Source organism: Pelecanus crispus, chromosome 11 (assembly GCF_030463565.1).
Source record: "Pelecanus crispus isolate bPelCri1 chromosome 11, bPelCri1.pri, whole genome shotgun sequence".
NCBI lineage: Eukaryota > Metazoa > Chordata > Aves > Pelecaniformes > Pelecanidae > Pelecanus > Pelecanus crispus.
The window spans coordinates 28,541,347-28,666,119 of NC_134653.1; the positions used below are offsets into that span (position 1 = coordinate 28,541,347).

Consider the following 124,773-nt stretch of genomic DNA (forward strand, 5'->3'; position numbering starts at 1 on the left):
CGAAAACATTCTGGAACTAAGTGACTAAAGCATATACTTAAGCTGCCTGGCCTCTTTTTTTTTTCTTTTTGTTTTTTTGTTTGTTTTTAAATTGTTTTATTCCTCTTGAGGCTCTTTGTATATTTCAAAAAAAATTAAAATAAAATAAAAAAAAACCAAAAATGCAACTCCCTCCCCCCCACCCTAAAACTCTTAAAATCTTAAATATGAAACTAGTGTTTTGCTTTCTCATTAAAATACAGAAAAATGTTTGATACAATACTATGTCGTACAAATGCAGTTGAGTGTTTAGGCCCCAAGCAGGCCTGAAACAGTCCCTGAAGTTTTGAGTATTATTAGTTATTCATTATTACTGTCACAATTTGGAAAATGTTGTTTATACTCAATCTATGGAACACAACTTTACACAGCTACTTGAAAAAAGAACAAAATTTCCTTTTGTACAATACTCTTGCTGTACACAGACTTTATGTCGTATTGTTTAAGTGCTGGGGAGGGGATAAAGTAAAAAAAAAAAGACACTCTGGAGAAAAAAAAAAAAATTAAAAATAGCATTGGGTCCTGAAACTTCAAGATGATTCTCGAGGCCTAAGAAGCAAATGAAGAAGGGGCCTGGGGGTGGGGGGAGAGGCTACATCACCCACACACATGCTTGTAAAAATGGAATTAAGTGAGGGGGAGCAGGTTATTTGCCCGCTGAGGAACTCAGTGTTTCCTCGCACCTTGGGCTGCTCCGTGGCTCGGCTCAGTCGGTCGCAGCTTGAGCTGCTGTTCCAGGAGTGGCTTCCGCACAGACAGCCGCCTGCTGTCCCCACTGCTGGCTGCGTGCCACAGCGGTGGCGGACCCATCTCGGCAAACTGCAGGGCCACAAGTGAATGGGGGGAACCCGCATCCAAAACCTGCAGCGAGGGACAGGGCTCATCCCCAGCCATGCCCTTCTCACTAAGGGAGCTAAAAATTGCTTTGAAAATCCAGACTTGATGGGTCCCTTAGCCAGCCAGCAGCAAGGGGAGCCTGATCTGGCTGCAGCCTAAGCCAGCGTGGGATTCAGCTCAGTTTTAGGATGGTTGGAGGGAAGGTAAAGGCAGGGTGAAAGTGCCTAGGAACTAATCTTGCACTGCTGTCCCTGGGCCCTGCTGAGACTTGCTCTGAGAAAAAGGTAGATGGTAAGGCCTTCCCTGTCCTCCCCAAAGACTATTTCTGGGGACATTCTCAGGGGGGTTTGGCAAGGAATCAAGGAGAAAAGAATTCAATATATATCCAAAATGTGGAAGTGCTAAAGACACTAAAAACCTAGTTAACCCCCCAAAAGAAAACAGCGCATCTCAGCACAATTAGAAAAACACAAAAGTCCATGCTCCCCTCTCACGCTCCACAGCTCGCAGGCGCCTGGGAGCAAGCAGACAATGGCACTGGGAGAAGCACCCTGGAGCGCGCGGGCGAGAGGGGCGAGCGTGTTCCCTGTAACGTGACGCCAGGCCAAGGCTCAGCGCCTCTGGGTTGTCTATTGCTTGGAGCCTGGATTCCAGTTTCCTCAGTTCATTCAATTGACCCAAAAACTTCTTATGGACTAGTCTACCTTAATGAAACAAAACAAAACAAAAAACCACAAACAAAAAAAAACAAACAAAAAAAAACCCAATAGAAAATGAAGCTTATATTTCTTTGTTTTAGTCAAACATGCTCACTTTTTTCTTTTTTTTTTCTTTTTTCTTTTTTGGTCGAAACTTAAAAAAATTGGTTTTGTTTTTTAAAAAAAAGACAAAACGTGAGGTTTGGTAAACCTTACGCATAGAGACTATACCAGTTTGAGTGGGGGGAAAAAAAAACACAAGTGTAAACCTTACTCAATTCAGAAGGGATGATTCTACTGGCTGTGAATTTTTACCACCACAGTCACAGGAGGCTTGAAATAAGCCATAGCTTTCCACAAGGTCACGCCAACAAAGTCAAGAGGGCCAAGAATCGGTGGGCTAAGTTCTCTGTCTTCTCTCCTAAACCAATAGCAGCTGTTGGCTGTGATGTCTTATGCAGATGTTACAAGAACATTTTGTTTCTTTTTCTTTTCATTTTTCTTTTTTTTTTTTTTTGTGTGCGTGTGTTAAATTGTCTAAAAGGGAGGATATGAAACACTTTGGTTTGCTTTTTCCTCCTCTCCCCCACCTTATTGCACTCTGGATTCTAGTAAATTATAGGCTGCTATGCCCTCACCCTCTGTCCTGCCAGGTGTTTACAGACTGACCCAGATGTGCCGGGGGAGTGGAAGATGAGGGGGACATTTTCCCCTCCCCATAGTATCCAGATTCAATAAACAAAGCTGGAAAGGGCCCAAAAAGCTCAGAGAAGTTTTCTTCTTTTATCTAAAAGTGACTACAAACAGCCAAGAGACTGTGAATGAGCCAGTCCAAGCAGCCAGCACAGCCTCTGGCTCAACGTATTTTTTGCTTTGTCTTTGGCCGAGCTTTGCTTTAACATTTCTCTAGCTGACTTTTGATGGAAGGACGGGGTGGTAAAAATCCCTTAACTTTAATTTAGCTTCTACTTTTATACATTTAATTACTTACAATAAGAGAAAAAAATGCCTAATCTTTCACTAACCATCTTATTGTTCTCATGAATTCAAGAGGTAGCAAAGGTAACAAGTCTGTCCACACAGACTCGCTCTTTAGTGAGGGAGGAAAGCTAAAAACATACACACACACAAAAAATAAAATAAAAAATAATAAAAAAGTACCTAAGGAACTTGTAGCAAGTCCAGCCTACATCAAACCCCCTCCCCGCCCACCCACCCTAGAATTAACCTCAGACCTTCCAGTTCAAACATTCACATAAACGTTACAATGGTTTTTCCTTTAATAAAACAAGTACCTCTAAGCAAAGAATATTCATACGAAACTACTAGAAAAGTAAAGACGACCCCCTGCTCACTGAAAGAAGTTCCCAGGGCATCCAGTCCCTGTTCAGTCATGGGTAAGGCAGAAGAGGTTTGTGTGTTTTGTGGGAAAAGGTGGCATGTGGTTACGTGTGCCAAGGATAAAGATCAAAACCAAAAGAGGGAGGGATGGTGAAGAGGCATCGCCATTTCTTTTAAGTGAAGCACTCTGGCTGGTGCACACCTAGGTAGACTGCTCTCCCCACCATCGCCAGCCCAGGGGAAGGGTGGTGGGTTCCACCACAGCTATGGCTTTCCCACAGTATCCAAAGGGGCTGCCAACCCTGTGAGATGGTCCACAGACACAGCTTCTGCGCTCGTGAATGCAATGCTATGTTATTTCACAGCTACTTAGGCCACTGAAAAGGTGTACTTCATTTTCGTTTTAATGGCAAGAAATACCCCTACTGAGTTTGGTTTTAAGAGAGGAGGAGAGTAGGGTGACAGTAACACAAAGGAAAGAGGGAGGGAGGGAGGGGGGAGCCAGCAGAGGTCAAAAGTTCCCCATGGTCCCCCTGCCTGCTCCAGATAATCGATATGGCAATGAAGTCAATGTGCGCAAAAAGAAGTGGCATTTCTTGCCAATCACCAAGATTTGGAGGGAGAGTTGGACTAAATGCATCAGCTTGGCTGTGGACCTTTCTTTTTTTAAAAAAAGGGAAAAAAGGAACTTTTTTTTTTTAAATGTTAAAGCTACATTTGTTTAGGCCTCCCATGACTGAACAGAGTATGGGGAGTTGCCCCCTTTTTTGTTTGTTTTTTTTTCTTTTTTCTTTTTTTTTTAAGCAGCAAGTCTACAGAAAGGTAAATCACTGCGGATGGGCTCGAAGCTCATTCTGGAGTCTTTGGCTTATGTGGGAGAGGTATGCATTCGCAGGTGGCTGATCAGATTGCGCTGCTGGGTGAATTTCCCACCACACAGTTGACATTCGTAAGGTTTTTCTCCTGAGTGGACACGCATATGCTCTGTCAGTCGGTACTGCCGGGTAAAGCGCATCCCGCATTCCTCGCAAGCAAAGGGCTTGAGCCCTAAGTGGCTGCGCATGTGCCGTGTCATGGTGCCCCGCTGCGTGAACATCTTGCCGCAGATGTTGCAAGGGAAGGGCCGCGTCAGCCAGTGAGTCTTCTCATGCTGCCGCAGCGTGGCTGGATCCTTGTAGCTCTTCTCACATACTGAACATTTGAAGGGCCGGGACTCCGTGGCATAGGGCTGGTTGGGGTTGGACAAATCCTCAGCCTCATCCTTACCGCCGTACGTGCCTTCCTCCTTGATGTAAAGGTCTTCCTCGGTGTGCGTCTCCACATGGGCATTGAGCTGCTCGGAGCTGGGGAAGCCTTTGCCACAGGGGATACAGACATACAGGTTGTCACCGTAGGCCACTGGCTCAAACCCCTCCTGCCGGTAGACATAGTTGGCACTAGTATGCCCGCCACTCTCGCTCTCGCTCTGGCCGCTGTCGTCACTGTTCTCCTTACCATTTTCCACCTCCTCCTTACATGGGTAGGGTAGGTCTGCACCGTAGGCCCCGGCCAGACTCCGCTCCACAGACTTGGACAAGGGCCCCAGCAGGATACCGTTGGGCAGCCCTTCACCCTCGTCCCTGTCTTTGCCCCCATCCTTTCGGTCAAAGGCGTTGTCTTTCTTGATCCACTCCTTCTTGCGGGACGAGTGCCGGAGGCCCTTGCGCTGGCTGCTCTCCGTCAATGAGTGGTGGCACTCTTCGCTCAAATCCATCTCCATGGGGTCGCTGCTGTCCGCCATGCTGTGAGGGGCTCCGACTCCAGACTCGTCGAACGATGAGGCACTGTTGGCTGCGGGGGCTGAGGCAGATTGGGGAGAGCCATGCTGGCTTTCGCTGTGCTGCGTGTCATCATGGGAAGCTGCAACAGGGAGCGATGGGCTTTTTTTGGACAGGTCGAGGCCTAGCTCCTGGTCGCCAGTGCTCCCATTCGCACTGCTGCCCCCACCACCGTTCTTACCGGCTCCCCTGCTTAAGGAGTGACAGTTCTCTTGGTTGGAGCTGCTGATAAAGACCTCATCATCAGAGAGCTTTCCCTTTGACAGCTCCTTTGAGTGCGAGCCCTTCAACCCCTCATTTGACCCTGAATAGCGAGCTTGGATGACCGAAGCAGTGGAAAGTCTCTGACTCCTGGCAGATCTCCCAACACCAAGGCCACCGGCCTTGCCAGCAAAGGACTTGCCGTTCCGCTTCAGCTTCTTTCTGCAGAGAGCTGCCAGGTCGTGCAGTTGGAGGTAGCTTGCTGCGGTGAGGAGAGCATTAAAGTTCTGTTCACCAGGCTGGTCAGTCGTTAAGAGCTTACCAGTATAAATAAAGTCCAAGATCTGCCGGAACACAGTGGGGTTCACCATGTCCGTGTCTAAGTTAATCAGGTTGTCATGCAGGACAAGGGATTTGAAATACATGCTGCTGGCTGCCAGGATGTTCTTATGGGCACGAAACAGGGCATTTTCTACCACAATGATCACATCACAGAGGAAACCTTTGGCTCGTTGCTGGTTCAGCTGCAGTAGCAGTTGTTTGGCATGATTTGGCAGTTCCATCTCCACCTTCTCTTCCTTTCACCTTCACCTTACCACCTGCAAAACAGGAGGATGAGAGGTGTGAACCTGCTGTTTCCACTTGAACAAGCCTACATTTAATAGACCGGCTTAACATGGTGCAGTCTATGTTAGGCTTGACACTGACTAAGAAGCTCTGTGTACGTTCAGCCCTGCAAGCTGTGATCCTGCTTGGAATACAGAGAGAAGTATTTCTCATGTTAAGGTTTGATTTAAGTCTTTCAAAAATCAGATTTGTAAATATCTTTTTACAAAAGCAATCGTCATTAGCTGGAATTACTATTCAAAAGAGACCAGCAGGAAAACAATAGTTAGGTACAGGGGAAGGCTGTTTCCCTCTCCTGACACAAATCTGAAGGGAGGATGAGGAGCAAGGAAAAAAGGAAGAAAAAAGAAGCATCTACTTCACTTCCATTTGCATATCTGAGCATGTAGAATAATTAGCATAAGCTGCAGCTTTCCTGCTTTAACATGTAGTTTGTTTCTTGGCTCTTACATGTTGAAATCTTACAACACCCAGCTGCTCTGGGGTTGAGAAAATGACATGTAGCAACTAAATCCATTGAAGATGGAACTAATCACACTGAGGTGTGAATGGGAAATCTCCTTAAGAGTATGAAAGGCTGCTTTAAAAACCACCCCCCTGGCAATGTCTATATCCCAGTCCATTGAGATGAAGGGCTAGAATCAACCCTGAACTGGCTGAAATTCAGGATGCTGAGCTAGCTAAGTGCCACCAAATGTCTTCAACAATCTGAAACTGTTTTCTTAAGTTAATTCTGCCCTGCCTTTAGTTTTGAAGGAATTTTGTTTAAACTGATAAAGTAACCTATCTCGAGTCATAGTCTCTCTACCCTGAAGTACTGGGAAGAGAGGAAGATTGTGGTTACCTCTGTCTAGTTCATGTATTTCACAAACAGTATTCACTATGTGTTTTAGTTTAGATATTTCTATTGGCTTTCCCAGTAGTATGGACTGTATGAAATACCTAGTTTGAGGCGTATCAGAACTAATTACAATTGCACGTTTGGTAGGTACTACAATACATAAAAACTAGGATTTAAATCTGGGGCTGCATTCAGGAATCCAAGATCAGTTTTTTAACTAACTTACTTGATTTTTTTTGTTTGAAAGTGTCAACTACTACTTGTAATTTATCTGTTAAAGTTGATTTAAAATAGTTTCTGAGGTTCAAATGTAGGAACTAAATACCAAACATACAACAGCCACCTTTAGCCTTCCACTTCCTTCCTTCCTTCCCCAGTTCATCTTATTACCGAAACAGATTTCTTTTACTGAAGGAGGAGCAGGCCGTAAGTCCATACAAATGAAGAGCTTGAATTTTCTCTTAAAATCATCATCAGTTAATGTTTTTATTGCTTGTGAGTCCCATTACCGCATTCTGTCCCATCAGATTTCAAATGATGAAGCATTAGCCTGCATTATCTTCCCTCTGTGTCAAGTATGTGTACACAAGAAAAAGTAAATAAGTAGTGATACTGTCAATATTAAAAATAACCTCCCTCAAACCTGATTTTCACTAACCGGTGATAAATAGATTTAATTTGGCAGAAGGGTGGTACATTTACATCATCCATTTCCGCACAACAAAAAGGTTTTGCTTTATGAAAAAAGCTACCAAAAAGTAAATTAATGCAATTTTTCCTCCAATTTTGCTGCCTGACTAGCCTGGTGCTTATATTTTTACCAACAGATGTGCCAAGCAGGTGCCTCCTTTCTTCCACAGGACACATTTCTTGGTTAGCTGGTCAGCCTGCTGCTTGGTCACACATTTGGTAGAATTTTGCGGCCCCTGTTCAGTGCACCAGCACCTAATTCAGCATCCACGCGGATCTCAGTGCCTCATCACCTGGACCCACAGCTAAAATGGCTGCTCTGCTTTTTTGTTCCATATAGTTTCAGCAATGAATGGGAACCAAAGAAGATGGTGGATTCACCAGTGTGCCTTTGTGCACATTAATGTTGTTCCCAGAGGTGGCTGGCTTTAGAAAGGGTGGCAGCCAAAAGGAGGAAATACAGGTTTGCCATGGTGCTAGCCAGTTATTTCTTCTCCATCTATAGTGTTTCTGTCATAGAAACTCACCCTGCAGCATCACAAAAATGTGATAGAGACAGGGATTACCAGCACTGAACAGTGTTGAGCACTTTAAAAACAAGTTTTCCTGTCTTAGTTACATCAGAGTTGCAGCATGCAGGCAATGTGTCTGGTTCTAGTGGCTTGCTTCCAGAATTGCTGATTAAGAGGAAGAAGCAACAGCACAGAGGCACCAAATACCCACTTTTATCTAGCCAGGCCAGTAACAGCACTTACTTCTGGCTCACCGAGATATATTGATAGGGAAGGACAAAAACATGGCTTGCAACATAACACAGCGTCTATATATATAAATGCATCCTGCTCAAGAACAGCAAGAGACAGCCTACTACTACACTGTTTTCACTACAAACATAATGGTGCTTCTCCATGCACATAACACTCAAAATCCCTGGATATGATTTTTAGGTGTTCCATAAAGGGCAAATACGGGAAAGGAAAGGAAACAGCACAGCCAATATTTTTTGGCTACACAGAAAAAAAAAAGTATGTCACTGAAGTAAAAGCGAGCTTATTTCCCATTCATGTGGCACTTGAAGCAGAGGTCTAGAAATCTCTGTATAGGTGTTTGTGTAGGCCTTTGTAAAGAGTCAAGGCTTGCTGCAGCTACTGATGGGAAATATTTTTTGATTTTTACTTCTGTTTTTTTCTTTCTGCATTAAATGATATTGAAACCAGGTAATGAGCCTGCAGGGAGAGCACTGGAAGCAGGGGGAGAATTATAGTTCTGCTTTTTACTGACCTTCATGAGGAAGATAATGTTGTTATTAAACCTCAGTATGTTCTGCAGCATAAAAATTAGCATAGTACAAGTTGTTTAAATTACCTCTATTTATCTCACATGTCAAATTTTACAGAAGTATTCATGTTCAGTAGGACATAAGTATGAGGTAGGTTATTACCTTTAGTAGATTTTAAAAGCAGTGGTCAGGTTTTAGCACTATAACACTGCCTATCAAATTTGAATTTGTTAGCTGAAGTCTAACATGGATCTAGTAACCCTAACAAAATGAATGTAGTGGAACAAGGCTGCCAAAACTTCAGCCAAGTTTAGAGCCCCATGTTTAAAATTTTGCCAGAATTGCCCACTGAGGGCTTTTACCAGGACAGCAACATGGGTCAGAGAACACACCTTTGACTGATGTACCTTTGTTGACAAAAGCTTTATAGCATCAACCTGGCTTGTGTATCTTGTGCAGTCCTGAACAAAAATAAATCCATTCCAGATATTTTCCAGAGCTGACCAGTTACAAACCCTTCTTTAGCAATGATGCATTTCAGAGGTGGGGGAAAAGGGGTGTGCTGGAAAACTTGTTAGCGAAAGAGAAGCAGGCATTATTCCTTAATCTATGGCATCCCTAAGATCTCACTTCTAGCTGAAAGCATGGGAGCAAAGACAACTACGAGGGTAGGTCCAGTATAAAAGTTAGCAGATCTTCCCAACAAATGGCAGGTGCAGCTTTACAAAAGCCTTGCTACCCATTAGTTTGCAGAGACTGGCTCTTAACAAACCCTGAGCAATTGGATAACATCACCACCACCAATAACGACAACAAAAGCCCCAAAAAGCCCTGAAAAATCACAGTGGTTTATATTTCTTGTATCTCAGTATCATTTTTAAGAATGTTTCCTTTTCTGTTTTCTGCAAAAAGATAGGAAAAACATACTCCCAGTTCAGAGGAGCCCTGGCTCAGAAAAGGCTCAGATGCACTTCTAGTAAAAAAATCAAACCCCAGACCTCGAGAATATGTAGATGTCTCACTGGGGCCACAGTCTTTTATCACTTAATTTGGTGTGCAGAATTTCACTCCTTTGCATTTAAAACAGGATCACAGAAGGCTTTGGACAAATAGCATTAAAGATTGCCTTTTTTCAGATTCAGGTTGCTTCCTAGTCATTCAAGACACATAGTTTTCAGAGCAATGAACCTGCTCCAATATTCTTGTGCAATTAGGGAATGAAGCAAGACTGAGGCTCTCTGCTACCTCCACCATATCCATGACACTGAGACACAGCACATGCAAAGACATGAAAATACAGGGCACAAATCACAGAATACAGTAATGCTGCAAGCAGATGCCACACGTCAAACAAAGCTTCGCAAGCTAAGAGCTGATAGTGTCTTCACAAGCAATATTGCCCAAGGAGCTGGGTAACTATGAGCTGCTGTGCCCAGCCTGGGGCACACTGTGATCCTGTGGGCATGAAGATTGTGCAGAACACACAGACTGCTCCAGGAGCTATGCTGCTCTCACTACAAAGCAGGAAAAACTTAATTTTCTCTGTTTCCACAAAGACTCTGGACGTCACAGAAAATTAGATTGCCAAAGTACAGGAGAAGAGGAATCCCTTCACCCCTTTAAATAGTATACAATCTACATATTCACTACAGATTTGATTCTCTTTAGTATCACTATATCTCTTCTTTTTAAAAGTAATTGCTGAATGAATGCTAAATGTGTTATCTTAGCAACCTCTGGCAGGAGATGCTATTTGATTTCATCTCTGAGTTATAGATTGCAGCATATGAATATTGTTTACCTTTTAAGAAGCAACACCAGTGAAGCAAAGAATCAATCAAAAACAGATCTAAGGAATCACTCATTTCACGTAGAGGATTTGTGGATGGATGAGAAGGCTAGACACCGAGCACCTGAACAGTGAACTAACAGTACTGCAGATAAAAACCAACAAACAGATTAGATGTGATGTATCAAATTAGATGCCGTTAAAGCGTTAGCCTACTGTGCATGTTATCATATACCTAGGAAAAGATAGTGGCCTGCTTACTTATTTCTCCACCTTCCCAAGCAGTTGTGCTGCACTGAGCAGACACTGCAGCAGTGAGCATGGGGAAGAACAAGACAAAATTAAATTAATTATTTCCTACATTGTTCTTTCCTGCCAATTTACTTCTGACATTAAAAATGCTGTGTCCAGCTGCTACTGGATCTGGGTGAAACTGAAACAGATGACTTCTGCACCCTTCAGTTTCAGATGAACTAACTTTTTTAGAGCACTTGAAGACGCCACTGGGAAGAGAGCTTTCCTGTTGCTCACTGGCTCATCTGATCTTCCTCTCCCCACATCCCAACAGAACCTATTTCTAGGACTCTCCAGAGGTATCAGTGAGGTGGGCTTTCATGGCCCAGGAGCTGCAGTTGGCAGGTCATTAGCCCGTGCCTTGTAAAGGTATTCACATTCCAGAGCAGCAGAGGCATAGGGAGGAATGCAGGAACTATGTTAGCCCAAATGGTTCCCTATCCTCAGCCCCTGTGAGCAGGCAGACAGCAGAACTCAGAAACACGAGGCAAGAACATGCACTTTCATCATTGGCAGTGGAGCAGCAAAAGCTCTGTGAGGCAGGCTCAAGCAGAAAACAGGATGCAGCACCCTTGGTTTTCCTCACAGGAATATCTCTCACTTCAAAATAAGTAAGACCAACATGTCAGGTTGTTCAGGGAGAGGTCTGCAAAGCTGGGGGAGGGAGAGAAAGCGACATGCAGGACAGAGCAGGATGTGCAGCTCATGTTGCAGGTGTGGACATGGAAAGGAGACGGAGAACGGAGGATCATTTTGAAGAGGATACCACATCAGCAAACTTAAAGTGGCCCTTGTTTAGTTTATTACATTCCAATTAGTGCCAGGCAGAACTGCCCTCCCAGCTCCCTGAAGCAGCTCTTGCAGGACTCCCACAGAAACAATACAGCTTTGCTTATGGACACAAGCACCTGTTTGGTACCTCTGTGCGGCAACATTTGGACATGAGGTACCTGGGCAATACATGCTCAACTGCTACCAGCTCCTGGCCCAAAAAGGAGAAGGAAAAGAGTCAGATGATTTTCCCAGTCCCTTCTCTTTTCCTGTGCTAGAATAACAAAGAGAGCCTGACATGGCTAGGCCCTTCTTTACTGCATGGCAAACTGCCCAGGGAAGGGGAATCTCCGTGGGTGAAAAGGGTAGGGGCCCTGTGTGCATGAAAGCACTAACATCAGGAGAGCAAAGTGATTTCTAGTCAGTGCAAGGCTGCAGCAAAGCAGGAACACCTTGCTATACAAGCTGAGACTACGAGCAGTAGAATGCAGATTAACCACTTGGTTGCCGCTTACCATGCCAGGTACATTGGGCTAAAGGCACCTCCATCCAGTGCTGCCCGACGTGCCAGGTACATCCCATGATGTTCCATTGAAATCACAACAGGCCATCAATAGAACGTGGCTGCACGGATGCAGAATGGAGAACCAGCAGGGACGCTGTTAAATGCAATTAAAAAACTGCAATCAAAATTGAAATGTACATTTTAAAATGGCCACCTGCCTTAAATATGTAACTACTAGAACAACCTCCCCTCCACCCATCTCCCCAGAGCTGCTGAACTGTGACGGAAACAGAGCAGAAGGCCTCTGCAAGTTTCTTGATGACTCTCTCTGGCCACCTCCATTCAGGACTCCCAACAGCACTGAGCTTCAGGGGGAGCAGTCCATATATATCCAAGGTCAGCAGATCCCAGGATGTCTGCACCAGCTTCCTTCTGCCCAGAAATTCAGGCAACTAAATATCACCATTCAGAAATCCCTCTACAATGAGAAAAGCCTGGTGCCAGCGCTTCATGGTCTCGTTCCCCACACAGTACAGGCAATGAAAGAAACGCTTAAATGCTGATCCTCTGTGTTGTCCCCATTTCCCTTTCCCCCTTCCCAAGCCTTTGAAATCCTGCTTTTGTAGAGATGTTATGGCATTGAGAAAGGCTAGGTCCTTTGGCTTTTGTTACATCTGTGGTGCAAGACGGGAAAAGAAAATACTGTATACCATCTCCTATTTATAATGATGCTTCACTGATAATTTAATCTGTGTTCTTGGAGACTGGAGATCAAGTTGATTCATGGTGAACTGCAGCTGGTACAAGAGTCGCAAAACTGAAGATCTAGAATTCCACCCTTCCCTGCCCAAAGGAAAAAGCAACAACATTTTTCCCATGTCTGGGAAAGGCACATCCCAAGGATACACAGCTTGTCAAGCCTAGGATATCCTCTACAGTGCATATCGTCCTTCCCTCAGAGTTTCTGTAATCAGCTCCATCAGGGTTATCACGGAGGACAGTCTCAGGGTAGATGCTAAGCACAGGTCCCTCTCTACAAGTGGCGATGCTGCCCAGTGAAAAAAAAAAACAACAAAAAAAAAACCCAAACAAGCCAAAACAATAGAACAGAAATAAGCCTGCAGCCTCACAGGGATTTAAAGTAGGTTTTAATGGCCCCTCATGGCAAAGTGTAACTTCTGCATAGCTCTTGTCACATTGATGGCTGCATGTCTCCAGCTGTGCTGCTGGAGATAGAAATCTTACATTTAAAAAGTTAGAAGAATATTGATTATCATTTCAACCTTAAAAGATAAAAGGCCAAATGAAAAAGACTTACAGTAATTAATGTAGTTGGATGAGAAAGAAAGTAAAGGAGGACACTGGCTGGCAAATAGAAAGTGTCTTCATGAAAAGGACACTGAATGTAAGGAGATGGTTCTTCATTCTTCCTGGACATCTGTGGGGCTCAGGCCCAGGACAGTGTTCCTATCATTACCACCTGCATTCTTATCCCCACAATTCTGTAACTAAATCCCTTTCACACTGAACTAAGAGGTCTTTTGTATTCAGATTGCCCTGTTCTGACTGCTATAGGCTGAAGATTTTAAAATCTTGTCAATACAATGAAGAAGTGAAATGTAAGCAAGTGTTTACTTACTGACCTGGGCTATGCTGAGCCAAGAGCATTTGCTCTAGACTGCATACGAGCAACATACTGCTGGCTGCATCTGCCAGCATCAGGAGTCTGCGAAACATTCAGCAATACTCAGCTTAAGAAAGGCTGAATGCTGCATAAAGGTATTTCTTGGACAGGTTTCCAGACAGCAGCTCAAATGCAGATTTACACTCAGATTACAGCAATTTGCTTCTTCCTACTGTGAAGCAAGAAGCTCTTCTCCATAGTTGTATTTCCCCTCTAGGGCAGAGATTAGCAGAGAACTGCTTAAAACAAAGGTGTTTCCTACTGCTAGAACATCACACTGCAGTCAGAAATGAAGCTTCCTGCCAATTCCTAACCAGACCCCTTGTATATTATACATTTATTTTCACTGCTGACATGGAGGAGCCTAAGAGTACCCAAACCCTTTAGTGGGAGGAGAAGAGAAGAGGCATGGACATTGCAGATCTTGTCAAACAGAGCCAGGCACTAAAAATTCCTGCATATCTGCAGAGCACAGTTGATCTCAGGAACACAGCAGTGGCACAAAACAAATAAAGCCTCAGAAGCCAGTGAGAAGCAATAGATGTTGGGCTCCTCTGCAGCCCTGCAACAACTGAGCAAGCTCAGCTCCAACTGTACCTGCATTGCAAGTGGTAAAGGCAGCTCTGATGTCCCATGCTAATCTAATGACTCCTTATTGCACTAAAGTACCCACATATTCAGTGGAGTACCTCAGCTCACACAGGAGGAAGGATACCCTCTACCCATCCACCAGTTAAGGCCCTTTTGGTATGCAAAATTCCTCTGTTTCCCAGCTACCTTTGAGCCTTGATGTATAGAATTCTCCCTTTACAATGCAAGAATTTAGGACATGACTAAAGGATTGTTGCTACCTCCCAGCTAATCCTAGAGAGCGTTAGGCAGAATCAACAACCCTATGAATTACAGGGAGTGAGAAGATGCTTCTGGTCCTAAAAGCTTGGGACCTGTCCTTCAGCATGGTAGGCCAGAGTTGGTAGGGGGTGCGCAGGGTGGCAGCTTCATGCTGGGCACTGCTCTGGGGGCAAGAGCACACAGCACTGTGGAGAAGAAGGAACATTGTGACCCTTTTCCAACTTTTCTCAACTGTCTTACAGCACCCTCCCAGTTGCAGCACAGCTTTAGGGCTCTGAGTCACCACAGGTACAAGCTGATAGCTGGGTTATGAAATGCAGCAATACTGGGGCAAATGCATGGCCCTTTCAGCTGTCCCTGCAGCTGGGGAGGGATCTCCAGGACAGGGATGAGGCAGGCAGCTGGGAGTGTTAAATCCACTAGCGATTGTGACTCAGACCCCTTAGTTACAGGGTTTGTTAGAGCAAACAAGACCTCAGAGTACTGGGAGAAATGGGAGGGGATTTGATAAAGATCCTCCCAATTGGCCTGCTTATTTCTTGTGTGGACTCAGCAAACTGCAGAGAGAAGCAGTCTGCACAGGAGTATCTGCATACAGAATGCTGCTAATGTTGTGAACTTGTTGCGATAGTTAATACTGAGCTTCATGCTCAGGGTTGCAGGAAGGACATGGGTAGTAACAGCCTTGGACCAAAATGTCATCTCTCTCACCACATGCCAGATACCAGTGAGCACAAAAACAAACTGCTGTCTCATTTTCTTCTGCAAGACCAAATCTCATTCCCTTATCTCATGCATACCTGCAAATGCAGCAGCAGCAGTAGTTCTCGTTGACACAAATAAACAATGCCTTAAATACAGCACCGTTGGCACTTTGTCCACCATTTTTCCTTTTTTTGCCAAGAACTGACCATGTACTCAGCCCTGTACCTCCCAGTCTCTAAGCTCCACTCCTGTGAAACCTTTCAAGCAAACCACTGTTTAAGAATCGGTCCTGGCAGTATCAAGACTGTACTGCCTGCCAGATGTCTCTCCAAATCAGATGCTTAACTGATCATCTTGAACCCTCCCTCATACATTTGGTTCTTTGCAACCACCAAAAAATGTTTCTGCAACTCTGAGCCTCGCAAACAAGAGGATGCCAGAAAGCCACTATTGCTTGTAAAAGCAGAAGGACTAACAGACTCAAAATTCTGCAGACTCTGCACTGCATCCAGATCTGTCCAAGCTGAAGATAACCTAAGGGGAAAGCAGGGTTTACTCATTTTCAAAAGTCTTCATTTTTTTGGCTGCCTCTCCCCAAACACTACTTCTCATTTTGACTGTTTTATTCTTCTGTCTTCTTCGCTTGAGACTTCAGACTTACTTTAAACTTAGCTCACAGACTGCAAGGAGGTCACTCTACGTATGCTTCCAAAATCCACCTCTTTCCAGCAAAGCTTCCATCCTGCCACCCTTATCCTGCAGCACTGCACAACAGTGGGCCAGGGCCGCAGTACCTCAGGCGCATTTGGCCAGCCTTCTCTGTCAGACAGTTTCTCAGCTTTGGGGATTACAGCCCCAGGCGCATTATGAAAGGCAGCCCAGCAAGGTTGTGGGGTGTTGAAAACTTTGCTACAGTCCAAAGCAAAGGATCTTCCTCCTTTCCTTCCCTACACACTATTCTTGTCAAAGTCAAGGATTTTGTGGCAGTCCTCAAAATACACAAATTATAGACTCTTGTCATGAATCAAGACTTAAAACATCTCTCCATTTAAGAGTGGAAGGGGAGCAGCAAGGCACAGGGGAAGGTACTTTTGCCCCAGATTTGGTTTTGAAAAGGGAATTGGCAGTTTATGCATGTGCTTTACCCTGTAATCTGGAAGCTCCTTAGGACAGGACCCCTAGAAGCATTTTATACTGAACTATATATACACCCCACAGCAAAAGAACCAGCGGCTCCCCGCGTCCATTCCAGCCTGCTCAGCTTCTCCTAAATCAACACTGCCAGAAGGCAAGACAGCACTATAACAAATTAGCACCACTCACAACTTGTTGAAGTTGCTGTTCCATTGTTTGTTTATTTAAAACACGCGTGCGCACGCACACACACGCTCACACAAACCTCCCAAGCTTGCTCTCTGCTGCCATCACCCAAACTCCAGATTTGTAGTCTCAGAGAGAGAGGCAGGCAAGGCGGTGGATTAAACCCATGCAGAGCAACAGTCACTGCACTGGGACTCTGCCTGGGTTTTGCTCTTTCGCTACAAGCAAAACAAAAGAATGCCCACACTGTTCCAGCCTGGAAGATCAAGGTGTTGAAATCCTTATTTTGGCACTTGACTAGGGAAGTGGTGTTAAGAAAAAGAAAGAGCCACAGGCTTGAAAGGACCCAGCACTAATAAAACTCTTAGTGCTAATGCTATTTATGAACATCCAAGGGATAATCTGCACCCCTTATCAGCCCACAAGATTATAAGATCTTTCAAATAGGAAACATGTCTTACTTCATAAAGCGCTGTATAAGTTTACAGAGCACAATATTAGTGGTAATAAATAATTGTCAAAGTAGAGCAAAAAGGTGGCTGTAAAACCTGAAAAAGTACTGCCGTTCCCATTTCATTCTGAGCTCTGGGTAGTAATACTGTAGGTTGACTGGTTGTTCTGGCTTGGTTTACTCCTATGCACCAATCTGGTTTTATTTTAAGAGATTATCTGGGAAATGTGCTATGCTTTTATTTACACTGGAGAGATTAATGTTTATCATGAGGTGATCATGACATGGGTATTTTAAAAAGCTGTAGTAGATTCTTATCCTTCCACCAAATACAGTCTAATTTGCCAGCATGCATCTGTGTGCCAGCAATGATTCCTTTACACAGCACTTCTATCTGTGGGCACTTCCTCCACGCAGAGCACCTTGCTATCTGAGCAATTGCTCACCAGTTGCGTCACGTAGCCTATAGAGACAGCTTTTTCATTTCTCTTGGTTTATACGACATTAAGTTCTGAGTTGCTGCAGGCATAGTTTAAAGGACAATAAAGTCAGCATCATCACCTCAAACGCTTACTTAACATGCTTTCATTTAGTTATTTTTTTCATTTTAGAGAAATTTTTCTGGTTTATGAATGCTCTAAATGTTTTGCATCTTCTGGCTGCTGTATCATGTCCTGACAGAGCGCTGCATCCTCCAAAGCATCTCTGCTAGCCTGGGCGGAGCACAGTTTTGGTTTCTGGACAGGGGAACACTAGATACTACAGTTACCTCCACCAGTCTAACAACAATTAAGAAAATGACTAGATTTTATACTCAGATTGAGACCTTTGCATGGAATTCTGTGGGTGCCAAAACAATTACAATTTTATTCTTCAGATAACCCATAGTTTATCAAATGTTTAAATACCCAAGCCTAAGTATTTCAAAAGCTACTCACTTTACATTTGTCACCTAAGGAAATTGCTAAGCAATTTGTGCATTTATTTCCTGTCAGAAAAAAGTGTCGAAGAGCACACCAGAATGGATCACCCTCCTTCTTTCAGCACTATTAAAACCATCTCATTGGTAATTATTCTCCTCAAGATGGGTGTGGGGGAATGAAAAGCTGGAGCAGATTCTATTTATAGAAAATAACCTTGGGAAGAAAAAATGAGGTACCAGAGAAACAGGCATGAGGGGTGAAGTGACAGTGCTGAAACTAGCCCAAGACACAGGTGTACCAGGTGGCTGTGCCAAACAGCTCCAAGAACACAAATGTGGCCACACCTCCTCCAAGACTTAGGCTTGGCTGGCACGTTTCATAGGCACCCAGATGAGAATTCACAGAGACAATTCATGTATTTAAAAGCTTGAGCAAGAGTTAAAAAAAAACCCCACACTAAAAGGCTATTTTAAAACTGCTGGATCACTTCCCATAGAACTCTCCCCTCTCAGCAAGGAAAGTGGTTAAAGAAAAAACAAAAAACCAAACAGAACCAAAACAAAAAAACCAAAACAGCCAGAGGGACTGAAACCTCCGTTACACAGATGAAACAACTCAGCAGTTTTATAGCTACACAAATAGGATCAGAATCTGGCCAAAGGAGTAATACATGTACAAACTACTGCTACCAGCCACAACAAACATTGATACTACACCTTAGACTGGAAGGAAAAAATAAAATTCTTATATCCTTATCACTTCCAGCAGAGCCCACTAATGTAACAGCATGAAGAGACTCCCAGAGGATGAAAAAAGTATGTTTAGTGTGGGTATGTTTGGACTAAAATCTCTCTCTTGGCATTGTGCATTCCCAAACGCCTGCATCTAGTATCTTGCTGCTTTCAGTCCCTGGCCCTTGGCTGCGCATTATTCAGCCACTCACAGTTCTGTCACGGAGAAGGGCTGAATAAATTGTAGCATTGTTATGCCACAGTGCAGGTGCTCCAAAACACACATGTCCTGAGGCTCGTGAACTTGAGAAGAGATATACCTCATCAGCCATAGGGACGTTCTGATGCCATCTAGCTTTCTCTGACCCATCAAGTCAGTCCACCTAGGGTTAATCTATTCCCTTCTCCAGGCGTTTTCTTGGCAGACACCACACTCAAGGAATATGTTTTAACAGCAGGAAAACCACCCCAAAATCCAAACTGAAACAACAGTCAACTAAGTGGCATAGGTAGCATCCTTCTTATCATAGACTATCCTCCATCATGGATGCTAACACAGCTTTCACACACCTTCTTTCTCTGCTACCTCAGTGTAAGAAGCCCGACAATAATCCCAAATCCTCAGACCCTTCCAGGACCAGTCTTTGCACACGCAGACCCATTCCAGACAATTAAAGTCTTATAACAGGGTATGTAATGTAAAAGCCTTTTTAATCTTGTGCAGGCAAGAAATAGCAGGGACCTGCCTGCAGAAAAATTAAAGAGTATATAGTAATTAATCAAATTGATTTAACACAGCCAGCTGCATGTGAGAATGCTGGCCCAGGCAGAGATAGTCCCAATGGTACGCATTTGCTTACAAATAGGCAAGGTGCTTTGGCACAGCTACTGCATCCTTTGAAAAAGTTGGTTTTGACATGTTGGGAAAGGACTTGGATTTTCCAGCTGCTCTCTAAGCAGGAGGCAATTCAGCAAACACACCCAAGACTTGCAGCAGACACCACTCTAAAATTTGTCTTCATTATGTTCTAATTTTCACACAACTTTGTTATTTGCAATAGCCAGAAAAAAAAGTGGTGATTAAATTTTTCATGTTTCTAAAAACAGAGGAAAGGTCAGGAAAGCACTGTTACACATAATTTCTTCTTTCTCTAGCAGCAGCCATTGAGTGTGCTGGGCCAGGTTTTACTGCTCACATTTTCCCTGTTATTCTTGAACCAACAAATCAAATATGGGTGTCAGGTTCAATGGGTTTCAAAACAAAAGGTGTAGTGGAAGGGGGATTATTGTCATTTTTTTTTTTTTTAAAGACAGTTACTCTTAACAAAGAGTGAAATTGCTGAGAAAATAGTATTTGCAAGATGGCAAAGCAGAATTTACTTCCCCCCCCCCCCCAAGGACTGGGTCACTGAGAGGTATGCAAAGCTTCAGACAGGACTAACAACTGTGCTGAAATTTAGTGAGGTGCCCAAAAATGACTGATGAGTTTGGGTCTTTCAATGGGATGAGTGGCACAGTAGAAATTCTTAGTCGTGCTAGCTTTTATTCATATGTGTTTTTTATTATTATTCATGTAAAACTTTCATTGTAGGAGACAAACATAATTATTACAAGGTATGTAAAGCACACCAGAACTTCAGAAAGAAGCCTCAAGTCTGACCATCTCTCATATGAAAGAAAGGATGATTATTACAATCCACTTTTTTTCTTTAACTTAATTTTTATTTTCCTGGGAAGTGTGAAAAAGCTTTTTTGTTAATTTGGTTTTTAATTGATCATATTATTTAAAGGACTCAGTGAGGAATCTAAAAATCTGCAGAAGGGTTTGTTGGGGGCAATTAAAAGGAGAAAAGCCTCATAAAAACAACCCTGCCTCCTCCAAACACGGAGTTTGTTCCTCTGCTGCACATGCGCACTAATGCCCTTTTGCCTCCCCGTGAGAGAAACAAATCCAAAAGATCTGGCATAAAAGGCCTGGAAGACACTGCACTCAGTTGGACACATGACGGGGTGGTGCTGGGAGGCAAAGAGGCAGCTGAAGTTATATGGGAATAACAACAACATTCACAGAAGTTCCCCTTGGATACATGTCAGCATGTGGGAATGATGGATTAAGATTGAGTATTTGCATTTCCCAGTCAGATGCCAAGATATCAAAGCTGGCATGCTAAGGTGTTCTGGCATTCCTTGAAGGGAGTCTCCAGCTGTCAACACTGCATGTGTACAGAGCTCTTCTGCTTGCAAGTATCTCTCTCTCTAATAGCACATGCATTTTTAATTTTTTAAAATATGTGATCTAGGTTAGTGCTCATAAAAGTGAAGGATTAACAGCTACAGTGTAACACAGGCAGCTGGGCAAGCTCTGCTGGCAGATCATGCCAACACAATCAACCCCAAATTAATCCTGCACTGTGTTCCCACACACACACAGCAATCAGGTAGTGCCATGGTGCCAAGTTCTTCAGTCAAGATGTAGGAGCGAAGAAGTGCCATGTTATTACCTCTTCTTCTAAAGGCCGCAGTAGACCATTTTGATGTTTGCATACAATAGGCCCATAAACATCTGAACTGAATTAGAGTGCAGGACTGAATCCTCTGTCAGACATGGTTTTTAAAATAAGATGTAGCACTTCTGCATCATTGCCCTCTACAACAGACCTCAGTGCTTTTATGTTTCTTTTTTTTAAAGCCAGCATTAACATTGCCAGTGGTACATTATTTCCCATTATTTTCCCAGCTGGAAAAAAAAAAGAAACAAAAAAAAACAAACCACCGAAAAATAGATCCATCATTACAGATGATGAAGCATCGTGATCTGGTTTAGCCCATCCAAGTCAGGATGGCCACTGAAAAGGTTAGGTCTTGCCCTCTTCCTGCATCAATCCTGGTCTGGCTCAGCCTTTGCAGCCTTATGGTATTCAGGGGTAGTGCAACAGAGCAGGCAGGAGAGCACAGCCAAGGACCAGGAACACTCAACAGCAAAGCTGGCTGTAAAGCCAAATCCCGTGTGTCGGAGGTCACAGTAGTAATTGAGGATTGTGCTGCAAACTCCAAAACATCCTCCACTACCCAGGAAGGCTGCTGGCAATAGGTGGAAGATGGTGGTGAGACAGAGGAACAATGAAGAGAAGAGAGTTCTTGCAAATTATTGCTGGCACTGCATGGTGCTTGTGCAATGAGAAGATGGAACAGAGCAGCACTCGGACCAGGAGGAGCTTCTCTCCCATAGAGGGAGGGACAGAAGGGATACTCCCGCCTGCCTTTGCACCTGAAATTCTCCTCTCTGACACCCCAGTTTGCATAGTCAGAAGTGAGATCAATGCCTAACTACACAAGATGCTTCCACTTTGTAATGATCTTCATTTCTAGATGCTTAATAGTTGTTGACTTCCTCCCTTGGAATTTTGTCACAGCCCAGCAAGAATGAAAGTTTAGACGTTCTCCCCAAAGTCCCCAAGATGCATCAGAAGCTGGAATCTGCTGCAGGGCTGCAGTATGTTGTCTCAGCAGATTCAGTGGGTAACAAGGTCTTCTGAAACAAAGCGTAGTAAGTGTTTCTGCCTGGACTTGCCGAAAGACATTAATGCAAATACAGCTCCAGGAAAATTAGGGTGGACTCTAGTGGCTGCCTCCCCCTCAGGGGGTTGGTTTTTGGGTTATTTTTTTGGTTTTGTTCCCCTCCCCCCCCCGCCCCTTCAATCCTGATTAAATTCATTACAGTTGCATTTAAACCGAGGTTGCGATTTAAATTTTCCAAAGCAGGCAGGGCAGGTTTGAAAGCCTGATATATCGGAGTTTATGCGCTTCCTGAAGAACTAGGGTAGTTGCAGAGCCTTCCCCAAGGGGTGCCTGGCTGGGCCCCTCACCCTCTTGACATGTTTGCTGTCACACAGGCCACTGGATTCCTGGCAAGTCGAGCAGGCTTGCTCCTTACAACCAAGCAGCCCCACATTCAAGCATGCCAGTACTTTCCTTGAAGGTATTTACAGTTTACTTTTTAGTGCTACTTTAAGTTCAAAGGGGCTAGTAAAGCCCCATTAAGCCATTTACATCAAACTGGTTAGTTAATTATCCTGTTGCAGGCTTTAAATTAGCAATTTATAACCCCTTCCCTAGAGATGCCAGTATTTGGAAACAACTCAGCTGGGACATTTTGCAGGGTGCAGTTAAAGAACAAAAAACCCCACTACCCCCCCCCCCCCCCCCCCCCCCCAAAAAAAAAAAAACAAACCCAAAAAAACCCCACCCAAACCAACCCCCAAACAAACAGAATAAATCTATTCAGTTTTTGGTTGGAAATCTATTAACTCTGGGAGATGCCAGTAGGGACAGGGGTGGGAGAGAGCCCACCATTACCAGCTAGCAAGGATAGTGAGGCCATGGCTACCTTAGGCTGTGTCTGTGCAGCAAAATGCAGTGATGTGCAGAGATGCAAAGCTAGCCTGGGAGGCATCACAGCTACATGAGGGTGATGCTTCCCTTACAATGAGATGTTCTGCTTCTTAGTGTCATAATCAAAGGTATTTTCACATTCGTATGTACAAAAATGTGTCTGCCCACAAGGAGGAAAAACTATTTGAGGCTTTGGGGCTGGTCAAACTATGAATGCCAGCATACAGGGACTAAAGAGGACCATGAGTTTCATAGTCAGCACCTCAGCTCGCCCATGCAGGCGAGGAGGCTCTTGCCACACTGCAGCCATCTTTCAGCTTAGAATTAACAAGATTCAGATTTATATCCCTTTGCCGTAAGGGTCAATGACCTGCTCATTGTGAGCGTACCCCATGGGCCAGGTGAGGCTGGAGCAGAAGAGTCTCCATTCCAGGGTCCTCTCCCCTGCCAGCAGCATTTCATTGCCGAGAAGGAGAATCTGTTGTCCCCTCAGGGTCTGGTTATTCCAGTCCACCCCACTCAGAACTCAGAGCTGTTATAGAAGGGAACAACAACCACCTCCCCCTCTAAATACCTGACTGCCCAAACTAACCAGGTCCTACAGTAAAACATGCTTCTCAGCCTCTCTTCCTTATTTCCACCAGCCATTATTAGTTCTACAAACAATTGGCATACTGGATGTTTATTGGCAAATTCTATTTAAAATAAAGATGGGAGGGAAGGACTGTCCAGTTGCTTCTATTTTCACACAACAATCTATCAGGTACAGGAGAAATCTTGGCCCCGATCCTGGGAGGCTGTCCCAACCAACAAGCACTTAAAACCTCACCAAGAGCAGGAATCTGTGGAAAGAAGGGGCATGTGGAGTGAGACCAAGGCCAACTAGGAGATTCCACATTAACATGAAAAAAAGGCACATGAAGTTTGAGAGAAAATTTCCATTGTACTTGAAAGACAAGACAGACAGATGGAATCAAGTCATATGACAGACCCTGTGATTTTTTTCCTCCATCTTAATACACCCCCTTTTCAATGGCAAAAAAAAAAAAAAAAAAATCTGCCAAACAAGTGTCAGATTACCTTAAAAAAAGACACATAAAAATGTAAGCAAGTTCATTTCTTTATACTACACAACCATGAGATTTATTTTGCATTTGCTTGCTGCTTCTTTGGTATGGAAGGTAGCCATTTCACAACAATTTTTGGGATGGGGGGGCAGACAGGAAGAAGAGAGGGAAGGACACTCAGAGATTTCAAAGCAAAGGGACAAAATACTTTTTGTGCTAAATTTGGTAAGATGATATCACTTATGTGATTTACTGCTCCAAATTGCAAGACAGAGGCCTTATAATAAAAATACAGGTAAACACAACGTAAAATCTAAATTATCTAAAGGACTGAAAAACCCAGCCCCACACATAGATGACATTCTCTGAATTCTCTGCCCTTTCTTGGGAGCAGTTACACCCAAACCATCACTCAGCCCAGAAGCTGTTCGCTCCTGCTAATCACTCTGGAATCACACACTAAGGTAAAAAAAGTTCAAATGCAAACAGTAACCTGGCCTTTAAAACAGCCCAGTGCTAACAGGCCACAGGACTGCATAATATTAGGGAATTATAAAATAATGTGAAACTGGGAAGAAAGCAGAAAGCAAAGCCCTCCTGTGGATGAAATGGGAGTCTTTCCTGCTCCACCAAAACCTTCCATTTCCAAGGCATGCAATACCCCAGCCTGTGCCTAAAACAGGTGTGTCTCCTTAAATACCTCACATGTCACACTTGTGTCTCATGGATACAGTCCTGTGGGATTATATTAGTACCAGTGCAGACCAGCTGTAGCTACCCCCAGCAATATCCTGTAACTCCTTGGATGGGGGGGAGCTGCTCTCCGTAGCATGCAGAGCCCCCTGCCACATGACTTTCTGGAGACAGACAGCGACCCTGCGACTGCAGCTTCAGAGCATTTGTGCTCTGGGGGCTGAATCAATTCAGGGACAACCTCCTCCAAGAGCAGGAACAAGGTGCTGCCAAGAGGAAGTGAACAGAGGGCTCCATGTACTCTTTTTTACCCCCTCCTCTGCACTTACTACCAGCAAATCCTCACCTGATTGGTGCTAAACAGACACTCTGAAGATCTCCTTTAAATAAAAAAAGATGCACAGCTAACAGAGCGAAGTCCACTCAGCCATTCCCAAGCAGAAAATGCTAACAGGGCGCAAGGCAGATATGGCTAGTGCAGGATGAAGGAAGGACAAAGGAGAGCGAGCCTCATACATCCCTAAGTCAGTGCAGGAAGATACACCCGTTGGCAATTTCAACCTAATTCTTCACCAAGCATTGGAGGATACTAGCTGCTGGCCTAAGCAGCTGAAAGAGCCAACAAGAAAATTCTCAGGGCAGCAAATGCATTAATGGCATTTTCTGTGTCATATCTTCGTGACTGGCACAGGTAATAAAACCAGAAGAGCTACTTGGTTGAGCTATAGCTCTGCATCACAATACAGAGGTACTCTTCAGCATGAATAAGAACTGGCCCCGTGCCACCCATCTCATGGAAACCATCTTGTAGTACTTAACAGGGAGCTGGAGCACCAATGGATGTGCGAAGCTGCTGACCAGCATGCATGGGCTCAGAGGTGGAGGACCACAGGGCCCTGTAGGATCCTCCTTTCTTATTCCTCCTTAACAGCACAAGTGCCTTAATTTTCCAGTGAGCTATTCTTGCATTCAGGCAACAGCTTTTAGGAGACAGAGTGCACGAGCAAGAATGCATGTACCAATCTTGACAAAAAATCTAATTTATGAGGAATCTACCACATCCATAAGTTATTCCACTGGTTAATTAATTCAGATTTCCAGGTTTGAGCACACATCAGGTTTGTCTGTTCATCCCTATGGTAAGGTAAATGGCCCCAGGCATCACGAGCAGCCATCAGGGATGAAGGCAGTGCCAAGCTAAACGTTCTTCTGAAGTGGCATAGGTAGAACTTTTCAGTCCACCTCTGCTTTATAACCCCTTGAGGGCTGGGTGATACAGTGGGTTCAGTGAACCCAACTCATCAGTCCAGTGCAGGAAGCAAAGGGAAATTCTCATGTACTCTACGTGCCAGTCATCTGTTCATCTCACTGGCCATTTATATTCAAATGAATCCAGAATAAGGCCATTCCATGATACTTAATTCTCAACAAATGAGCAGGACCTCAAAATCCATCTACCCCTAGAAAAACATACACTTCTTGCTACTAGCATTTCTCATTTTCAAGAGGTCTCAAGTCTATAGCCATAAAAATCAGCATTAACATCAGATGAACTCTTACTTTTTAACTATTTATTACACTGGGTCTTTGATTACCAGGCAAACATCTGTTGCAAATGCCACCCCATGTTCTCAGACACCAGGAGTTTAAATGTTGAGCAGTTTCCCATAACCAAGATTTAGCATCTTTACATTTTCTTTATTCTTTGCCAGCCGCAGTGTTAGTAACTTCCTGGCCAGTTAGCAGTCAGCCTGGTAAGAGCACTTAACTTTACACATTTGTCATGAGATCTTATAATACACACTGTCATGTCTTTCTCTAACAACTTGAAACCAAATCACAAGAGCGGGTCTGTGTCCCCAGCAGACAAATGGAGGCCCAGCTGTATTTCGTAACTGTGAATGTGCACCTCCAGAAACCTTAATACTTAGTGATGCATCTAATGCAGAAGCAAGTACTTAAGATGACATTAAAGAAAATCCCCACATTTAGTATAAGAGTGCAATCATTCATTTTTCCACAAACAAAATTTTCAAACTTTGGGAAAATCAGGTCTTCTTATGAGCAACCTCTACGTATACTCAGATGGAGCTGTGTGTTCCCATAAGGAGATAGCAGCACACACGTTTTCATTCAAGACTCAAAGTCTGAATTTCTTGGTGAGAGCAAACCAAAATAATTCATTTCAAGTAGGAGTAGCTGAGAACAGAGCCGTCCATGAGCCTCTGTACAGGCCTCCATCCAAATGCTCAACTCCCACTCTTGTCAGTACTTGCAAACATTTAATCCAACAGAGGTTCTTCACCAACCTACGGCTGTTTTGTGACATGCCTGTTTTGGGGCATAAAATCCTAGAGAGCGTCCCCTTAAACCAAATGCATTCGTTATGTAATTGAAGAAGTTTTATGGGGCAAAATGGCAAAAATCCTACTGTCGTTAAGAAGAAAATTAGTGATCTAGTGCATAGCAATGATTAACCAGATAGCTATCCTTTTTTACTGAGGAACCAGACTCATAATTAAGGTGTTTTTTTCTTAAAATAATATATAAACAAATTATTGGAAAGTTTTACACAATTTTAACCAGTAGAATTTCAGAGTTCAAATAAATTACAAGCTATTTCACTGTTGGACTCTGCCTCTAAGGTCATAATTAATTTTAATTTTCAGAAGTTACAGTACCAAACATGGGACCAGGAGTAACATAAGAAAAACCTCTTCAGGGCTCTCTTTCAGTTTGTATCAAACACACAGAAGACAGGAAAATTGGGTGTCAGGTGCACTTATCTTCAGAGGCAGCTTACATACCTTGAGAAGTAAGAAGTATGTAAAACGTGACAAATTCAAAATTCACTTGCCCATTTGCATTTTGGGGGAGGGTAATGGAGATGAGACACAGGAAGGGGAGGGAAAAAAGGGACCAAGTGTTACGTTAGTGACTTAATATATGAATACACAGAGGGAATCTCCTGTATCTGTGTATCACATCATAGCAAATACAGGAAAAGCCATGGCAATGCCATGCCAGCAGCTAAATGTACTTTTACTTATTTATTCAGATAACATCCAATGGTAGAGGAAGGGTGGATTTAAATCAAGGTAATTTAAAGCTACAAATTTTAATCTTGTTTTACATGTACACTCTAGTTATTTTCATAAAGGATGATCAGTGGCTGGTAACTACTAAGCCATATTGATTTGCAACTAAATATAGTCTGCTCTCAATTTGGTATTACTTTTTGCTAGCCAGAGAGCTGCACCATCTCCAGTTGAAACATTTATTCTATTTTACAGGTATTTATCCAGCTGACATTTTTCCTCCTTTTATTATTTTAATAAACAGCCAATGACTTTTATTAGACATTTTATTTTTCTCATTTGAATCATACTGCCTGAAAATTCAAAAAGTAACCATCCATTGAGAATTTTCTGACTTCATTTTCTTCTCAAGCGTACTAAACATTTAAGTCCAAACATGTTTAACATTTAAAACAAAATCTTTATTAAAGAGAAGTGAGCTGTAGCTGATGATTTAAAAACTGAATTCTCATTGCCTTGTCCTTCAAAATGTAGTTACCAGATACTTGCCTCCCCTTCTATCTAGTTCTTACTCACCAGCTTAGAAAAGGAAAACAAGCATCCTAAGTTTCTTAAACTTTCATTGTTTTCTCAACTGAAGTCCTTTACTTCATTAAATAAACTCAAATGAAAAAAAAAAAAAGTTTAGGCAAAAATAGCCTCAAGGTCTCCCTGCAAAAGCAGGTACATCTATCAAAAGCCCAGTACTTTCTTACAAACTCTTGTTCCTCATGCTTAGGGACAAACTTTCTGCAGTTGAACGTTCTGTCTTTCCTTAAACCTTTGGCAGAAAACAAGTAGTGCCTGCATAAATATAGACCTAAACTCACTAAGCTCTATGAAAATTGTTTAAGGCAGCTGTCGTAATTTCAAGCAAGTATTTTATCCTAGGTATTAAAAAGATTGTTCAATTCAGTAGCTTTTAGCCACTACATTTACAATGCACTTGACTTTTGCTCAATATCCCACAGATTCCTAACAGAAAGGCTACAAAAACACAAATTGAAATAAACAACAACAGGGAAAGAGAAACACTCGCACACCATGAAAGCAAGAGGTACGCATCCCTTTCCTACTACGTGCATTCTGCTTCCCTTTCTGTGGCATACGGACTGAAAGGCTGTGATTGTGTCTGTCCACATTTTGTTTAGCAATTTATATGAGAGAAATCTTTTTTCCCCCAAAAAGAATCTTAATACACGTGCCAAATGTAAAAAGATAAAGCTTAATTTGCTATCAGAAAGATGGCAGAGGAACAGAAGACAGGCCTTCACCTGATCAGACACATTATGTGAAAAGTGCAGAAGAAACGGGTATTCATGCAACCCTCCCGTGCTATTTCCAAATTCATGTTTGTCTTCACAACCCATGACATTTTTCAACCCGTTTCTGCACTAAGTCCCTTATCTGTTTATTCCTCCCCAAGGTGGCACTTCCATTTATAAAATTCACACCTTAATTGCTAGCAGAGACCTGGCTGCTAGCACAGTCCTGGAAACCTAAAATTAAGTCTTTCCTTTTGCCTGCTGGGACTCAGACCTGGACAGCCTAGCTACTGCTTCTACAGCCCCCACAGAAGGTCCATGTTGTTTCTTTAAAGCAAACACTTCATTAAGTGATGAGGCACAGCTATGAGCTCACATGCGGCTTTCTTGCAATAATGTGTGTACACTTACATGAAAGAGTAGAAAGGAATAAAAAGTCAATACATTTACTGCGTCCCTGTGGCTGCATGAACGTCAAAGCAAAATTAACTATTTGTTCTTAAAGTCAGGAGGCACTCATTCTGTGAGGAGGTCTGCCTAACGGTTTTCAGTATGTAAAACAAATGCAAATTTCACCTGATTATCCAATGGTTGCTAGTAGGCTAACGGTGAGTCATATCGCCACTGACAGAACACCCATCAGTTACATTTTGAGCAAGACTTGTTGTGCTTCAGCCAATCTAACAAGTCTTAACCCAGAGAGGTGCATGATGCGTGTAGCTACTGGTGTCTGAATGGTGGAGGATCCTGTTCAAGCTCATCCATGACTGCAGGTTAACCATCCAGTAATCTTACCGATGTGATTACAACAGGAATAGTAGTAGTGTATTAGACACAGCGCCCTGGTCCTACATCATGCTGGAAAACCCTTGTATATGTAGCTTGGACATTGACAGAATCTCCCTGGATAATCTACCAGTATTGCTGGATTTTGAGTTGTGGCTAGACAGCAAACACACAGAATGAACTGTTACATTCTTACAGGTTTTTCAAAAAAGAAAGTCTGGATGTGTTGAAGGGATAAAGCTAATAAAACCTCTTTGCTTCTTGCTATAAACATCAGCTGGTTTGCTTGGGGGGGGGGGAGGGGGAGAAGCAAGCAGGGGGAGTACAACTACACATCCTTTCTTTAAAAGGAAGGTGACTTGCTACCTCAGAAATAGTCTAGTAAGAACACTATTTCCCTTACTTAATAAAGTTCCTTGTCCAGTATTAAAGAAAAGTAATCTTTCAGTTGCATTTCAGCCACCTCAAAGGGCAATTTAAAAAATAATGTAGGGTTTTGATGTTTAAACAAGCTTTTCCAGCAATTACTTGTTAATAGCATCCAGAGGCTCCAAGTAAGAAGCAGGAACCATCATCCTAAGCAATTTATAGTAGCAATACATAGAGTGAGGCAGAGGAGTTGAAGGGAAGGAAAATGCTGGGGGCAGGGAGAAGGGGGAGGGTTAAAAACCACAAGTAAGATTGCTAAGCACATCCAACATCTAAAAACTGGAATAAAAGCCAATGCCATGCACCAAAGCCCTCTGGAAATACAAACTGTTTTAAAAAAAAATGTCATTACTTCCTTGTTTGCCCAATCAGATCAGACCCAGCAGCTTTCCTGCAGCCTGGGCTTTGGAGACCTCCAGCCTTTTGCTACCCCTTCGGCAGCTTTGTGCCCTTGAGTACTCAGGGGCACCAGGCAATGACAGCTGACAGGTACAAACTCATTTGCCCCAGGGCTGCCTAGCATGTGAACTCAGAAGGACTCTGAGCTGGAAGAGGAATCTACCAAGAGAAGAAAGAAACTCACTATTTTGCCTAGAAAAGCCTCGTGTAGCCCTCCTCCAGAGAGCTGAGCTGCATTGTTTGTAAGGTGCGTTATTCACGCTTGTGCTGCAGTCTGTACTCCTCCTCAGGGCAGGGGAATGCCACACTGCAGCAAGCTCGCTTGCTCCCAGGTTCACGTGGAAGCATTCCAAGCTACTCAGCTTCTGACAGCTCTCCAACTGCTCTTCCACGCTGTATTGCTTTACATTACATTGCTTTCCCTGCCAGGAGGCACTGCTGTATTACAGTACAATCATCTAGCAAAATGTAAAACTGATTTTTTCACCTCCCAAATACCAGCTGACTGTTGCCACTGCAGTCACAACTGTAAGCCCTGCTCTGCATTAGACTTTCCTGCTTTTATGCGTATACAAGAGATTTTAGTATCTTGCCTCCTCTTCAGCCTCCTTCCCAACTTGCTGCTTCTTCCCTCTCTGTTGTGCTCCCCAGTCCTTTCTGTGGAGGGCAGCCATCCTCAGCTTCCAAGCCCAAGGTGCCTCTACTAAGGGGAAAATGCCTAAGCCAGCTCATTAGGTGCATTGTCAGGCAACCTGACTGACTGTAGCACCAAACACAGAATGCGAGAAAAATAGCTAGAAACATTGTAGTGACTCACAGCTTCATGAACAAGCTCAGCTTTTTGTTGTCAGGATTTTAACGAAGTAAGCAGGCTACAGAGGCATTTTATAACACACACATTTTTAAGGTATTAGGAGGCATTTGGCTCCTAATTCTCTTCATTTCAGTGTATTTTACATTACTTGCGGGTTGCAAGGCAAACTAGTACCATGCACTGCAGTGTAGCTAGTTTCCTTTCTAGTTTTGAATTATAAAAATAGTCATATTATAAGAGCAAAGGTCTAGTTCTCTGTCTGTTCGTCAGGAGTAGCCAAATAGGGGGGGGGGGGGGGGAAAGGCAACCGGGGGGGGTGGGGGGGTGGGGGGTGGCAGCAGAAAGAGTACAGGCAGTCTTTTCCCTTCTTATACCTTATGCAATTATTAAAGATCTCCTGAATCAGAGGTTGCATCCAGACCATCACTTTTAATAAGAACTTATCTGTCCTTCATCAATTTTTCAATCTGTTTAGACTTCTGCTATCCATAATACCCTTTGGCAATGAGTTTCACATGGTAACTGCTGCTTGACAGAGTGCCTCCTCTTTGCCTGCTTTGAACCAGTTTAGTTAACACAAGAACCGTGAAGAATAACTCCCTACTCCCCTTCCCCACCCCATTCATCACAGTGTAAAAATCTGCAATTTCTGTAATAAGTCATCTCTTCTCTATAGCAAAGAGAGAAATTCCATTGACTGACTTGAGACCCATCTTTGATTGTCTTCTCTGGACCTTCCCTAGTCCTCCGCTACCTTCAAGTGGTGGTAATCAGGACTGAACTGTGTTTAAGATACTGGCACACCGTGAATTTACATAGCAGCACACTGATGGTTGCTGTTTGGTTTACCAGCTTGGGTAAACATCCAGAGAGTTTGTTGATTCTTCACAGAGTGTACCATTTCCTCCCAGTTGGCTATTAGTCTCTCTGTGAGAACTTTTGGGGGACTCACTTCAGGTAGTGCTCTTAAGTAGCCTGCTGAGGTGACAGGTGAATTTTTTCATCTCCCAACAACTGCTGCCACAGATATCTCATTTTTTTTTACCCAATTCAAGCCAGTGAAACTCATAGCTTTCAAATCCCTGCCATTTTCCCTCCTCCAGAGTCTTCCCAACAGCATGGCAGTTTGCAGCCTCTCAAAGCTCACAGATGCTTTCTTTCACCTGTACACCCAGTGAGAAGTCCCACAAGCCAGAGAAGGAGGAAGAACATGGTTCTCCCCAACAAGCTGGGAGAAGCATTAAAGTCTATACTGACCAACCAAGGAAACTTTCTTAAGCTTATCTCAGTGAATATCCCAGTCTTAAGAAGTTTCCCAGGCATCCCCACATAATGAGTGACTGTCCCGAAGGATCAGTCAGACTTGGCACTGTGATGCACAATTCACTACCCTGCCTCATGAGTCCCTACTAATCCCAAGAGGCGTGCTTCACCAAATATAGCTGCTCTGTATAATTGCTTGGCTTATCTCCCCTCTCTCAGCTAAACTACCACGGTTCCAAAAGCTCTTAAAATTAATGGTAGATATGCTTGCAGATTAAAATCCATCTACCTGTGTGCATCACTTGCTCATAACAGCACTGTCAGTCACAGTGCTCAGCTGCAGCACTCTATGCTTCTTAGTAGCAGCTCAAATACTGCCAAATTAGCGAATGCTGGGAGAAACATCAGAGCAGTTTTTTTGACCCCAATTTCAGAATTTCTGGGAAGCAGTTGTATGAGAAAGATAGCACAAAAGAAAGTTATGAGCTGAAACACTGCATCTCAGCATACCTGACCAGAAAACTGAGCGGGTAGTTTGAGCAAACATGCAATCCTGTGAACATGCGGTTAACAGAAGTAGCTCAAGACAGCTTAATAAAATAACAGCACAGACACATTTTACTTCCATAGTTACAAACCTCTGAATTTGAATGAGCAAACGATAGAAATAACAACCTTTGTACATCAACAAAACTCTACTACTACCCATGAGCATAAGATACCATGCAAAAGCTAGGCAAATAATGTAAGCCAGTTCAGCATATTGAAATCTAAACTTTCTGTCTGGATATCTAATTTTCTGAACATTTTGCATACAGTGCCTGCAAAAATAACACTGGGTGTGTTAAGTGCTGGAGAGAAGAATCCCTTTCCTTCTGTTTCCTAAGGAAACTAATGTGGGATAGAACATCACTTTTACTCAATAGGATGAGAAATTCCACCAAATCCCTTGCTGGAGCTCTGACATAAAGGCAATTCAGAAAGTCAGCCAGAGACCTGCCCACACCCATCACCATTACTTTCCAAGACTGGAATGAGAAAAAGTTGCATTTAAGTTTTGCACTCGGCCTCAAATGTTAGTCACCTCAATTTTCTCTTTTGAAATATACACACAATATATATACACACAGACCGCGTATTTATACACACACATATATAAATCACTCCTGGTATTTCTTCTGAAATCCCTAGTCTGACTGTTCTTGAAGTGCTGAATCTAATAGATGGCTTCCCTATTTAATTTACCACCTGTATTATAAAATGCTGCCATCCAACAAGGGATCAAAACCAGCTAGGAGCTTGAATACAGAAAACACAACAGTCTGCTCACAATGAGCAGAAAAATGAACGTTGTAAAGCAGTTTACAGAGAGTGTCTTAAACACTATTACAAGAAAGCATCAGTCTGTTCAGAGCTACACCAGGCAGGAAAAAAGTTTGAGTCACAGGGCTGGTTACTCACTGCTGTCTGGGAAGGTGTGCGCAAACGGGTAAGGAAGCATTTAGTATCACCTGCCTCACACTGGACTCCTGTCCAGGCCTTGAGCTGCAAAAAGTCAACGTGTACTGTTTGCTCACATCCACTTTCTTTGGTAACCAATTGAGAACATGTTACTTAGCTTTAGCATGAGCCAAGAAAATGCATTTCTTCTTAGTCTAAAAACATCTAGTTCCAGCTCAACTGGTTTCAGAGAAGATTCAGACAAGAAGAATGAGGATGCCCTCCTTGAGATAGATGTTCTGGCTGCTTGTGGGCATAACTCTCCCAGCAGGACTTGACAATTGATAGTTATTGCAGAAAATGCATTTAAGCTCAGTTCTGTTAATATGGTGCTCTCCCAGTTGAGACTAGAGGATCTCTGTTCACCTGGTATCTTCTGCATTTATCCTGCCATTGTTCCAGAAGCAGAACTATTACTGGTGAGGAAAAGTGCCATATGCTTTGAAAGATTTGATTCCTTTATTCATTAAACCAAGAGCTGAGAAAGCTGTTTTATTCAAATGTCCTAGATGATAAGAAGTACTCTCCTCAAATTGCAAAGTAAATTCACCCATTGTCCCCTTTCTGTGGCTTAGAAGAGCACATTCCCTTACTATGGGTAAAATAATCACAAAGATTTGCCATCTGAAACAGCTATATATGGCTCTTTCTCCATACCCACCATCTACAGGTAAACATTTCTCAAGTGATCATCTGGGAGAGCTGAAAATGGGCAGAGCTCAATGCCTAGCTAATTTGACTGTTCAAGGAAAAATTTGGACAACACAATGCTGAAAGTCTTGGAGATGTTTTGCAGTGGCTTTGCTATGTTCAGTTTTTCCTCAAACACACGTTCCTAAGATTTTCTAGCAAGCTGGTAATTTTTCTGCTGTGTCAAATTTCTTGACAGCTACTTGGGAGAAAATTTAGTTGATACATTAACATTTGCATGGCGTATTTCTTTGCACTGTGAAAAAAGTCAAGTGAAGAGGTGAAGAAACTTGCCCCAAAGTCACAATGGCAGCTGCAGAGCTGAGGGGGGATCCCCATCCTCACTCCCTTAACTCGTCATTTTGCAACTAAAGAAAAGCATAGCCAACAGGCAGTTAGATGAATGACAAACCTGCACAGCTATCTGGCTTCAACCGCTTGAGCTAAAGCTGCTTCTTACAGTTAGTAGCAGAATCACATCCATCTCCTCTCAGGGGCAAGCCCTGAGAGCCACCTAGCAGGCATCCACTGGTGATACACTATACCCCATGATCTATCCATGGGGTTAGGCAGAAAGTAGTATCCAAGGTACCTATCATGGCAACATCTAAATGCAAGTATCAGAGCAGTTTACAGACAAAAAGGTCTTTTCCCCAGGCTGTTTAAAATTTGCATGTTCCTGTGTAGCACTGAAGATAGCAGCAATGGTGATTCATTAAGATAATGATTTAAGTAGGAAGCTTAAGAAAGTCAGGGTGGATTAACATCCACAGGGCTGCAGTTGGAGCTTCTCCACTCCAGGCTGCCACCTTCCCTTTTAAGGGAAGGGATTAATTCCAAAAGTCAGAACTATGAATTAACAGCAACTATATCACAACTACAATGCATTAAAGCACAAGAGCACCATCTCTACTCCAGCCCATCCTCCTTGACAAGGTCAAGCACGACATTTTATGCTGCAGGAAAATTTTCATGGCATTATAAATGATTGGCTTCTCCTTTATGTGATTATTGTTAGTGTAGGTTCTCCTCAAAACAGGATTGTGCAAGTTTGTTTTAAACTAATTTTCTGTCCACCTTCAAAACAATACAAGTTTTCCTCCAACGAATTGTCTTTCCCCACAATTGAATAATCAGGTGGGTTTGATAAATTGATTGCTCCCCACATAATAATGTAAATATACACATTGAAAAAAAGCACACAAGTCCTTTCCATACCCCAACATTTAATCAAATCGTAATCGGTTACAAGTTGAAACATGCATTCTATCCATAACACGGGGTTAATACTCGGTAACAGGCAGCTCATACTTCAACCCTGCTAGGAGAGAGGCCTTTGTACAGTGATTTTGATATAATACTTTCTGTTGCCTTCTAGAGAGATGCACAGGCAACCAATGTTGCTATTCTTCTGCTCACTCATAATAGTTGCAATAGGGCATCCCAGTGTATATTGCCCCACTCACCGCTAGCTGTGCTTGGTCTGAACGTCTTCTAGGCACTCTATCCCATGCTGATTCAGTACAGAATAGCTTCCTAGAATGCAATTATAGAAAGAGTAAGGCTTTGTCTTAAAAAGGGATTATTCCAGAACAGCTATTCCTTATTAACTATTCCCAATCACCTCTTCGTTAGGATGATGAAGTTAACTGGGAATAGGTCTTCTGCTCAAATTTGTAACTTACCTTGGTCTGAATCAATGGCCCTGTTTAGATGAGCCCTTAGTACAGCTTCATACAATCATAGCAATGGCTTCATCAATAAAAATAGACTCATAGTTGCAATGAAAGTAGAGGTGCTGCGTGGACACATCTCAGCTGAGTTTGTTGTAAGTTGGGCAGATAACACGATCAAGAAATATGTAAAAATTATGTTCCTATAATGCTAGATCTCATCAGTACTGCACGTGACATTTTGTACTTACAAGTCTCTGGATCTGCTTTGTTCAAATGTGGTTTATTCCTTAGATATATGGAGACCTTAACAGCAGGGAAATTTTTAGTTCTGTAGCTTCTTTGTTTATTAAGTTCTTAGCTTGCAAGATTTCTCATCCAAAAAGGGCTGAGAAAGTACCTGGCACATCTTGGATGCTTATTGAATACATTAAATAAATCAAACGTTTTATGATAAAATTCCACTCCCCCACACCAAACAGATGTAGGTGCAAGTCAAAGAGGCTTGAAAAATTGCACTAAAATTGATTTTGCTCCAGTTTTCCCCAAAGGAAAAAATTTGTGTGTGGGTTGAGACAAAAACATGGAAAATTTCAGCTATCATGAATAACCAAAAAGAGAAATGGAGGAAAGACAGAAGCCAAAACTGAACTTCACGCTCAGAGTGCATAATTTATATTCTCTATAGTGTTCTGTATTACAGGCATTCCTGCACTTAAACATAAAGTGAAAGCCTTTTCCTTGGGCTCATCAAACTTACAGAGAAAAATGCCAGATAGCTTAATGCTGGAGTCTTCTAGCTACTCAGGGGAAATCACAGACCATAGAGAAGGTTCTTCAGTTGATTTCAGATTTTGAGAGGCTAGGAAAGATAGGACCCAACATAGCTGAGGATGTCTGTCACAAAACTGGGGGGAGAGTTACTTACAGATACTTGTCAAGTCCTGCAGCACAAAAATCTGAAAAAAAATCTTGAACACCTACAACTTAAAATATATACAAAGCCATCTCATGTTTCATGTGTTATAGGGAGGGAACAGAATCAAAACATACACTGTTACGGTTGCTTCTAGGCTGTTAGAGTATGACTTGATTTGGTATACCTGCCTGTTAAACATCACTGTCTGCATGATGTTCCATGCCTGAGGTCTAGACATGTCTAGGCTGTTGGCTTCTGGCAAGGGGCATAGGGCAGAAAGTTTCAGTGGACATGGTTCAGCCATTCCCAAAGACGATACTGGCATCTCAAAGGAGCTCTCTGACAGAGACACAGAACTCAGTATTTCAGGGCAGCATTCAACTGCCAGACCCACAAGACCATTTCTTGTGTCCCTGCAACTCCTTATTCATACCGCACCTCCCACATTCACACTGATAAAGCTGGTCCATCCCATACACAGAGTTCATCAGGGATCCTGTGTCAAAAACCAGCAGGTGATCCAGCCTGCCATTACTTGATCGCAGTATCTGTGTAACTATCAGTCTCCCTTTGCATATAGGCAATCTTAGTCCATGTATGTAATATTTTACAAGCAACTTTTATGGGTTCTTTTCCCCATAGGAGAAAAAGTTGAGAGACATGATAGAAAGGGGAAAGGGCAATTATAAATATATGCAAGTCAAATGGCGGGGGGCGGGAACTGAAACCACTTCCAGTCTCTCTCTCCAACAAATTCCACACTCTCATGGTCTCTGGCACCACTTCACAGTAACCCCAAAAGATGTTCACCTGCTCCCACAGCACTAAGAAACAAACAGTGAAACAGGAACAAAGAAGCTCCCACCTAGGATGACCAACGTAATCCCCGGACAGCGCATCCCAGTGGGAAAACCTTATCATTAAAGCAGAAGAAAAACAAACACGCATGCACACACACACAGCTCTACTGCTGTGCTCTATTAGCATCCTTCCCATTTTCTATACGCATCTAATATCGGGAGATTTATATTCAGGCCAAAAGCTCACGCTGGCAGGAGAGGAAAGTACTTTGGAGAAGAGAGGGGAAGGAAAAAAAAAAAGCCTACAGTTTCTTGGCTTGTGATCAGCAGGCTGGATGCATTCTGTGGAACTAGGCCAAAGCGTTAGTTATTATATTCAAGAGAACATCTGAATCCCAGCTCAAGGGAGCCGAGTTTGCGGCTCTCATTTATGCTGTATATCAATTGAATATCAAACCACATTTTCCGCCTTCTGAATAATAAAGCTTAATAGTTTGGGACTCCCATATGGTCTATTGTTAAAATATTTCCAAACACTGGCTGCTGTTTTATTTCTGAAGGAAAGACATCTCTTTCCTCTTCAAGCTTTACTTGTTTAAAAGATGCTTGTAGCAAAAGCAAAATATACTAATCTTTTAAATATTTCCAGAGTTTTAAGAAGGACTGAAAAATGAGGGGATAAGGAAAAGCAAATACATTTTGAAATTGGCTTTTTTTTTTTAAATGTCACATGCAAATGTTTGTTCCAGGCAGAAGCAGCTGGTGCCACCAGGCTCTGCTGTTCAGAACAGGGGGTGCAGAAGCTTTCAGAAACCATGAGCTGCTCTAACAAAGGAGGACCACACAGACTCAAACCATTCACAAAAGGACCCAGGCCGATTATTTGACTATTACTTACAAGGAAGCTTGGCCAGTAACGTAGGTAATAAATACTGGAGAAACCTGTTCTGTGCATAACCCGGTTTTGTCTTTTCACAAGTCCTGCTCTCTAATTAGCTACTCATTGCTGGAGGGCATTGCTGATGGATGGAGTGTATCAATTTGGTATATTTGAAAAAAGAGTTAAGAAACTTGTCAAATAATAAAAGTTTATAACACTCTGCAGCGTGTTAGGAACAGCCACTAGTGCTCCTAGTCACACCAGAAAAGAATATTCCTGTTCTTTCTACTTTGCAGAAAAAGACTTAGTGCAGAGAGATTCTCGAACTTGCAAGGGCTGCAGCACCCTGCTTAGAGCCTGGATGGGAACTGAGAAATGCTCGTCTTTTGGTCCTGCGTTCACCCCTGTTTGATTAGCATGGAAGGACTCAACTGCTCAGTGAGCAGAAGTGAAACCACGCAGCACTGCCTAGTTGTGCACTGGTGTGAACCTCCAGCTCCACCTCAGCCAGCTCTTGCTCTCTCTATGAAGTGCTTCAAGCTCGCTCTGACAGGAGCTCTCAGTGCGGCACCAGCTTGCATGTCTGCCGGTCACTCAGCAAAACAGAAGGTGCTGAGCTAGGCACAGCCAACAGCATAACGCAGCACAAAAATGTAGCAGTTCCTACAGCCCAGGGAGCCAAGCAGAAACTTCCGCTCTCTCCTCCTTACTCTTCTGTTCTAGCCCTCATTGCTGCTTCTCATTCCTGTCTCCCACTTCCATTGCTCTGCCTGTCTGTTCCCCTCCCCTCTATCACCTATCTGCCCCACCATCACCTGCTCTGCTCCAATGTAAGAGTCTTTAGAGTCAGCTGTCCTAACCCTGAAACTGGTTGCTCATACTCATCAGCTGCCTCCTCCCCAGAAAGGAAGAAATTCCAGTATTTCAACATTCGTTCTCATCCCAATTTGGGGAGAAAAACTGAAATTAGAGACCCTTTGTAGAACGGAAGTTCACAAGTTTAAAAAAAAAAACCACCAACAAAACACAAACCTATTTGTGAACAGCAGTACATTTTGTGTCATTTGAAATGGAATATTTTTACATTACTGAAACCAAAGTTGGTTCATTTTGGTTTGGTGACCTGACCCACGAAATTTTGTTCTGAGTCAGTACACTATTGAACTGCCTTTATTCCCACAATGTTGCACTGCTTCAGACGCTGCAGTCTGGCAGCCTGATAACCCTGGTCTCACTTCTGGCAGACTCCCTGGCTGGAAGGCAATTCCCATATGACACACCAAGGTGTCCCGTGGCACAGCATGGTCTCCAGGAGAGCTGTAATGCCATATAGGAAGGCCAAGGCCCTTGGAGTCCAGCAGAAGAGGACAGGTACATCAGACAACAGCTCTCTGAGCTGCCGAGGGCTACCTGGAATCCAACACAGTGTTTTGAACCACTTCTGGTTGAAGCCTTTCAGACCAGTTAAAGAAAAGCAAAGCAAAGAGGTATTCCCATTCAGGTAGTATAGACAGTTCAATGTAATATATCTGGTAAAAAGCTAGTTTCTTAATTTTACAGGCAATCAGAAATCTGGAACTGGGCTTTTCTAGGAAAAAAAAAAAAAAGATTCTATTTTAAAGAAACTGTGTTTTTTCCTGAAAAAGCCATTTCAAAGAAGAACTCAAATCAGGCTCCTGCTGACCACAGCAGCATTCTTACAAACTGTCTTAAAAATAATCCAGTGAACAAAGCTCACTCTTACAGAAATTTCCCCAGCAGGGAACTTAAATTATAGCAATATCAGCACCCCTCTGCCTCCTACACAGCTCCTGTTGTGACCCAAGGACTGTAGGATTGAGTTCATCAGCCGAATATAACGACTAGTTTAGAGAGAGTCTCACAAGTATTGAACTAGGTTTTGCAACAGATGTCCGAATGGTCAATCCCTTGCTGCTTCTAGCAGAGGCACAGACACTGCTTTTACAGTAGTTGGGTAGAAACAAGTGCTGGTGGAGTTGCTGAAGGCTCCAAGTTCTGCCCCAAACATTAGAGGTGCCACCAACTCATGCTCAAACAGCTCTTAAAACAAGTGGAGAGGACTCAGTGGGCAGATTAGTATGTATTCACAGAAAGCTATTTTAGTAGTTTTCCTGTAGACTCTATAATGCTTCTCTTGTAACGCGTGTTCTTTACCCCTAGGTCTGTATATGTGAGAGAAGGTAGAGTGCATGTGCATGTATGGTTTTGATTTACTTTAGAAAAAAAGAAAAAGGAGAGACACTTAGCCTGTAGTTTCAGTGTTGGAAACTGCAATAAACCTCTCTTTTTAAACCCCATAACCTTGTGACTGTTTTATAGTTATAAGGAATCATAACCAGAGAAAGATTTAGCCTAACAGTGATCTGCCCTCAAAGACATTAATCTGTCACATCTAATAGAAGGGGAATAAGGAGACGAACCTTTCCTCTAAGTAATTCAAACAGATGGTGTATGGCTTTGGTGGGAACTTACTGTAAGTTGCCCCTGTAACAAGGGTAAATTTGGCAATGCTGCACTTAAAGACGCTGTTCAAGAGTCAGTGTGAAAAATACCTCTGCATGGTTCCCTTGTGTTCTAAAACCCGAATTCTCTATAATCATATCTCACCGCTTTTGTGGTTGACACATTCAACCAACTTTCCACCCACTTTTTCACCCCCTTTAGGCCAGCAAGGTTGAGCCTTTCTTTCGTTTGCAATTTTTTCACTCTTCTCAAAGTAATTCTTTACTTTTAACGGATCAGCAGAAGATAATCAAGTGCATCATGCCAACATGTTAAAGCACAGTTTTTTATAAATATTTCAAATATAACTTTGTTTGTCTGGTTTAGCTTCTTTCTTACCCCATAAAGCACAAGAAAGTCTTCAGGTTAGTTTCTCTTTTCTTTCATTCTCCATACCTTATATGGGAAATAAAGGGTTTATTTTCTTTCCTTCTCTCTTCTTCCCCCAAACCTCAATCTCCAACTTCTCTTTTCTAGTTTTATCATATGAGTTCTCTCCCTCCTTTTCTTAGCCACAGTGTTTCTCCAGACTCACAGGCAAAAAGCATTTCTGGATCTCCTTGCTCTGGGTTCCTTCCTCTCCTCCAGAGGAGCAACAAATGGCTCCTGGGACACTTTGCTGTTTCCTCTCTTGGAAGAAAGCCAAAGCTTACTCAACGCTCTTTTCCTCAGGTCTGCCACTCAGCCCACTAACCTATCCCCATTTTCCACCCACACTGAACAAGCCGTAAGGCTTCCAAACTTGTCTGTAGAGCTCAATCCTAAATTCAGCTCGTTGTCCTCTAAGAGATCAGACATGAAACCAATACCAATGCTTAAGAGTTCTCATGATATCTCAAAGCAGGTGAAGACCATTATTGTCAGATTCCTAGCATGCAACAAGGCTGATAAGGAGCACTGAAAGATATGGGGCAGCAAGAGACCAAATGCACATGCAGTGGCCGTCCAGGAGCGTATACTGAATTCAGAGGGGCAGTAAACTGAGATGCTGGTTTTCCGGACCAATCAGGGGAAGATTGGTATTGGAGGACCTGAGGGTAATCCCCAGATTCAACACGCTCAGAGGGAGCAAATGTCACTTTGCATGGTGAAGCACGCCGGCCAGGGAGCATGCTTTATGTTTCATGTTAATGAGTATTAGCATGGAACCCAACTTCCTTCCCCTCCCTATTTTTGATACAATTAAGGACCAGAATGAGCATTTTGTTTCAGGCTACAACAGCAACAGACCACAGCGCTGCAGAATAACAGGAAAGGGAGAGAATGAAGAAAAAAAAATCCAGGTGGTAGACACTTAGTGCTCTGGCCACTGCACAAAATGAAGGCTTGAGTGCACATTTTTGCCTGATTGCATAGCTGTCTCTGCTACCCATCTAATCTGCTTAGAAAACTGGTTTTGAAGGATATGGTTCAGACATACCACTCGCATCGGGGGCGGGGTGGGGGGGGGGGATGAGGGGAAAAAAAGTGCTGCAGCTGCAAAAGATAAAATAGAGACAACTAATTTTCTCAGAGGTTGCAACACAACCTCTCCCCCTCCTCCACATGCAGGCACTGCACTGGCAGGGTAAGCTGGAGATTCTCCAGCGTAAGCAAGAAGGTTGTGCAGGCCCTTCTCCACCCCGATACCCACAGCCCTTGGGGGTACCACAGAAAGCAAAGGCTGACAGCCCAGCCGCTCAAAGGGAGGTGGTGACATTCCTCCGCCTGCTCGTTTCAGTTGCGTTACCATTTTTCAGAGGGGGACGCAAGAAACACGCATTGCTAGATGTTACGCCGAGACAGTAACGAGTGTAAAGGAGTTGCAGACTCCTGTTGTACCAATTGGTGGCTGGGTTCTGAACTCTCATTGTGTGATCCAATTTCTCCTGTCATCCAAGCCATTTTGCAAACCCCAAGCATACGTTCATTTAAGCCATGTGTCCTGAAATCTAAACAGCTGAAGCGGACGGGAGGGGTAGGGAGAGAGGAGAACCACTGGATTTCTGGTGACAGTGTCTAAACTACACATTTGCACAAGGAAGTCTCACTTTAGATAGTCACTTAGCAAAACAACTACAGCTGCTGACAGGCAAGAGGTACAGTTTCAAGTGACCATCAGACATAAAATAGGCCAAATAAATTACTGCAGTCTAAAGGGAGTGGGTGTGTGTGCTCCCACAAATGTAACAGAGATAACAAATGGATTACCAAAGGGTGACCCAATGTCAAGATAAGCAGACCCAGTTCTCATTTCAGTTACACCGTAGCAATGACATTACTGAAGATCTAGCAGAAGCGAAACTGAAATCAGAGTCCAACCCAGGATGTCAGGGAGGCAGCTGCTTTAGTTTTTTAATGCCTAGAATTTCAACCCAGTTTGCTTTGTTTCAGGAGTCTAAGCTGTCTTTGGCAGAGGGGCTAGCAGCCTTTGCCAGCTGCCACGTGATCTGCAAGGATGTTTTCTAAATGGAATTGGGTTGGTTTTTTTTTTGAGGTAGGGATGGGGGAGAGGAGGTGGGGGTTGTTTGTGATGTGTTTGTAGACAGCATGAGAAGTATATTGGCATTTTTCATCCCTTTCCTCAAAGGTATTTTTTCCTTTATTACCATTCCCTGCCCAGATATAACACTTACCCTCTCCTCTGTGCTCTCCTACATATAGGCCCATCTGTTCTTTGAAAGTATCAAGAAGTTCTGGTCTTTGTGGGGTCTTTGAGGAGACATTGTGCAAGTGCTTACTCCCTGACTGAAGTAAAATATAAGGGGTTTTTTATATGCATATAAATAATTTCTAAGCTTTCCAAATATTAATTGCTTACGGAAATTAAACATCTGCTAACAATAAACTCCCCATAGAAATGAGAAGATAGTTTCAGTCTGACTAAAATGCTTTCCCTTGCTAATTGCTAATACCATTTTCTCATCTTCTACAACAGCAATTTCATTAGTTGTCCAATTATCAAAATATTTCAGTCCTTGCTCTTTCATGACAGAAAAGAAGAGGTCCAATTCCCATCTCCAACTCAACTTTCAGGGTCCTGCAAAACCAAGTGAGAAACTGGCAATTATGACTAGCCATGAAGAGTCCTCAGGGCAGAGACAGACTACATGGGTTGCAGAGTCCACCTGCACACCTCTTCTCCCCACATTGCCCACAGTCCCCCAGGAGCCTGCCGAATTTTCACAAGTATTATACTACAGGCTACATCTGACTGTAGCAACTAGGTACTGCCAAGTGCAAAGATGAGCTGAAATGCTGATAACATAAGAATGCTTGGAATAGCTGATGCCAGGGGGAGAGAAGGGGGCCACCAGCTGAATTTGCATCACACAAGTCAGTCAGTCAGTCAGGTAAAAGCCCGCATATGGCTGCTTGGGAACATAGACCTAAAAGGGCTTTCACTGCTTGGAGAACTGCAGATCTCCTCCAGCTTCTCATCTTACTCTGTGCAACTTGGTGCAGAAACATAAAGAAAAATAATCCATAATCCCACAGTATTTTGTTATACAGGAAAAGCAACTAGTCCTTTGCATGAGCATGTTTTCTGCATTCAAGAATCTCAAAGCACTTAGCTACAGTACTTGCCCTCTATCCACTTAAGGGATGAAAGGCCAGGCCTAGCTCACTCAAGGTCAGACAGCAAGTTCAGCAGCAGAAGATGACTAGGACTCAGTTACATCCAAATCACATTCAACCGTTCTACCCATTAGATTGAAGAGACGTTAAACACCCTCATGGCGTCAAGAATGACTAATGCCCTCCCAGGTCAGCCTGTGATAGAGAACTGGGAACTCACACATCTCCTTCCTCTGCCTCCCACTCCTCTATTCCCACTCCAGTAATGTTCCAAAGACCACAAGATGAGATTTTCCTAATCAGCAATTAAATAGTTAATGCTTACATTACAGCAGATGGAACAGAAGTTGCTGCAGGGAAGGTATGCAGAGGGAAGGAGGGAAAAGAGACAGCAAGGAGGAAAAAGCAGGCAGAGAAACAATTCTGAAGGAAAGTAGTTTTCCCACTAAAGGGAGTGATTAGTTGACTAGACAACGTAACCCTTAAGACTTTGTCTAGACTAGGATAAAATGCTATATTGTTGAAGGCGTTTGAGACGCATAGTGTAGGTAAGGCTCACAGCCTCTGAGCATGTGGTAGCCGAGGTAGAGACTAATTAGGACGTGTTCGCTAACATGTCTTAATGTTCCACTTTTAAATCCTTGCCCAAGAACTCAAGGCTATGCAAAGCAAAGGTCTCTGATGTTGTCCTAATGATTATAAAAGCAAAGCTACGACACAGTGCAAAGAAATCAGAATGTCAAGGAATCCCTGAAGTCTCACATCCAGCATTTTTCATACACTCACTGAATGCCAATGAACATTTGCATCTTAAAATATTCACCAGCATTTTACTGGGCAACCTGCTATGACATTTTTCCTCTAAAAATCTAATCAAAGCTTCAAATGCCAATAGGAAAAGAGACCACAGGCTAACAGCCTACACTCTTGTGAAACTTCTCCTTTTGCTCCAGTGTTTGCTCGGGCAGATTTGGGAAGGGGGGGCTGGGGGGAAAGAAGAGAGGACTAAGAAAAGTGTGCCCAGGGCCTTAGCAACACCATCATTTTGATAATCCATTACCAGATTTGTAATTAAAATCAAGTCCCACCTCACTGGGGCAGCCAGATGCATCCACAGAGAACTTGTTCAGAGAGTTGTTACAATAAATACCAGGAGAATTACGAATGTTGTAGCTTCTTCTTAACCCTTCCAGCAGTATTTCAGGAACCGCCTGTCAGTTTGAAAGACTGATCGTTTTTCTCTCAGCTTGTTGCAGGCTCTAGGTGTGCCCCTAACCAAATAGGCTTACCACTTAAAAGCTTAATTGCACCTGTGGCTTAAACCTTATCCCAGACAGCACTTGGGAGCATTTGGATTTGGGCGTTTCAGGTGTGGGACTGGGGCCTGTACTCACAAACAGAGCTAGGCAAGTCAGAATAGGAGCCCCTGGTAAAAGCAGACTCTGTATGCCAGGGAGCAAGGGATGGGGAAGAAAGAAGTGCTTTTTCCATTTTGATCACATTTATCTGTATTTACATTTCCACAGTTGGGTTTGAGTAATGTCCACCTCCTTGTTTGTGACTGAGGGCAGGTTTCACAGTCTCAGATTTCTTTTCCACAACAAAAAGATCAAAGTTTGAGCCACTTGTGCAACTTAGGTGTTTACAGTGAACTGGTCTAATCGCATGGCAAGCCCTCCCTCCCGTTATCAGTCTCACACTGAGCCAAGCTCCTTCATTCCATATGCACCAGGAAGGACCGAGAGGAGAGAGCCCATGTCTGGTGTGCATTATAACCCACCATCCCTTCTGTCTACTCTTACATGGGAACTAAAATACAGTGTGCCAGGGAAGAGTTTCACACGTTCAAGTAAAGATTCGTTCAGGGTCTTTTCTGCAGGGCTGACAAGCCGTTTCCAGGTTGTATTTTTAAAGAGGCTTTCTAAAAAGCAAGCAAACGCTGTGTGAAGAACCACAATGAAAGAGTGAGTTCCCTTCACTCACCTTCTCAGTATTGCATAGGTAGTACAGGCTCACAGTGCATCTTATTGCCAAAGGAAACCTGTGCTGCCAAAAGTTACTGGTGAAGGAAAGATAAAGAAATATGGCATAATAGGAGTCCGTAAAGGCAAGGTTCCATGTTCCTAATCTCATTCCACCTCATGCAAAGACACACAAATTTTCTGTGTCTCAGTTTTGTAAGCTATGAAATGGAGCTAAATTTTAGGGTTTTGTGAAATTGCTTTAATTAATAATTGCAAAGCGCACATCTTCAGGTGGAAGGTATCATATAAATATTAATGAGCTCTGACTACTGGCAGTATGTGTGTCTCTTAGGAATCATAAGCACCATGGATGGATCAAAGAGGACATGTAGCTCTAAGAGACAGAGTAGTGGGAGTTGGCTCTGTGTTTAACTATATTTTAAAGTAGATCCTCAAGACTGTTGTGGATATTCCCTATCAGGTTACAGCAGCTTTCAATTAAAATTACATATTATCCTTAGGCAAAATTCCACAGCATACCTTTTAATATTAGCAGGGCACATTTTCACTCATGTAGATATTTCTTCTACATACATGCATTACTAGATCTTTGTAAATAGGGGTCAAACCAACTGGGAAATAGGGATTTTACCTTCATTTTCATCTAAATAAATACCCCTTACCTAGTTATATTACTGAAAAACTTCCTGCTCTACTGGAGATGCCGTGACAAGACGTAGGATGAGGACGTGGCAGCTGTTTCCTTCTCAATGTTCATAGATCAGTCTGGCAACACTTCAGACATGGAGCCGTCCTTTGAATGAATATGGCAGAAAATGCCGTATGGTAAAGATGCTGCTTCTGTTCTCCTGACCACTCATCTCCCGAGCACGAGCAGCACAAAACCTGGCTACAGACAGGCTTGAGAGAGGTCTGAGCCCCTAATCAGGCTCGGAGTGGGTATGTTGGTGCAGTGCAAGGGGCAGCGTTGCAGCGTGGCCTCCAGAGCCCGGGAGCCGGCTGCCCTGCTGGGCAGGCACGCTGGGGAGGAGGCTTGCAGCCTCCTCAGGAATGCAGGATGGCCGCAGGCCTCAAGAGTGTTTTCCGAAGAGGTGCTTACATTTGTTTCTCTTAGGGTCCAGCAAACCTGTGCTTTTCTTTTGTTGGGGGTGGTGGTGGGGAATGAGGAAGAGTTGCTTTGTTGTTTTTTTTTAAAAAACGTTAGAAGACAACAGGGAGGAGGGACCAAAGGTCGGTCTTTCTCTGAAGAAAATTCAGTCTTATTAGCTGCTTTCTTACCTCTCTCAAGCTGTAAGACCCCACGGCCAGCTTTCTGCCCATTTCTCGGCAGCCAGGGCTTCCTAGATGCTGTGGGAGCCTGACGCATGGCCAGCCAGGGGGTTTTCAGCGACTTGCCTCCTTCATGGGGGCTGCGTTTCATTTCCTCCACAGAGTCAGACCAATGGCCCTCTGTCCTGCTCACCTCAGGCACAACTCCATAAGCTCTGCTTTCTGCAGTTGCTGCTAAGGCAGTGCTGTAGCTGCCTCCGGTTTTGTCTACCCTGGCGCAACTGGGACTGATTGCTTAGTGCTGGTAGCAAGAACAAAAATCAAATGGCATAGGCACACTCAGGGTGGTTGTAATTGTGTCGCTGAGCTGCTCGGAGGGAGTACAGCAAAGACATAGCATTAAGAATCCTTACCAGTTCTTTGGCAAAAGAGGGAGCAGTTTGAATGATGCTCAGGACAGACAACATCTTGATAGCTAGAAAAAAAAAGAGCCCCAGAAATGAATTTCTTCCTGGGGTGCCAATAAAAGATGGGATGTTCACAACATACAGTGAGTGGTGGCCAAAACAATGTCTAACAACTTGAATCTACTTGCTGTGTTCAGTGCTAAAAGATAAGACAGAAAACATAACTGTGTTTTGATACTAAATAACGTGAAACTGGCTGTAGTGCCAACAATTTTTAGGCAAGGAACCATGATCCCAAACCAGAGGGATGGGAGGTTAATTTCTTCCCCTGGCCACACCAGGGAATTTTACACCTCTCTATGAATAAAGTTTTTATAGCAAACCTAGGCATCAGTCCTAGCAAATACCTCTCTGTAAACTCTAGCCCAAAAGAATCACTTTGGAAAAGGTCATACCACCTCCTGTTCCCAGAATTAAGTTAATTAGCACTTGTCCCTCTCTGTATAAGGTCAGGGATCCTCCCACAAAGAAGGTACACAACCAGACTGTTAAAAGATGTACATATGCCCTCTTAAGCAAACAGGCTCCTTTGTAGTATCTATCACTAAGATTCCCTCTGGCCATCCCTGTAGAAGAACTCTCAATTGGAAGGGAAGCAGACTGGGAGATTAGCGTAACCAGTGCTTTGCCAGGTACGAGGAGCACAGTACAGGTCAATAGGCATGCTGGTATTTCAGTACTAGGTAGCAATCTCTTTCCATCTGGATGACTTTTATCGGGTTCAGCATCAGACTTTCATGCAGAATGAAACAGTTGAACTATGGAAATGTTTTCTAATTGAATTTGAAAGATTTGCAGTACATTTCCCCCTCTGACACACTTTGATTCTTCTTATTCCATCCAGGCATTTGTGCTATATATATTATTGAAGTATTTCACTTCCCCTCGGTGTGACCAGCTACGTGCATTGAGAGAAAGTAAATCCAGGTAAGACCTGCTATCAGTTATATCTGGGTGCAACTGAAGTTTGATCAGCAATGAAGGTCAGCATGCTGTTCTGTATTTTCTGTCCACAAAAAAGTTACACAGTTCACTTACTGAAAAAAGGGAAAAATAGCCTAGCCCATACAGTTCTTGGGCACAGAAACATTGTCACACGTTGCCTGCCACAGTACTTACTGCTGGTTTACAACAGTAGTTTTGAAACAGAAACCCAAGCCCAAGTATTTAATTACAGACATGTCCATCCTAATCTAACTCTAACGTAGCATAAACTATGTAGGATGCTAAACCCTACTTCTTAAGCTAGGAGCCTTTCTGACAGCCAGCCATGACTGCTTGCTCTGAGCACAGCCTCGAACCTGCTAAGCAGGAAAGGATTACACCGAGGAGGCTCTGGTTCCCCCGGCGGAACACTGCTTTGCAGGCCCATAAAAAGGGTCCAGAGACTACTTGTGTCAACTCCCTAAACCACAAACCACAGCTAGCCCGCCCTCTGAAGAGCTTGCATGCTGCTCCTTGCAAAGCTGGAGCAAGATATTTTGGCACCCAGAGCGCCGCCTTTGGGGGCCCACCCATCCCTTTTGGTCTCTTCCCATTCCTTATCACAGACCTGCAGACCCTCTCGCTGGGCAGCAGCACAAACTGGAGCATATTTGCCGCCACGTTTGGCATCCTTCTGTTTCACCATCACCCTGTTCTTCTGACCCAGGGTGCAGCTTACCCACCCTGCTCGATTCTCTGATACCAAGAGAGGGGCAATATGTAGAGAATCACATCCAAGAAATGTGAAACTGGCGACTCTGGCATTTGAAACAGAATGGGAATTCAGGATGCACTTGGCATTTCAGCTTTAAACTTTAAAATAAACAAAGCAAAACTGAACTGTAGCAAAGGAACGGCTTATGGGCAGCTCAGACTTGTCCTAGACTTTCAAGCCAGTCATTTCCCATAAATACTCATAATTTTAAACATAAGAAAGGGGGAGAGGAGACAAAACAAACTGAGTCAAATGCTTTCTGCCTTTCTGATTCAGAGTCCTCAGCAGATGTAAGACAGAAAATTATTCTATGAAAAAGTTCCTTTTTATGTATCCGGGACAGCCCCCAAAATTTTTACCAGAGGGGAAGAAGAGGACAAGAACTAAACTGCGAACTTGTCCGCACCCTAGCAGGAATTCACCCATTTTTCACCTCCCACAGGTATCATTAGCATGCTACTGAGAGCAGAAAAAAAAGCAGCTAAGATCAAACACAAGCTAGTAACAAAGCTCTTCCTCTTGTCATCCTGCAATGGGCCAGAATTTCTGGCTGCAGCTAGACTTTTCCTGAAAGGCTGGGTTAGTTCAGAGTTCCTTTTAAAATAAGTGCCACGCTATGAACGTGCTACAGCTGCGACACAGAAAGTGCAGAAGGCAGGAAGTCTGACGTTCACACCAGCCTCAGCCCCTTCACTCACACCTCTTTTCAAATAGCTTTAGCACATGGAGCCCACATTTTCACATTCTCAGAACTAGCTTTATCTATCACATTGCAAGTTTAAGAGAATTTTTTGAAATTGTACAAGTCCCTCTTTCCACATTCAAAGACTCACTCCACTGAGAGAAACTTTTAAATTGTTTTTATAAACTGTTCTCCTCTCTGATTTTTGCAATAAGTTGCTACACTCCCTTTTTAAATAATCTATATAATTTTAAAAAACTAAAATATGGATTGAAACACCATACCAACTGTTGTCACAGTCCAAAAATGTCCGGATTTTCAAACTTAAGTCCACCCCTGTGTAAAAGGGCCACACACATGTAGGTGTCAATCAGACTCGGTGGCAAAACAGAGGGACCCAGGCTGAGATTTCAGAATGGCACAGACTTTCCTGGACAGAAAGAAAGTGCCAGTCCTCACCCATCTGGAATAATTTCTGCGTTTTTCAATGCAGACTTTTGGAATTTGACCTCAAGAAGCCAGGTGCTTGATTTCTGCATCTCCTGCTTTGCAGTGTTTGGTGATAGAAGCAGGAAGAGGGGCAAATAAAGAAAAATGTATTATTTACAAGGCTACACCATAATTAAACCTAATATTACCGTTGTGACTGTTTTTGCAGGCAACTCAAGAGGTCTGTTCTGTGCCCTGAAATCCTATAGCTGATCCTGTGTATTTTTATTCCATTCTTTTAAAGAAACATTATCTCTGTTCCCCTCCTCTCAGCACCAGGATTAAAATAAAATAACATTCGAAGTATTTGTGGGAAATGGCAAACAAATGGGTAGTAAAGCCTGGAGATTGCTTGGCAGCAGAAAGCCACATGCAGAAATTAGCTATGGCAAGTAACTAAGTGAGGACAATAAAACCCAGCATTGTCCAGCGTTTGGACACTCGGCAAAAGACTGATGATTGAGTGGAAAGAGCCAACCTCACATGATACTGCAAGGTCTCAAGTACTATTTTGAATCAGGTAAACTAATATCTTCTGTACCTGTTCCAAACCACATAGTAATACATGGTCTCTGTTTCTACAAAGTCTGCTGGCTGCCCTCTTCGAAGTAGCATCTATCTTGGAGAAGATCTTGTATTTTTTCTTGGTCTCTGAAAAAGGATCCCAAACAAGTGGCAGGGACACACAGTTTTGGAAGCTCTTGCATGTTTATCTTTACTGATAAGCCCGCAATCTTTGCTGCAAGAACATCAGGATGTGTCTGCAGCAAAACCTTATTCCAGTCAATGCCTTCCTTGGAACGGCTTCCTCAGAACTGGGCAATGCGTTTAACCCCTTAGCAGCCAATCTAAAGAGGCCTTGGTGTAGAAGACTTTTTTTTCCTGCTCGAAGATGCATCACGTTTTCATACAACTTTAAAAAACAAGCAAGTAAGCCAGCCCTGCTTTGAGACAGCAGCAGTGCAAATTATATACCTACACAGATCCTATCAGGGGAATTTACCCTACGAGAGTTCCATCTCCCCAAACAGCCTCCGGTTCTCTGCACGTCAAAAGTATTGTCCATTTGAAATAAAAGGATGCAGCTGTCTAAATTGCAGGTTGAACACATGAAAATTCATTAAGAGGACTTGTTGAAATTATTCTGTCTAATTGATTGGAGACTGTCAGCAGAAGTTATTTGGATTCCTAGAATTGGAGAATCAACCATAATTCCAAGACATCTGATCCTTTTCTAGTAGGTTGACTAAACCTGTCCATGCAGCTTTGTTAATACTTGAATTCTCAGTTCACGCACACACATGCATGCCAAGGGCAAATATCCAGAAAGTCACTAGGGATCTCCGAAAGCTGACGTGCCAAGAGCTTGGACAGCCTGAAAATTACAAACAAGTGGCTTTTCTCTGACAGCAGGTTCCATTTATTTCCTCCCACTTGCTCTTTCCCCATCTCCTTCCTACACCCCTGAGTCAACCTTCACCAGGCAAGTTTCAGTTAAGCATGTGCTTTGCCAGAGGTGTTTTTAAATTATGTTTTTAAAAGTTTATTTATAGTACACACGCACAGTGCATGATGCTTTCAGGGCTTCTGGAGACTTCAGAATGTCAGGCATGACTTTGCCAGGTGGAAGAAACATGAATTCATCAACTGACCCATAGAAAACCACCTCCCCTGTGTCTATCTGCCTCTGTACTCCAACTCAAAGTTGGAGTGAAAGCAAATAATTTTTGTTCTGTTATCTCCTACCCATATTCATAATATCCATGATCACCGTACTGGAAATTCCAACTGAAAAAATTGAGAGGAAGCCAACTGATCCCCCCCCAGCTGATCTTTTGGCAAAAATAGCAGCCCATGAGACAATACAATGATTCTATGAACAATTTCCCATTAGGGCAAGAGTCAGAAAACAGTCCAATAAACAGAACTGGGTGAAACTTGCAGTCAAAGTTCACGTGGTCCAGCACTCCTTGCATCTGGCAAGCAGCAAGTTTCATTAAGCTGTGTTTGTCCTAAATGGTTATACTTGACCCATGTGACCAGTTTCTCCTTTCATAAGAAAAGTGTAACATGACCACAAGATCATTTCCAAGCAGAAAAGCACATATTTCCAGGAGCAAATCTCTGAGCTCAAGTTCCAACCCTAAAAGATAGTTGTGCTAATGGTTTGGCTTTCCCATCTAAATGCAACACAAGTTGGGTTTTACTGCACAAACTTTTGCTATTGTAGAGAGATCCCACATTTTGCTTCCTGCTCTGTATCTGGCCTAGGCAGTGAACATCCACTGGACAGGCCTTTCAAATCAAAGGGTATGTTCATGGCTGGTTTTAGGATGAGTTTAACTTTCCCTGTCCTGAAATGACGCAAGTTGCTGAAATATTGTTTCCTCAGCTGCAGAGCAAATAAAAACAGAGCATAATGGCTCAGAAACCTCAATATTAGGAGGTGGCACAGAGGCGTTCTGAGAGGAGAAGAAAAGGATGTGGTAGACAATTTGCTAATGCCCAGAAACTCTCTCTCTGAAAAAGCTAGCTGTGTGCCAGAGTGCCTCAGGACAGGGCTGAGTCCATTGCTCTTTCCACAAGAGCAGCCTTTTCTAAAAAAGTCTTTACACTCAGGACTTGGGAAACTTAATTCAGATTAACTAAAGTTGTGAATTTAAAGTGAATTAGCTAAACCACATTATATCTGTGTACAGACACAGTCATTCAGTATTAAAAGGAACTTTAATTTGGTTTATCTCATTTTACTGAATTAAGAGCATTTTAATTCTAAGAATGCCCATGCAGGGATTAGTGGGTTGAACAAAGGATGAAGTTACATGCTATGCTGGAGTCAAATGTGGCATAGGAAGTCTCCCCACTTCCATGCTAAAGAACGTTCATTTCCCCCACATTTAAAAATAAGCTAACTAAAATTATAAATTCAATTTTTCCAATTATCCATGCCTACAAATCTCAAGCTGCATTAAAAAAAACCCTACCTCTGGCTCTTCCTTTGCCTTTTGTTTCAATCTACTAGAGGATATGTGTTCTTTAAGAATTAAAATATCAGAAGGAAAAAGGCCATTGATATCATAAGAAATGGGAAAAGACAACAGCACATAAAAAACATTCATGGCATTACTTCACATACAGAAAAGACAAACACCAGATCCCAGACAGAGCTGTGCAACAGTCTGCTTATGGACCTGAATCTAGATTTGGCCTCCATCATTTCCATGAGCTACTAATCTGACCACCTAGCAGAGAGGATAGCTCTCGAGTTTTAGAAGTGAGATTGTGCTGTTTGTAAGCAAATGGGTATGTTTCCAGGTTACCTAGGCAGTACAGACCTCTTACAGCTTCATCAAGGGCCATACTACACCACAACTCAGCTAGTTGCACGGACACAACATTTTTTCATCAAAAGGGCTCAGCAAAAATAATTTCACAGAGGAGAAATGGCAAATAATGGTAAATTTCTAGCTGCCATTTAGGAAAAAAAGACTTAACCTCTCTGCTTCAGTTTACCTAGGATTGCTGGGAGAGCTTGTGGCAAATCAGAACCATAGACTATAGAAATCCAGCTAGCGCAAGGGAGACTGACCAACTGCTTGAAATGAGAGCAGTCTGGTAACTGTGGTTACTAAATAGGCTGAACCCGAAAGATCTTACCCCACAGAATACGTGCTACTTTCCATGCCACCCCTTTTTGAGCAGGAGGGCAAGGAAAAAAAGGATAAAGAATTTTTATTACAGATATTAAGTAAACAACACTCTGGCTCCAATGCAATCTTCCACAAGAAGGAAAACCAACTTCTCAAGTAAGTCAAGATTGTTAAACAGGAGACAGATGAAAGCATTGCCTCAGAATGCAAGGAAATCCCAGGCTGGCTGGCTGGGAAAGAATTAGCAATACATAATTAAAAAAGCACTCTCCCCTTCCTCGTCCCTGAGGTGAACACAGGTCCTGCATAATACTGACTTCTACATCAGCACCAGAGAACGAAGCTATCGCTTGAGGTCTTTCTCATTTCTAGCCAGGCCTCTCTCCCTCTTGCTTTCAGTTGCTGGAGGCTATTTTACACCAGTTACTAGCAATGTTCCTATGCAGCAAGACATGCTGCTTGTATGTGCAGCTTGTGATGAAAGATTTAGCCACTGGAGAACACCAGGAGGGAGGGAACTAGATAGTAGTTCTTACTTTGACTCACACTAGAGGTTCAGTGGTCCCTTACTCGTGGCCTTGATTGAGCACCAATGGAGCCAAACCTCCTGCTCTTATGTTTAGAAGGGAGGAGTAGGGAAGAGCTCAGATCACACTTTACTGAACAGAGTAAATCCTGTCATTTGGTAATACCACCTGGAACACAGTCTCTCAGGATCCTCTCCAGGAAGAGCTACTGAAAGACCAGGAACATCTAGTATATTCATCAGCCCTAACACACGTGGAAGACATGAGACACAGCACGAAGCCGTGTACAGCGTAGAAAGATCTCTGTACAGGCAGAGGTAGAAGGGACTAAGAGCAGAGGACAGAGGTACGCAAGGAGCACTCCAGAAAAAGCACACAGGCAAGCACAGTTTATGCCTTTAGCACAAGAGACGGGCTGCTGACAACAGGCGATCGACAAAAGCCAGCAGACAATCAAAACTAGCAAACAAAATAAATGGGAGATGTGAATGACAGCTGCCCGGAGTGATCGCTGGTCTACAGGCAACGATATCGGCAACACACTCACTATGGAGCAATATCACACCTTGCTATCCCTGTCCCTCTAAAAGTTCGAGACTGGGGACCACTCAAACACAGTGCACAGTGGTGCAGCTCACCTGTGGAGTTCCTCAGTCCCCAATTCAAGAGGCAGGGAGTCAGCAAGAATGGCTTAAGTGCAAGTATGTTGTATATGATAGAGAATACCCAGCTACACAGAATACTCGTGTAAAGGCTAGAAACTCTCTCGCCTTAGGGCATAAGCCAACCACTAACTTCCTCTATGGGCAAGTTATTCCATAGTTGTTTGTTTTAGGAGTTCTTGTACCTTTCCCTCAAGCATCTGGTGTTTGCCTCTCTTGGAGAAGGGATGCCAGACTAGACAGACAGATCATGGCTTCTTTCTGGTATGGCAATTACTGCATTCCACCCTGGAAGGGGGAGAACACACTGGGGAAAGCAAGGAATGTTAGATGGCAAGTAGCAATAACAGACGGCCCCGTTAAATAGCCTTCCCTCTCCATCTGGCCCTGCACAGTCATGCCAGCAGCACACAGCAGCACAACTTGGCCCTTTGCATTCTCAAAGAGTCCTGTGTTCTGCTGCAGAATTTGGGATCAAAGCTGAGCAGGGCTCAGCTCTCACCCTGGAAGTCCTCACACATGCAAGAAGCAGGATGTTCCCATGCAAGTAAATGTGTTACAAAACCAGGGGACAAAGCAAAATTGTGGTCTGCAGGCCAAATTAATACAAAATGCAATATTTAAAAAAAAACCCAGATCTCACTAAACACAGTGGTCCCTCAGCATCAGGCTAAATCAGTCATTGTCCTATAGGATCTGCGCCTCTACAGCTAAGAAAAAGCAAAACACATCTAAGTTTACCTACAAAACCAATTCCCTGCAACCTTTGAGTAAATCAACCCACTTCCAGCAGAATAGTAAATACCTGTATCAGCCTATGAACTAGGGGCTTGGGATAGTGTTTATACTTAAAATGGGCATTTGGCAAGGCCTCTTTCTTCCTTCTCTGGAGCCAGAATGCTCCCAAGCTCCCCAAAACAACTGTAATCTGGGGAAACTTAGACCTGCCTTTCTACCTGAAATTTCTTCTCTCTGTTGACTTTGGCTCTGTGCCAGTTTAGCCTTCAATTCCAGGTCTCTCAATCTGTGTGTCAGCAGAAATTGCTCGTAGATATCTGTCCAGATTAGCTGCCCGGACACTATCTCACTTGTGACCTGCCTCATGGATACCCTTCTTGAAAGCAGCTGCTGCTGCTGTTGCTGCTGCATTTATCCACCGGAGCCCTCATTTCCTTACTGCCCATCTGCTGCAGCGGAGGCAGAGCCACACAGACAAGACACAAATAACTGACAGGGAAGACCTTGCCACACCAGACGATAAAAGCCAGGAAATCCAAAGCCTACACCTACCTAGTGAATTTGTGCTGGTTTTTAAAAGCAGCAGAAGAATGTGGATAAGCAAGCGCAGGTATAGTTGAATGACTTATCTAAGTTTAGGCAATCAGTATCTAAATAATGCTATTTTAACTTATTACTGTAACAAATATGAGAATTGATTTAATAACCTAATGTTGTTTTTGGACAGTAGAGGTCTGCATCAATGGACCAAGACACTAATTCTATTCTCTTATCAAACTAGTATATAATAATAGAACTTCTCTATGCATTGATGAAACTAGGCTTAGCTCTGCATCAGAAAACAATCCCTGAAAGACAGCGAATGAGACAGTATTTAGCAGGAACTCCTTGTGACTGGGTGCATAGTCATTATTTTCTTTCCTTTTCAAAATATTACTAAGTATTATCTTTAAGGTATCTCATGACAAGAAATTTCCTCTGATAATCTTTTATTGCTCGTTACTTAACCTCCGTCTATCTTTCTGAGAGGTAGTCAATATAATTCTCCAAAAGACTTAAGTAAAAGGGAAAGAACTACTGCTGCATATGCAGATCCATTCATTGTAAGCCTACAATAAAGCTTTTTCCATCAAGGTACAAGCAATATGACTTGCTGACATTAACTGGCAAGTACTTTGCATTCATATGGTATCTTTCATCTACAGACTTCAAAGCATCTGACAGGAGGCAGGCAGGCGTTGTTTCTTCATCTGTCTAAGGAAGAAGCTGAAGCACAAAGTGGCAAGGTCTCTCAGAGAAGGTAAAGCCATTAGCAGAAATCTAAATTAACTGATTCCCAGTCCTTAAAAATGAACTCCTTGGCTCCCAGTACAAATTACACGTGCACTAGAGAGCAGAACCACCACTCACCCACATGCCTCTGAGAATTGCTAGGGATTCTTTAAGAATTTAAATTTCATTCATGAGAAACTAAACAAACACGGAACACAAGAATACTCTTCTACACACAGGGAAATGATGGGGATCTGAAAACAATCCAAATCTTAAGTTCTGTAGTGCTCCAAGGAGGAGTACTCCTTGAGTGAACCTGCAGAAGCACAGGTCTTCATTCATGAGGAGAGGAAGGGAAATCCTTGTAGCACATAATCTAGCAAGTGTTGAAATAAACCTGTTCAGATGAAGATCTCTCCTCTCCAGAGAAAAGCTAGAACTGTAAGAAAGGTTATGGAAATAATTTTTAAAATTCCATCTTAAAGAGAGTAAGCCTTGTTTCAGCTCTTCATCTTATTCTTATAACTGAAGAAATACTGACTGCCTAGAGCATTCAAATGGTCAGCAGAAACTCCTTTTAAACATAAATAAGGGGAAAAAATCCCTGCACAGTGCTATTTTAAAAGTCTATGGATTCCTGTAAGTTTGAAAACAATAAACAAAAAATGATGCTGAGGCAATCTCTGGAGCAAGCAGTATTTTAGCATTGGTCAAAGAGACTGCAATAGAAATATTTTAAAATGCACTCTCTAGTTATGAGATTTCTCATGGCCTGTGGAGGCGAATAATATTAGAGGCCACTAAATCCTAAAGTTTATTTTTCTTAAAGTTTTCACTTCAAATAAAGCTTTGTTTTAAAATGTATGGGGCCAACTGTTAGAGCATTGAGGTCCTGGTTATTAGCCAGCTAGAGCCCATGAATTATGTTTAGTGAGAAGTTTATTGGCTCAGTAAACACCATTCCAGTTCCCCTCACCCCTGAACTGTGGAAGCCAAACCAAGAGATATTCAATGCCATGTTACCACTAGCACCAGAGCAACCATTATCTGATTACAGGCATTTTATTTTTTGTGAGGAATTTGCTATTGCATCATTTCATACACGGAAGTCTTTAAATTTACCAAGGCAACACACAAAGAGTAAGTAACTGTTTGGTCCTGTTTACCACCTTCTGGAGCAGGAATATTTGTTTCCATCTTGTAGCTTTCCATGTCCAAGCACTACAGAAATGCAATCCCTCAAACTCTTAGTAAGGCAGGAGTCTGGCAAGGAATTTAAAACACTAGCAAGATTAGAGTGGGCAACCACAGGAGCTTTCTGATAAAACCATCCTATGGAGCCAGGGCAGAGTACAGGGCAGTAGGAAGTTGCGTTTGTTTCCTCTTGCTGCCACTTTGTCTAACGAAGACTCATAAAAACGGGTCTGAGAGTAGGTGGCTAGAGGTCAGACTTAGCCTGGTTGGACTTAGATGTTGGTCTTTTGAAGTTACTCAGTCAAGAACAACTTACACCATTATGACTTAATGGGAGAGCTGGCTACAGCTCAGAGACAGTCCGGGTAAGATGCACATGCGTGCCCGAAATGAAGCTAGGGCAGACTGGTGTGGCATTAGCACTGCCTAGTCTTATACCTATTTGTGCACAGCACCAGGAACCCAGAGACCTAACCAGAAGGTAGGGATCTCCAGAACAAGCAAGACTGACATGTAGCTGTGCAAATCCAGAAGCAGCTTCTACTTGTGTGGCTGGCTTTGTCCTGGGCACAAAGCTGTTTTATCTGGTTACCTTTCACTGCCATGAGCTAAAGCCTCACATACAGAGAGTAAGCAATGATCAGTCAGTGTGCAGTAACTTGTTTGTGTGCTTGTTGTTCCAGTTCCCTGGAATAGCTAAAATACACCAGAAGACTGTACAGGGACTGTGTCAGTCCTTGAGGCAAGGAAAGTTAATTTAGTTGGAAGAGTAAGGATGCAAAAAAGAGTGCTATAATAACAGTAGTCTGTTCTGGTAGCAAAGTAAACTGGAACTGAAGGAATTTGGGTTCTCCTCCTAGTTCTCTCCATCTGTTACACCACTTTGGCTGAATAATGCATCTCTTGGTGTCTCTGCTTCCTTTCTCACCTTTTGCCTATACTGTCCATTCAGACTGTGACATTCTTCAGGGAAAAGATTGTGCTTGTATAGCATGCAGTGACAGCCTTAGGGCTCTGCAGCGCCTAAGCCAAACAATGCTTTTATGTAAAGACTTTGCTATAGACCAATTTATATAACACCAACTATGAAATCTCATATTCTCATGTAAATGCTTTTTCTGATGTCCTGAGAATCATGATGCCAGAATCTGTCCATATGACAAGGAAGAACCTTGGCAGTACAGATCTTTAATGGCCAACCTATCCCACAAGGACATGCCAAGGCCATATCATCACACCCATAACGAAGCACCTCTAGGGAGCAGGCACAGTTAAAATCTTTCCACCCCAGTAGTGGTGAAAGACAAGATACCCTTCTTTTTAAACTTAACCCTCTCCCTTCCAAAGAATGCCTGGAATTTCTACTATTTCCCAGCAGAGACTGGAAGGCAAAGACTTGGCATGGGGCAAGACAGATAAGAGCAGTTGCCTTCTCTAGGTTTTGTTAACTCTGCATAATTGCTTAGGGTATGTGATGGTTAGAGAGAGACACATACACATCTGTCAGAGACAGACTACAAATCACTAGTATAATTCCAAGCAAACAAAATCTAGTTTACAATGTGGCTGTGGTATATAAAACACCTCTGTAAAACTACAGTATAATTCAACTGCTGCAGGTTTAATTTACAAAGTAATGATATAGTTTTCCCTCTCAAAGACTGCCATTTAGGATCACTAAGATGTTGAATAAAGTCTTTGCTGTCTTCTGGGACACATGGTGAAGGTTGATTGTTGTTGGAAGCTTCTCTAAGCAAGCCACATTTAAATACCGTGTTTTGCAAAAGGGCCCATATTGTCTTGCATGTGGATTCCAGTTCCTTTGCCAGTTTAAAATCTGGGTCAGGGCAATTTGCTTACATTTGGAGTCCTTTTCCAAAATTAATGGTATGTGGGACTTAGAGTTGTAGATATAAGACAACCGGATAAACTGCTATTATCTGCTCTGCATCATGCACGTACCATCTACAGTTTTCCTGCTAAGCTTTGTTCACATGTACAACCCACTTCTTCAGCAGTTGCACATTTAGCATACTAATGAAATTATTCTTGGCCATCCTGCTAAACTCACGATATAAGTTAAATGCACAGTAGGGGGCCCTGCTGGATTCTCAACAGTTTTTATATGGCTACAGATTATGGCTGGCCAAGGGTGGAAGTTTTGATAAGCAGTCATGAAGTTGAGAGCTTTTCTGTTCAAATAGGATGTGGACTAGTGCTGACTCTATCTCTGTCACTTCTCTGGTGATAACTAGATTACCCAAATGTACTATGCTTAGGGCTACATCAGACCACCACTTGGACGCTCCAGTTAGTACTACATACAGCTGCCAAATCGCTTAGCTGAATTTCACACAGGGATCACACAGAGCAACTGTGATGGTTGGTGTCCTGTTTGTTTTACACTGCCATTCAGGGAGGTACTTTTGGATTACTAATACCTTGTGTGACTTGGGTTCTGGCTATTTCAGAGATTATTTATTTCATTGTATCCTGACAGGCAGTTGTTAGCTGGGTCCTAAGCCATCAGCACACATGTTTAAGTCTCTCTGATCTGGAAATTTGGGTGGCATAAAATCTGCTCAGGAGTCCCACCCAGAGCTAGGATCCTGCCCAAATTTATTTTGGTGCTTCTTGAAAGAAAACAGACAGAAAGGAAGGAAAAAAGAAAGAAGCCCAAAACCACAACACAAATTTGAAAGTTAAACTTACTGACAGAACTGACCTGCAAAGTGCAAAACAATAACAGAGAATTATGATGTTCACAGTTTCTCATAATATTCCTCCAGGTACAGAATATCGTATTTTCTTAATGCAAGCCACTTTGGAGTGACAATCAATGAAAGACATTAAGTACAATAAAAATACTGGTTTTAGGATAAAAATGTGGTTCCTACCTATGGGCTTGTAAAGGAAAACTCGGCAGAGCCTTACACTTCTTGTAGGTAAATTCTGAATTTTCATCCCCTTGTTCACGAGCCAGGCAGAATAAAAATATCCACCTACACTAAACCAAAGGGAGCCACTCGTAACCCAGACACAACCACAACAGACATTCTCAACAGTCCTTGGCTTAATAGAACACTGCTTTGTGGTTATACCCACCACTAGGATTTCAACTTGCAAGTTCTAGCACGTTTAATTTATTCGAGGTCATACATCAAATAAAATATTAAAATTTAAGATGGCATTTGAGATGAAGACTTTCTTTTGCAGTGCGAGTAGAAAGAACACAGTTGGGACTGCGGGTGCATGAGCATATTAATACATAAACACAAACTTGTAGCCATCACTCAAGAAAAACAATTGGTCTTTAAGAGGGGAAAAAGTTGTAAAAAGAATCAATTCCATTAAATAGCTCTATAAATCAATTGCACCAAAAATCAATGGGAAACTACATCCACAAGGTGCCAAGTAACTCCCACACATCAGGTGCAACTGCCCGTGACGGTGGCCATGCAGCAGGTCTGCCTGCCAGAGATTCAGACAGCCAAGGGCTGGAGCAAGAACCCCTGCATTGCCCACACCACCCTCCAGCTCCCTCCTACAGCACTTTCTGCCCCGCTTGCTCAGGGTGGGCTGCGTGCTGAGGCCTCCGGGGAAAGCAACAACATCACTAACTTCCAAGGCTTGCATATCTGTATGATGGAGCCAAAAACGGGAGCAGACTCATGCTGCTCCTCACACAGGCCATGCAGACCCTTGCCTCCAGACACAGAGGTGGGCAGGCCCTCTTAAAAGACAGCACAGGAAAACTCATGTTACTTGTTAGAGCCAGGCATCCTACATGCCCAGGCCTGAAATGAAGCATGACTTTGGGATTTTCCAGCAGGCTTTGTACCACATCAAGTGTCCTTCCCCTCCCAAAGGGGAGCTGACTTATGCACAGACACGGGGAAGGTGGTAGAGGAACATTTGGGATGTGGGGCCCAACAGCCACCAGCATGCAGTAAGTCACATACTGGTTAAACATATGACTAGTTTAAGCACAAGTTCATGAGTTCCACATTGTGTCAGCCTTGACTGTTCAGTGACTCCCCACTGACTGTGCCAGGCCACCGTTCTCTCACTTTCAAAATGCAGCTCAGATGGATTTTCACGTTTATAGGCTGTGGATGCCCCTTCAATGACTGGAGAAACGCTTGGGACTTTCATTTTGTGCTGGCAGCTCTCAGATGACTTTAGAAACAAACCCCCTGGGGCTTTCGTTCTGTGTGGCAGAGCAGAGAGGGCACAGAAGATTCTGGCTTTGTTAAAACCTGCAGAAAAATTCATGTCCTGCGTCTTCCCCTTCATGTGCTCCACATGTGCTGTCATGTCTCTGGGCCTATTATAGACACACACTATGTAAGAAATTCAGACATAGCATTTTTGCAACAGAAAAACTGGATGAGTTGGCCTCTGCTATTCAGCACTAAGTACCAAAACCCATTTTGTTTTGTTGTAAATGAACACCAAGCATAACTGAGTTCAGTTATTCCACACAGCAACACTCATGTCTGGTATTAGTTACATATATTTAAATTAGAGAAAGAGTGCATATATGTGTCTGTATGATAAATAATGATCAATGTAATGAGAAGGCTCAAGACTGTCCATGGCAGGAAATAAGGCTATCTGCTGCTTCTCTCCAAGACTCTGTGATCCAACTGCAGGAGGGATCTGATCTGCAAATTACATCCTAACTCTTGGGCCTGATCTTAGCAATGAGCATCCTCAACCTACTGATTTCCATAGGATTTGAGAGCATTTGATATCAAACCTTCCATCAGTCACAAGTTTGCCCTAGACATAAGGGCATACCATTCTGGAAAGCAAGACTTTGACACAGGCTGGAGGTTTGAGGTCAAGAAACAAGTGGGAATTGTACAACCAGAGGCTTCAATCTAACCACTGGTATCTAGCAAGACAAAGCAGTAACAGATTCAAGTTTATCTCTTCTGGAATATTCCTTAGAACTTTATCATATGACTCTTCTGCTCCAGAAGAATTAATCAAACATTAAAAAGTATACTAAGGGAAGCAGAAGGACATTGTCAGTAGAACAGCCAGAAGATTTTCCTGCAAGTCACAGTGCATGTTCCTCATTCTCCCTGTCCCTAAAAGTATCTGCACTGATACTTTCTTATTTACTGGGATATCAGTTTCATACAAGTTAGTAAAAAAAAATATTTGTGCCAAGTGGCCTTCAAGTATTATAATAGGAAGGATGGCTGCAGAGAGTTTTGAAACACAGATCTTATTCTAAAGAGAATCTTCATGCACAAACAGATGCTACACCAACACTTGCATGGATGTAACCCTAGACTATTCGGTGACCCTCTGAAGTTCTGGAGTAGCTTACAGTGAAGAAATTACTGCTACATTTATGAAGGACAGCCCAAAACATAGTGCAAAGTTTGTGTGGAAAGAGAGAAAACAGATAGGAATAGGCAGAGCCCAGAGAACGAAGAGATTACAGTGATAGGGCAACTATGTAGAAATGGTTGAAAAAGCAAGTGTGTGCGCAACTGATGATTCTGGAGGAAGCAAAGAATCCAACAGGTTAGACAACCAAAGCATAAACTGAAATAAGCAGACACTATGGACTAAGAGTTGAAGCCAGCACAGGGAGCTGAAGTGTCAACTTGCATTTAAAGACTATCATGGTTAAAATCATACACCAAATTGCATAATAGACAAATGAGATAAACTGAAAGATTAGTCTATGGAAATAGACTCAGAGAGAGGATTGTAAGGAATTTTTCTTTTTTAAATCCTGCTCCTAAACTCTTCTATACTCAAGGAAAAAAAATCTTAAATCCCATTTCCTGCCACTATAGGGCTAAGAAGTTAACACCATATTTCATAGCAGTTAACATGAAACAGGATTACTGTGCTGACTTGTTCTTGAAGAGCAAATACATTCTAAAAACTAGATTGGGAAGGAGGTAGATTTCTTTCTGCCAAATCCTCTGACAAGAAGCAGGAGGGAGAAAACATTTTTCTCTAAGACTTCTGGGGATGAACAGAATTAAAAAGTCTGTTGCCCTCAGTAGAATTGATGTGCTCTTCTAGTTGGACTATTTTTGTTCAGTTATTCACTGTAGAGACTGACTTCATATGAATAATTGTGCTTTTCTTTCCCACTCAGATGAACTGCTACACTCTTCAATAAAAGAAAAGAAATGCTTTGTTTATCCTTTAAACATTAAGTTTTTAAAATAAGCCAGGAGGGTCTTACAAAGAAGATCCAGTGACCCATCAGAAGGAATAACTTTTTAATGCCAGCCAACGAACTGCCTTCTAAGAAAAAGAAAGATTCAAACCCCTACCCAAGCCGACATCCCAGCCAGAGCCTTCTCTGACACGGTAGTACCGCAGTCTATCTGCTACTTCAGTTTGTCAAAGCGTTTTATGCGGAGAGCACCTAGGCAGTGAGCACGTGACACACATCCAGTGAGACTCGTAATGTCTTGCCTGTTTTCTCTTGAGCCTCTGAGCTGTGACCTCAAAGCAAATGAATCTGAGAAGAAAATACATTAATCAGGCATTCACTCAGCCAGGCTCAGGATTTTTAAGCTAGGGATCTGAATCAGCTCTATCACCTCCTACTTCTTTCTTGATACAATTAGTCAGCATCTGCCCCAGCAGCCAACCGGCTGCCTCTCAGAGGGGGGGACAAGCAGCTGCCACTCCCTTGCCCACTGCCTACTTCCTAACAGGCTGCAGAAAAGCAGGGAATAGCTTACTGAACTCTGCCGGGCGAAGGTTAGCATCCCTTCCCTACGCTCAGGGGAATGAGAGGAGCTGAGAACAGCTACCACTCACAGCCTCTTTGATTCCCTGCTCCAGCCGGAGTGCAGGTTGAGACGTGTCCCAGCCACACCTCTCCCCACCTTGGGCCAAGGCCATGCCAGCTCCACACACCTGTTGGAGGCTTCCCCGCATTTTAAGGGAATCCCCAGAAGAGGATTTGCAGGTGCTCCGCTCCCTTCAAAGAGTTCAGGCAACAAATCAGCCTGGGAAATTGGACCCATAGTATTCGATGTGGCCCTCTGACCTTTTCCGAAACGTTCTTAGCCCACCAGGCTGGCAGGACTGAACTTTATAGCTAAGCATTTTGAAAGAAGCACGTGCTTTTAAAATCCAGTTGAATTTTTGCTAGGGAAACTTTACAAAGGCATCACTAGTGTATCCACGGGAGTTTTGCAATTCTAGGTTACAGGTGATTACAGCAAATAAACAGGCATGCAAGTCAGGGTTGGAAGCAGGCTTTTACTTAAAGCCCGCCTCACCAGGCACGTGAAAAATAAATAAAACCCCCAAGCAGTTCTGTTTTACCCAACAGCTATAAGGCTCCAGCCCCACTCCTCAGGCTGGATTGTGCAAGCTCGAACTCCAGCAGTCACTCTGAGTTCAAGCAAAGTGCCTGAGTAAGCATTTGCAGAATCTGACCCCCCCTCAGTCAGTTATCTATACTGCACCTATTTGTGCCTTGCATTGCAAGCTCTTTAGCCAGGGACGTGGTCTGGAAGTATATTGTCAGCTGCAATGTGCTTTATCTCCATTTATGGCATTAAATGTAATTTTTGGTGCCAAGTGCAGCATTACCCTTACAATGACATCTATTAGAGACAGTTTCCCCTGAAGACTGTGATCCAACCAACAACCAGTTTGCACCGTTCATTTTTTTATTTTATTGCAAAACCACCATGTTCATACTACCTCTCCGCTTTTTTAATTTCAAGCATGTTGTTAAAAAATACTAAGACAGGCACTGAATTATGGAAATTCCACACCCTGGCATTACACTGAATTCACTCGAGATGCTGCCATCTTTTCTTCCCTCAAGATTTAAAAAACTGGGAACCGAAAACAAAATTACAGCAACAAACTTGACTGGTTAGTCTCCTGTAATGTCTAAGTTTAGTAGAGGCAGACTTGCTTTTCCCGTGCCAGTACAAGCATTCCTGATGGGCACCCAGCCCCTTCCCCCTCCCAAGGCACAGAAGAGGGAGGGGTGGGACAGCAGCATGGCACAGCGTGGAGCAGTTCTTATGGAAAAAAAATCTGCAAGTTCCCCTGAAACGCTGCATCCTGCATGCCACAAAGGACAGCTGCTACCTTCTCACTTACAAAAACGTGACCCCAGCCAGTCAATCTACAGAGCTAACGCTGTCAGATGCCCTCCCACTCACCACTTTTGATGGTCAAAGCCATTGTAATGAAGCAGCTTCCCCTCCACCTCAAAAGGGGATGTGCTTTGCTTTTGCTCCAAGAAGTTTTAGGGGGGCTGCTTTGGGTTTTTGCTTTTTGGTGGGGGTACATCCCAAGCTGTTTTAGACAAACACAGAGGCAGCATGTGTCCATGTGTAACCACAGAGGAAGCAAGCACAAATAGGCAAATATTCTGAATAATGGCAGAGTAGACGCACATGGAAACTTGCTTGGACTCACCTGGACTCCTTTCCCCCTTTCTTGTCCAACCAGTTCATGGATGGGGAACATCCCAAGCCTCTGGCATATGGTATTAGAAGCTCCGGGTATTAGGTAGAAAACTACTGATAAGTCTTTTGAAATAGTACAGCTAGTGTCATGTAGCCCAGGTCCCCTTTCATATGAACTCTCAAAATTTGGAAGGGAGAGGGAGATCTTTATTTATTGCAAGTGAAAGAGAGAAACTAGGCTGTTTAATCAGTCATTTTTGTCTACTGGGAGTGAAAGCTCGTTTGTCTGACTATGGCCATAGCTTCTGTTCTGTTAGGGAACAACCTTTGTGCAGCTTTCAGAAAGTCATATAACCACCTCAGAAAAGGTTACGTGAAGATGCCAGAGACACAGCTGTAAGTCACAGATTACTAATTATGAAAGCATTTTGAGATCCTTGGGTGCAAAGGATCTCTTTGCTGGATAGGCAAATATTTTAATTCCATACTCCAATGACCACTGTTCCAGGAGGACCCTTAAAATATGTTTTCCTTCCATGACTGTCCTCTGTTGCTAGTTACACCTCCATGTAGCTTCTAAATAACAGCATGATTTCCAGTACTACAGCACTATCAAATGTACTAGTTTTCTCTGCATTTGGTTCCACTTACAAGACACTGAATTATTAGTACAGCATTCAGCTTGAAATCCTCTTGCACCATTAACAGGGTGAAATATTAGACAATAGCAGCTACTACTGTTATTAAATGCTAATGGAAATTCAGCCCATCTTCAAAATATCATGCCCTTACACAGGTAGAGAGGTACAGACAGATTAAATGATTTTTTGAATCAAACAACAAATCAGTGTCCAACAAATTCTCACACTCAACTCTCTGTTTTAGCCACCAAAATAGAGATTGTCGGAATGAAGATAATGGCTTATAGTCCTCTCTCCTCACTCAGGTCACTTTTCCTTAGCTCACTCAGGACCTAAGGAATATCACTATGGCAATTAAATCCACTGCTTACAAGTAGCAACCAGAAACTGGGAGACCCAGCACAACTGGAATAAGCCAGCTGACTACAACTACTAAAAAGAGGTCCACACTTGGGGAAATACTCAAGACATTCCTTCTCCAGAGGCACCACCCATAATAACAGGCCAACAGTCTCAAACACCTCTACACCTTGGATGGATATGCAGAACCACATACATTAAACTACTTTTCTTGGAGTTCACTTCAGAATGCTGCCAGCTTGTAAACAGCAGAGTCAGTTTTGCTGCCAACACGGTTTTTACCTAGAGCAAACGGAAGTGCTTTTCCAAGAATTTCCAAGACTGTTGCGTCACGCAGTACGCTGGCACTGCACCATGCAACCCAGGGAGGAAAGACAAAAAAATAGAAGCTGCTTCTCTGCGCATCCTGAAAGGGATTATTTAGAGGCATTTATTTATTCCCAGCAAGAGACTGGCAGTGCAAAACAAACCTTCCAAAAAAACCCAGTGTTCACTGCAGGGAAATACAGTCTCATTAATATTTTCAATGCTGTAGCAAAAACCGAATAATTTTTATAGCTGGCATGCTTCAATTTTCATTACAATTTTGAAAGCCTTATTTGATAAAGTACAGTGGAGACTAAGAAACATAGCATTTCTGAAGGACTGCAGAGCAATCTTCTCTATTCTTCCTCCCCCACCATGGGCTTTGCATAATACTAAAGCATTAGTCCTTTGGCAACTTTACCATTTTGAAGCTTTATTAGAATTATGTGTATGATGACAGCATTTACAGGCCCTTGCTAAGGTCAGGGTCCCATTGTGCAAACTTTCAAATATGATGAGCATTTATAAGATAAATATACAAGACAAACCAAGGACATTGTATTCTCCATACTTTAAAGATGAAGAAAACTTAAGTTGCTTAACTTCCTTCATGACCATAGCATGGAAAATTTACATCGGTGATAGAAACTGAAGCCAGAGTTCCCTAGACCACAAGTTCACCCAGAAGAATTAAATGTGTGCATACATTCAACCACTGCACCAATTCATAACAGTAAGTACTTATAACCAAGTTTTCAGGGTAAAACTTTTCGAGTCGTAATTTCAGTTACTTCTAAAACACGCTCAGCCAAACATCAGTCTGCTGACATCTGAAGAATTACAAGACAACTCTCACTCTCATGCCAAAATTCTTTTTATTGAGCATTTTGGTACTACAGTTCTGGCTATGTACACTTCATTGATGTGCATGCACATTTATATTTTTAGTGGATTCCCTGCCATCTACAACTTTGGTAGGTGTTTTTCCTGCCTAGAAGGACATCCACATTTATCTTTGAAGACTGGGCATAATCATGTCACTAATATCACGTTATCAAAGAGCACATGAACTGCCTAGAAAATGAACAAAGAGCCTTTTTCAAGGACTCGAGAAGTTTGATGCAAAAAGTTCCACATGAGGACCATTCTGAATACTTTATAAAGGTAAACAGAAACTAGGAATAACAAAGCATCTCACCCTTTCAGGGGTAAGGGGAAACAACATTAAATAAAAATAGCACAAGTTCAATTCTCACTATACACTAGCATAATTTCAAACCTTCTTTTAAACAGGTCTTGTTTAACAAAAAGTCAGTCTTTAATTTTATGTGTTTGCTAGTGAAGTTTTGAGGAAAGTCAGTCCCTAAACAGAGAAAGCCACTGCTTTATTGTTTAATCCAATCCTGGACAGTTAACTAACCTTTTGCATCAGGAGCCTCTTACAAAGGGACAGAGAGGATGGGTTTTTCAGTTTTAGTTCAATAACTAGTTCTTTCAGACTGGAGAAAGCAATTGAGATTTGAGGAGGGGCAGAAGGGCAGGAAAGCTTACTTCCCTCCAAATTAAAACTACGTGTTAGAGACTAATATCTGCTAGTTCTAAACTCGTAAAAGAGCAGCACAACTAGAAAATAATCAATTCCCTTTTGCTCAAAGAACATTTCCTTTGCTTTGCATTTAAAATGGAGCTGAATAAGAATCACAGAATAAGTCACATAGGAAGGGACATCAGCATGTCATCAGAAAGTATTTTGATAAGAAAATGTTTTCCAAATACTTTTATTTAACACTTCAAAATATTCAGGTTTAGCATTTCATTGAATTTAATGCTATATAAAAAGTTGCTTGATACATTTCTCAGAAACAATAACGTAGTAAATTAATTTTGTTTCTGATTTGCATGTTAAATCATAGCTTGAATGTGTTAAACCCTGTCCTCCCACTTAACAGAAAATAATACCAAATTTACTTTAAAGTTATTTTTAGTTGCACATCAACATGTTTTAATAGGTACAAACCAGTGAGATCCAGTCTTTCCACTGGAGAGTAGCTACCACATAGACAAACAAGCAAGCTTTAAAATAAGGTTTCTTGTCAGCTGATTTCAATTCTCAGTTAAAATTGGCAATGCAAATTACTCTATTCTGTTATTTATCGGACAAGAGGAAAGATTTCCAAACTGTCAAACTGGCTGGTGGCATCTTGACAGCAGATGGAAATGCAGTAAGTGGGGTCCTACATGGCAGTGTCTTTATGTGACTCCTGGAAAACTGAACCCACGCACTGAATGGTTCTTTATACAACGGGAAACGAGCACACATTTAGGGGAAGGAATCTGCTGTACACCCCTGTCATCTTAAACCAGGCCAGGAATGAATGGGACTAGCCCAGCATGAAGAGCACGGTAAGGTTGTTTGCCGTATGAGGCCTCTTCCCCAGTCAGTCCGTCGTGTATCTCTTTTAAAACTCCTGGCAAAAGACCGATTTGAAGACAGTTTTATCTTGCATAGTGTTTGGTTCAGTGGGGGAAGGGAGTGGATAGGGCAGACTGATATATTATTGAAAGCTACCCCCTCTTCCTTTACCCAAGAGACTGAAGGACAGCAAATGCCTCAGGCCAGCACGCTGACATGAAGTGCTTTCTACGTCCCATCCAGAACCTGGGCGAGGACAACATTGGCAAGTTTTTCCATCCAGTATCTAAAGCTGGAAGAACAAGAGGGAGTTGTTCCTAGTTCCTGCATAGATCTCGCAGAACATTTAGCAAGCAAGAAGTACACCCTGTTTTCAGGGCCATTTTTATTGGGAGAGCAGCCCCTGATGACAGTTTTGAGCAGGAAACTCCCTGCACTTCTCTAAACTCTTCTTACTGCCAGCAAGACCCTTCCTCTCCCAGCTTAGCTGTCTGCATGTGTCTCCTGACGCTTTCTGCAGAAGAGCTGAGCAGTTTTGTCTTTTCTACATTAGCAAGAAAGCCAGCACGGAAGGAAGCCCATTGCAGACAACCATTTCCCACAACAGGTCCATTTCCAAACGCCTGCTTGAGGTTTTCAGTTTAAAAGATCAGTCTTTAGCCCCTTCAGACCCACAGTATGCACATCAGAAAAGGTGATATAGTATATGTAATCCTGGATAAACTAGATTTCCCCACCCCTTTCCATTAAGTAAAATCAGGAACTAGAATCCCTGTTTAGGATTTGTGATTACAAGGATCACCCTCCACCCTGCCCTGGTCAAACAATACGGGCTCTAGGAAAGCATAAGAGCCGTCATTTCAATAATGCAAAACCCTGTTGCTTCCACTCCAGAACAGCTGACTTGAAGTGCATGCTATGCTGTGCTTATTAACAAAATGAGAAATCTGATATATAGAAAGAAAACACTATGTGAGGATTAATCCTGGATTGCAGTTTGTGGCCAGCACTGGGCCGTCATCCAAACACAGATGAAAAAGAAGAAAATTTCTCCCACCTGTCACTTACAGCAGGTACAGCTATTGCAGTGTTGTAGTCTCCTCCTTACAGCTATTGTAACAACCCCTTTTATATCAGCTTAAAATTCAGGATTGACCTCACTGTTTCATTTCTTCCTTGTTTTGTGGGAGCCAGCACTGGAGGGTGAATTTTCTTTCCAGGAATTACAAACAAGAAGCGTGAGTAACTTACAAGTTTGGACAGCCAGCTTGTAATACGCTTACACTTCAAGGAAAGAAACCCAGCTTAAAATTGGCATCCTGTTAGAACCTGGAGATGCTAACTGAACATGAAAATACAACTCTCAGGAACTCTTTTTTTTTTTACATTGTTTCTGCTGCTTTTGAGAGAAGTAAGCACACTGTCACCGCTGATTAAAAAAGACCTAAACAAACCAATGCAGCTGCTTTGCCAATGAGCTACAGCACAGCAGAGTGAAATCTCTATCGCAATGCATTGTCCTTGCTCCTGATACTACAGCAAGATAAAAACCAATTTAAGCAGCCCTAGTGGTTTGATCACTGGTGTTCAATCCACATCAAACCAAAGGAGAAGTCATCTTTATTTTTTTAAAAGATATTCTCCTGCTTATGGTTGGGTCGACATTCTGTTGTTGCAATCCCACAGCTGAGCCCTGTTAATTTTTCTCCAAGCCCAGCAGGGTAGGCATGTCTGCTGATGCTGAAATGGTCCCCTTCCCATTGAGCTTTGCCTGTCACAATACAGCCAATATAATGGCTATGTCACAAACGTGATTCTGCTTTCTCCCATTCCAAGACCACATTTGCTGCTGCACTGAAATGCCACTTTGTGGCAACGTTCTTCCCCAGATGTTGTCAGAAACAGCAGTTTTGTTTGTACGCTTTATCAGTCAGATTTGGTTAGGGGATGGGAAGCTTGGTTTTCTGTAGAGAAAACATGACAACCTCATCATACCAATACCTTCTACCTATCAGGCTGCGATACGTTCGTCAGACCGGATGAGAGGGTTAAACACCGCAGTCAGCACAAACAGGAGTTCTGATATGAAGGCAAGTGCATCTCAGTTCTCAAACATTACCCTGTTTCCCTACATCTGTCATCAAAGAAGCTAGCAGGAGCTCTATAAAGAGCTATTCCATAAAGAATAGCCACGTACTATTTTCTATACAAGGTCAAAGGAACGCACAACATACAGTTTATGTTTGACAGTTCTTAATTACTATGAGCTGTAAAGATGCTAGAAAATGAGAACTCTCATAGCAAGATCTGCTGTTCACAACTTCAAATTTCATGCTGTGACCACCAATTTTGGGCTGCGGTGGCTGTTTTAAGGGAGTTTCAATCCATTACATAGCCAAACTGATTAACATTAGGTTGCATTCTAGTTGTTTTAAACGACTAATCAAAATAAATTGAACATGTACCCTCCTGGAATAAGGCCTCTAACCTTCTCTTTCTCTCCTTCCCTCTCCCCCCACCCCTTGTCACACATTGGCTTCTGCCAAACAATTCAGCACTGACACTACAGCGTATCACGTGATACCAAGTGCTTCAAGCATCTTGCGATACTTATTACTATCTACACATCCATAAGTCATTCCACCCAGCAACGTATGTGCATACTAACGTGGGCTATTTCTTTATGCATTAAAGATTTAGAGCTCTCCCAGATCCTCGGAAGAAGCTTTTCCCCCCAAACACTGGAAAATCATCCCTTTTATGTATGTGCATCTCGTCTGCATTTCACGTAGATTAGGAAGCACGACATAAGAAAAACCTGCTGTATCCTCGGATTCTCCCATTCCTCCTGCTTACACCTCTGTGGCCATGCAAGTCTGCCGTGATTAAGCAATGGATTTTAGATGCAAAAGAACAAGGCACTTATGCGGGATTTCCTTACCCGTGTTAGAATGGAAAGTAACAAATGTAAGAGGTTGCTTATTCTTAATGCTGATCTCCTCCAGAGCTAAAATGATATGTCAGTAGCAGGTGGCAAGTTTGAAGACCCCCCTCCCCTCCTTTTTTTTTTTTTTTAAATAAATATAACAAAGGGCACGCAGATTTGACCTAATGGGTCAACCATCAAAAGTTAAACTGATTTAAATAATTAGACCTAGAATGTCAGGCACCACTGCAAATAATTGCTCCTAATGCTTTTAGGATTAGATTGCTAATGAAAAGGCGCAAAAAGGAGGCCACTTGCAGTTGTGGAAATAAGTCAATTTTCTTTCCATATGTCATTTTCCCTATGTAGATTTGCTGTGAAATCCTAAGGAGTCATTTACAGCTTTCTCTCCAGAGCTGCTGTAGTATATACAATAGTTCTGAGTCATAAAGAATAGTAATAAGTCATCTTGAAATACTAGTTGTTTATACACTGTATTTATCAAGCACAGCAAACATCTGCTCATAGTTCTGACATTTTCCAATGAAAGTGACTATTGCATATTGTTTTCCCCTTCAATTTGTGGAAAAACATGGGAGCCATTCAAATATAAACAGCATTCCGCAATAAATTTAAACCAGTTTTGGTCAAAGGACAGTTTATTAGCAGAACGTAATTTTGATGCTCTTCTTAACGGGTTTCTGGCTGCTCTCTCGGATTTATTCTAGCAACTAAGTAACATCCAGGGTGATTTCGGCAGCCGCCTGCTAAAACGCCGGGTTTCATCTATAATGCATTAATTTGATGTAAAGGTACACACCCGCCCCACTCGCAGACACTGAACGCGAAGTTACCCGCCTCTCGAAGCGCCGAGGCAGCCCGAGTTTTCAAGGGCTGCGGATTTCGCAGCAGAAAGTTTGGAGTCACCGAATCCCCGTGTGTAAATACGCGTCCAGCCGAGCGGCCGGGAGCAGCGCCCGGGCGGCGGCGGGGCCGGGAGCAGCGCGGCTGGCGGCCGCGATAACGGGGAGCGCGGGGGGCGCGCCGAGAGCCGCCCGCTCGCCGCGGTGCCCACTTCCACCTGGGACCCGGCCAAGCAGAAGTCAATAATTGACTTCTCCCGCCGGCGCTCGCCCCATACAAAAGGGGCCGGGAGCGGGCCGGGAGCGGGCTGGGCACCGCGGGGCTGCCCGGGCCGCGCACGGCGCAGGGGGCCGCGCACACAGCCCACCCCGCTCCCCCCGCCGCCTTGCCTTTGCTTTTAAGTTGCAAACAGAAAAACAAAAAAAAAAGCCCGGCTCCCCCCGCCGCCGAGCCGGCACCGGCACCGGCGCGCCTGGGGATGTGGAGCCCGGCCCGGCTCCGCGGCGCCGCTCGCCCGGGTCCGGCAGCCGCGGGCAGCGCTCGGCCCTCCCGCTCCCTGAATTACAGTGTTACGCGCCGCGGCAACAGTATTGCCAGCCTGGACGTACAATTTACATTTTTTTTTTTTTTTTTTTTTTTTGTTAACTGGGTGGACAGCTCTGCGCCTGGCCGGCGGGGCCGGGGAAGCGCGCGTTTCCTCCGGGGGCACAAAGCCGGGCGGGCAGGGTCCTGCGAGCCCCCGGCCGCGGGAGGGTGCGCGATCCTGCGCTCCGTCCATTGCATCCGAGACGGTGCCGTAACAAAAGCCAGAGACCCGCAGCGACGGGCAGAGCGAGCGGAGCCGGCGGGTCCTTCCCTCCGCGATCCCGAACGGCCCGGGGGGGGGGGGCGGCGGGGAAGGGGGGAGCCGGGGCAAAAGTTCACCGCGGTCCCGGTAGGGCCGGGGGTGCCCGGTGGGGCAGGGGCCGGCGCTGGGGTTGGGGGATGCCGGCCTGGCTCGTCGCCTTGCAGCCCCGCGGATGGACTGCGGGGGAAAAGGAGGCGACGCGAGTCCCGGGAGCCCCTTCCCTGCCCTCTCCTCCACAATGCGGCCGGATCCCCAGCACAAACACGCCCCCCGGCACCCCGAGGCTCCGCTCCCTCCTTTCGGGGAGAAAAAAAAAAAATTAAAAAAAAATTTAAAAAAATACGGCTCACTTGCAGGGGGCGAGTGGGGATGGGGAGAGGGCTGCTGCTCCGGAGCCGCCTGCCCGCCCCGCCGGTCACCCCCACGCCGGCCGGCCCCGGCGGGCAGCAGCTGCGGCCCCCCGCCCCGATCCCACCGCCGCCGGGGAAGGGGCAGCGCACACCCGTGCGCGCACACACACACGCACACACACAAATGGCACGGGAGGAGGGGGAAAGTTTCCAGCCGCTTCAACCAAATAGCCAACATTTGCAATCCCCAGACAGGCACGGTGGCGAATACACCGTGTGCACGCCCCGGCCCCGAAAGCAACGGGGCAGCGCGCCGGGCGAGCGAGGGGAGGGGGCCCGGGGCATGGAGCGGGGGGGGGGGCAAGAGGGAAAAGAAAATGATCTGTATTTTTTTTCAATGGAACTACCCGCTGGTGCCGGGCACGGCTGCTGCAGGGCAGGGAACAAGGGGACACCCCCGCCACCCCGGCGACTCTCCCGAGTGGAGCCGTGCCGATGGGCAGATAACCGGGGTTGCAAATAAAGAGCGGGGGAGCGGGGCTGGGCTGCACCGCGGAGCCCGGCAGCGCCCGGCCGCCCGAGGGACGCGCGGCCCCGCGCCCCCGCCCGCGCCCCGCTCCGCGTTACCTTCTTATTGCATCTGGAGCAGCAGCTTTTCTTCCCCTTCCCCTCTCCTCCTCCTCCTCCTCTCCCTCTCCTGTCCTCTCGGTTTATACCAGCCTGTTCCTCATCTCACAGCCTTCCTCCCAGCGCCATCTTGCAAGCTTGTGACGTTGGGAGCCGCTCACCCCTGACCCACATTTGAATAGAAGCCAAAATGAAAAAAAGAAGAGGAGAGAGAGAGGGAGAGAGGAGAGAAAGAGGGGGAAGAAGAAGAAGAAAGAGCGGAACAAGGAGAGGCAGGGAAAGCAGCAGCTAAGCAAGTGCTGTGCCAGTGTGGAACAGCATCGGCTCCCGCTCCCTTGCCAGCTAGTTTAGTAATAAGCAATTTCCTGCTTTTGCAATAAATGTTGCCGCGGCGGGGCTGGGAGAGGGACAGGGAGCTGGGTAATTCCCACCGAGGGACCAGGGCTTCCCCCACCCCGAGCCGCCCCCCCTTCCCTGCCACCCACACCCCGAAACCCAGCCCGGAGCCCAACCACTACCTCCCGGCAACCCAAATACTGCTGCTCCTTCCCAGGTTTTGAGCAATGAAAAAGGCATTTGTTAAGATTATTTCTCGCGTCACTGATGAGGTCTCAAGTGTGTGTTAAGGGAAATTATATAGATTATAGCTTGTACATGTATCGGGATCTGAAATGAGCTTTATACACAAATTAAGAAAACATCCTCGTGTATAACACAATTTGCATATTAGCTTTTTATCACTCCTGTCTTTTTGAAGGGCTGACAGTGCATTTTGCACCATCCAAGACACAGATGAAGACGTGGCCTTCGCACCCGTAGAATCCGTACAAATCTGATGTTTTGTTTTGTGCATTCTTTTTTTTAGTTATTTACCTATTGGAAATAACATCGAGGGGAAAAGTTATTTGTGTTTTGCATCCCTGGTCCTGCAAAGACTTTCATGCATGCTTAACTTTAAGCACATCAGTAATCACACTGAGCAAGCAGGGGCTATTCAGATGCTTACACTAAGCATGTGCACAGCCTGCAAGCTCGAGCTATTATTTTGTAAAACGTTAAGTGAGCTGGTATCATCTTCATTTTACTGACCATTGCCACAAAGTACAACCGTGCAGAAATCTGAATTATACCTTTGTAGCACTTTCTCCCTTCAGTAGCTAATTAATCTGTAATAACAGGAGCAATGCATAGAAACATTTTTATTGTAATCGTGCACAGGAGTTCTTCCACTATCCCATGTAGGAATCGCTGTCTTAGCTGCAAGTGTGCGATGACATTTTCTTCTCTTCCGTGCCCTCGGAGCCACCCATAACCAAAACTCTCTGTAGCCTGAGCAAGGTGATTCATTAGTGAAGCTGAGCCTACCATTTAACACATCTCTAAGAATTCCCTAATAGCCTCAATGCCAGCGACTCGCTCAGCCACTTCCTGTGCAGATCCCTGCAGTTTGCATGCACTTCAGCTGGATCCCAGCTGCAGCCTAAGCTCCCCTTCCCTGATAATAAAGATATTTTCTAGTTGCTCATCCAGAGTTCAAAGTTTTTGCAGGAGATGGTTTCTTCAGCCTCACCAAAGTGGCTTGAGGAGCAAATAAAGATAAGGCAAATCACAACAGCCATATCAGAAAGGTCCGGACTGGTGGTTTGTTCACAGTACACCCAATAAAGAGCAGAACGCTTTAACAGTGGTGAGAACAGCAAACCTGACTGTCAGCAGAAGACCCAGTGAAGTAGATAAGGATCAATTCAAGACTCTTCCCCCACCAGGAAAGTTAATTTAAGATTGGCGGTGCTGCTCTTAGCTGTATTTTAAAGCTAAGTGGCCTTGCAAATAGCCAGGGAGGTGTAGGTAGCCATTTGCTTCACGCTGTGCCAGAGGAATTGGTAGGCAAATACACGAAGTCCTTGTGCTATGTTGTCTAAACGGGGGGGGAAATGCATCCTGGAGTTATTTCAGGCAACTTTGGACATTTGGGTTTAGAAAGACATGCTTTTGTGAATCTTTCTGTGGCATCTCAAGACCACAACAATGCCACTGTCTGCCCTCAATCTTCCTTCCTTCTGCTGAAGCTTACTGCCCCAGAAACAGTCAGCAGAACAGTCTGTGTGCCCCTGCCAGTTCACAGACCAACATCTTAGTTCAAACTCACTTTCATCAGATGTTTGAACAAAGGTGCCAGGCTTTGCACAGGAATGGCTTGAAACACAAGCATTTCAGTCTGTCTGCCAACTTTGTTAGGCAGGTGATAACTTTTGAGAGTGAAGGGAGTAAAGAAGGTTGAGAAGAAAGGGAGAAACATCCTAAAATGCCACCACAAGATTTAGTCTGCAAAAAGCTTTACTTGTATTTGAATCTTCTCTAGGTTTGGGGACAATCAGTTCTGAGCATCCCTAAGGAAATGGAGGGAGAGACACATTCTCAGTGGAGAGGAGACAAAAAAAGATAGAAATTAGGTGTCTGGCACCTAGAAATGATATGGTAGGATGCAACACTGCATTGAGCTTCATATATGCATGATAATTATAAGGTTGAAAAAGAATTAATGAGAAAGCTAGACCTGGCTCTGTCACTAGAACCATGGACATCTGTGGATAATCTGATGAGCCAAGTAGAAGTATGACCACACCTACCTGGAAAACATCTACAGGCATGCAAGGCAGATGCCATGATACCTATAATGTCTCCAAGCAACCACAGCCAGGGAACTTGCCATCCAAACAGAGGGTACACCCTCCAGTTCCAAGAAATCACACCCACTGTGGGCACGTCTGGCACTGGGTGAAACGTGCCTGTGTACGAGAAAAGCAAGTGCATTACTGAGGTGCAGAGAACAGCATTCTCAGGTGAAAGACTGGACTAGAAGGGTAATGGTGGCACTCTGGTTACAGAAGCTGTGGTGCAATGAGCACATTCTGAAGGAAGGTTTGGGTTAGTGGATACTTTGAACAAAGAGACGCTTCTATTTCCAGACAGATACTTGTGATTAACTTTGATCCCTAATTGTGTTTGACTGTGTTTTTTAACATTTATTTTGAAAAGAGCACCGTCAGGATGGCAGCAGTGGATTGTGCTGGGTGCTCTGCAGGCAGAAATGAAAGCTTCAGCTTCCTCCTCGGTGTGTTGACAAATACGTTGAATACAACATACCCAAGGTAGCTATGACGAACAGATTTTTCTCCTAGCAGTATACAAAGAATTCAGAACAGAATCCAAAGAACAAGCAGATTTCACACCATCCTTGTATATTAGCCCTCAGTATCTATTCAGCATTAGCTCTATCATGCTGCTTTCAGGCAGAAAGGTTTAGTTAATACTAACTCCCCAAAATAAGTTAGTGCTTGCAAAATACTTAGACTCAAATCAAGTCAGCGGCTGAAACGCAGAGGAATTCCAGGGTTTCAGTTTGTTTTTAGTCATTTTCAACGAACTGAGGGGTTCAGAAGCAGCTCCAGTCCTTTGTAGCTGTGCTAATAGCAAGTTTAAACTCATCATAAAACAGGAAGAGGACATGGGTAGAACTGTTATAGTGGCAAGCCAGTGCTGTGGGTGAGGAATGAAGTCATCTGAGCAAAGAAAATGCCGCTGCAGAAAGTAAATAAAATAACGACCAAAGGGTGGCCATGTGCCCTTACAGCTCTTCAGTGCCACCTGCCCTCAGTCCCAGTGCTAGTGGATGTCCAGTGCCATCTAGCAGGCAAAACAGTTGTTTACAGTAGTAAACTGATGGGTAAAGCTCAGTGGAAAAGTTGTAGTGAAAAGGAAAAAAAAACTATAATTCAAGGAACTAAGCAAAACATACAGGGCAGAGAATGCCCGCGTAGGGTGTATGTCTGAAAGCAAAGTGAAGGCGAGGGCTAACCAGCCTGCTCCTCAAGAGTAAAAAATAATTTAGCCCTAAAAATAATTTAAAAAAAAGTTTCTTAGCAGAGGTTTGCAGTCATTGCCTCTCCAATGGGGTAGTCCTGACAGTGCCACTAAAAATGCTGAGGACCAGAACATCAGATTGGAGCTGAAACAGGCATCCTCTGAGGCATTGCAGTTGCCCAGGAAAATTGTGCTTGAATGGCGACAGAACAGGTGGTGATAGCTCATGAAACTAAAATGTTATTTTACTGTCCCCTCAATAGAAATATCCCTCTACAGTCAGACATATGTGTCTGGAAGGGCTTTTCCAACAGACTCAGAAGTGTCCATGGAGGAGACTCCAATCTTATGTTAAGATGGGTTTTGAAAACCTTTTGTCTCTTAGCTGCAAATGCTCTGTGAATGAATATACTATCCTCAGTAAAGCCTCTTTATAATTAGCTGGATTAGTTGGTTCCCCCACTGCTATCTATGGTTTTTTGACTGCAGTTGGCGGATGAACACAAAGAACATTACGTTTTGACATTTGTGTAATGATACCTTAATTTCTCATATCTGTTCATATTTTTACTAATTCAAAATTTGATAGTGCACAAATTCTACAAATAATTTTTCCACAGCTGAAAATCAAAATACAATCTTTTAGGAAAATCATATGTAATCAAGGAAAATCAGAAACTGTAAAGGTAATCGGAATCCTTAGTTTGAAAAAGAGCCACAAAAGTCCCCAATTCGGAGCTAGTTTTATGCTGCAATGGCTCACAGATTCACTCAGCTCTGCACTGGTTTGCATTGTAAGGGTTCTATTCAAAATCATGGGGTTAGAAACGCAATTAAAAAAAAAAAAAACAAACCCAGAAGGTAACAGTTTGAGAAATTAGGCTAGTCATTTAGTGCTTATACAAGGTACTATTTTGTACACTTCTGCTTCTATTGTATTCTTAGTGATAGAAAGTTTTAATTTCCTTGGAAGAGAAGAAACATACAATATTTTTATTGCTACAAGCTGAAGCTTTTTGCTAGGTATTCTGGCATACGCAGGGCTGATGCAAGGCTTTTTGCGACTCTAATCAGATAAAAACATTGCTTCCATTATAACAACATCTTTGATTTCTCTTGGCCTGTGAATTTCATTGCTAATATGTTCACTCTGTACCTGTCTACAAAACATCTGTATTTAACTATGTGTACCCTGTTAGTTAATATAGCCTGTGCAATGGCATAATTTCACTAGACTATGGGAGAGCAATAGAAAGTACAGAAAACAACTGATTAACAAAACCACTACCCATGTGTATTAAGAATAAAGTGAGATTTGCTGAAAATAACTCTAAAATAGTTGTCAGAAGGAAATTAAAACAAAAAGGAAACATTTCTTCAGCCATGTAAATAAACAGGGAACAAGAAAAGAACTGGTGCTACTATGAAATGTGTGGACAAGGAAAAGATTAAAAATACTTTTGTACCCAAAATCTAAATGAAAGCTCTTAAGAGGAAGAATGGAGTTGAAGAAGGGAGCAAAACCATCATGATTAGTGGGAACAAGGGGATGAAATTGGAAATTATCACAATAAAGGTGAAAGCATATCTAAAAGAGCTGAACCTTTTCAAGCGAGGGACACCAGGTAACTTCCATCCCAGAATTCCGAAGGAACAAGTACCAGATGGATAGCAAAAATTTGAAATAAATTTTTGAGTTGGAGGTTGTTCTTGCATGATTTGAAAATAGCAGATACAATACTTTTATTTTTTAAATTATTAGAAAGTTATCTAAGTCGCCACTGAGCTCATTGATTTTGAGACCATTTCGGGCTTTCAGAATAGTTTTGAAGGAAAATATAATTAACCAGAAAAAAAAAAAAAAAAGAGAAAGTGAAAGAGAAGATAAACAGGATAAAATGCAACCACAACACTGGTTTTGCCAAGCATCCTGAACTATTTCTTTGCTGAGATAACTGATTTTCTAGGCAAGGGGAAATGTAGTCTATCTAATCTATATGGATTTTAGTGAAGCATTTGATATGATGCCACATGGGAAGTTATTAATTAAGATGGAGAAGATGGGGATTAGTACAAGAATAGTAAAACGCATAAGGAATCGTCTGAAGGAGAGGTGCCAATAGATTACTATTGGGATAGAGAGATTACTAGTGAGTCAAGACTGAACTTGTTTAATATTCACTATAATGATCTATTGCCATTTAAGCGGGAGTATGCTAAAGAAATTTTCTGATGAAACAGTCAAGAGGCACTGTTGTTAACAGGCTCAGAGTATCACGGCTGGTGAGCTGGAAGACAGTGAAAGCAATGAGCAATGGAAATGCGATGCAATTCCATACAAAAACAACATACATTTGGGATACACTTCACCATTAGCCATTGAAAATTAGGCGTCTTCTCCAAGCCAGTCATCAGGGCTTTTTCTGCAGCCAATGAAAACAGGAAGATACGTCAAGAATGGAGGTCTAGCCTGCCTCTTTTGGATTCTTAATTTAGGATAAGAGGAACTGTTCTGTGGATGTGTCTGTCTCTCTATTAACCATACAGAACCCTATGCAGAAGGATGAAGGAAAGTAGATTCTCTTGAAGGAAGAAAACTGACTGCAACAAAAAAAAAAGGAAAAAAAAAAAAAAAGAATGCATTAGTTTGTCAGTGAATGACTGTCAGCCATCAGTACGCGAGGCAGTAAGAGAAGTGACAACTGTGATCCTAGGCAAGGTTCTTCCAGTAGCAATAGGAAGGCACTGCTGACATTACACGAGGCGCTGTTGGCGTCATGTCTGTTGTGTGGGATCTCATCAGAGGTGTTAGGACAGGTGTTAGTTTATCAGGATGCCCAAGGTAATCGTAGGAGACACTAGCTTTCCAACAAAAGCAGAGAGCTGAAAACTGCAACTACTTTACAGACAAATGCTGATCCATGGGTATGAGATATGTACGATATGTTGCCAGTAGTGGCTGGAATTTCTGAGGTGCCAGGATCTCTTCCAGTCTTATGTTTCTGATGCTACAGATAGGAAAGTGTTAATCATCAAAAGCATGTGTATACTTTGACTAGCTTTTTTTGGTCCTGTTTTTATTTTTTTCTGTTTGCATGTAAGTACATATATGTATACACACACACATATCCATCCATAAATACATATTTAAGTGAAGGTTTGCTTCTATTGCTTATTGGGTAGCATAGAGATACTGATCTATATTTTGTATTGTCTGTAATAACGCACAAAACCAGCCAGTGTTTGTTAATGTGCTACATTTCTAAATATTTATGGTGCTGACTTTCAAGTTATAGGTAACCTACAAATCTTTTCTTGTCTTCACATTAGATAAAAATAACAGGAAAAAACCCACCAAATTCAGCTGTACATAAAATGTTTTTGCTTTCTTTGTGTATATGCATTTGCGTGGTGGTGTGTACAGTATGCATAAGTAATTAATGTTGTAAGCTGGAAGAATGAATTATTGTCAGATGGAGGTAAAGCATACAATATGGTCAAGTAAGCAGTTCCAATAATAGCTGTGCTTATAGAAGCAAAATGTAATAGAGGGCAAACTCTACAGGTTGCCAGATTGGTGTCGATGTGGAGCTTTGTTGCCAGTTGGTGACCAGGGGACAGCAGAAGGATTGGTTTTAGCTGAATGCTTTTAAGCTTACGTGTTTACCACACGTAATGAGATTGCTTCTCAAGCAGTGGCACTTAAGCAAAGGGCGTAGGTAATTTTAGCTTGATTTAGTTGGTGGAGGTCTAACGAAAAGCCACCTTTTCCTCCCTCCCCAACTTGGCATTTTCTCAGTGAGTTACATCTAGGTGAACACGAGCCATGTGCTGTCATTGCTGGGACAGCTAGCTGAGGGCAACAGTGCCTCTCCAGCTGGGAACTTAGCTGAAAAAATTGGAACTGTTGTAGAGCAACTGAGCTATGCAAACTCCCCAAAGCTGGCACTGCCCAGGGTGAAGTACAAACCCAGGGAGTACTACAGGTTTGGTCAGGTCACAGCAGTGTTTTTAATTAATGTGGCAGAGAAGATAATCACAAGATACAAGGACAATAAAAAGGCTCATTTCCATACAAAGTGGACACCAGAATATTAGGGTATGTTGTAGCCCAGCTGAAGACTGTCCTTTAAAGCCAATGGCCGTGCAAATATCACTTTTTATACTGTATAAGAGAAAGAAACTGCAGTTCCCTTGACTACATGCATACGTACTCAGTGTGTATTAACTGAGTATCAGTGGCCTGCGAATCAGCATCACGCACACAGGCGTAACGTGCACAAATGCACGCACAGACTAGGGCACAGTCCCTGTAGAGTTTGCTACCTATCCTACCTACCTCTTCACAAACAAGCAGAGTTCATTTTCCAACTGCCCAGCATACAAAGCAGATAAAGACTGGCATGGAAGAGCCCATGGGCAGCTTGGCAGCCCTCTGTAGTTACTGGTATCAAAGGTCACTGAATGCTAAAAAATAAATACGTTCCAGTGCCAGCAGGGCACTGGTGATCAAAGATAAAAGTTTCTCTACCACCAGAGAGCCATTTTCTTGTTTGGTACCAGCATGGACTGTATTTACTGTGATTTTTTGAGTGCTAGTAAAAATATATGGGTGCAAAACATGTTTTGCTTTATACTGGCAGGGGATCTGCTTCAAAGGCCAGCCTCTCTTACTCTAGCATACGCTATGCTATTTTCATGGAAAGTGGTTTTTGTGTGCACCTGAGCTGCAAAACAAAGGAATCCACTGGGTTCTGATACTTTTCATTCTTTTTATTTTTCAAAAGTGGTGTTGGATTTTTCTGTCCTAAAAGTGCCTTTCTGTTTGAGTCTGACTTCACCGGTGCTGGTGTAAACCAGAAATAACTACGCTGGAGCCACTAGAACGATGTGGGTGAAAGGGAGAGGAGACTCCAGCCCGGTGCCTGACATTGTTAAGCAAGGTTATGAACACCATTGGTCAGTTCATATTCATCTTCTGTGATTAGCACCAATGACAATGGGAAGCCTGGCTAGTCATTTCATACCGTGTAATGCAAGGTGACTATAGTTCAGAGGACAAAGAACGAGAGATCGGGATTTTTTTCAGGAGCCGACAGAAGACTGGTTATGAATGTTTGGGGTGATTTAGTTTCATTGTTTTCTGTATCAGCACCAAGGGCTGAGTGGCACTTTCTTGCAGATTTCTAGATGTAGTACCAGTTTAGGGGTTATCCATGGGAATGCAGACCCTCTGCTTCTCCTTCCTCTTTTTAATACCTGCATTCTTTTTTTTCCTTTTGTTCCTCTGGAAGCACAACATCTCTGGCAATGTTCTCACACTGGTTTAGCTTAAGGACAAGGCATGTAAAAAGCAATATACTAGAAATCCAGATGCTGGTCCCTGGTGCTTTTCTATTGCCCCGGGCCAGAGTGTCACTTACAGCAGCTTTTAGCCTGCTCTGGCCATTGATGGGTGACAGGATGGTGCAGGGACAGGGAACTACAAATATCATTGAACACCAAAGACACCACAGTGGCCACCTAGTGCCACATATGTAGTGTTCACAGCCTAAGGAGGTCCATAGCAGGACTCTGGGCTGAATCAGAGCAAAATATTTTCAACCTTTGCTTAACTTCTGGTGACAAATTCAATGTTATACTCGCCCCATTCCTTGGTGCAACATTTGCAAACTGTGACGTTGCCGGGTAATAGTCTACTTATCCAAAATGTCCCCTAAAGATTGAACTTGATGTAGAGAGCAAAACCATATATATCATCAACAATATTTGCTGAAAAATATCTTTAGCTTGTCAGCAAAAATGCAGCATTTAGGACATTACATTTTTCAGTAGCTTTGCAAACACTAGAGAAGGATATCGAGCACTAAATTTTACACTCATAAGTGTACAAATAGGGAAACCAAGAGGCAAATCTTTCTTCCAAGTGCTCAGGCAAGCAAGGGCCAAAGGAAAATTCTGGAGTAGTAAAGGACCAGAAGTATGTGACTGTGAAACAGATGAACATCATCACTGCCCTTTTCATCCAGCATAACAGATACTCTGCATTTGCTCTCCCAGAGGCAGGAGGCAAAGGATGGCTCCTGAAGAAAATCATTGCACCGTCTTGCATATCAAGCGACTCAGCAGTACTCACTCTTAGGGGCTGAATAAGAGGAGAGCTGGATACATGGAAGGAAGGGGAGCTGGAGCGGAACAGCTGGGCACTTCTGCAAGCTCTCCCCATTCTCCTGGAGCCTTTAACAGCACATCTAAAAATGCTTGGGATTTGCTTTAGGAATTGAGAACTTGCCCAGAGGCTGAGAAACAACATGATGTGCCTTGGGCTGCAGGAGTCCGTGTCAGAAACTGGTTAGAGCACAAGCATTTCTGCGTCCCACTCCTCTGCTTAGATGAGCAACCCACGCCTCTATAAATCATACAGGAGGCACCCGTGTTACTCAGGCTTTATGTGCATGCAGTAAATCACAGAGGCTGTAGTGAGGGAAGACCCATCTGCCTGCTGGTTGCCAGGGGCATTGAGGCAGTGCAGGCTCTGGTGGTGGTGACTGAGTTGCCACCATGCCCTTACTTACTTTATTTTTAAATAGGGCATGGAGTCTTCTGGAGGAAAAAAGGGTTGCTTCTTCCTTGTCTATTCTTAAATATGCATTCTAGCTATCATTCAATCTGTTATGAAACACTTGTCTTAGGATAAGATCACTGAGGAAGCTGTGGCAAGACAACCCTGACAATTTCTGGATGCTGCAGATCTTCTTGGCACTTATCTCTTTGATTACAGTCCTGAATATGCAATAGAAACTACATTTTCCCACTCCTCTATAGTTACTGCAGTTTTCTTGGTGAGTGTTCGCAGCCCCAAAACTCCCATCTCCTTCATTATCAAACTTATTCTGAAGTGCTGCTGACTGCTCTGTTCTTCAGCCTCTCTGTCCCAGTCTCTTTGCAGGGCCACAGTAGACTGTATCAAGAAACAGCTTATTGTTGCTATATAAGACACTACAAAACTTTCTGATCCCCTTGGTTCTCTACAGGGCAGTCAGGTGAGACTTGACGTATGGTGGCTTCAGTAAGGGGTAAGACCCTGTTTCTGACTAATGCTGTTTGTGCGAATCACGTCAATCTGTTTCTTGAGTGAAGCATCTCACAAGAAATTGATCCCCCTAAGTGTCTTGCACTTGCATTGGAACAGAGAATATTGGTTTTGTTCTCTGTAACCACAAATGCTTTGAGACTTGCCTAATTGAGATGCTATATCTCCTCTTCTGCAGGGATTTCAGCAACAGAAATCAACAGAGGCAATCTTGACTTAAAGCGGGCATATTGTTTTCTCTCCACTTTGGAAATTACTTTGTCCAAAAGGGCCGAGATTTGTTGGCTCTCAGAAAGTGAAACCGTAAGCAGTGAGAGAGGTCTCGGTGATAGAGCAAAGAATTTGCTTTTCTTGTTACTGTGATTGCGTGGCTGGATTTTTATTAGTTTCAATGGCTTTCCTGGCTCTGCATAGAACAAAGTGTGAGTAGTATGGGACAGGAATGCTTCCAGGGGCACTGGAGAGCCACTTTTATGGCCATCTTAAAATTACAATAAACATAAATAGTTAGTCTATTACTTTTATTTTTCTGCTAAAAAAGCAAGAATGGGATAAAATATTAAAGCAGAAAAAGTTTGGGATTTTTTTTAAGATGAGCTGATAACCTGTTAAAGATGCGTGCATGTACATTGGTTTTGCTGCTTTAAACAAGTGGCTATATTTTGTTCTTAATTAAGAATTAAAGGATTTGTATGCACATGTCTACAGTGGAGACCCCCAAGTGATTCCGAGATGAGGGTAAGCTGTGGGGTTTTTTCAGCTAGTTAGATTGAAATTACTTACCACTTGAATAGCATCTGCAACAGCGTAAGGCACGGAGGCAATTTTTCTTTTGTAAGAAGATGAAAAAGAAATAAAAAAGTAGTCAAAGAGTAAGCAGGCTGAATGGGCCATTAGCACCAAACTCTAAAGATGTAGAAGTCAAATAGGATAGAAAGGCCCCATAAATTTTTACAACTCCTCGGAGAAAAACACTGTGATTATTAAAACATGAAACCTTGCTTTTCTAAAATGCTTAAAAGATTAATATAGAAATGTCATACTGTGGCTGCTGGAGGGATTATCCTTAATGGGAATGTTAGAAGTTATTTTAATGTAAAGCAAACATAGCCACCGAAGAAAGATCAAAAGTGGAACAAATTCAAGGCTCTTAGTTTCAGGAAAATGAAGTTTGTCAAGAAACTATTTCTACTCTGTTAATTAGAATGAGCAAATTCTCCATAAATACTGTGTGTATATATATATATGACATAGAAAGTGATGACCTCATCTAATTAGTCATTACCTAATCCAATCACTAGCACAAGAGCAAGGCTTAGGCCTCTTTTATGAAAAATTTTGTTCCCTTTTTGGCTTGAGAAAAAGTATATTTTTGCTAGTGCACATTTTTGTGAGGTCATGTGCATGTGTCCAAATAGTTTTGACTATAATCCACCATCCACGGGCAGGGGAAGGTCGGTCACATGGCGCAGTGGCAAATGCTCCCAGAGTTTGTGGTCTTTTCCATGCAAGAGCAAATTCTGTGACTTTCTGTTTTCTTTTCAATCTGGCATTGTTACTTTTTTTAACATAAACTGACCACAGAGCAACGTACTGCTTTGGTCTCTATGGAGGACTTTGAAGTCTAAATAAAAACTTCAGTGTTGCTAATTTAGAGCAAGAAATGTAATATTTTCTTTGCTGTTCAGGATAGCACTTAATTTGCTGTCTGTCCTTGTTTGGCCAGTGCTGCAGTCAAACACCTGATTCCGTTAGACCCCCAGTTAGCAGCGCAAGACTATCAATTCCAGAAGCAGTAATTGGTTTACAAATTGTGCTGCTGTCAACTTGTTTCTTCCGCCAATGTGAGGCACAAAACCACACTACACCATATAGCGGTCCTCACACATTGCTGTCCTTGTTTCCCTATGAAAGGGTTGGGCTTACGGAACACAGGTTCTTTTAACATTTATTTCTAAAAAGATCCATCATGCCAGTACTCAGCCTGAGTCTGCTGGTTTTGCTAAAAAACTTTCCCAGAAAGTAAGAAAGTGCTAAATCATTCTACCCAGTGTGAAAATTCACTTATTCAATGTTTAGTGTCATATATGACAGCAAGATATTACTGGGTAATAAGAATATTTTTCTTGAAAATAATTTCAAATTTTTATAGGGAAGTTCTGTTCAGCTGTCCAACTGCTGCCTCTTTCCCTTGTCTTATCCTGGACATAGAAATAAACTGAAATGGAATTAATGTCATTTTTTACCTGCTTGCAGCCCTGCAAGTAGTCAGCCCTCAGTTTTCAGTTCAGACAAGATACCATCACCGTGTAGTTACTAGTCACCAGAAATCTTGCTTCAAGCTGGAATCCATTTTTTAAGAGCGCTGCAAGTGAAAGACTGTCCTGACGCCAAAGTACTGCAGTGCCTGAGGTGTGCAGCGCAGTGTGCTGAGGCCTTGGCTCAGTGGAAGGAAGGTCTTAGTTGAAATAAAGGAATTTAGTTAATTGTCAGGATTATTAAGACAATCTTTCTTCCTTGACTCTGTAAAAAACTATAAATTTACCAAACTCCAAGCAGTTTTTGTTGGAAGAAGCTAAAATGTATCCCAGAATATCAACTGTAGAGCTGGTGAACTGGGGGTCAGTATTTACAGAATCAAATATTTCATTTATAACAGAAAACAAATTCACATTAGATTATGCTCCAGAATTGTACCTAGCAACTCTTGTTAGCATTATTTTTACTTTCTTACAATTATTTTTAAAATACAAGAGAGTGTCAGCTGGTATCTGGCAAGTTTTCTCCATATGGTTCTGGGAAATGTGCTGTTAAGATAAACGAAAGTGCCATAATTTCCTGATGTATGCTCACTCTAAAATGCCAGATACATTAGTATTTTCCTCACCAGTCTGGTGTCACAATGACAAAACCAATGCCATCCATTTTTTTGTTTTGAGCCATGGGCTCCACAGCAAACCATACAAATGAATTGTCTGTGACAAAACAGTCAAGCTGTACATGAAGCAAGTGGGCACCATCCCTAAAAGAGACAGAGGGCTGTAATTCTTGCTTCCCTGATGTTCCTTCAATTTGCAGCAGTATAGAATAACACAAGAAAAAGAATCTGCATGGTCTATTCCCTCATTAAAATATGATTATTTGATTATGATATCAAATGGGGTGTAAGAGCCGTTGCACAGAAGCTCAGAATTTGCAGCCTTGTCCTGCAGAGCTTGTACTCCTTCTTACACATCAGTGCTCAACCCAGAATTCAGTTACAGTAGCAAGTTGAACAGAGAACTTGATTTACAGGGTTGTAGGATCATACCTGTAAACATTCTCCTTCCCCACTTGCATTCAGTGCTTATCACTCATTAATTTCCTGCTTTCTCTCATCCCCACATGGCATTTCCAAAAGAACTAATTTTCATAACTGACTTGCTAGCTGGTCGCTAGGTTGACAGAGCCGAAAAAAGAGATTTTCTAGTTACAAGGTGCCAAATGCAGAGCGACAAAGCAAGCCTCCCAGGCTGCTCCACTAATGAGCTTCAGGCCTGACAGAGAGGGCGGGCATGTGGGGGACAGGACGGGACTGTTTCTTGTTCAGAAAGAATCATAATTCTGTTGAAATCAACTCTAGAAGGGGAACTCTATGAGTGGCAGCCATGGAGCCTGTGTTTCACCCTTCTTACCTGCTTAATCCTTGTTCAACCGGCTGACGCTGCCAGAAAGACAAGGTACCATCTGTGCTTGTATTTTTTTTTTTAAGTGAACATAAACTCGGTGGTTTTCATGTCATTTCACATAGCGACTCAAAATCTGTGGAATGAAAATTTCCAGTCACTACCAAACTGAACACTTCAATGTTCAATGCATAAAAATATCCTGTATACCAGTACACGTGCTTTGCACTCGAGGTATCTAACATCCATTTCTGCATACCACCTCAACATCCATGGCAATGACTCTTCCTGAAACTGGAGCAAAAAAAAAAGTGGTGCGTGTGTTGCATTTCCTGATGTTGCTCGGTCAATTGAGCTATCACCCTAACAATGTTAATGCTCTTCATTTTTCTCTAGTGTCTTCTGATTTTCTTAGATCTTAGCATGACGCCCAAGACCGGGGTGTGCAGATGCCACTTAATGTCAAAAGAGAGGCTTCATTGCATCTGTTTAGTATCCAAGCTCAGGAACTTGGATACAGAAGCAAGGTAAGATCATGAACAGGATGGGGTACCTGCTTGACCAGAGCTGATCTTAGCAGCCAGGAGACTCAGACAGCTATTTTTCGTACTTTAATAACAGTAGCAGACAATTGCAGTGTTTTCTAAATGCTCTTTTCACAACACCTGGAAAAAGTAACCCAAAAAAAGAAGTAGTTGTATGACACAGTACTGAAGAAACAGTAAATCTCTTGCTGCACAGACTCCTGAGAAGAACACCGGGTTTCATGAAAGATGGCAATACACAGCACATCTGGCTTCACAGCAGAGTTTCCAGGCACTCAGTGGCCCCGATTCATCCTTTCATGGCACCAGCGGTGCTGTCATGTAATGTAGGTTAGCAGGTCTGACCAAAGTCACTGGAGATATACTGGTGTGAAGTGGTGTAACTATTTGGGGAATCAGCCATAACATATACTAGAAAGTATCTTAAGGTGGAAGTTGTCTGAAGCGATTGAGCTTTTGCAGCACTTTTCATATAGGGAGATACAGTTTCTAGCGTGGAAAACCAAGGGACTGACTCTTCCCTGCAGGGAAGTGTCTTGTGTTTCTGTTTACACCTGCATGCAGAGAGGGATCAGAGTTACCGATTCAGAAAGTGATAGCTTACAGCCAAAGCAAGGGTATGAAACTAACAATAATGAACTGGGCCCTGAAATTCCCAGTTTAGTTTGTGAACTGTGCAGATCTTGGCTGCACATACCCTCTGCTTACGCCAGCTTTGCACTTGGAAAAAATTACTTCTCCATAAAAGAGTTTCATTCAGCAAGTATAGGCAAGTAAGTGGCTGTGTGTTGGTGTGAGAGGGAAAGGGATGCAGCAGATTTCCTTAGGACACCATTTTGGGTTTGATCTGACAGCAGCAACAAAATGGGAGTCACTTGGGCAGTGATCCATCAAATAGATATTGGCTACGGAGCAGACTGGATCTGAAGGAACATTTTCAAGAACTGCAATTAGGTGCAACTTTCCAGCAATCAGGTACATCCCAAATACCACCTGCTGGAACTGAACCACGTGGAATGGCCATTGCTGCTTTAGAAACATGCACAGCTGTGTTCTGGCTTCTTGACATGCAAAAACTAGCACAGGGGTGTACTTCAGGTATGGGAAGAGGATTTATTCCACCAGCAGGTTCCTGCAGGATTTGGGCATAGCACACAGTTCGTGTCTGGTGATCAGAGCATTCACTAGCAGAGAGCATGCAGCGAGAATGAAATGCACCTTACAAACATCCCTTTATATTAAAGATATAATGCAATGTGTTTGGATGCAAGCCCGGGCACGGGTCTGTGGAAGAGTTTACTCTTTTATCATGAGCATTCTTGCAAACTGCTGTTCTCTCACGTATGACTAGTTTTCAGTTTTACATGGCGGGGACTGTAAGGCAGGTTTCTGAAAACACAGAGATGAAGTGGTGACCTCGTAGTATGCTGTAACTGCCAAGAACCCTGTGGAGAATACGAACACAATAACCATATAAAGTGAGGTGTAATAGAGGAAGCTGCATGTAGGTATATGGTGAGCAAGTTAGCAAGCTGTAAAATAGGGACTTGGGAAAAGCCATCCAAAGGGAGAGAATTCATTTTCTTGCTCACACCTTTTCATCACGAAACGGAGTGGCACGGGAAGGAGGCAGGATAGCACAGGTGAGAAGTGAGCTGGCCTGAAAAACGATGGCAGGAGCTTCCTGGCTGCTCCCAGGCCCCGATGCTGAGTGCCCAGCCAGCGCACCAGCACAGCAGCACCAGTGCAGCAGCACCAGCGCAGCAGCACCAGCGCAGCAGCAGCAGCGGTCTCCTGACATCTTGTGGCTTCGCTGCAGAGTACAGCAATCCCTTCCCCCACAGCCTCAGGCACGGGTGTCAGCTGGAGCTGACCTTGGCATTAACCGCAGGCGCTGGAGATCCTTATATATAGCTACATTCCTCTCACAAAGGCACGGCCACTTCTTTTTCCCTCCTGTGCAAGAATGAATGCGTTCGGGTGAGCCCATATTTTCCCAAACGCTTGTGTACGAGGTTTATCCTGATTTACACCAAAGAGGCACCTAAATTTACATTGAATACAGATGAACTCTACATAAACTGGATCCCAGATTCTGCATCTGTCATCCTCCCTTTAACAGGTGGAACAAAACCCAGATCCAAACCACCCCAGTTTGCTATAATCTCCGCCAGCTCCCTGATGCTCAGATCAAGGTCTGCTGATCAGAATCAGTCATTTCTTTTGGTTGCAATGGCCCAGCTTCAACGCTAGTCATGCATGATCTCTAGAGGAAAGGACAGGAATTTTAAGTATTTAATAAGGTGTATTTATTTTCAAACACTGATTTTTTTAAAAAAACATGGCTACTAAGATTGTTAAATTTACACACACAGAGAAATCCATGCATTGCAGTCCTAACCTCTAGCATGTAAAATTATTGCTTGGTTCTTGAAACATTGATGGAAGAGTCTTTTGTCTCCTCTAAGTGGCTGAGACTGACTCCGGTATTTGCCTCAGTTACTCAGTTTCAGAACTGGGAAAATTATGAACTACACTTAATTTTGTAAGCAGAGAAATCAAGTCATTTTCCTGGTGTTGGGTCCTGTTGAATCTCCCCCGGGTTATTCATTACATTGGGCTCTTACTCTGGGCTGAATTTGCAGTGGGAGGGCAGAGGACAGTCAGAGCTGGAGCTGGAGCTTCCAAACACTGTGGCTGGGACTGGTGAGAGCTCACGCTGGAGTTTTAGAGGTGCTGAGTGATGAGGAAGGAGGAGGAAATGAGCTGCTCCTTGGTTATTTTTTGCAAGTGTATTTCACGCATTATGTTCCACAGATTGGCAAAAGATGGTGCCAAGGAAAAGACACACAGCCAGTAGTGACCATTCATTCTCTGGCAGCCCTGCGTGAAGAAGTAACTTCCGCACCCCACTCCCTTCCCTCCTTCAGGAAGCGTGGTTCAAAGGGGGAAGGAAATGAGATGAAAAAGGGGGAGAGAGGGCTCACTTACTGATGTGGTGCCATTCCCTGAGGGGAAAGCTGTGGCCAGCATTAGGGCTAGAGAAAGATTATCACTGTTTGCCAAGAAGCTTAGCGGGAAATACATGGAGAAAGTCATACGGTTAGTTTGTAAGAATTTATCCACGTTCTCACTCTCCTCCCATTCTTTCACAGTCTGGAAGTTACCCTCTGAGGAGACCATGCTGCAGGAATAGCAGCAGCAGGAGACAGAGCAGAGTGGCTGGGAAGCCCTTCAGGGAGCCGAAATTTCATTTTCCTTCGTGTCTGCGGGAATCCCAGCACATCTGCATCATAGGGAGGTTGGAATACTGCTTTGGTTACTGCTGTGCCCTTCCACTTTACCATTTGGATTACACACATCTCCAAGGCCTGCTATGGGAAATTCAAGGTGTTAAAAAAATCCAGCTGGCCAGTTTCAGTTTGAGAAAGTATGGAATGGATGAAGTGGCACTAACACATGAGCAGTTTCTTCCAATCCTCACTATTTTTCAATGCACTTAAAGCTTGTAACTTAAGAAACATGCAAAAGAGCAAACTTTCACGTACTTCATACAACATCTTTGAATTTGTCATGGTCTTGGCTGAAAATAGACATGGATCTAATGGACAGATGCTATATTCTGTGATGAAACTTGCACTAAGGTTTTATAAGATAAATTGCCCCTGACTTTGTGTTACCAAAATTATGGTTGTGGTTACTGCAGCAGCGACTGCACTATAGACATACCATTTCCAGTTCAGCTCTATCAGTCCCTTTGTTAAAGTCTGCTGCATGTAGACAATTGACTATTTGTGGCTTGTGGCTACTCTCTCAAGAGAAGTTGTAAACTGAAAGTGATACCAAGTGTTATACAAGGCGGAAACAAGGCACAAAATGGAAGGCATTAAAAAGCTAAAAAATCCCCTTTTAAATACATGTAATTATATATAAATGTGTGCATACACACACACTCACATGCAGAACCACACATATGGTCAAACGTGTTTCATTTAACAAAAGAAATTACGTTTTTTTAAATATATATGCAATATTTTGTTGCTGCAAACCAAAGTCATCTGTTTATCTTGAATGCTAAAGAGGGTGAAGGCAGCTGCAATTTGAGCTTCTCTGCACTGGCCAGCTGGTAGCTTAAAGCCAGCGGGGAGGGGGAGGTGAATTATCCCCACTGGTTGGTCTTAGAAGTGGTCACTGTACAGGATGGCTTTGAAATTACAAAGGTTATGATTCACATAGGAACTGCTGGGCTAATACTGTTAAATATTTTTTTAAGACCGAGTGGTGGCTCGGTAACCTCCAGCACCATACACTGATTCAGGGCCACCTGTACAGAAACAAATGCATCACTTACTTTTTCCATACTTCCCATTTGTTTCTCTCAGTTGTCTTTGAATCACTGTAACTGTCAAGATGCTGTAAGTGGTATTCAAGTACAAACACCAGGAGTATGGGATCATCGTTAGAAACTGGAAACATCAAGCAGGTCAGGTCCAACTCCTTATAGCTCCAGTGTCTTTAGAGGATGCCCTACACTTGATGTGTATACGGGAGAGAGAAATGTTACCTTGCTTCGGCAGCTGCATGTGGAGAACTGGCACAATGGCATGTATAGGGGGCTCATTTGAATGGGTAACAAGAAGAAAGAGAAGGGAGGGGGGAATGTGATTTATATCCATTTCATTATTTTCAGTGACAAAATGCTGCATATAAGGCAGCCACAGCTAGATTTCTTGAGTGAGCCCAAACCCCGGTGTGTATGTAGCTCCCCCATTACCACGTGCGATACCTGCGTGTGTGAGCCCTCACATATCAGTGCACTTTAATAGCAACATGCAACCTGTTTGCCACCACTCTGAATTGGCTGTAGTGATTTCTATATTTGTCCTTTTTCTGCACCCAGACTTTATGATTTCCAAACCACAACGTAAAAGCTGTACAGCTCTTAACCAGCCATGTGGAAAAGCAATGTTGAATAGACATGCATGCAGCGTGTCTGGAAGCATTGCCATATTTTTCTCTGAAGAATTTGTTTAGGTTACATAAAAGACACAGGCAGGAACCCGTGGGTTTTCATTTGGTGGTTCTCCCTCTGTTCTGCTTGGCTTCTCAGCTTTCAATAGATCCCAAGGTCAGGCTGTTATTTGTTGCTAGGCCAAAGTGGCAACCTCCCACCCTAACAATGCTACTATCTTCATATCATCTGAGCTATAGGGGCCACATTGTGATGCTTTGGCAGTGTTGCTAGGGAGGTTGCTAGGTTAGATTGATGTCACTATGTGGGTTATAAATTGCCTTTACCCTGCTGGCCCTAACTTGGCCCCATAACACAATGATCTAGTAGATGGCATCGAAGTGTTCAAATGATGCATTGGAGCAACATCTTCGGACCCTGAACTTGGCAGCAAACACACGCTGTAGCTATTCAGCAAAGGAACCCACTTGTAATCTAGAGAAGAAAATAAACAATTGCATAAGATGCATTCTTTCATGTCCAGAAATTAACAAAACTGATGAAAAACACCTAGTTTCTGACCCACATACAGGCACTAAAACCAAGGCTTTCCCTTAACGCAGACTGTGTGCCCTCTACATGCCCCGCTGTTGAGAAAAGGAAGGAAGTTTATAAAGACGAAAGTGAGAGCTGAGAAAACGAGGTAGGTGAACTGAGAATTTCCCAGCTTTGAGTATTGCATGTCACAATCTCAACTCTACTAAAATATACCACCAACGCCTTTATTATCACACCTGTTTATTCTAGCACAAAAGCGCCATGCCACACAGTCAAATTATTTGCATGTTTCTGGTTTGCGACCTCAAGGGACATTTTAATCTTGCCTGTTGCAAAAAATAATAATAGCTGAAGAATCATTTCAATTGATATTTCAATATATTAATTTCTCAAAATTTAGAAATTCTGTGTTCTACAGAGTATAGATGTGTGTGTGTGCGCGTGAGCGCATGTGTGCATTTCATTTCTTTTGAAAAGGAATAAATAAAAATAGATAAACATGCATACCCTTCAGAGCTGTTCTGGTTTAATAAGTAAATACATCATTAGACAGGCTTTTCTTTATGCATGATGTCTTGATGTCAGGGCTTTAGCTGCACACCTCTCATTAGCGCTAATGAAATTTATGTGGCTAAATCCCCATGCATTGTGTTGAACGTACACCTTAGTATATTTGTAATTATTTTTTAAAGACTGCCTTCATTTCAAGGCAGACCAGAACACAGCTCCTACAGTGCCATGTGAATCCATAGGGTGTATACATATTTATAAATGTTTTAAAAATGCATATTATATTTCGCCCACAGAGCATAACATCTCTGCTGGCTGGAAACATGTATTAAAGAAGGTAACAAAAATCCAGAGGAAATGTCTTTGAAAAAATAGTTAATACACATGGGCTACAGCTGCCTTTTAAAGATTAATTTCTTGGCCATTTACAATGTGGTTTTTATTATCAAAAGCCAATGGACCATATTACAGAAAATCTTGCTTTGTAAATTCCTTTTGGGCTTCTTGGGCCTGATTCTGTTACACAGAATCCAATGATTTTCTTTCCAGACTGACACTATCATTTGCTCAAAACTGGACCTGGATTGTCACAGGGTTACTACTTGTCCTCCTTAGCTGTCACTAGAGTAAGCAGTGTTCCTTGTGCATGTACAGTTAAAGGAAGAGAAAAGATAGAGATCTGGGTCTTTGTTTAAAATGTGGCTTGCAATGCTGCAAACATGAGCATAACTTTGCAAAGGTAAGTCATAAGCATGGGTGTAGGTATTTGCATGCATGAAATATGTGGAAGAGTTTACAGAGCTTGAATCATACTTTTAAAAATGTGGTCTTATTGAAGCTGCACTAGTTCTGACTGGATTATTTATAATTTCTTTCAGTTGTTGATTTCCTGTAACATTTTAAAATTAACTAAAGACTGTCTTGACAACACTTATGCCTGTTCTATATATTATTTTTCCTTTTCCTGGCCTTGTCCTTTTTTTTCCTCAAGACATACAGAGTTTCGGTATGGGACTGGACAAAATACAAAAGCACACACCTCTGCCTACACAGCAAATCCCAACCTGTCTCTGTTTCAATCTGTAAGGAGAAAAATTTCTGATACGCAGAGGATTTGGGGAGGCCATACGTAGGCTCTCTAGGCTTCCCCAGAGCCAAATCCAGACCTTTTCAGACTCCTCTTAAACCTGTAAAAAGCAAGAGTGGAAGTGGAGGGGGAGGCTGAAGCTAGTGACTGTTAAATCCTGCCAAATAGTAGCCCAGGGAAGACAGAAGAAACTGCAGTCACAGAGCTGCATTAAGGACAATAAATTGCTGTTACTCCTTAGCAAGCCATGAGAGGATGGAAAATCTGCTAGGGTGGATCCCAGGCATGGGTGTGAGTGCCTTTCCCAGAGCAGATGCTTGTCCTCTGCAACCTTGGGCAAATAATTTAACCTCTCTCCGTATCACTGTTCTGTTTCTGAAATGAAAATAAACTACAGTAATGCGCCAGAAATCTAAACGTGCTGGTGATTATGAGGGGCTTGGATGAGGATGAAGGTGAGATAAATATTTTAGACAGATAAAAATAATCCTTCCTCAACTCCTGTGAAACCTTCATACATTAAACTCATCTTCTTGGTACGAGAAACAGGATGTATCCCTCAATAAACAGGATGGCTTTCGTTTCAATTATTGCAATATAAGTAGATGAGTTTTTTTCAGGGGACTTTTGTTCTTATTCCTGTGGTAACACTCAGAGTGATGTTTCCATATTTGCAACACTGGAGCGCAGAGCGCTCCAAGGTGACTTAGTAGAGGATTCACACGCTGACTGGAGCCATTGGTTTAGGTCTTTGTCTGATGATACAGTGTCTGCATTAACATTGAAATTTTCATTTCTTGGAAAGTGTTAAAATCTAATACGTAAATGTTGATTTTTTTTTAATGCGCTCCTGGGGCTTTTTCATCTATGCCAGAATTAAGTGCAAAGGGAATTTTTACAGCCAACTTGTAAATTCCTGACAAGAGGAGTTTGTAATAGAAGTGTTGACATAACCTTAACTACAGTGACAACTGAAGCTGGTTTGTTAGGAAAGCAGCAAATAATTTTCTTGCAGGATGGCAGGAGTTGGGCATAGAAGGTGAGGCAGCTAAATTTTTTTTCCCTGAGAATCCCCGGAGGCTATTGTGTGAGACAGCAAGTGAAATGAAGCTGAAGCAAATCGCATAGCAGGCAGAAGAAGAAACACTCTGGAATTTGCTCATTTTCATGAAGGAGAAGGTGCAGTTATCCTCTTATAATTTTTTTTACAAGCTGCGTTTCTCCCCTCAGAGGTAATCATGAGGGTCTGATAGCAAGTCAGTGCTCGCTTTTGGCTTTACAGCTGGCTCTTACTTCGTTCTTTGTCCGTGAAAACTGAGGAATGAACTCTGGTGCTTCAACTCCACACCTTCAACAGGAGCAGGAACCAGCCCTTTGTTTGCAATCTGTCTGTGTCTTGTACAAGCAATAATTTTTTAAAAAGTCACTAAATCAGATTTATTTCCTTCAGTCACCTGTAAGAATTCAAAACCTGAGAATTTAAACACCCAGCAATAGAATGACAAGCCTTTGTGCAGCAAGACTGAGCCACGATCTGAGCTACTGGCCCGATAGACATTGCTGTCATTTAAACAAGAGCCAAACCTATCGATAGAAAGAGGTGATTTTAACTGAAATGTGAAGCTGAAGGAGCATATGTAGAGCTGATCTTTAGTGCCTTTATTCCCCAAAGTCAACTGGGGTTTGTTTCATACGTGCCGCTCCTCTCCTATGGGCAAGGGGAAGGGAGGTTTTTCAGCTCTTCTTGCAGGCATAAAATCATCAAGGTGGAATGGAGATCCTACGTGCACACCCAATCCCGCAGCACAGTCCTACACATGGAGCCGGGCCCCCGTGTTACTCAGGCTGGGTTCAGAAGTAAGTGCGTGTCTCCCACCCACTTTCCCACACCTTTCTCCTGGCTCTGACCCTCCCCGCATCTTTGGGATTAACTTCTAAATGGCAGCCTATTTCCCAAAATGTTTAACAAAGTCTCTCTTACATCTTTGTTGCAACGTTTGCGTGTGGGGAGGCAGTTAGCTCATTGGCAAGCAGCAGGAAGATTTACTGTGAGCTGGCACACTTCAGAGCCACGGGTGCTGGGAAGTGCCTGACTTGCTCCCTGCCCAGCCTCTGCCCTACCCTGGCATGTTTGGCAAAATCCTGAAGTAACTTTCCTGGAAAGGTGGAAGGTCCGGGGACAGACTATTCAGCATAGAGTAAATAAAATACAGTGTTGAAAGCAGAGAAAAGGACAGTTCTGAAATGAGAAAGCCAGAACTAAATCCCCTCAGTACTCCCTAATTACTTAGGGGCAGCTATGGCCCATGGAGCTTGCAATCAAAGTGCACAAGCTATTGATGAGGGACAGTGCAGTCCAAGCAGAGAGTGACTGAGCAGCACTGCTGAATGCTTTCTGTGAGTGCTGGTGGATTTTTAAACAAACCTCCTTTGCACTGTTGTGGTAGGAGCGAAAGAACAGTATGAGCTGGTCTGGCAGGATGGCAGAGGGGAAGATCAACCAGTAAGTGACCAGTTTGCACAGAAATGGAAAGGAAAGCAAAGACTGTATATTCCTCATTTGCCTTCTCCCTTCCCATTAAAAAAATATTTTTTACCCTTCCCTATATTCTTTCTTTTTAATAAATATTGAAATACAATCCCTAGCTCTCAGGCACTGCCAGCAAATCTGGCAGAAATAATGCAGTTGGAGCCACAGCCATGAGCTGGAGGACATGGAAAACTATCACTTTTTCCTCTGGCAAACCAAACACACATCAGGGGAGCAACGTGCCAGTGAATGTCTCTGCTTTTTTCCCCGAAAGCTCATTTTCTCTCAGGATTTCCTCTCTTGCTGAATGCCCCTGCGTGAGTGGAAAGCGATCGGGCTGGTCTCTGTACCGCAAACCACCAAAGCAAGATCCCAACGCGGCTTCGCCCTTGGCCGCCCAGGACATCTTCTCCTGGCGCTTGTTTAGGAGTGCCCTCTGCTGGGTTCCCAAACGGAGCCCGGGGCTGGCCTGGTGCTGGGAGCCGTGGTGCGGGCTCGCGACACGCTGAGCTGCTGCAGAGCTTCGGCCTTCTGCGCTGCAAGTGCGCGGCAGGTCGCTGCGCTGCAGGCTCAAGTGCCTTTGTGCTCTGTGCGCCATTACACATTTCGCAGGGCTGTTAATGGAGGTGGCATTTGGCTGTGTGCTTTTATCTCACTGCGCTTCAAAATGGAGTAATACTTCCTCGCTTGGGCTCAAGGCTAAGGGATGCGTCTCGGTGATATTTAGATACATTTAGCCCCAGGTCCCTGCATCTCACAAAAGGGAATGGCATGTAGAGTAGATTTATGCCAAAAATGAAATGACACAAGGAGCAGAGGCTACTGGAAATAAGTAGGTATTAGGACTGTGTTTTCTGTCTCGTGTTCCTAAATGAGGATAGTGACACAAAGCATCGTCAGCAACAAATTGGCAACATCGAGCACTGCTGCATTTTGATCTCTGCTTATGGGACTATTGGGACTGGTTTCTCCAAATAGTCTTTTAAATTTTGAAAGGGCCTGCCTCTGCAGACAACTGCTGTGTTTTGAAGCACAGGATATGGATGCTATCTGGCATTAGTACTCAGAATTATTTTCCTTTTTCTATTTCCTTTTAAACTTCTTTATTTATGTTCCTCTAAAACTGTCTTCCATACCAAGCTGATGCAGCAGCAGAGTGTGGAGGAAGGCAATGGCTTAGGTGGCAGCTCTGGCTTTGCCAGAGGGTGCTGAGGCATCCCCTTGCTAGAGGTTTTCAAGAACAGATTCAGACTCAAAAAGACTGAGGAACATATAGATACATTTGAGTCTAACTCAGAGCAGGATGGGCAACCACATGTCCTCTTCCAGATCTTTGTTATGAGGCATAGGGACTTTTTATGGCAAAAGCTTTCGTGTTCTGTCCAGACACTCACTTTCATGAAACATGTGGGAACTTAATAGCTTGGAAACAGTTTTCCTTGAAACTGGCCATCCAGTTCAAACATTACTGGGACAGGGAACAGGCAGACAGCATGAGTGCATAATCCTCACTTTCTTTGGAAGCCAAATACCGAGGGGTCATTGCAGGTTTGATTAAAATAAGGAAGGGAGCTCTGCAGTTTCGTGGCTGTGAGTGTGTCATATGCCCTGGCATGTTATACCTGCTCATGGCAGGGAGGAGGGAGTTTGAAACATTCTTGGCATTTCCCGGTAATTCTGGGTTAAATTCTCCCATGAGAGTTTTCACAAACTTCAGTTTATGCTCCAGTTTATGGTAAGGCCAGCACAGCCTGGGTCTCCTTCTTCAGTCCGTTCTCTCTTCCCACAAGTCAAACCTGTCTCCAGTTCTTCTCCCCACCTCTGCCCATGTGTTCACTCCTTCTGTGACCCCAAAAGCCGTTGGGAAGGAAGTGATGGGAACACTGACCTGCAGAACAGAGCAGCAACGGGGGCCTGGGAAGGCATGCAGGTGATGTCATGGATATATGAAGAGATGGAAGTAAGAAAGAGATGGGAAGGAGGAAGGAGGGTGAAGGAATGTTAAAGAAATTCATGAAAACAATTGTTAGTGGATTTGACATTTGACTGGAAGGATCAGGCACCAAGGCCTGTAGAGAATGTAGCTCTGTGGGGTAGATCTGACAGCTGAGCAGTTCCATTGGAGCCTATGCGCTTTGGTTATACAGTGGAAAACAAAAAGTCTGATTTCTGCACAGACTTGATCACTGATCCCTTTTTTTGATTCTGGCAAGCTACTTCAGCTTCTCTACAGCACCACTCCTTTGTGTAAAATGAAGGCAGTGCAACTACGTGGATAGGAATGAGAGCAGAGACTTTTCCAGACCAATGACAAATCATAGAACCATAAGGCTGGCGGAGACCTTGAAAGATTGTCTAGTCTGGCAGTCATCAATTTTTTTTAAATCAAAGGACTGCCCTGGAATTTTTTAAAAAAACCTGTTCCATTGCACAGTGCCAGCACAATGGTTTGAATCTAAAAGTAACCAAAAATTGTATTTTATTCTTTAAATTGGAGGAAGGCCCACGTTGAGCAGAAGTGTTCAAAAAAATTAAAGCCAGATCTACTTATACTTTAAAGTAGACACAAGTCCCTTTGTTCTTACTAGTTTTATCCTGCCATCACTTATTTTCATAAATGCTTATAAACATTTTCTTTGCTAGTTAGTCCAACTTTGTTGAAATGTAGTGGAATCAATGCATGAACTGGAAGCATCACACGCAGCGTAGCTCTCAGGCTGCAGGAACCATACTTCAGCAGGGTTACTTAGAGATCTCCCAGCAACACTACCAGCTCCATCCTGATTCCAAACATTGCTTCCCTTATTAATCAACAAAAATGTCATGATGTTAGCACCATTTTTTTCTCCATTTATTTGGAAGGTCATACAAAGTTCCTCCATCTGACCAAACCTGCAGTGCAATTATTGCTCTGTACTTAAAAGCGTACTGTTATTGGGAGGAACAGCTGGAAAGAAGTCCTTGTAGGTGAGGGATATAATTACAGAAGAAAATACCAATCAAAGATCACACCTTTTCATAATTAGCTCCTATGTGCCTGAGCAGAGGATTGCATTCATCTACCTCTCTTTGGCTCAGTCTGTTGAAATGTGCAGAGTAACACACCACCACAGCTGCTCCACAGGCAGCAGAATGCTAATATAGCTTTGTAATGATGATGCTATGTGGTCATCTTCTTCACATTAACTGATTCATATCCTGTACATCCAGGAAGCTCTGAGCATTTTATTAGAGCTGATGAATGTACATTGACCACTCAAACACAGTATATTCACAAATGCATGCGTTACTGTGGTTTCCCTGGGCTTAAGAGAATTGAGGAAGGTAAAGGTGTAAACAGACAATATCTGTTGCACACAGGCCATTTGTGCCATCCTAGATTCTGGTAAAAGATCTGTCTTTAAAGCAAGAAGTAACTACGGCTTTCTTTTCAATAGAAAAGGACTGCATCCTCCTTTGGAAAAAAAAGTTCTATGAATATCAGTTTGTCAAGTAAGCAAGTAGTTAATCAAGTTACCAAGTAGTTGTTAATGTTCAGGATTCTAGTCTATATTTTAGTCCCACCAAAACTTTAATTTGGTAGTCTGGGAATGACCAAGAGAAGACTGAAAAAAGTGTCAGATATTTCTGAGTTATACAGCATAAAAATAAACCTGTCTCATTACTTCATTTTTATCCTGAGCTTCCCTGATGTACCTCTGTTTATCATAGCTGAAAGAGCCATACTTCTTCCAAAATGTGACTCCTCAGTAGCTTCAATTTATGACGTGAAGGGAGAGGATTCTCTATAGCTGTTTATATTACAAATGTGATAACATACTCCATCTCTGGAAACAAACAGAAAAAAGTCCTTGTGCTTTCAGCTTTACAGGATTGAGTCTTATTGACAAGTAGGATCCTGCTGTATCTGGAATAACTCCAGTCATTTAAGTCTGTTATAGCAAAAGGGGAGGACAAGTTCTAAGCGGCAGGTGAAGTTCCTGTAATTGAGAAAATGACATTTTATCCAGGACTAATAGAAGCTGAGAGAAGTTACTGAAATAATGTCACACATGAATGTATATGCTCTATTTGCACATTTTCTCTATGTTCCCCCATAAGAGCAGTGGAAGGCACATCTCTGTTGTGGAAACCACTCAATAATTTACCTGGGCTTATCCCCATGTAAAGTATAAGATCCAAAGCCCTGAAGAACATAATGGGTTGTGAATTGTCTCCCATTTTTATGCTGTACATGGAAGCTGGGGTGAGTTTTCTTCTCCACAAACCAGCTGTCAGGGGGAAGAGCAGGCTGGACAGAGAAATTCTGAGTTACTGGGAAGCTGAGTGATCCTTATATCCCACATGCCAAAATTCTGGGCCTCATCAGGTTACACAGGAAAATCAGTTTCTGACTATACTTTTGTAATTACTGTTTTTTTCTCCTTGAAATGCACATTTGATCCCCGCATCCTCCCATCTAATTGTGTATTGCAAAGAGGAGAAAGCAATAATGTTTTGTCCATACAGACCAGGAACCAGTTCCTTCTTGAAACTCCAATTAAGGATGAAATAGCCTGAATGCTTCTTAAATCCACTGCCCTAGCTCCAAAAAGATTTACACAAAGATTCATGAGTATAATTTATCTGGAAAAAAATATTAAAAACTTAAAACACATCAAACGTGCATGTAAGCAAAGCCTCACTTTGTGTGCTCTCAGAGGGTTTCTCCCCCCCAACACGTGCACACATGCACACGCACACACACACCCCCTGCCGTAAGAGATCCATTTTATAGATTCAAGGACAGCTCTCTCCAAGAGAAGAAGAGACGTTGCCAAGATACCAGATGCGGTTCCATTCAAGACCACTCATAGGAGCAATTCAAGATGAAATCAAATTAGATGTGTTGGTTATACATAGCGCAGCCTGCTCGGGATACTAAATGACAGAGTTTGCCAATAATTAAGTGAAATCTCAGAGATGATGAGTCCCCAGAGCTCTCTAGGTTATGTCGGTCTAATTCTAAGTGTCATCATTATAGCAGCAGAGCAAAATACTCTGCATAGGCCACAGAGCTGGAATTTTTACTGTGGATATTAGCTTTTCATAGCCAGTGCTACAGGGCAGTACTGAGCTTCATTACATGTCTTCTGCTATTACACTTGCTTAACCTTTCCCTGTTATAAGGCTCCTGAAACCTGACTCCCACTTAATAATTGATAGCACTTACTATCCATAGCAGTATTCATATTCAAAGCACTTTACAAAGAGCTCATTAATGTCTCTGAACCCCCTCCCCCTTGAAGTGTCCAGCACAATTACCCTAATTTTGCAGAAAGGGAAACTGAGGCAGCAAGGTTGTGACTTAGCCTGGGGCTAGAGGACAGCGTTACAGCTGGCACTAATGCTCAGGTGCTTCTTTACGGGAGAGCTGGCTGAACTTCGGACGTTAAGCAGCAGATTGTTCTCACACTCGATGTGGGGACAGAGGTGCAAGGAGACTTCAGCCCTGGTGAACCTCCGCAGGGAGCTGCTGAGCGTTCCTGTTCCCTGCAGGCAGTGAGGAGCCAAAGAGCCTGCTGCAGAGTGCTGCAGCCTGCCTGAGCCCCTCTGCGGGCCTGCCTGCGGGATCCTGTGCTGGGAGGAGGCTGGAAGCACTGTGGACAGGTGAAAAAAGTGCCACCTCCAATATATTCTCCTGCAACTTGAGCTTCCCTGGCAGCCTTACTTGAGACCATCCGGATGGACCCACTTAACACTGCTCGTATCTTTGCCTAACTCCATCCTTACCGTTAGTAGTGAGCAGCTCTGCTCAGGGAGCACAGCGGACCCACTTTGCACAAGGATTCAGAGCACGAAACAGGCCAGGATCAGACCCAAATGTTTCCAAAATGTGCTCCCAAGGAGGCCACGCTCCACAGCCCTCTCACAGCAGGACTGAGCCCTGATGGAATCAGGTTACCAGGAGTCTCAGTGTTTTAATGGTGCCCATTTCATTATTACCCCTTGCTCTGCTCCCAGAAAACTGAGCACCACAGGCATGTTCAGAGGGGTAATGACTGTTTCCAGCTTTGTAAATGTTCACTTCAGATCACTTGGAGTTGAAAATGTTACACTGAATTTTTTAATGTGGGAGATCACTGGCTGAACAGAAACCCTCCTGAAGAACAGGAGGTGATTTAAAAAGAAATAACCTAAATATTAAAAATAAAGAAGTTAATGGAGGGCAGATATATAAAAAAAAAAGTCAGTCTGAAGCTAAGACTTCCAGGAAAGGCTTGGTCAAAATTTAGCACTTGTTATGTACAAAGAGAGGGAAAAGTCTTGGGGACTGTGGCATCAACATTGCTATATCCACTGGCAGCACACAGGAAGGCAAAATCTGCGCTCTGTCAGACCCAGGCTCTAGTATTGAAGGTGGCAGGGTAGGACTAAATCCTGATTCAACAGTGCTGCAGTACCTCTGTTGGCCCCATTTGGCCCTGGTTGCAGACACTTCTTCGATCTCCCTGCCGAATGACGTCTGCAGCCCTGGCCACCCTCCCGCTGGCACTACGCTGTTGCTTGAGAAGGTCTGCAGAGCTCAGCTTGCCATCAGCTCTGCGCCGTGCTCCTGACAGATTGACAATGCAAAGGGAGCGGCGTTTGTTCACAATGGAAAACAGCATCTTCAAGATGGCTAGGAGGAAGTTATAAAATTTATAGAAGGTTCTGATAAAGATCTTGGATAGATATGTTCATATTGCTAAAAGATTCAAACCTAAGAGGCTTTTAATCAAAGACTGGGGCACTCAGAGCTATCTTACCAAAGAGGTAATAAAATTATTGACTAAATCACTAACAAAGGCAACTGAAGCAAGGAGTTTAAATGATTTCCAGAGACTGTTCTCCAAGTGAAGGATATAGTGAGAGAGCCAGCAGTGCAATTAAACCAAATGAGGTCAAGCATGTTGGGCCTTAAGGCCTCTGCCTGCTCCTCAGATTTCTTTTGTTCTTATAATTCAATTATAAAGACCCCCCCTCAAGAACCATTTAACTGTCTCGTAAAGCAGTTTGTAAACTTTTTTATTTTTCTGTAAATTGTCTCCTAAAAGTGGCTTTCAGCATTTCAGGCAGTGTGGAGCATATACGGGCTTCACAGTGCCTTTTGTTCTCATTTGCGCTTCGCATGCGCATGGGTGTTTACACGGGCCAGAGCTCTCCCGTAGCATCCTCACCCCCTGCAAACCATCCATGGCTGGAGGTGGCAGCTGGTAAAAACTGGGTGATGGAGAGCTGGAACAACTGTGATCGTTCTGTCTCTCTTGCTCCATCCCCTTCCCCCCCTCAAGTTTTCTTTGTCCCATTTCTATGTGAGGCAGAAAGAGAGAAACTTTTGTGTGTGTGCCTAATTTCCTGCCCACTGGGTCATGTATCCCAACCCTTAACATCATAAACGAGCAGGAAAGTCTGCTGGCCAGCAGATGCCTATGTAGATCCATTCACATATAATTAAACACTTTGAAGGTATAGGAATTTTTTTCTTTTTACCCCGGGTTTTGGTGGGGTTTTTTGGTAGAAATATATTTGTAAAACAAGTGGAAGTTAGGTAGCTTCCAAATGCAAAACTTTTGTAGACTGGAGTCCTGCTGTTCACAGCATCCACTAACCATAAGGGAAGCTCCCATAATTTGGAGAGTTTGTAGGACTGGGTCTCATGGTGCAATTTTTCCTGTGTGAAGAGGCAAAAACCCATTATTTACGCCTTTCAGGAAAGACAGCATTTGAAGACTGAAACTATTCCTGATTCACGATGGCATTTAAGTACCTATGGGAAAAGGATAGAAGTCCAGAAGGGATTAAAAACTTTTCTAAGCAGTTTAAGCACAAAACTCCTGTTCAGATCATGGCTTTAGAGGCTTACATGACTCAAGGGCCTTGGATACCTGTCTGCATCATGAGGGGCCTTGATACCTTTATAAATCAAGCCCAGGGTGTCTGTCTTCAGATGAGCCAAAGGTGAGAGTCTAAACCTTATACCTAGAAATGTTCCCCTCTAAAAATGCAGACCCACAAGTGGCAGCATCCTTTCTGTCCCATGAAGTTCCAAGTGACAGATCTCAGCTCAGGGATGAATCAAATGCTAGAAGTAACTGTTGCAGCAGGAAGAGAAATACTTAATCTTCCTCTCTATTTCTATTTAATTACAGCTAAGACCATTTGGTTGAGACATTGGAAGTGGGACTGACAGCTCTACTTTCTCAGGAAGAAAAGAGAAAGCAAATGTCTCCGAGGTCCTGCCAAGACGGTGTGATCTGTTCCCTCACTGCATCTCAACAGGAGCTGGGCAGCTCAGCGGTCTGAAATCTGTCAGCCTCTGCTCTGTGCGTCCTCACAGATTCGCCAGCCTCTCTTCCCTTAACTGTACAAGAGCGGGGTTTAAGGGGGTGACTCCTCGTTTCCCAGAGAGAGGGATACTTACCCTGTTAGCAGCACTACTGAAATGACCGCAGGTGTTACAGATGAACTCAGAACTCACTCTGCAACTGATCCCTCTTACAAGGTTAACATCTTCTTTCTCAGTTCGTTAAAATCTTGTGCCTCCTTCCCCAAAGGAAAGAAATGTCAATACATGAAAGAGGAAGGTAAGTTAACGCAACATTCAGGTTGCAGAGCTAGAGATTTTGGAAATGCTAAGGTAAGATGCCTGTACCAGCGCTAACTCAGCCACATTGCACACAGAGAGTATAGCAGATTTGTTTCGCTGGTCACATGCATAGATTAATGTAATTACCTTTATTAAAATACACCAAAAAATATTGCTCGTTGCTAATCTGTCAAATTCTTGATGTGGCCAATGATTGTCCCATGCTGGCATCTGCAAGCAGTCATGTAGCACAATGCCCAGGACTACTGTTCTCTCCAGTCATGGGACCTATAGATTTATTCCTATGTGTCTAAACCAGCTACAAGACCGGTGGCACTGGCTGGATGGTAAGAGAGATTTTAGCTGAGAAAGTGCTTTTATTACTCTAAAAAATTAATGCAAAATGTCAGATATTTCACACCCAAACCGATACTGGCAAAAAGCCAGAAATATTCTGGTTTCGCTTGGGGTGTGAATATATTTGATCATCTGTAATTCAAAAGCTTTTATTTCAAAGGAAAGAGACAGTGTGTTGCAATAGACTTTGTAGTGATAAATATCAACTGTGCCACTTCTCTCCCAAAAGGGGTTTCCCACAGCTCTGTAGTAATATACAGTTCAAAAGGCCATACTGAGATTTATAGAGCTATATATTCAAAAAATGGCATACGAGTCGCTTTGCTCAGCTAAAGTGGATTTGACTTGCAACCTTCACAGTTCTGCACAACCAAAAAAGCAGCCACAGGTCCAGGGTGCCAGCAGGCCCGAGTGATTAGTGAACACGTAGCCAGTTGGGTCACTCAAATTTGTACAAGCAGTTAATCTAGCAAGTCCTCAGTTGTGTGACTAGATATCCTGGAAGCTTTCAAAAGTATTTGGCCAGGAGATCTGGTCAGATTGGAGTAAAAGGACAGAAATTCATTTAAATCAAGAGTCAGAGTAGCTGATGACAGCAGGGAATTTGGCCCTCTCTGTGCATTTATTATTATTATAAACTGCTCTTACACTGTCCAAAGAGCATCCCTGTTTCTTCTTACTCCATTTAAAGCCTCACCCAAGTTCTAACCCACTTGTATAGCAATAGCTTTTGCTTGTGAACGTCCACTGAATGCCCCAAAATGCTTTCTCTGAAGACGGTAGGAAAATTTCCACTGATTTTATTAGGAACACTGTTGGACCCTTAATGAAGAGAATTCATACCGAAAGACTCATTCTATAATAACCTTAACAAGTGTGTTTGTGTTTGAAGCCTCTGGGTGAAGCACCATCTGTAAAGCATGTCCTGAAGTCATTGCCCAGTTTACACTCATTCAGAGATCAATGGAAGCTTTGACCAAGTAAGAACTGAGCAAGGACTGCTGGAGTTGGCCTTGCGTTGCATTGTTTTAACCTAATATACCTGTTGTGTATTTGAAAATACAAACCTCTCTTTTTTTTTGGGGGGGGGGAGGTTTTCACAACTTTAAAAGCATATGGCTATTTTAAAAATATTTCATTAAAATCCATTACTGACCTGACAGTTATTCTTGCTCCTGCACAGTTTAAATCTTTGGTAATGGGGTTTTCTCCTATCAGCAACCACTATTTACAAGTTGCTTTTTACAGTGTTCTGCAAAAATGGAGAAAATTACAAAGAAAACCAACTTGATAGACTTGCCTGCATTCTCAGCTTCGTATAAAGAATATACATTGATCCATTAGTGTTCTGCATATCTACTGTTGTTAAAGATTTACCCTTACAGATAAATGCAGTATCTGTCTGCATCATTTACAGACTTCCCATCCAGTTTTTACTGTGTGCCCTGAAGGACCTTGAGGTGCAGGAATTTGGGAGCCATGTGGAAATGTTAGATTTGTTAAATGGATTGGAATTACTGGCAGTAAGTTTCAATAGCAAATGTGTGAATTCAAGCATCTGTAAACAAAAGCATGCACCTAGATTTTCAGTCTGTAGACTTTCAGACATTGGAACAACATGTAGAAGAGCAACAGAAGTTTTGTTATTGAAGACCTTCCTAAGAATTTCATACATAAAAGACAAGAGATAAAACAGGACTGCATAACATCTGACCCATGAGCTTATGTATCCTGCCAAGAACTTTCTTTGACCCGTCATAGTGCTCTAGTAAACAGACTTCTCTGGACTGCCTTCTTACACTTACCATAGTACACAGCTGGAATGATGCTGAGCCTTGCTCAGGGTTGGGACACATGGAGATTTGCTAACTCTCAGCCATTTAATTAACTTTAAAATCAAGAATTATTTTTCCTCTTGGTTACTTGTGGCAATACTTCAGTTCTCCATGAGATAAATGCACAGGAATGTAGTGGAGAAGTAGCTGGATGGCATGAAGAGTTGTCATCTATCACAGACTGAATGCGTCTGCAGAAACCACATATGGAAATAGAGGGTGATTGCTCTGCTCAGTTTAGCACTTGTGAGACTTGAGCCAGATTGCTGTATCTAGTTCTGGACTCTGCAGTTTGAAAAGAGCAAAACTGGGGAGAGAGGAGGTGGGGGAGAGAAAGAGAGGGAGAGCTAAATCAGTCACAGGTTTAGGAAATGTGAACTGGGAGGAAAGGTTGAAAGAACTGTCTTCATTGAATTTAGAAACGTAATGAGGAAAGTAATTTTGGGAGTCTCCAAAAATGTAAGTGGTGTTTTTGTTTTATATTTTAAAATGTCAGTCAGTCACTCCTTAGGTTCACTAACACAGAATAAGAGATAGTTGGCTAATGTACAGCAAGTGGTATTAGGTTAAATAGCAGGGCTTCATTTCTGAGTGTGTGGATAGCCCACTGAGCACTGGAACAGCTTATCAGGGGAGGATGTGGAATCCCAGAGAGGGAAATCTTTTAGACTGAACAAACCAGTCATTTTCCAGGTCTGAGCTAACGATTATTTTCATTACCCTGTTTCCCCCACTCTCTTTCTCTGCCTGTTTGTACAGGTAGGTGGGGTATGGAAAAAGCCTTCTTGTGTCTCAAGAATCACCACCGATCATAGCTTACAGAGAGCTCAGGTCACTGACATCTTGAGCATCCATCCAGCCCTACATTTTTAGAAGTCTTTGAAAAATGCCTAGACAGAAGTACTTGTGATTCACAGGATGGGATATATGGAAGAATCAACAGAGCTCTGCAGAAAATCTGCTGATTGTTTAGTACTAAAATAGTTATTTAAATCATACTGTTGGAAAGACTGAAGTTTCATGACAAAATCTAGCCCCGCTGAAATTAAAGGAAAAACTTGGTGAGACTAAGATTTGAATACATATAGCTGCCATTGTTTTTCCTCTCAAGAAAGAAGAGAAAAAGCAAAAACAAATAAACAAACCTAAACTGTCGCCTTGAGCCTGAATTTAGACACAGTTCTTTCTATGATTTGCAGAAGACAAACACAATCTCTTATTTCTGTACATATCTTTGCCTCCTGAAACTGGTGAGGTTTTGGTGGCTTATTAATGGGCTTCCCAAAAGTGGCCTCAGCCTGTATGGACTACCCCGAAATAACTAGAAATGAGCTAATCAAATATCACCAAGTTATCCAGAATGAGAACAAATGGCATCAGACACACCAAATATAAATGTTAGTCATAGTTTCAATATTAAAAATACTTCGGAAATTCAGAGGTTCTGAAGTCGGTATCATCCACCATGAATCTTTATTTAAGTATTTTATGTTGAGAAATAACCAATTAATTGTGGGGGGTTTTAAAGCTGTTTCATGTCCGTTAATAGAATTCCTGTAAAGAGATGTGGGGGAGAATAGGTAAGTCAGCCTAGCAAGAAACAATTCCAAAGTGTCCCAATTCCAGTGATAAATGTTTCAGGTTAGTCTCTCTTTGGTAAAGAAATAGTAATACTCTGAATCTACTGTGAATAACACAGTTAAACTAATTTTTACTTTTTGGCCCTCAGGTTTATTAATGTGGTTCTCTGGGTTATTTTCAGTTTACGCATGTAGGGCTTGATATCCAGACAAGCTGAGCATCGCCAGCAGAGAGTGGGATGTGAAGTACTTCACAGTTTTCATCTTTGTTTATTTTTGGATGTTGCCATCTTTCTGTTTCACTTAAGATGGCATCCAGCAGAATTCCTACTCTTTCAGAGGGTTTGAATAGCTTGCTGATGCTCCAGCATCCTGTTTTCTAACATTATAAATGAAGCCTGTCATGAAAACTCCAAAGCAATGAGACAATTGATGTTTGAAATTGTGCTTAGAAAAAGACATTTTAGAGAGACGTGTCACCCTCAAAACCACAGTGAGCAATGCTTTGTCTGCAGTTGGCAGAAAAATGACATTATTTTATATGAGTGTCAGTGTTATGCCATTCCATCTCTAGATGCAGTCGCATATCTATTGGCTTGGCTGATCTATTCTGATTGTGCCCGATCAGAATTGTAAAGACACTGTATTTACAACACATGCATGCCACCACTTGAAAGCATACACACTGATATCAGGAATAATGTATAAAATGTTTATTGACACTCCTCAATAACAAACATTGTCGTAGCAAGTACTTTCAAAAAGTAGTCTATCAATCAGCTCTGCTTTCACAGTGACTCTGAACATTTGAAGTCAGTAATGGAAGTAAAAATGAAATTTCTTACAAAATTTACTTTACAAATGAAGTTTAGCATTTTTATTGAGAGTATCCTTGATTGCCAGAGCTATCTTCATTAAAAGCCATTCAGACAAATACCAAAAACCTAACATTGCAGGATAAATCATATTGGGCACAGATGAGTAATGCACAAGGATTAAAACAAATTTGCCACTGTTCCAAGCACTGAGGATGAATCCTGGTCTGACTGAACTTGCAAGTAACAGGCCCCTGGATTTCAATGAGATAATAATTTGATCCATGCGATTGCTTCTGTCTCTTTCTTTGATATTGCTGTAATTGCCTCTTCTTCTTTAATCCAAAACAACTGAGATGGAAAGGAAAAGCCACATATGTTTTTATAAGAAAAGGGCAATACATAATGTTAAAAAAATGTTTCATCAAAGGTGCAACCATTAAAAATGCAAAACAGATACTAGAGAGGTGACAAATTCAAGTTCTTAGTGTTTTTATTTAAGTTCTTTCAAGTATTCACTTACCAGGGATACATGTTTAAATTTTTTAATGTATTCAGTTAGTCATACTCAGTTCTCTTTTATGTCCACTTCTCATGAATCACTTGACAGATGGACTTCTACAAGCTCATCCCTTTGGGGAAAGTAAATTTTAAGTCATAATAAGAACATAAGACCTGCCATACTGGATCAGAGCAAAGGTCTATCTAGTCCATACCCTGATTCTGGCAGTAGGCAAGAGCAGTATATTAGATTTTAACGGTAATGGCTTTGATCTTTCAGTGAGTATTAAGTTGGTGACTAAGCAGAAAATGAAAAGAAGTCCCAAGAGCAGAGTATTCCAAAACTCAGAAGAAACAGCAAGCGAAACCATTTCTCCCTGTGCCTCAAACCCAGCTCAAGGTCCCTGTCTCACAAGCAATAGGTGTCAGGCTGATCAGCTGCAGCAAAGGTGTTACCCTCACGGGGAGCACTGGAGTTGCTGAAACTTAAACATAGTGTTGCATACCAACGGCATTCATTTGTTTTGTTTTCTTGCCCCGCTAGATACAACTGCTTTGGGGAACTATGGCCAGTTTTTCTGTTGCAAAATGGAAGTATGTAATTAAACTCTAGCAATGTGAATGCGTGGAGGGAAAAGAAATGGCTGGAGGAGGGCAGAATGCCAAGCAGACCCCAGGAGGGCAGTGCGGGTGCAGTTTGAATGCTAGCTGTGGTGAGTAGTTCTACCAAAAGGGGTAGCTTGGGTTTAGAAATTTGGGCTTGCACAGTTGGCAGTATCCAAAACCTGTTCTGCTCTCATTTCCAGAGTAAGAGCTCCGCTTGTTCCAGTGAGTTTATAGTTAAAAGGTCTCAGGATTTAGCTCATCTTTTTAATTGCTGCTGTCTCAATTAAATTGCATCTGTGACAACAACAGCTCTCCTGGAGACCCAACAGGAACTTGAACACATTGTGATTAAATTAAATAATTGTGTAAATTATAAAGTTTACATCTACTGGTTATTGCATCAAAAACTACATATAGAGCACATACTTTTTGTAACCTTCCTGCTTTAGGAAATCTTAGAAAAAAGGTGTTTAACCTGCCAAAAATCTACAAAGATCACTGATAATTTGTTGATCAGCATTAGGTTCATTAAATCTATGCACTTCATTATCTGATTAATTCAGAGGCAGGTTTGTAATCAGTGATGAAATGTTTAAGATTCTTCTGCTCTGGCCTCCACAACCTCCTGCAGCTCATTAGAAAAGCTAATCAGATTGAATTTTCCACCATGCTGTTTATTGTAGCCCTAATGGAAGACAATCACTTTAAAATTACACACTTGACAGGTAATTTCTAAAAGCCATAAGCTAGGGAAGTTCTGTTCTCTCTGGGCCCTTTTGTCTTTCTTTACTAGGGTAAGGTAGGTAATAGTGATTTCTGTGAGAATTTGGAGGGCTATTTTGCAATATCGAATGCAATGTAAATGCTGCTGAAAAAAATATTTTTGTCTTTACCATGTTCCTTGTCACCTGGGAGCACTTTCAGAGATCATCAGATCATCATGTGGTGAGTTGTTTTAAAAATCAGTTGGGTTTCCTACTTTATGATTTGATTATTTAAAGCATTAAGAACTTTCTTTGTGTGCTCTTAGCTTGGGATGAATAGCATTAGTAAAAGAACTAGGACAACCTTTTGGTCCTCATGTTTCATAGATCAGTTATAAATCCTGTTGTGCTGGAACTTTCTGAACTTAGTAGTGTGATCTGAAGGAAAATTATGGCAACATTTAGTGAAGAAGAACCAGAAATGAAGGTGACCTAAAACATAGAGTATTCTTAAATTTTTAATAATTGAATTTCTGTGAATTATGAGAGGTGGCAGCAGAAGTTGATAGTCATATCTTGCACTAGCAATACTCCTGCCATTTCTCCTCTGCTATACCCATTTCTAAAGGGTAGCTGAATTGAGGAATGCAGCAGGGATAGTCAACAGCTGAGTGAGCAACACTGTTATTCCACCTATATTTTTAGAAAAGATCCTTTCAGTAAAGCAAGTGTGAAGAACCACGGACTGGGAGCCACATCCAAGGTGGCAGAACAATTCCTATGGCCCACTCTACTGCTTTTTCCATTGTGCGGACAAAAGTCCACTTGTGGTTCAGCTGTCATGCCCGTTAATCTTTTCTCTTAATACGTGAAAGGATGGGCTCTCCTGTGACTGGACGGTCGCCCATGAAGACATGGGCTGAAGGCATTTGTCCATTAGTGTGTAACCAGAAGTGAACCCATTATGCAATGGAGAATGCCAGAATTTTGGCTGGGGACATGCTTTTGGTCATATGGTGGGGGAATAAGTGACATAAGGAATGATTTTCTTCAGTGATTTGTCATAAAACAATCCCAATCTAAACCTTCCCTGCCAAACGATGTTCATCACATCTTTACCTACGGGCAATAATGGATGAAGACATATCCATAGACATATCCATAGCACCATGAAGAAGGTGCATACCTAGTACAGATTAATCTTTTTGTCAACCAGCAGGCTTTAAATGTGCCAGCCTCAAGGGCTGGATCCTACTTTTGGGATCTGCCTTCATGTCACAGGCCTGGCTCTATGAATAAGCAGCAAGGTGCTAATCCCAGCCCTACTGCCTCCTTCTACATGGATGTGACAGCTTCAGTAGTAAGCATCAGTTGTGTTTGGGTCGTAAGAATGAAATGTGCTGTGCAGGAAAGGTCAGGGGTAAAAAGTCAGAGCAAAATATATCCCCTTCAAGTGGATGACACTCCTGATTTTCATTGGTTAGAATAATATTATGGTTTTGAAATACTGAAATCTAATAAAACTAGACTTGGCTTAATGTGATGTTATTTCACAGAGTCTGTGCCATCAAATGTGTACAGAAATAACTGAGCTAAGAATAGAGGAGTATTGTAAGCCTTGCTTGGGAAGGGTACCTATCAGTGCATCTCCAGCCTGTGTCAGCTTTGCTCTGAAAGAGTATTTCTTGGAGTGAGGCAAGCATGAGTGCTCTGGCTCCATTTTATGGGGTTACCTTGTAGACATCTGTGTGAGTCTGGCAGAGCCACTCATCCATCAGTCATGTTGCATCCCTGCGTGCTCAAAGGGCTGAATTTCACCCATGCCTGAGCACATGCTCAGAAGCTCATAGCCTGTACAGTAAGGGTATCTAATTTTGAGGGCACAGGTATAGGTAAAGTCTCAGGAGTCTGGACCATTTTGTCTGATTTTGTGCAGGAAGTGTGGTTCCTGAGAGATGATGGGTTTCTTCAAAGTTAATTTACTAAAAACTACACTCGGCATTCTGGTTCATTCTATTACCCCTCAACAGTTCTTCAAATTAAAACTTGGGTGTGAATGAAATACACCTTTCATATAAAACTGGCGGTTTATGGACCTATTTAAACATAGAAATTAGACATGAAAATAATAATCAGTCATCTAATGCCATCTCCCTGTGGACATGCAGTTGCTTTTGTAGTATTTCGAGTCCTTTTGACTAGTCTGGCTTTGTGTCTCTTGAGGAAATTTCAGTTGTTTTAATTAAAAGCAACACCTCCTGGGATGTAAGACCTGCCAGTTATCCTTTCAACACCCTTGAAGTCCATTGCCAAATGATACCATATTTGTCCTTCATCTGCCTAATCTTTCAGCAAATTTGCAGGTCACGTGTGGATGGTGATATCCAAGACAACTGTACTTAATGGTGTTTATGGTGCCACAGGAAAATCCAGTGTTACTTCTATTACTGTATTACTTTCTGTTTTGGCCTGGCTCAGCACCGCTCTGTGTGATCTCCGTCTAATGAGCCAGGATGTGCCTGCCACAATGGCAGTCCTGTTCATAGCTGGTACATGACAGAATAGAGCCCAGCTTACTTTCCTACTAGTTGCTGCAAGCTGGTACCTAACCTGATTTGTGGCTGATGATCCATAAGGTTATGGCTGAGCCAGGCTCTCAGCAACTGTACAATGCCCTCCCCTCTTCCCAGCGCGTGCTGCTAAACCTGTCAGCTCCTGCCATCCCTGCGGCTTCCCCACAAATGGCACAGAAGCCGCTTCCAAGCTGTCCCTGATACTGCCCCCGCTTTTCTTCACCCCTGACTTCACCAAGTCCATCTTCAGGACCCTTGCTAACTCTAGACCACTAGATTATTCCTATATCTGTTGTTTCCCAAACTTCTAGCTATACAACTAGAGAAACAGCCTTTTGCTAGGTCCCTCAACCCTTTCTATATCGCTTGAGCTCACATTATCTTTAGTAAAGTTTATTGTGGCAAAAGATGATGTCTCTACACCTTTTTTTTTTTTTCCAGTTAGGGCAGTGAGATTTAAACGTTTTCAATCACAATGAAACATACTTTATAGTAGTGGGAGGAAGTATCAAAGTACTTTAAGGATTGGAAACAATCTCCCTAGAGTTTATTTGCTGTAAAAAGACCTTCACTTTTGATTTTAAGTGCCTGGAGTCTTGTAATCTGGTCCTTTCTGTTGTGTTCAAGCTTACATATTTCTTTGTAACATTGCAGGTGTTTTAAAAATGAACAAAAAAAACCCCAAACAAAAACCACTGAAACAAACAAAAAAAAACCCAAAACAAAACAAAAAGAACCTTTATGTACAGTAATATTTCTGTAATGAAGTATTCCTAAATAGACTTGTCTGAGGCGTGAACACTAGAAAGTCAAGTTTGGCTCAAAATTGAGGCTTTCTGTTAAACAAGCTTTTCCAAACTGGAGGCAGATATAAAGACGTGTATAAACTAAAAGAGAAAGAAAAATCACTTCTTGTAAAATAGAGATCTGATTACTGTTCAGATTATTGCAGCTGTGAGAAATAACCAAAAAAAATAATGTAACACATAGATGAAGAGCAACCATCTGTGAGAAATACAAAAAAATAATGTAACACATAGATGAAGAGCAAGAGTTTTGATTAGAGTTCTTTTTAAAATACACTGAAGGCAACCCGAGAGCCGTTTAGGGCAGAAGTGATACCCAGGGCAAGGACAGCCCTGGGGTCGTGCTGCCACTCGAGCACTCGTGTCGTGGGCTCTGCTGCCATCTAATGGTTTTAGCTGCATTTCTGCAGCCAGTCACTTGGCACGGCTTTCTGCGTGGGCAGCACTACTGTAATAGCAAGTGTTTCTTTTTCGCACACACACACACACACACCCCCCATCCATTATAGAAATCTGGAAAATGACCGGGTGTTAGAAAGAAATGCTGTTTCTTCTAATCACAGAGCAGATCAATTACGTTAGAGCAGGGGGTTACGGACTACTTCTAAGACATCTAGCAATAAGTAAGAAAAGCAGTCTTATGCCAGTAGTAAGCTTAAGTTTTCTGTACTGTGTACCTCCCTGTAAATTAGATATGGCTCACAAATTGTAAAGATTAAAAAATCATATTCCAAATTACTGATGGATCTTTAGGTACTTGTACAGGCAGGACAGAAGTCAGAACAGGTTCTGGGACAGTGTTAATGTGTACGATGTAATCGGCCCACAACTGTCCCACCGTCTAGGAGGTACAAATTCATTTATCCACAGAAATCAATAGTATCCACACTAGACCTGTCACCTTACATCTGCAAAATCCACTTCTTATCAAAGAGATTCATTTATGAGTTAGCCATGGAACTAAATACAATGCAAGGGCAAAATAAGTTTAATAAGGTTTTACAAGTTTGTCCTTCATCAAACAGTGGTTTTAAAAGCAAATGCTATTGTAATAAAGGCTTACTTAAAACAAGCTATCTCCAACATCCATGTTTTCAAAACAAAAAAAAATAACAAATTTGTATCTTAAGACAAACAATGAAATAGGTACAGAAACCAACAATGCTATAAAAACCAGTAAACCTTCCACTGTTCTAAACAAATAATCATCTTAAAGAATATTCTTTAAATTTAAATATTTGAATATTCACTTACTTAAAAATAGTCCACATGTAATTTAGCTGTGAGCTACCCTTTACAGCATTTGTAGTCAGAGCCAATCGTACCGTAGAAATAAGGCAAGTATTTATTATATAAAAAAAAAAATGTTAAGGTTAACAAGTAAGATATTGTAACATTTCAAGCAAAAAAAGCTATACAGGGAAAATTATTTAATCGGTTACAGAAGACAAAACCATTTTTATTATAAAGTGCACAAAAGGTGACTGATTCTGTATGTAACTTGGTGTAGGGGGACTGCTGCATATGGGTGGAATTGCTGCAAAAGTGGATCCTTAGAGCTAGCTGAGCAGGGTCCTTTCTTTTAAAAATCTATGCTAAGGAAAACTTTTTCTTGAGTGTATGTAAAGTTATTTAATTCATGTCTAAGCAGAGGAATGTTTTTGGCAGTCACTCCTCTGCACACTATCAATTAAGACATACATATTTATGGTACAAATGTCTGTATTTAGATCTAGAGATAGAAAAGAATTGGTACATTAATCCTACACTTTAGAAGTCAATGAAAAAACTGCTTAATTCAGTTGGAACAGGAAATGGTGCACTTTTTTTGGTTTTCTAAATACAAATATACACTATATACCCATCTAATGGGCGAAGAGACATTTGTGTGTTAACAATTAAAGTCAAAGAAAGTTTAGGGTTGGGGTGTTTTTAAATGAAATAATACCAATTTTCAAAGTTTCGTCCAGATAAAATGAAATGTAGTGAGAACGACTATGTGAGGTTTTCTTCTATTGATTGAAGAAAGGAGTGTCTGCCATACTACTAAACTCTCAGATAAACCACCAGGGTACTTCCAGTGTTGGAGATGCAACTTCTGTCTCTTTGTCCACTGATGTACGCAGCAGTTGTATTCCTTTGGAAGAGACTCCAGCATTGACTGTCCCTGATAGTCAGCTGTTAAGCAAAACATCCACAGATGGGCCAGGCTTCACCTGAATAACAAGTGGAGCATGAGGCTCCAATAACAAATCTCATTGTTGCTGAATTTTGCTCCTGCTTCTCTTGGTTAGCGTGCCATTTCATGCCTTAGGCCACACTTTCACTTTTCTTCTTGCTGAGTGTTGGGTTGCAAGCTTTCGAAAGCAGACCAGTAGACCTCTGCCTTTGCCACATCACAGTCTTTTTCATTAAGGTACACAGCATGCAAGTAATTGCTGCTTGGCATCCAAGTGACCTCTGTTGAAATAGGAATGATGCTACTAAGTTTCAAACATTTTGGAGCTATTTGGAAGTCTACCCCTAGTAGGATAGTATGCTGCCTCTTATCTGAATTTCCTTTCTCTATCATGCGTCAAACTAAAATTTGGTAGGTCTGATTTTTTTTGAAATCCAAGCCTTCAATCACTGCTTGAGTCTCTGAGCTAAATCTCACATTCTGCCTATATAAACTACATTTGGTATCTACACAAATATTATAGTTCTGCACCTCCTCCCACACAGCTAGCACAAGTGGGGGCTCCCAGCCAATAATAATAGTTCTTGCAAATTGTTTGATTAGAGTGAGGTTTCTTGGATAAGGTACTGCTGCATGACTAAGAGGAATCTCTGTGTCTCCTAGTCTATCAGCCAACACAATGACACAGATTCCTTCATCAAGACCAACCCTTTTTCCTCCATTGCTAATGCTTCTGCTGCAAAATCTCACTTTGTGATCTGCATTCTGCAAGAGCTCACTTGACTCTGGAGGCTCAGTTGTTATCATGTAATCCTTTGAAACCTCTGTCACATGAGCGGGGACCTGTCCTCCTCTGTCATCAGTCAGCTCTCCCTCAAAGAAACCATCCTCATCCATGTCTCAAAAGATATGGACCCTACTCTCCAGTAGTTAAAGGAAGCTCTACTTCAGGGTGCTTATTAGGACCATCAAAAGGGTCATAGCTATGTTGAGCTAAGAATACTCTAAATTTTGCAGGTTGTTGCCTTGGAGACTCTAGGATTAAGGAACATCTGTATCTGTCCGTTACTGATTCCTGTGTCTCATTTAGTGTCCTCATCTGAAAAAAGTCAAGACCTGATTGCCTTCAAAGTGGTCTCGTGTAATTGCCTGGATCTTCCAGTTGCTTGGCAGTGGAAGCAGTTTAGCGTTCTTCTGCTTGAGCCGCTTTGCCTCCTGCCACACTGCTGAAGACCTTCCCTTCCTCAGAAGGCAGTTCTTATTTTGAAGGACATTGCGCAGTGTCTCCAGGCCCTTTAGGGCACTCTGGGGGTGGCTGTCCCTACTGGCAGGCAGCCAGTCCTCTTGCTGCCCTGCTGCCTGCATACTGTTCTCTCCCACAGACCCGCCGCTGCCTGCCCTTACTTCTGGCAGGGAGTCCAAGCCATGCAGCACCATGTCTTCACCCACAGTCTCTGGCAGAAACTCCATGCTGTTCCCTTCCTCCTGGCAATGAGCATCTTTCAAATCCTTGCAGGTTTATTTTCTGCTGCTTTGCGCTGTGGCTTTCAAGGCGGGGGGAAAGGTGGTATTTTCTGTAGTGCTGACTAGGAAGACTGAGGCTCAATCTGGCTGCTGGCCAGATTTTTTTCCCCCCTTCCTCTTTCCTTTGCTTATTAAACTGTCCTTATCTTGATCCAAGAGCTTTCTCGCTGCTGCTCTTCCTATTCTCTCCCCCATCCTGCTGGGGAGGGAGGGAGCGGCCATGCAGGCGCTTAGCTGCTGGCCAGGGTCAACCCTCAGCGATGGCGTTTCCAGGCCCTGTGCCCACCAGGGACAGAACCGGCACGGAGGGAGAGCAGAGGTGGGATGTGATGGTTTGTTAGCAAGTCCAGGTAGTGCGTGAG

The 124,773-nt window shown here is 42.8% G+C and overlaps 1 protein-coding gene across 1 annotated transcript; it reads right to left on the reverse strand.

Annotated features, from left to right (window-relative positions):
- Nucleotides 1–3,737: 3,737 nt before the first annotated feature.
- On the reverse strand, nt 3,738–77,631 carry HIC2 (HIC ZBTB transcriptional repressor 2). Its single transcript, XM_075718644.1, has 4 exons — nt 77,521–77,631; nt 36,237–36,306; nt 11,740–11,883; nt 3,738–5,532 (listed from the first exon to the last, which is right to left on the reverse strand). Exon 4 carries the CDS (start codon nt 5,494–5,496, stop codon nt 3,784–3,786), a length of 1,713 nt encoding a protein of 570 aa, XP_075574759.1. The 5' UTR covers nt 5,497–5,532; nt 11,740–11,883; nt 36,237–36,306; nt 77,521–77,631; the 3' UTR covers nt 3,738–3,783.
- Nucleotides 77,632–124,773: the final 47,142 nt, after the last annotated feature.

Coding starts and splice junctions, on each gene's coding strand:
- HIC2 (XM_075718644.1), bottom strand. CDS start 5,496: ATGGAACTGCCAAATCATGCCAAACAACTGCTACTGCAGCTGAACCAG.